Genomic DNA, 142733 nt, shown 5'->3' with positions numbered 1-142733 from the left:
GTACTGCTTAGATGCCAGGCCATGTGCAAATGCATCACAGGGGCTGCTTCCTCTCAGACCCGGCTCTTTGGAGGTAGATATTGTTGGGTTTGTGTTTTACTGAGGTCAAGTTCATTTAGTGAAATTCAGCACTTTAATGGTTTCAAAGTGTGCAATTCAGTGGCTTTTCATGCATGGGGCGACCATCACCCCTACCTAACTCCAGTCATTTTCGTCCCTCCAGGAAGAGACCTCGGGCCCACCAAGCAGTCAGTCCTTCCTTCCCCAGCCCCCAGCCCCCAGCCCCCAGCCCCCGAAACCACTCATCTCTTTCCATCTCTATGGAGTTACCAGTTCTGGATAATTCCTAGAAACAGGAGCATACCATACGTGGCCTTTTGAGTCTGACTTTGTTCACGTAGCATCTTGGTTCATCTGTGTTGCAGTAGGTAGCAAGACTGCCCTCATTTTTCTGGCTGAATAATAGTCCACGGCACGAATAGGCCACATTTCTTTCATCCATTCATCGGTTATGGGTATTGGGGGTGTTTCCCCTTTTTGGCTGCGGTGAGTAATGCCTCTATGGACATTCACCTACCAGTTTTTCTTTGAACACCTGCATTCAATTCTCTTGGGTGTATTATCTAGGAGCGGAACTTCTGGGTCATACGGTGACATGGAGATAGAGTTTTAAGCCCACTTGACAAATGAGAAGTCTGAGTCACGGTGTAAACTTGCCCGCAGTCACTCAGCAGTAAGCATTAGGGCTGGGATTTGAACCAGGCCATGAGGGTTAACCACAGGGCTCCCCTGCCCGTCATAACGGGGCCCTGGGAGAACGTGCAGACAGGGCTTATGACACAGATCCTCATTTATTTATGTTAACGTCTATGTTTTTTTGGTTTAAAATTTTATCTCATTTAATTTTTTTTTTTTAATCGTTAGGGCCGCACCTATGGAAGTTCCCAGGCTAGGTGTTGAATCAGAGCTACAGCTGCAGGCCTACACCTCAGCCACAGAGACTTGGGATCTGAGCTGCATCTGTGACCTACACCACAGCTCACGGCAACGCCGGATCCCTAACCCACTGATCGAGGCCAGGGATTGAACCCACAACCTCATGAATACTAGGCAGATACATTTCCGCTGCACCATGACAGGAACTCCTAATTTTATCTAATTTAAAAGTAATGTGTGCTCTTTGCACCATGACAAATGATTTTTAAAAGCAAGTATGTATCTCCTATAATTTTCCTTCCCTGTCATTTCTTTATTATTTGATTTTGTTTTAGGGTAACATTGGCCTCATAGGATGAATTAGGAAATGTCTCTTTTTTTCCCTTTTTTTTTATGGCCATACCCAGGCCAGGGATTGAATCTGAGCCACAGCTGCAACCCACTCCCACAGCTATGGCAACGCCTGATCCTTTAACCCACCGCACCAGGCCAGGGATCAAACCTGCACCTCCTTGGCGACCTGAGCCGCAGCAGTCGGCCTCTTAACCCACTGAGCCAGGGCAGGAAATCCAGCAAGTGTGAATATATATATATATATGTAACCACATGCTTAATTGTCCCCGTCCTTTGAACAGCTCTTCCTTTCAAGATTATTTCTGCCATCAGTAAGGGCAGAGATGGGACGACACCCCGATGCTTAGGTTTAACGAGTGCAACCTTGGGAGGGGGACCGAGCCTCGGGGCCGAGGGCTGGGCCACCCACCGATAGGAGTGATGAGGACGCTGGGGGCCTTGGCTGAGCCACTCCGGGAAGCTCTCGTGCCCCCGGCAGCCCCTGAGCCGGAGCGACAGGGATCGGCTACTGGGTTGGCACAACCCCATCTGACTTATGTTTGAACCTCAAGAAAACCGCTGTTTTCCCCTCCCATTTTTTAGGTAAGGAAACCAGCCCAGCGAGGTGAACTGACTTGCTGAGTTCAAGGAGGTGACGAGTCTGGGAGCCAGTCTAGCTCTTTCTGACCTCAAAGCCAGAGAGGTGCATTTCCTATTGACTCTGCCCTTATATCCACAATGGCACCTGTTTCTCAGCAATCCTGTGAGGAGACGTCCTTTCTCATTATCTCCATTTTGCAGACAGGGAGCCGAGGCTTAGAGACAGCCAGTGAGTCCTCTGAGACCCTTTGGCTGAAGACAGAGCCGGACGTGAACTCACATATCAAGTCCGAGCCTCCTATAACAAGAAACTGTTCTCTTGCAATTCAGGCGTCTATCAGCTGTGTTTCTGTTCGGCTTGCCCTGCCAAGGTCAAAAGCTCCTAGGCTTCCCCCTTGAAGAGCTGGACAGGCTTAGGTATCATACAGACAGGTCTTGGTTTTGAACCCCAGCTCTGGGCAAGTTGCTGAATGAGACATCAAACTAAATACATGAAGCCATGTTGATTCCGTGGAGAAATAATAAAGAAATAACCAACTCGTCCAAAGAGCTTATTTCAAACCAGAAACAGGGGAAAGCATTTTCTGTGTATTAATTTAATTCTTACAGCTATCCTTTGATCTAGGTACTGTTTTCATTCCCATTACAATAGAACAGACAGATGTGGAGTAGATGTGGCACCTGAGGCCCAGAGAGGTTGAGTGACTCGTCCAAGGTCACTCAGCTCCCATCTGTCAAGGCTGGAATTGGCAACCCACACAGCTTGGTTCCACAGCCTGTGCTCTCTGCCACCAGGGCTTAAAATCATGCTGGGAAACTACATCCATGAGCACAGAAAACTCTGTGACATCAGTTTTAAAAGTAGGTCACAAATCTGCACAGATGTCCCTATTTATTTTAAATTTGTATGTGACGCTAAGTTTTTTTATTACTCAATGAATTTATTACATTTATCGTTGTACAATGATCATCACAATCCAGTTTTATAGGATTTTCATCCCACAACCCCAGCGCTTCCCCATCCCCCAAACTGTCCCCTTTGGAAACCATAAGTTTTTCAAAATCTGTGAGTCAGTATCTGTTCTGCAAAGAAGTTCATTGTGTCCTTTTTTCAGACTCCACATGTCAGGGAAAGCATTTGATGCTGGTGTCTCATTGTCTGACTGACCTCATTCAGCGTGATAGTTTCTAGGTCCATCCATGTTGCTCCAAATGCCGGTATTTCGTTCATTTTAATGGCCGAGTAATATTCCATCGTGTATATGTACCCCATCTTCTGGATCCACTCCTCTGTCAATGGACATTTAGGTTGTTTCCATGTCTTGGCTATTGTAAATAGTGCTGCAATGAACATTGGAGTACTTGTGTCTTTGCGAGTCATGGTTTTCTCTGGGTAGATGCCCAGGAGTGGGATTGCTGGGTCAAATAAATGGTAGTTCTATGTTTCGTTTTCTGAGGACTCTCCATACTGTTTTCCACAGGGGTTGCATCAATTTACAGTCCCACCAAGAGTGTACTAGGGTTCCTTTTTCTCCACACCCTCTCCAGCACTTACTGTTTACAGACTTTTGGATGATGGCCATTCTGGCTGGTGGAAGGTGGTATCTCATAGTGGTTTTGATTTGCATTTCTCTAATTAATCTCCAAAATTTGTAAATACCTCCTACTGCTCAATGCCAAACAAACAAACAAACAAAAAAAAACCATCAAAAAACGGGCAGGAGAGCTAAACAGACAGTTCTCCAAAGAAGACATACAGATGGCCGAGAAACACACAAAAGATGTTCAGCATCACTCATGATTAGAGACGAGCCACTCAACTGTAAGCTGGACCCGAAGAGCGTATCATTTAACTTTATCTTTCAAGAAGCCCCTCGAAGAGGGTGCTCCCACGGACAGATTTAGATGCAAAATCGAAGGCACAGAGCGTTCTGTCACCTGGCTATGGTCATACAGCCCTGAGAGTAGGAACAGGATTCAAACCCAGGCCTTCAGGCCTCCAGAACGCACCCGTGTGGATGCACCCACTTGCTGATGGCCACAGAGCCCTGAGGACCTTCACCACGGCCTGTGGTGGCTGTGACCTGCGGGTGTCCGGTGGGACCCTACGATGTTCCCGGAGACTCACACCCCCATGCCCTGCCCCCACTTTTGCAAAGTTTCTTCAAAAAAGCAAAGAACACACTGTCAGAGGCTGATGCTGGCCGCCCCACTGGGCGGATGCTGCTACCTTTTGATGCTGGACGTGGGGCAGAGGGGGTCCGGGGCAATGAGGGGGACACTGGGGGGGGCTCCCAGCAAGGCAGCTTTTTGCTGCAGTCACAGTGAACATCTGCTCTGTTCTCGTTCCTCAAGAGCAGACCGGGTGCTGGGTCTCTGTGTCTCCCCAGAGGCTGCCTCCAAGCCCCCTGACCCCAGGCCCCTCCAAATGCAGAGCCCCAGGCAGGAAGACAGAATCGGGAAGATGCTGGGGAAGCAGCGGTGGGTGCTCAGATGCCCGCCCCTCCATGTGCAGGCCAGATGCAGGCTGGGAAACAGGAACCACATCAAAGGGGCGGGAGCCCCGGGCAGCGGGGGAGGGGGCCGAGGACGTGTACAGCACAGCGATAAACCCCGGGGCCGAGCAGACCACCGCCAGCTCCAGGCATGGAGCCCTGGGCAGCAGTGTTGGCAGGTCCAGGATGACACTGAGACCTTGGGCTTGTTGGCCATCGGGGCCGCCATTGCTAGCAAAGGGGCATAGGGACCATGCCCTGCAGAGGTTAGGAGAGTGGCCTCTGGACCCAGAGAGTCTGGGTGCAAATCGCAGCTCAACCCATCACTAGGACAGTAACCCTGAGCAAGTAGATTTGCCTCTCCAGGCCTCAGCCTTCCCATCTATAAAATGGGAGCAATAAAACCTACCTTACAGGGTGCTTGGAGGAGCACATAGGGAGCATTCTGGAGTTAGGCCCGGGAGAGCCAGTCTCACTGTGATGGACAGAGCTGGTGGGTTAATATCCTGGTACCCTTGCTGCTCAGAAATGCGTGTGCCACACTGTCCCCCAGAGTTGCACCCAGACCCCCCCTCCCCATTGCCCCCGACGGTCTTCACATCATCGCCGTGGCGCTGTCTCAGGCAGGCGGGCTATGGGAAGGACCCGGTAGGTGACATCTGTGGATGACGGCAGCGCACAGCAGCGCCTCTCCGGGCCGCGAGTCAGACCTCAGGTCGCATCCTGCCACGTGCACGCTGACACCTTGGACGAGGCTCACGCTGTCTCTGTGCCTCTGTCTCTCACCTAGAAGGTACAGGCGGCACTGGCAGCTGCCCCCCAGATTAGTTGTCAGGACCCCGTGAGCCCTGTAGCCAGGCGTCCAGCACGGCCCCTGCACCTGGTAACCGCCACACACATGGTAGCTGTTATGGTGACAGTGAGTTAGACAGGGGCAGCTCTGCTGGTGGTGGCGCCGTGCAGACACACAGGGCCTCTTGCCTGGTTTCATGCTCTGCTGACCTGCCTGAGGTTCTGAATGATTTACGAACCAGGAGCCTCGCACAGGGCCCTGCAAATTATGTGGCCTCCCCAGTGGCCTCAGTTTCCTCATCTGTAAAAATGGGTGACGACATAGTAAATGCTATCTTGTAGCAGTGACATGGGACAGAAGAGTGTGTGCTGGAGTTCCCCGCATGACTCAGGAGTTAAGAAATGCAACTAGCATCCATGAGGACACAGGTTCAATCCTTGGCCTCACTCAGTGGGTTAAGGATAGCGCATTGCTGTGGCTGTGGTGTAGGCTGGTGCCTACAGCTCTGATTGGACCCCTAGCATGGGAAACTCCATATGCCATGGGTACAGCCCTAAAAAGACAAAAAAAGAAGAAGAAAGAATGCGTGCCTATAAAAGTGCTTTGCTAATAAAGACAAATAACTCGATTGAAACACTCACAAAGGATCTGAATAGATATTTTTCCAAAGCAGATGTACCAGTGGCCAATAGGCACATGAAAGGATGCTCCACATTGCTAGTCATCAGGGGAATGAAATCAAAGTCATGACACGACAGCATCTCACACCCACTGCAATGGCTAGAATTAAAAAGACAGACTATAGCAAGGGTTGAGGAAGAGGTGGCGAAACCTGTACCATTTTTGTGCGGCTGGTGGGTATGTAAAATTGCACAGCCACTTTGGATCACAGTCTGGTAGTTTCTCAAAAGTTAAAACATAGGAGGGAGGTCCCGTCCTGGTGCAACGGAAATGAATCCGACCAGGAACCATGAGGTTACGGCTTCAACCCCTGGCCTCGCTCAGTGGGTTAAGGATCTGGCGTTGCCGTGAGCTGTGGTGTAGGTCACAGACACAGCTCGGATCTGGCGTTGCCGTGGCTCTGGCGTAGGCCGGCAGCAACAACTCTGATTAGAGCCCTAGCTTGGGAACATCCATATGCCATGGGCATTGCCCTAAAAAGACCCCCCCCCCCAAAAAAAAAATAAGGTTACTATATGAGCCAGCAATCCCACTCAGTCTATACCCAAGAGAAATAAAAAACATCCATCCACACAAAAGCCTGTACATGAGTGAGTTTCCTGTGCACAGCAAGTTAAGGAACCAGTGCTTTACGGGCCATGGCCTGGGACTCTTACATGCTGTGGGTGCCACACACACACACAAATCTGTTCATGGATATTTATAACAGCATTATTCATAATAGCCCAAAGTGGAAACAACCCAAATGCCCCTCGATCGAGGCGTGGATAAATACAATGTGGTCCGTCCATACAATGGAATCTATAATTTGGTCATAAAAGAAATAGGGTACATACTGCAACGAGGATGACCCATGAAAATATTATTCTGCATGAAAGAAGCCAGACAGAGCCCACCTCATGTAGGACTTGACTTACATGAAAGGTCTGGAAGAGCTAAACCCACAGACGCGGCCGCAGACAGAGGGGGTCAGGAGTTGGAGGTGGGTGGGGGAGAGGCGGCTGATGGGAGCAGAGCTTCTTTTCGAGGCAATGGCAGTATCCTAAAATTGATTGTGGTGACGATTGCCCAGCTCCGTGATGTACTAAAAATACTGAGTTGTGTACTTTCAGTGGCTGAGTTGTAGGATGTTATATTTTTGAAAAGGTGCTTTGGAAATTCCAAAGAGCCAGACAGTGACGGTAGGATGACGGTGGCAGCACAGTGGCCCACCCACACGCATGTGCATACACGCTCACACCCACGTGCACACACGTGGTCCCAGCTGCCTGTGTGCCAGACCCGCACCACCCCCCTGCTGGAGTCTCTGTGTTTATTCTTTTTCTTTCGGAAAACACATCTGCTGCCAAGGCCTCTAGGGAGAGGCCCCAAATCAATACACCCACCCAGGAGGACTCCCTCCTCCCCGCTGCCTACTCCATCCTGCGTTCCAAAGCAGAAACAGAGGTCAGAAAGGATCTCTGGTGGACAGGTGGTACGAATGCTCCAGAGCCTCCCCAGGGCAGGGACAGCTTTCTGACCTTACCAGGAGGTGAGCAGCCTTCTCACCTTAGTTCAGGCCATAAAGGATAGAGGGCCAAGGACAGTGGTGCCCAGATGGCGGGGCTCCCCAGAGCAGTCAACATTCAGATAAAGCGGTGACTCATGGGGCCATCTTCTCTCCACCCCTCGCTCTCTTTTCCTCTCTTTCCCCCTCACTCTTCTCCTAGATTTTGTGTGTGTACATCTCGGACCCTCTGATTCTCTCCCTCTCTCTTCCCATGTCTCCCTTCGCTGGCATGTTTATCACCTCACAGTTGCAAGATGGCGGCTGTGCCTCCAGACATCACACCCACAGTCCAGGCAGAAGGGTCATTAAGCAATGCCTCAAGATTTTTTCCAGGTGTTTGGGACAGAGACACAAATCAATAAAGTTTTGAGTACTGCTTTTATCTAAGCATCCCCGAACCACCACCATTGAAGAGAATTTTTACATTTTGCCTGCTCAGTGTCTGCTCCCTGGACACCCCCCCTCCTCCCGCCCCGCTGAAATGGAAGAAGGAGAATAGACAGAGGCAGAGGGACTGGCGACTCAGGAGGCACAGGAAGTGGGGAGGGAGGGACTGACTCAGCTTGGGACGTCCTGGTAGTTGTGGCAGGTCTGGTCCTCCAGCCCTGTGGCCTTCTACAAACCTGCACTTACCGTGCCCACATCCCTGGAGAGGGAGGCGCCTAGTTCATTCACTCACTCATTCATTCAGTCATTCCTTCTCTCACTTCCCCCCCTGATTCCCCCTCTCTTTTGCACAAGAACTAAGGGGCTCCTCAGAGGGTGATATGTTTGCCTTGGATGTCCCACTTGCCCGTGAGACTGAGCTCTCTGAGTCCCTGCCCGATTGCTAGATAAAGGAAGGGACGCAGCGATGTGCCCTGATGCTTCTCAGACAAGGACCCCGGGGTGGGAAAGCTCAATTCATGGGAAATCTCTGGGCCAGAGGAGATGGAGATAAAGAACATAGCTGGTCAGCTTTTTCCACGGCCCCTTCATGCCGGACTCACGAAGAATCAGTGGCCTCGTGCAATTCTTCCCTCATCTGGTTCTCCGCCACTTTCAGGGCCACAAAGCTTGATGGGACCTCCCTCTAGCACCTGTGCTGCTACAACACTGGAGCATCACCTTGAGAGATGGAGGCAGTGGACGTGCTTCCAGGTCGGCTGGGTCCCCGCCCTCTCCCAGGATCTGCTGGGCGAGTCCTTGCTTGTTCCCTTTGTGTTAAGCAGTATAGACGTGTCGGGGCTGGGGGCAGCAGATCGGGTTAAGGCTGGTTAGTTGAATTCCAATGAATTATGGTCTCATTCACTCAGCGGAAGTTTGGCTGAAGGTCTGCTCTTTTCCTGGGTGTGCCTCGAACATCTCAGGCAGTGGCGACAGCAGGGTGGGGACGATTTCCACCTGCAGAGTCAGGTGGGTCCCTTGAAGAATGGCAAAAGAAGCCTGATAATTATAACACCAACCAGCAAGAATAACACTCATCACTGTACAGTTATTTTGTTCCACGTTTTCATAACATGCCAAGCACATGATATTTATTTTTCTTTTTAATCTTTACACAAGAGCTATGCAGTAGATGCTAGAATTACATCCATTTTGCAGCTAGAGAAACCGAGGCTCAGAGAGGTCAAAAACACCGCCCATAAGAGGGTGGGGCTGGGACTTAAGCACGGGGTACCCACCATCAGCCCCTCCTCTGCAGCCTCCCTCCTGCCTGCCCTCCAGCCACTGCCTTATGCTGGGCTGCCCTCCCACTTTGCGTAAATTAACTTGCTCTAAAGGGTGAGGGATTGCTAAGCTCAACTCATCATAAAAATATCTGCCTTTTAATTTTAAACATGCCAGTTCGTCCAAGTGCATGCTGAGTTGGTGGAGTACAGCGTAGCATCAACCCAACAAAAGGGCACCTCCCTCATGCCCATTCCTGGGGGTGAGGGCAGATCGGGGGCCCGCTGACTCCCCTACAAATGCTGTTGCTGCAGAGACAGTGAGCACCTCACCGCCAGCCCTGCCCTGGGTTGTGAGTAAACCCTTCCAGGCTCCTCCATGGAGACTGTTAATCTCCAGCCCTAACGACCAGGCTGCTCTCTGCATTTCCAGGTCTTGTTTGGACTGGAACAATTTAAAATGCTCTCTTATAATTACAGAGGTTGTGCAGGCGGGGGCTGCGCCGCCAGGAGGCCACTGGACTTGCACGTCTCCGCTGCAGCCAGCAATTTCAGTAATGATAGTCGTGCATGCCGTTTATCTTTGGGGTTTCCAGAAATACAGGGACTTTTCCAGACACTTGTGAGTGTCTGCGATATGAGTGATTTGGTCTGCGTCATTCTGGGAGGCTGTGAGGACCTCCCCACCCCGGGTGAGCTGGGGCGTTTTCAGTGGCTGTTTGGGGACCCCCAAACGCAGGTGGGTTCAGACGACCGGAGGGGCAAAGGAGTCTCCGAAGCTACAGCTGGAGGAAGACAGTTTTCCCAGGACTCAGGGATTTCCTGGGATGCAGGACTTCCTGTTTTAAAACCAAGAAAGTCCTGGAAAAACCAGGACAAGTTGGTCACCTTCTTCCTGGTGACCCCAGGGAATTGAGCATATATGTGTGTTTTTCTTTGCTCCGTCCAGAGACTGTGCCAAAATTTCCTGTAACCAAGGAAATTTTAAGTAAAGGTATAAACCTAAAGAACAATATGAATAGAAGAGGGGACCACAGCAGCTGAAGGACACCCACGAAATGTTCAAAAGCTCAGGAGAGCCTACATAAGAAAAGCTGACCTCTAGGAAGCTTGGGTGGGCAACATCAGGGGCCCCAGAAAAGTGGACACCCTAATAATTCTAGCCCCTCTCTGGAAGGAGGGAGGTCGGTCCTGCAGAGATTAAACCTGAGACTCCCAAACCATGGAGGCCAGCACAGAGAAAGACGGAGGGAACCTGCTGTGAAAACAGGGATGCTTAAGCGGGGGGCACTATGGGAAACGGGGAGCCTCACCCCTTCCCATCCCAGGGGCCACCTCGATGTCAAAACTGGAAACCAAAACGAGCAGAAAACAACAGAACTACAGCAGAAATGATCACAACACTGCAAATCTACTATACTTTAATAAAACATCAAAAAAAAGAATAAAGAGAAAACAACAGGACATGAGGAAACAGACCATGCAGAGAGAAGAAACGCGCTTAAGAGAAAAACTAAAAACATGGTTAATAGTATCACAGAGATACAAGACTGAATTGGTGAAACCAGAAGAAAGTGCTATGTAAAAAAAACTTTCAGAGAAGCAAGGATGTACTCTTGCCAAACTGTCATAAGAGAGTCAGTGGAATAATCGAGAGATAAAGTTGAAGAAATACCTCCAAAACTTGGCATAAAATCACAGATACGGAAAACTCGAGGTAAGAGATAAGAAAATTAAAGGTTCCATCCTGGGACACAACTTCCATTTAGTAGGAATTTTAGAAAGAGGAAATAGAATAGAGGGAGAAATTATCCTAGCATTAACATTTTTCAGAAAACTGGAGATAAATAAAAGACGCTCTAAGTTTCCAAAGAGAAAGAAGGGGGGAAATTTCCTATACAAATGAACAGGAATCACAATAGCCTTGAACTTCTTAAGAGTAATACTAGAAATATTGCAGCTATGAAGAGCATGACGCCAAGCCTTATTAACTTTCAGGCACCTGGGGGGAAATTCTTCTCAAACTAGAACTTTATATTGGGTTAAACCACCCAAGTGTGAGCTAGAATGATGATGTTTCAGATATCAGATGTTTCAGAAAGTTGCCTCCCATCTACCTCATCCCAGGAAGCTCCAGGGAAACTTGATTCAAATCCCCACCAGTGTAAACCATGAAAGAAGGTGGCAGAGGAGCCTGGAAAAGGGGCCCCTTTGCAGAAGGGAGTGAGGGCAAGTTCCACTGGGGACTTGCTGGGGTAAAGGCAAGTCCCAGCAGGGACTTCCAGACCATCTTCCAAGTCTGAAGCCCCTGCGTGGGAACCAGGAGACCACACTGAAACAACGAAAACAAAAAGAAAGTCACCCAGTAGGTTACCTGATGTGTTTGTGCTGAGGAAAGGTTTAGAATTGTTTCCCGGAGTCTTGGAGAAAGACACATGATGGATGCAAAGAAAACCGAGGGGATTATTTTCTAAAGGCAACTATAAACTCCCGGAAAACAAAAGTGTGGACAGGGCAGGAAATGACGTCATAATATCCTACACAGGGTGGAGGCCAACGGTATTGACAAAGCCGTAATTATGTGAACCCTAAAGATTCACTGCACCAAAAACTGGGATCAATCAATAGACCGAGAAGATGTGGGAGAAGAAGTCTCTGCAGGGAAGCAGTGTGAGGTTTCCAATTCTCATGTTTCCATACGAAAGGTCAATGGTTAACGTCTAAAACAGGAAATCAAGAAAGAACAGTATGAACATATTTTATGTAGAAAAACAGAGGTTGATAGGAAAAGAAAGAGCTCAAAGAGTAAAACGAACAACGGGTTTCTTCTGGAAGGCATTAATGTCCAGATTTCACATGCCTGTCAAGTAACTAGAACAATAAATTTCAAAATGATGAATATCAATCTGTATCCCACTGGGAGCAGGAGTCAGGGCGGGGCGGGGCAGGGGGGGCGGCTAGAGCACAGCTGCTCTTTATTATAAACCTCATATTATAGCTTAACTTTTTATTTACCTCTGCACAAATAGCAATTAAATTTAGTAAGTAACAAAAGGATACTTTTCTATGGGTTAAAAAAAAAAGGAATAAAAAGAATTCATTGGTATATACATCTGCAATGCAAGTGGTAGGGTGGACGGGTGGGGTGGTTCACGTTCAGATGCAGCTGGATTCAGCAGCCTCCGTGATGCCACCGAGGGCGAGGGTGACCGACTCAACCCAGCTTGCTCAGGACTTTCTCAGTTTTAGCATAGAAACGTCCACATGCCAGGAGAGCTGTGTCCCTGGCACACCAGGGCGGTTGGTCACCTGAGCAAGAGCCCAGCTTTTCTGAGTCTCTACCGTCTTCCTCGGGGTCAGCATTCCTGACCCAAAGGTGGCCCCCCGAACATCTGTGTCGTCCTCCCAGGCCAGGTGCCCACCACCGCTAACTTCATTACTTCAAAACAAAAACAAAGCAAACAAAAACCAACCCTCCCTGACTCCAGTTTTATTTGTAATCTTTGTATTTTTCACGTGTTCAAGTTTTTTTGGTTAAGCCTCCCACAAAACCTGTTTTGGGAAGCAGTCTAAATAAATCCTAAATAAATCAGTCCCTCGGCATCCTCGCCACAGCCGTCCCGGCGCGCGCGGCATCTGCGGCAGACCTGCCAGGCTTCCTGGTGGGGTGGGACCGATAGCAAAGTGAGTGAATTCTTCAGTCTGGATGATCGGGTTCGCTCCTCTGGGGCGTCAGCGAGCGGGATGCCGCCAAGTCCCCTCTTTGTGCTGCACTTGCTGGATGACCAGTGAGGTCACTTGTTTTTGTTTTAATTCATCCACATACGGGTTTGGGCAAGAAGCTCCTTCCCTGGACTCTGGTTCAAGTTCTCAGACGGTGGCCCCCGCATGGTGAGGCTCGTGGCCTTGGGCAGATGCCAAGAGAAGCAAGAAACAATCCTGGGTCTGGGAGTGGAGTCATCTCCGTCTCCCCGACCTGGGCCGGGAGCGCGCCTTTGAGGGGGCAGGAGCGTGCCAGGGTTTGGACGAGGACAAACCTGGGTTCCAGTCTCTGCCTTTAGCTGTGTGACTGTGGCAAATCACATACTTTCTCTGGGCCAAATCCTTTTCTCCAGGGCTATGGCTAAGTCTGCCCAGCGTCCCTCTGTGTGGGTAGGGGGAGTAAAGGGGGTCCTCCCCACAGCATGGGGGCCGTCACAGCACCTCTGTTAAGGCGTGGACTGAAGGGCAAGTGCAAGGACCCAGGCCAGCTGCAGGTGCACAGGAGGCCTGCAGCGCACAAAGCCACGGCCGGCAGAGCTTTTCTCTCTTCCACTCCTGGTCCTGCCCCTGCCGCTAAATACTTTGGTGGGATTGGGAATCCCCCTCGAAGCCTTAATTCAAATGAGCAAATTGGGAATTCAATTGAGGAGTTCCCATCGTGGCTCAGTGGTTAACGAACCCGACTAGGATCCATGAGGACACGGGTTTGATCCCTGGCCTCGCTCAGTGGGTTAAGGATCCAGCGTTGCCATGAGCTGTGGGGTAGGTCGCAGATGCGGCTCGGATCCTGACTTGCTGTGGCTGTGGCGTAGGCCGGCATCTGCAGCTCTGATTAGATCCCTAGCCTGGGAACTTCCATGTGGCTCGGCTGCAGCCCTAAAAAATAAAAATAAATACATAAATAAACAAAATTCAGTTGAATAACTCACCAGCATATGTAAGATGAAAAAAAAACAAAACAAAACAAACCCCCAGATATATTAAGGATTGGCAAGGATGTCCAGCAAATGGGACCCTCACCTGCTCCTGGTGAGGATGGAGCTTCAAGCACCTTGCGATGCAGTCTGGCCAAATCAACCAGAGCAGGCAATTCACATGTCCTGCGACCCAGCTATGCTGGTCCATTCTCAAGACTAGATCCAACAGAGACACGTGCCTCCAAAGGCAAGAATGTTCATAGCAGCATTTTCTTTCTTTTTCTTTTTCTTTTCTTTTCCTTCCTTCCTTCCTTTCTTTTTCTTTCTCTCTCTTCTCTCTCTCTCTCTTCTCTCTTTCTCTCTTTTCTTTCTTTCTTTCGGGCCACACGTGAGGCATATGGAAGTTCCTAGGCTAGTGATAAGAATCAGAGCTGCAGCCGCTAGCCTACATCACAGCTACAGCAACGCGAAATCCAAGCCACGCTTGCGACCTACACCACAGCTTACAGCAACACCAGATCCTTAACCCACTGAGCAAGGCCAGGGATTGAACCCTTGTCCTCATGGATACCAGTCTAGTTCATTACCACTGAGCCACAACAGGACCACCTTTAAAAAAAAAAAAAGGGACCAGCATTTTTGTATTGGACAGAAACTACCAAATGCCCATTAACAGAAGAACAAATAAACAAATTTGCCAGGTTCACAGAGTGGAATATTATACAGTTATGAAAAATGAACAAACTACAAATAAACACAACAAGATGGGTAAGTCATAATATTGAGGCAGAGAGGCCAGGTGCAGCAGAACAAGTATTATACTATTTTGTTTGCATTATTTTCTAAAACAGACAAAACAGTTTCAGGCAGTGGTTACCCTGGGGGTTGGGGGAGGACTAGAAGGGGGCCTCTGGGAACCATGATGCCATTTCTTGATTTATTCCAGGTGCAGAAACTGTCCCTTCATGTTCACCTTGTGACTATTCTGCATGAATATCATCTTTCAGCAGAAAACTAAAAATAAATACAATCACATAATCTTTTTTTTTTTGTCTTTTGTCTTTTTTAGGGCCGTACCCACAGCATATGGAGGTTCCCAGGCTAGGGGCTGAATCAGAGCTACAGCTGCCGGTCTATGCCACAGCCACAGCAACACGGGCTCTGAGACCCGTCTTCGACCTACACCACAGCTCACAGCAACACTGGATCCTTAACCCAAGGCCAGGGATCGAACCTGCAACCGCATGGCTCCCAGTTGGATTTGCTTCCACAGCGCCAAAGTCGGGAACTCCACAATCACATAATCTTGATTGTGTTTCCCTTGTCCAAGGGTTGTGGGGACAAGGCTGATGGAAACTCCCCATCATCCTGTCTCTGCAGAAATACAAGGAGCCTTCTCTGAAAACCTGTCCCAAAGTGGCCAAAGGCACCACCACCGCCCCATGAATGTTGACGTGTCGTTGTCTCTGCTGGGGCCGCGTCCCCTGGTTGCTGGGTGGTCTCTTGCTTGTCTGGCTCCGCCGGACGGTCTCACCCTTCGCGCCCCCCAGCCCGTGAGTGCGGGAGCGCAGGTTCCTGTCCACCTGCCTCTCTGTTTCCAGGACAGCGCCTGGCGCAGAGGCAGAGCCGAAGGTGTCCGCCGCCGAGGGGATACAGCCACAGAGCAGAGTGGAACTGCGCCGAGTGGTCACAGCCCAGGAGAGGAGCACACTGGATTGATGGGTGATTGTTCACCTTTTCCATGTGCGGTTCTTTATTTCCAAATCTAGCATCGGGAATAATCGACCTTTGCAAAGGTCGAGGACGAGGCGAGGACAGCCAGAACGAGGCCTGAAGAGTGACCTCAAAGATGAGCACGCCGCAGCCAACGGCAGGGACGGGAAGTCACAGCTGGGAAGATGTGGCCACCGGCTGAGCCCCCCACCCCGTGACGTCCCCGGGTCCACAGGCCCCGTCTGGATGGGGACAGGTGGGCAGGAGCCGTGGCGGGTCTCCGTACCCACGTGACTCTTGGTGGGTGTCATGGACCCTGCCACCAAGGTCCCGCCTGCACTCGCAGGCCTCCAGACCGCCAGACTATTTATACCCCTGGAATGTCACCAGGTCACTGGGAAGCAAAGACTTTTGCAACACGTCAAGGCCACGGCCACCGCCCCGTCTCGGCCCGGGGCATCCGAGAGGCCCCACTCAGCGTTATCAGCAAGCCCCTCTGAAGATAAGGAGCCTCCGCTTGGCCCCACTAATGGTATTATTTTAGGGACCACTCAGAAAGACAGGACGGGATGGAGGCCCGGGTCATCTGTCATTCCTTCCCTCATCAACACGCAGAACAAGAACGGAACAAAGACCAGGGCTTGTTTGGGGGGCGGGGGGAAAGAGGCTCCACCGAGGGGAATATCAGCCCCCCAAAGGCACCTGGGAAAGGAATTTGCTCAGAACGACCCTCCTTCCCCCTCATAGCGCTTCTGGGCAACCCACCCACCCACCAGCCAAGGTGCCTTGCCAGCTGGAGGGGCTGGACCAAAGAAGTAGGATGACTGCGGCTAAAATGTCCTCGACAGAGAGATGACAGATCTGGATTCAGTTAGAAAGGGGCAGAGCTCAAACATGTCATTTCTCCGTTGGCTTTAGCCATTGAAACCAATTTTATTCAGCCTCTCTCTAACTTACTTAAGTTGGATGTGTACCATCAAGGGTCAGGGACAAGGGTGTGGGCCTCGGAGCAAACCGAGGCAGCGTCTCCTCTGCACCCACCTCCACCCCCACCCCCACGCCCACGCCCACACGCACACATGCACACGCGCCCGCGCGCGCTCGCGCACACACACACACACACTCTCTCTCCTGGGAATTACTTTGTTACTCAGCAGCTCGCTCGCCATCAAATAATGACGTGTGTTTGGGAAAACACGGATCTAAGTCAGGGTTATTGCTCCTAGTGCCCCAGCCACTTCCCTTCCTAGACCAGGAAAAGTGAAGACGACTGCAGGGTTTGAGGTGAAAGTCAGAGGGTCACTTGGCTGCTGCACAAAAGCACGTTTCTGGGAACACATGGTCCCCAAATGCCACCCAGATGCCAAAGGGGCCGGTCAGGTAGAGCAGACAGCGAGCCCGCAGCCCAGCCTTGATCTGCAGGGCAGGGGTCAGGGGCTGGGGGCTGGGGGCTGAGCCCTCTCCAAGGCCCCCAGAGGCAGAGCCCTAGTCTCCTGATTCCGGGCTCATGAATGACAATACAGGCATTTATTCATGGAATCCCGTCAAGGAAGCTCTGCTGTGGGCCAATCCTTGGGCTGGGCCCTGGGGACCCCGCAGCAACCAGAACAGACAAATTCCTCTGGAGGGCCAGATGGAGGAGAGCCCACAGGTAACCGACACATTCCGTTTGCCAGGTGGCCAGGAGCTTGATGGAGGAAGACGAGCAGGAAAGAGGCCAGAGAGGCCGGGATGCAGACTATGGTTACCAACGGGCATCGGAGGAGGGCTCACGGACAAGGGGATGTGGGGCAAAGATCTGAAGGTGCTTAGGGAACAGCCTGCACCTGTCTGGAGGAACAGCATACCTGGCGGGGTGGGGGGTGGGGGACCAGGGCAAAGGCCCTGAGGCAGGAGTGCACACCTGAGATGGAGACCAGCGAGGCGGGTGGTGGGAGGACTCTGTGAGGAGAGGGTGATGGGGTGCAGGAGGCTTGTGATGGCCCCTGAAGATGGCTGAGCCCCAGTTCCCAGAAGCTGTGACTGTGTCATCTTACCAAAGGTGACGTAAGTTATCAACGTCACTGTATCAACCACTTTCACTCACACTTTGGACACCAAATGTGGGATGGGGCCGTTTCTCCCCATGCCAGCAGGTGTCCAAACCTCTGGACAGCAACAGGATGCTCCACAAGTCAGTTTTGACACGAATCCCTGGCATCAGCACAGACCCCACTGGTTCGGGCTCAGACATCAAGTGCAAACCCCAGGTTGTCACTTGTACTTGTAACCAACTGATTATAAATCAGGGGGGTTTCCATAGCCCCCTCCTCAGGCTTGAGAATTTGCCAGGACCTTGGAGAACTCAGGAAGGTGCTTTACTTCCTATCACTGGTTTGTTATGAAGGATACAACTCAGGATCAGCCACGGGAAAGAGCCGTGCAGGGCAAGGGCCAGGGGGAAGGGCACGCGGTTCCCAGGCCTCCAGCGCATCCTCCCTGCACCTCCGCACTCCGCCCACCTGGAAGCTCTCCAAGCCTCTCCTGCAGCTCAGGAGGTGGGGCTGAAAGTTCCAACCCTCTCGTCACGGGTCGGTCCTCTGCTAAGTCAAGCACCGGCTCATTAGCATAAACCCAGGTAGGGATGAGAGGAGCTGGTTATAAAAAATAAGACCGTCCTAAAACTCCCACACTTCCCATCACTCAGGAAATGCCTTGGCTTTTAGAAGCTCTGTGCTGGGAAATGGACACAAAGACCAAACAGTTACTTTTTTTTTACTGTGTCCTGCCTTGCGAAAGGGACTTTGCAGATGTGACTAGGGATGTTGCGATGGGGAGACTTTCTGGGCTGTGTGGGCGAGCCCAGTGTAACCACAAGATCCCAGGAAGAGGAAGGAGGGCCCACTGAGCATATCGTCCTTGCTCGAGACCTTGACCACAGCCCAAAGGTGCCCAAGTGTCTTTGGTGAACAGTGAAGGTGGCAGAGAACAGACTGGACCCTGGGCTTGACACCAAAGTTCTTGTTTGGTCCACCGGGCACAGGACTGGCTACAGAAGCTGTGGGACCCAGAGCAACATGGAGACGCAGGGCTTTTTGAAGTGCAGAGCCCCATGTGGGCGACACACGCATGAAGCCAGCCCTGGCCAGGGGTAGCTGGGACCATCTTGGACACTGGCCACTGGTGCTAGGCCATGATGGTGGCCACGCTGCACGCCCGCAGCACTAACGTCGGGCCAGCCCTGGGCCTGTGCTCCCTGGCCCACCTGGCCACCTCCTCCGCCACCATGTTCGTGGGTGGGTGGGTCGGTAGGATGGAGCATCGGGGAAGGCAGTGCTGCCTCCCGGCCCAGTCTGCTTTGCCTCCGTCCAAATAGCTGTCACGACTCCAAAGACTCTGGAGAGTTCTGTGTTTTTCCTCTTCTGTTTTTATTTCCTCAAATCTAAGACCAAGAGAACTTGGTGTCAGAGCCCTGACGGGGTCTGAGCCAGAAGGACCTGACCCACAGGGAAAGGGAAGGCGAGTCTAGCAGAAGTCACGTGAGTGTGCTTAGAAGCGACGCACAAAGGGATGGAGGGGGTCCAACCTGAGTATGGGGACAGGGCCCTGAGAAGGGCTGGGTCCAGTGAAAGGGGGTCCATCCTGCCTTCGGATACCCCAGCTTAGGGCTGGGCCAGGGCTGCCTCTTCGTGGTCCACCCTGGAGGGACTGGGTGCACGGCGCCTCCTGGAGGTGTGCAGCCCTGCACCTGCTGACATCGGGCAAACACCTCCCTGCATCTTCATCTAACGTGGGAAGGGCGGTCAGAGGACATGGCTCCCAGGCTGGTCCCAAAGATTCAATGAGCTCAAGCTTAAAGCACTTCATGTGACTTGGGCAGGGGGCCTAGCCCAGAGGGAGTGTTCAGCTTGTGGTGTGTTTTGCGAAGATCCAGACCCATCATCCCATCATCCTCCCCAAGCATAGGACAGTAGCTGGGGTGACCAGTGACTTTAGGAAGAATTTTGGACCATTCCCACTGTGGTACAACAGGATCAGCAGCGTTTGGGGACTGGGATGCGGGTTCGATCCCTGGCCTGGCAGAGTGGGTTAAGGATCTGGCGTTGTCACAGCTGAGGCTTAGGTCTCGACTGTGGTTTGGATCTGACCCTGACCCGGGAACTCCACATGCTGCAGGGAGGTCAAAAAGGAAAGGAAGGAAGGAAGGAAGGGGAAAGAAAGAGAGGAAGGAAGGAAGGAAGAAAATTTGGGGACTATGGGTAACGATTCAGGGCACGTGAGGGTCACAACTCAAACTGTTCAGCTCCTTTGGGGGGGTGGGGGGGTTCTTTTTGGAAGGACCCCTCTATTCGGCTGTAGCCACTAGCTTTTGGTTGTGCATCGGCCACGTGCCTGGTACTTTCTACGTACATAGTGTTTCTACCACTTCTCCAGCCAGGGGTGTGTAGCACAGACTGGGTTTTGTGCGAGGCAGAATTCTAAGACAGGCCCCAGGATTTCTGCCCGATGTGTAATTATCACTTGCAAAAGCGAAGGGGTTTTTAGAGTTCCCTGGTGGCCTCGCAGTTGAAGATCTGGCGTTATCACTGCTGTGGTCCGAGTCTGATCCCTAGCCCAGGAATTCCCACATGCCATCGGTGCAGGGAAAAAAAGGGTGAAGGGATTGTGCAAATATAATCGAGACCCCGAATCAATTGACTTTGAGTTCATCAAGGGCAGATCATCCTGGCTGGGTCTTATCTAGTAGGGTGGGTCCTTAAAAGAGTTAGGCCAGTTCCTCCTGCTGGCTTTGAAGAATGAGGCTGCTGTGTTGTGAGATGGCCACATGGGAAGGACTTGATGAGGGCCTCTGGGAGCGGAGAGTGACTGACAACCAGCAGGAGAGTGGGAACCTCAGTCCTACAACTGCATGGGACTGAACCTGGCCGGAAACCTCAGTGGACTTGCGGGAGAACCCCAGCTGCAGGTGAAGATGCAGCCGCGGATGCCTCGATTGTGGCCTCGTGAGGTCCTGAGCAAAGAACCCAGCTACAACGTGCCTAAACTTCCGATCCACAGAAGGCATAAGATAATGAATGGCTGATGAGTGAAGCCACTGGGTTGGTAATTGTTACGCAGCAATAGAAAGCTAATACAGATGGCTAACTGTGTATCTTTAGCATCCATGAATTTTTCACAGTAATGGGATACTGATTGCTGATTTTTGACTGTGTAGCTTGTCAGCCAGCATAAAAGCCCATGACTCCTAGTCTTTCCTGTGGCTAGGTGTGACGCTGTGACTATATTTTTGCTAATGAGCGATGACTGGATATTTTGTCTGCCCTCTGGGATGGCTGTTTAAAGGGAGCGCGCGGCCTAGAGTAGAGATATGATGGCTGCTGCTCCGCAAAGGGAACTGTGGCGAGGGAAGCCATGTGTTAGGATGACATGGCAGAAAGACAGAAAGAGATTACATTCTGGACGGCACAGTGGAGCTGCCATCTTGACCTTGGATGACTGGCCTTCAGACTTCTTTTAAAAGAGCTAAAATAAACTTCTATCTTGTTTAAGCCACTGTTCTTCTGTTGTGTAGTTAATATACAGCTGAAACTCACCCTAAATAACCGCGGTGAGCACCATACCATCTCCCAAGAGAAGAACCGGGGCCCAGGGATGGCAGGAAGTACACAGGGTGCCCCAGCTAACTAAGTGAGCTGGGCTTGAGCTGGAGCTGATCCTGGGCCCCTCTGCCCAGCACGCGCTCCTTCTGGGGCGTGAGAATTCACCTCTACCTCGAATAAATATTTGCGAGATGGCAGCATGGGTCTTTTCCTGGGGAAGTGGATGAGCGTGCTCTCAGCTGCCTCCACGTGTGACCTTGACCGGACACCACTTCCCATCCCAAACACCAGATGGAGGGGTGCCAGCGCTCACCCCACCTCTGACCTCTGCAGAGGAGGCCACAGGAAAGACGCCACTGGGGCCGGAAAGACTAAAATGCCACCTCCTCCTTGAAGGCCTCCCGCACTCCCTGGCCCATCCCTTAGCTCTTGCTGTCTTAAGACGTCCCCTCCCGCTCTCAGAGCTTTCCTACGACCCCACAGCAATGTCCTCCTGCAGCCCCCAAAGCTGTCCAGTCCCCCCCGTGGCCGCCTCGCTGACCTCATTCCTGCCCGACTCGCTCTGCTCAGGCCACACAGGTGGGCCTCCTGCTGATGGGCCAACCTGCCCAGCAAGCCTCAGGTCAGGGCCTTTGCACCTGCCAATCCTTCAGACCAAAAACCTCTTCCCTATGGTGACCCTGTCGCCTTCCCTTCAGTCCTTCTCTGCCCACTCTCTCCAAGAGCTTGGCCTCTGTCACCACCCTCGCCCCCACCCCCGTTTCTTCCTAATGCTCATCATTCCTCTAAATGGCTACACAGAATGACTCACCCTCAGAGCCGGCTTGCCCATCAGGCACAGGAGACACTGTGCCCGGGGCCCATGGTACTTTTAGGAACCCACAAAAACATTTTAACATCTTGTTTTGCTTTTTAGAGCCACACCTGCAGCATATGGAGGGTTCCCAGGCCAGGGGTGGAATAGGAGCTGCGGCCGCCGGCCTACACCACAGCCACAGCAATGGCAGCTCCCAGCTGCATCTGCGACCTACACCGCACCTCACAGCAATGCCAGATGGTTAACCCACTGTGAGTGAGGCCAGGGATCGAACCCACATCCTCATGGATACTAGTCTGGTGCGAAACCTGCTGAGCCACAATAGGAACTCCCTATTTCAACATCTTTTAAAATTAGTCGATAAGAAACCAAAGGATGCAGCCTGGTTTATGCACACCTTTGTACCGATGCAGTCCTAGAATAAGATCCGATTTCTTTGTACGGAGGAAGAGGCACACCACTGGATTCCTGTGCTGCCAAGACAGGTGCCCCTGATGCTCTGCCCTGCTCCTGCGTCTCCTGTGCCCGCAGCCTGGCACACAGGCTATGCAGTGAACCAGTGAGTGAGCGAATGAATGAATGAAGGCTTCTAGCCAAAGAGGAAGGCTGTGCTGTCTTCAGAGTCACCTTTGTTCCCATGAAGGGCACTGAGGTGTGGTCACCCCCAGCGGTGGCCACGCTTGCTTAGGTCAGCCCACTCCACTGCGGCTGACCCAGCCTGGCGTTCCTGCATCTAGCCCAGTGGGCCCAGAGTGGCTCCAGCCCATGTGGGTGAAGGGGCAGAACTGGTCAGGGTGTGGGGAGGTGCTGGGCTGGGCTCCCACAACCCCCTTCTAGTCGTGGGACGGGGCGAGGAGCTGCTGGACTCAGACTTCAGCACAGAGGCAGCCGGGGGCACTGCGCGGACCTCGGAGGCTGCCTGGGATCCTCTCCTAGGTCCCCAAACTCGGAGGCAGGAGAGGGGGCAAGGCCTCAGGGGAGGGACCTGGGGGTTGAGTGATGGTCCCCCCCAAAGGTATGTCCACGTTCTGGTCCCTAGGACCTGTGACTGTGACCTTATCGGGAAAAAGATCTCTGTGGGTGTAATTAGGGGTCTCGGGGAGAGGAGGCCATCTGGGATTATCTGGGTGGACCCTAAGTCCACTGACAAGTGTTCTCAAGTGAGACGCACGAGGAAAGACAGAGAAAAGTGGAGAGGCCATGTGAAGGCAGCTGCAGGAACTGGAGTGGTGTGGCCATAAGCCAAGCAAGCCGGCAGCCACCGAAGGATGGAAGAGACGTGAAAGATTCGTCCCCGGAGCATCTGTAGGGCATGTGCACCCCCCACCCCACCCCCGACACAATGAGTTTGGATGTAGAGCCCCCAGAACTGCGAGCGTATGTGTCTGTGGCTTTACGTCACTAATTCGTGCTAGTGGCCCGTACACGTGGAAGTGTGCCAAGCGGATGGTCCCCAGTGACCACCGCTAACCCTCCCCATCTCCCAGGGCCACGCATACGGTCACCAGGCTACGGAGCAAAAATTGATGGCGCGGCAAGTGGGTGGGTGGGGGGGTGGGGGAGCTCAAGTTGGCATCGCCCCACAGACGGAGGCCCTCGGGCTGCTGGGAGGCAGGGGAGCCCCAGGCTCGAGCTCGTGGCCCCGGAGCTCGGCACGGATTCAGGGGCTGAAGAGGGAACTGGGGAGGGTTGCTTGGAGAGTCAGGGCTGGGGGCCAGCAATCCCCACATTTCACGAGCAGACCCAGGAGACTCCACGTTAGGTGAGCCCGGGGTCGAGCCTGGCTTGGGGCCCCAATTCCAGCGCCAGCAATTATAAGCTGCTGACTTTGGGTAAATGCCTTCACCTCTTGGCGCCCTCTCAGCACGGCCGGCGGCGACCTCGGGGTAAGTGTGGGAGTTACACCCCTGACACAGGTGCTCCTGAGCCAGGCTGGGGGGAGAGGCACCGACAGGGGATGCTCAGAGCAGAGCGGGGGTGGGGGTGGGGGGCAAGGTGAAGGCCAAAGACGAGGCCACTGGTGGCGCTGCAGCCACAAACACACCTGCCCACGGGGACCCAGTGGGGAAAGCGCACCCGAGAGAAACAAAAGGCTTGTCCTCTTTCCCCTGGAATGTATGGCCTTCCTAGCCCAGTTTTCACTTTCCGACTCTGGACAGAGACAGGGGTACAAATCAAGAGAGACCTGCAATTTGTAAAATGGCAGCTGACACTCACACCTTCCTGAGACAGACAATGGGGAGCAGTGGAGACTGCGGCCAACGATGGTGCTTTGGCTCCGGCTGGGAGCGTCTACGCAGGAACGGGGCCAGGCGTGGCCAGATCTGCCGATTGCTCAAGAGAAGCTGGAATTTGAGGGGTTTTTTTTCACCCCCATCTCCTGATTTTCAAAAACGTGTTGGCAACGAACTCACTTCAAAAAAATGCATAAACACCATGCAGGAGGGGCAAGGCGCGTCTGCAGGCTGCATCTGGCCCTCTGGTTGGCGACTCGTCTCCAGCCTGGAAACAGAACAAGAGCTACATCACGCATCGGGACAGTGACAGCAGGGTTTGGAAATCACGGGGGCTGGAACTGGTTAGGAGCGGCCGCTTCATCTGAGGCAACGGGGGACGAGCCAGCAGCCTGGCCAAGTCATGGGCCCAGATCCTAACATCCGTCAGGTGACCTCAGTACGCACTTCAAAGCAGCAAGGGACCCAAGATGCTGCTCCAGGCTGTGCGGCCGCGCACTGCTCTGCGCCCAGCGGGGCCCCCGGCTGCCTTGGCCAGGCCGGCTGAGAGCCAGCTTCGGCTCAAGCTGGGAGCCAGCGGCAGCCCCCAAACCGCTGAAATAATTTGCACCGGACACTGTCGGTTCTGGGGCTTGCGCTGCTTTCAAGTTTGGGGTGTTTACTCCCCCACCCCCACGACTATTTTTTTTTCTTTCTTGTGCCTCTATTTTATTGGGATGACTAAATCTTTCAACTATGTTAGCAGTAAACACGGCTAATTTACCCCCTGCCTCTTTGAAACAGCTGCTGACAGCTGCACTGTAATTCAATCAAGGATCTTTGTAGTCGGGCCTACCAAATTTACATTTGCTGTTTGCTTCCATTTCTCCTGCCCGGAGCCCCACGCAGCTGCACCAAATATTGACGAGCGCCCCTTGCCCCCCAGGGCCCGGATGATAAAGAGCGTGTTAACGGTGGAGGCCAAGGCAGAGTCTCGGCAGACCGAGACGACTCCAGGGTCCGGGCGTTGAGGGAAAAAAAACAACACAGACACACACACAGGCCCCAAACCAGAACCAAATGTCTCCTTTTATTGCAAAGTCAAAACCCTTTTTATTTTGTCTATTTATACAGCATTTTCTCTGAGGCCTGCTCGATGCCACAGCTGAAGGTACATTGGTCTGACCGTTAATAAATAGTCTTAAATAAGAAAATAAACAGGTCGAAGGGAGGCGAGCTCCCCCTCGTGAACGAGGGATCCGAGAGGGGCTCGAATGGGCTTCCGATGGACATAAATAATTTCTTTGTCTTGTAACAACTATTTACATGTTTCAATGTACAAATGACACTAGCCAGAGGTCGGCTGCGGTGGACAGGGTGAGAGAGCTTGCATCAGGACGGAAGCGCACCAACATCCCCAAAGTTGGCAACAGACAAGATGAAATATAACAAAAATAGCAACTCTTTCCCCTTGATCAGGCAGCATAAAGGCTGCAGCCCAAGCTACTGAAGAAGAAAAAATAAAAGAAAATTCAACCCGGGGCCTGGGTTTTCTAGGGACCAAGGTGATTAACATGGAGAAGCAGGTCCCCGCTGGACCCGATCCCAGGGCCACTGGCCTCACCTGGGCAGCCCTGCTCTTTAGCACAGACAGCCCAGTCGTCTCCAAGGCCCATGCTGCTGCTGGAGGCTGGGGCACGCCACTTAGGGGACGCACCAGCTAAGGCCAGGGAGGCTGGTGCCAAGAGCCATGTCAGAAACGGCACCTTGGAGTCGGGACACTTGATCAGGCCGTCAATCTCAAGACAGCTTCGGAGTCCTTGGTTTGCAACCCACATCGGCACCTCCTGCACCCAGCAGACCTCCCACCGTGTCCCTGGTCCCTTCCTTTGGGGCCCATTCTTTCACAGAGTCCTCCGAGAGGGGTCTGCGAATGAGTAGAGGTGACCACGGAGGCCCTCGTTGGCGCCCAGACCCCAGGACGCTGCCACCAATGACCACGGCAAGCGCCTCCGGGGTGAGGGACCGAGCCCCTGCCTCTCCAGCCCTGCCAAGAGCTAGGTTCCTTGGCGCCTCTTTACACAGGGCCATACGCTGGCCACAGCTCAGGGCGGAGCGCAAGTTCTGCCACTTCTCCCTGGCTTCCTACGGCAGCAGGGTTGGAAAGCTGGTGCCTAGCGTCTTCGGGTGCTTGCGACGCCTATCTGGGTCTCTGCCACCACACACCCTGCTGGACCACGGAGCCTCTTTTTCCTTCGAGGCCAACACACTCCCAACTCCAAGCAGAAAAGTTCCCTCTCCCTCCCGGGCCAATCCTGGATTCCGGGCCAGTCTCCATGAACAGAGAGCCTCGGCAGGCCTCAGAATGCAACCGGGATGGCGTGGAGAGGGGGCCTCCCTCCCTCCGCCGGCCGCAGCTTCTGTTTATGAAATCGGAATAAACCAAGAAATAGGGATAAATTGTTTAGGAAAATATATCTGTAACATCCTAACCATTTTCATTCATTCGTTTTATTGTGACATGTATTACAGGAGCTTCCGCATGAGTCTTCCTCTCGCACAGACACAAACGTGCCCACCCCCAGCCGCACCCTCTTCCTCCCACTGCCGGCGGCCTGGCTGACGGGCGCTCCTCATTACCCCTGGGACGAGTCGGTGCACGGCCGCGATTTCGCAGCCAGGGCTCGTGGCCGGGCGACTTTCCTTTAGCTACGTGTCCTCCGGTTGGGTTTCGCCTGCAGCAACTTGTAGGATCTCGTCCGTAGGACGCCGCCGACGAACCACTGATCAAAAGCCACTCGCCTCCCAAATACCCTCACACGCCTGCACCGTTCAGGTTGGGGAGGGGGACAGACGGTCTGGCAAGGCAGCCGCTTTGGTCTGCGGGCTCCTCGCCACGGCGGTGGCCCTGGGTGGCCGGGCCTCGGGCAGGGCTAGTGGCAGCCGCAGGCCCGGACCACCATGTTCCGGTACTTCTTCAGGATGACGTTGGAGCTGTCGTCGAAGTAGAGGACGGAAATGGCGTTGAGCTGAGTCGGGGCGCAGCAAGGCTTGGGCACCGTCTCAGGGTTGATGAAGTGGACCTGGAACACACACCGAAACGTTGGTGGGCTGCGACCGGGCATCGCCTCGGCCTGGCCCCCGCGCATCTGCTGGGACAAAAGCCACGGAGACAACACGTACCTGGCGCCCCCGGTTCTAAGCACCTGATGGATAACCAGCTCGGCTCCAGGGTTTGTCCTTGGATCACACACAGGTGGGAGAACCCACGCACAGGGGTTTACGCAGCCGACAGCTAGCAAGCGGGTGGCCAGGTCCCTCTCTGTCTTGGGGCTGCCCTGTGCACTGTAGGAGGTCTGGCACCCTCGCTGGGCTGCACCCACTCAACGTCAGAGGCACTCGGACCCCGGCTCCCAACCCTGACAACTAAAACTGCCTCCAGACATTTCCAACGTCCCCCAGGAGGCAAAATCGCCCCGAGTCAAGAAGCACAGGGCTGGACCAGGGTTGGCCTACAGGCCGAGCCCTGCCCCGCCATGTGTTTTTACGAATACAGTTTTATGGGCACACAGCCACACCCATTCATCACCACAGCATCTCCTGCTTCGGCATCGCAACAGCAGAGGCGGACAGCTCAACTGGGGCCGTTGACTCTCAAAGTCGAAAATAGTTACTGTCCGGCCCTTTTCAGAAAAAGGGTGCTGACCTCTGGGCCAGATGTGTCCTGCCCAAGAAAAACGTCAAGCACATCACACAGGCCATTTAACATGTTTTAGGAGCCACCTTTTAAGAGATGGAAAAGAAAGAGGTGCAATTAATTTAAACAATCTATTCGACTGAGCCCCGTATTTCAGAAATATTATCATTTCAACATATACTTAACCTCAGATATCACTAATGAGATATCTTATCTTTCTTTTTTGTTCTAAGTCTTCCAAACCCAGTTGCAAAACATCTTGGTTCCGACTGGCCACATGTCAAGTGCTCAAGAACCACACATTAAAAGTGGACAGCACTGGAGGGTGCAAGTCTAGACTACACGAGACGATTCTGCTTCTTGAGGAATAAAAATAAGAGGAAGAGAATTTCGGCAAACACTTGGGTGCACGTCAGCAAGGAAGGAGAAGGTCCAGAAGCTAAGAATGAAGAAAGAGAAGTTCCCATTGTGGCTCAGTGGTTAACGAATCCGACTAGGAACCACGAGGTTGTGGGTTTGATCCCTGGCCTTGCTCAGTGGGTTAAGGATCCGGCATTGCCGGGAGCTTGGTGTGGGTTGCAGATGCAGCTCCTGTGGCTTGTAACCTGCGTTGCTGTGGCTGTGGCCTAGGCCGGTGGCTACAGCTCTGATTAGACCCCCAGCCTGGGAACCTCCATATGCCACGGGTGTGGCCCTAGAAAAGACAAAAAATAAAAATAAATTAAAAAAAAAAAAAGAATGGAGAAAGATGCCAGCCGGTTGTCCAGGTTTATTACTCCTTCTTGCTCAAGGGCTTCTGTGCACCTTCCGGAGGGTAAGGGTTGGAGGGAAACAAATTCAAATGCCGGCAGGGGCCACACGAGTGCCACTGATGACCACACTCAGCCAGGAGTCAGACAATAGGGGAGAGTGAGGACTGGGGCAAACTAAAAGGAGACGGCCACTGCTGCCCACAGCCACCCAAGGCAGTGCCATCGGATGAGCCAAGGGTTCAGGACAGGCCGGCGGTTCAGCCCTGTTTTGTTTTTATGTGAAACTTCCAGGTTCCCAACACACCATGTGGACCGAGTGGAAACGCCACAGATGACCCTCTGCACTCCAGCCCCAGTCTGCGACCTCTCATGCCAGCCAGCACCCTTCTCAGATGGTTTTGGGGACAATTTCAAACCTTACAAGTCTAAACCTTCCCCCACATTCTCCAACCTCGGATAATTTTACAGTAAACCCCAGATGTTAGCTCATTTCTTCTCTATTTCACTCGGATTCTCTGGAAGGCAAGGACTCAGATATGACCCTCGAGTTCCTGTCATGGTGCAGCGGAAACGAATCTGACTCGCATCTGTGAGGACGCAGGTTCAATCCCTAGCCTGGCTCAGTGGGTTAAGGATCCAGCATTGCCATGAGCTGTGGTGTAGGTCGCACACGTGGCTTGGATCTGGCGTGGCTGTGGCTGTGGCGTAGGCCAGCAGCTGCAGCTCCGATTGGACCCCCAGCCTGGGAATTTCCATATGCCACGAATGCAGTCCTAAAAAGCAAATAAGTAAATAAATAAATAACCCGCATTTCAGAATCATCAAAGGATTCAGTCTAACCCTAGAGCTCACGGGCGAAACGTGGATTGAGTGTGTGGCCACTGGGCGGCGGGGCTCGTGCTCGTGGACCGTGAAAGCAAGGCTCCGTGGAGGGTGCCGGGGTGCTCCTGGTGACCCGCGAGACACCCCCATCACCTCCGCTGGTCCTGGGACCAGGACGGAGCAGGGACGCTGGCACAGGGGACGGGAACAGGCTGGGGTGACCATTCTTGTCCAGCCTGACGACTGTCAATCCTGAAGAAGGCCTCAGAGTTCATTGTACTGGGAGGAGGCTCTGGCAAAGCGACGCTAACAAAGGGCAGAGCCTGGTCCAAAGAAAAGAAATAGAGGAACCTTTTCTCTAAGAAGTAACACACATGGGGCAGGAACAAGGGAAGAGGGAGGCAGGTCTCTAAATGAAAAGAAACACAGGAGTTCCCGTCGTGGCGCAGTGGTTAAAGAATCCGACTAGGAACCATGAGGTTGCTGGTTTGATCCCTGGCCTCACTCAGTGGGTTAAGGATCTGGTGTTGCCGTGGGCTGCAGTGTAGGTCGCAGACATGGCTCGGACCTGGTGTTGCTGTGGCTGTGGCGTAGGCCAGTGGCTACAGCTCTGCTTAGACCCCTAGCCTGGGAACCTCCATATGTCACGGGAGCGGCCCTAGAAAAGGCAAAAAGACACACACACACACAAAAAAACCCCACCAAACAAACAAACAAACAAACAAACAAAACAAAATGAAACGCAGAGCTCCGGAGCAAAGAGATCTGCAGGATAGAGGGGGTGGCCTGGGTAGTGAGCTCTCTGTGCTTAGAAGTATTCATGCCGAGGAGGTTGACCAGTTGTCGGGAAAGGCCTAGAGAATGTTCACAGCAAGGAAGTATCTACCAAGCTCTTGGAAGCTCAGGTTCTAAGAACCAAGTCCCTAACCAATACCAGCATTGTTGTCGGTAAAGTGGTAAGAACAACAGGTCTTGAGTGTCGCTGGGCAGCTGTTAAGAGTGTTGATCTCACCATCACGGAATCCTCCAAGGACCCAGCGAAGGCTCTCAGAGCCCCATGGCTAGCCTCACCTCTGTCCCATCATCTCTCACCTCTGTCCCATCACCCCTCACCTCTGTCCCATCATCCCTCACCTCTGTCCCATCATCTCTCACCTCTGTCCCATCATCTCTCACCTCTGTCCCATCATCCCTCACCTCTGTCCCATCACCCCTCAGCTCTGTCCCATCATCTCTCACCTCTTCCCATCATCTCTCACCTCTGTCGCATCATCCCTCACCTCTTCCCATGTCCCTCACCTCTGTCCCATCATTTCTCACCTCTGTCCCATCATCCCTCACCTCTGTCCCATCACCCCTCAGCTCTGTCCCATCATCTCTCACCTCTTCCCATCATCTCTCACCTCTGTCGCATCATCCCTCACCTCTTCCCATGTCCCTCACCTCTGTCCCATCATTTCTCACCTCTTCCCATCATCCCTCACCTCTGTCCCATCATCCCTCACCTCTGTCCCATCACCCCTCAGCTCTGTCCCATCATCTCTCACCTCTTCCCATCATCTCTCACCTCTGTCGCATCATCCCTCACCTCTTCCCATGTCCCTCACCTCTGTCCCATGTCCCTCACCTCTGTCCCATGTCCCTCACCTCTGTCCCATGTCCCTCACCTCTGTCGCATCATCCCTCACCTCTTCCCATCATCCCTCACCTCTGTCTCATTGTCCTTCCATCTTCCTATCACTTCCCCTCCCTTTCCCTCAAGTTTCCTCATTTGCTTACTTGACCGTTTCCTCCCCTGGAAAATGAGGCTCTGAGGGCAGCGTCCACATCGGTGCTGTTCCCTGTGTGCTTTTCCCTGCGGTGTCCCCAGTTCCCAGAGCGCGATCTACATGCAGTGCTCAATAAACATCACTGAATGGCTGAGCCATGAAGTTCAAGGCGAGGAGGCAAAGACAGGCGCTCTGGGAGGGAATGAGCTATCAAGACTGCCCACTGAGGGGAAGCTCCGACGCTGGGGGACGGGGTGGGGGAAGCCTGTGGGCGTGGATGCCGACAGCCAGGAACAGTGGTACCCAGATGGAGCTGGGGCCAGGGCCACTTTGTCATGAGGCACAATGATCTCTGCCCAAGAAACCTTTAGGAGCCCATGAAAGCATTCTAATTTCTTTTAAAATTAGGAGAACTACATGTACTTTGGGGTTAAAGATCATGCATGAAGGTTATACAGGCACGTCATTAAATGCCATTTTTAATCTCATTTCATGGAGGAAAGGCCCACAAAAGCACAAGTGCCCGGGGCTCCAGAGAGTCACCATGTGGCCATGGGCAGAGCTCTGCCGTGGGCCAGCTCACAGGAGCCCAGGGCAGGATCTGGTGGCCTCACTCCCGCCAACTGACCTCACCCCAGACGGCACCAGGCCTCACTCACCAGCGTCTGAACGATGGCATGGTTGGTGGCGTTCATGTACGAGTTGAGTGGGAAGGCGCACTCCCCCTCGCAGTAGTAGGCGGCATAGCCTTCGGGCGCGATGATCCAGTCCTGCGGGAGAGAGGGGAGGCCGTGGGGGGCGTGCTGAGGGGAGGGTGGGAGCGGCAGGGCTGAAACCCGCCTCCTGTGGGCCAGACTCCGAGGCCCCCGAGGTCAGAGGCACGGCCCACCTCCTCCCGGGCGGCTGGGGCTCCTGCAGAGGCAGGGGAAACAGGCAGCAGAGCCTTTCGTGGCCCCAGCAGACGGCAACATGAGGGGACAACCACGGGGCTGGGCTGAGCCCGGAATGGACGCTTGCTCTTCATTGGAAGCAGCACAGGACGGGGTGGCATCAACCTCACCCCTACGAAGTGGTAACACGTGGGCAGTTTGCTTTAAACCAAACCTCTGGGCCTCACTTCACCCACCCGGGAGGCAGGTGACTGGGGTGCCTGGACCACACGTGCTGCTCGACAAAGGATGCATGTGGCGGGGTTCGCACAGAAACATTCTGGCGAGGAGGACATCCTCAGTGACCCAAGGGCATCTGGGGGCTTTGTTCTGGCACTGGAACGTAAGCACGGCCTGGCACCCCTCAGACCATGGCTGTTGTTGTAGGAGTGCTGACAGAATCACAGGAGAGCACCCAGCTGGCTGTGGGCACAAGCGCCCTGAGGGCAAATCTGGTACCTGAGCTACCAGCTTGCTGAGGGGACAACAAAACCAGGGCAGGTGCTCAGGCTCCGTGAGGGCAGGTTCACTGCTACGCCCAAGGCTGCAACTCCGGTGCCTAGAAAAGGGCCTGGAACCACACAGGCACCCGTGAATAGTTGCAAGATCCTTTGACCTTCATGCTTTTTCTAGGATTCACCCCCCCCATCCTTGCCCTGCTCCAGTCAAATGATTCCAGAGGGGGGGGGCTGTGGCCCTGTAACATGATCCCGCCCCTAAAACTGATGATTGGTTCAGGGACAAGCACCTGACCTGAGCTAGGCCAATCAGTGCCTTCCCTGGGAATCTTGGTTTTTTTTTCCCCCTTTGGTCTTTTTAGGGCTACACCCACGGCTTATGAAAGTTCTCAGGCTAGGGGTCAAATTGGAGCTGCAGCTGCTGGCCTACACCACAGGCACGGCAACCTGGGATCCGAGACACGTCTGCGACCTACACCACAGCTCGTGACAATGGCTGGATCTTTTAACCCACTGAGCAAGGCCAGGGATCGAACCTGGTCCTCATGCCTACTGGTCAGGTTCATTACCACTGAGCCATGATGGGAACACCTTCCCTGGGAATCTGAATCACAGGAGGGGAAGGAGGGGTAGACAGGGCAGAGCAAGGGAGCCACGTCCGCGAGAAGCAGCCAGCACAGGATGGAAATGGGGTTCACGTGGAGAATGAGGTTCATAGCGCACAGCGTGTGGGTTTCTGGTTCTAGCTGCTCTTGGGTTTCACGAGGCAGCCCTAGAGCCAGACCCTAAATCCTCTCTCCTAATTAGGGCTCTTGACCGTGGAGTCTTGATGCTGGAGTCAGTCTCGATACCGACGTAGGTGAGAATCACGGCTCACTGCACATATGGAATGAAGCCCCACTGCCGTGGGGAGGGGGCACGAGGGAGCCCACACCAGAGGCCCCCAACACCCAGGGCAGATCCAGCCAGCCGCCACCTCCACTCACCTGCCAGCCCAGGTCCCGGAAGCTGACGTAGAGCTCATGCTTCTTACAGGCCTGCCGCTGGTCACTGCTGCTGTTCTCTGCATTGACAAGGACGGGAGGAGCAGAAGAGCGGAAAAGAAAAGGAAACACACCCGCATTAAAGCCTCCTCTGTCCAAGGCAGTGGTGTGAACACCGTCAAACGCTGAAAGTGGGATGGTGGCTTTCCTGACAAAATAGCCGTTCAAGCACCTGCAGCCTCAATCCTCAGCAAACAGCCTCCGGGAGGGAGGCAGCAGTGCCCCAACCCTCTCACGCAGCCTTAGCTGCCAGCTCTCTCTGTTCTCTCTTGTTTGGAGGCTGACATCTGCCCAGCTTCCCCATGGGGGGGTCCATCTCTAACCAGAGCCCACCATGCTGGCTGCAAGAGCTCAATCAGGGGGACCGCCTCCCCTCAACCTCCCCCCACCGTGGGGCCAGCCCCCCACCTAAGGCTTAGTGCTCTGCCCGGGGCAAGAGTGGATGCAGACAGGGCCTACGACAAAGCCCCAGCCACCAAGAAGGAATGAGAGGGCCAAAGTCAGATCCCACTGACCTTCCAGAAAAACCCAAGGAATGAAAATTACGCCCTGGGGTTTTCCAGAAGTATGAAAAGTTTGTAGGCATTTGAGGTTAGGAACTGAGTGCTTATAAACATGCAGAAATCTGTTTCTCTCTGTCTCCCTCTGTGTCTATGTCTCTTTCCGTCGCTCTCCCCTCCACCGCGCCCCCCACCCCCGACTGTCGCCACTGCACAATCTTCCCTGAGCCCCAAAGCTAGGGGGATTCATCTTTCCTTAACCACAACCTGTCTCTCCTCCACCTAGAACTTCCCAGAGGCCTTCTATCACACTTAGAGCAATGTCTCAGCTCCTATCCTTGGCCTGCAAGGCCCCACGTGGCCCTGGCTCCCAAACCATCAACCACCAAGCTCCAGTCCCGCCAGCCTTCTTTCCACACCATGAATGTGCTGCCAAACTATCCTGACATCAGGGCCTTTGCACCTGCTCTTTCCTCTGCTTGGAATGCTCCTTCTCAGAATCTTTGTATGTCTGGCTCCGACTTGATAGTCAAGCCTTGCTCAAATGTCACCTCTTCAAAAGGGCCCTGTGAAAGCATCGTTGGACTTCCAAGTCCAAGGCCACCAGGACTTGCGGAGTGAACACACACATAAGGGAGGGCCCCACTCCTGAGCTTCTTCCACTGCCCTGGCCTCCTCATGGCCCAACTGTCCCCAGAAGGAAAGGAACACTCTGGGTGAGGGGCCCAAGAACTTCTCGCAGGACCTCGAGGAGAGCCCAGGAGATGAGCTGGGGCTGCCTGCTCACCAGACCTGCGCTTGGCTCCCCAGCCCAGCGGCTCTCTCTGATGGCCTGGCGGGTGGTCCTCCCAGGAGCCTGGGGTCGTCATGGCAACCCCAGCCCTTGCCAATGATGGGTTTAGAGCCCAGTCCTGAGCTCAGGAGCTCACCTCCTGTCCCAAGAAGCACGGTGTCAGTTCAGGTAAAGGGCAAGTGGCCCAATCTAAGGACACAGGTGGAGGCACAGGTGGGGCCACTGGAAAAAGTCTCCTCGGGCCCAAGAAAGACCCACGGGAAGAGCTGGTCATCTCCTCCTGGGAAGAGCTATGGCAACGGGAATCCACAGCCTCGAGATGAAGCCAACGTGGATGGTGAGGCTGGGATGGAAAGACGAACCCGCCCCCCCAACCCAACCCTGCCTTCCCAATGCTCCAAGCCACTGGACCTGGGCTTCCATCACCTGCAGCCAGCCATCCCAATGGGTCCCACCTGTGACGGTCACCCCAGTGAGGGAAGTAAGCTTGGGTGCAGGTGTAGACTCTGGAAGTGTAGACCCTGAGCTCCCGAGTAGGGCTGGGTGTGCAGCACACCATCTGTTCATTCATTCACTGATACAAGTCCTTCCTGAGTGTCTGTGAGTTTACAGATGCTGTTTTAGGCACTGGAGCTAAAAGTGTGAACAAAACAAACCCCTGCCATCGAGAGGCTTATTTTCCAGCGAGAGAGGCAGATGATAACCGAACGAGTACACAGATTACGTTCCGTCTGCCTGGGCAGCGCGGGGACTAAGGGAGGCCGGGAGGCCAGGAAGGGCGTGTGGGGGCTGCTCCGGGATGGGCGCTAACCTGGGCCCGCTGAGGAAGTGAAGTCTGTGTAAGAAGCGAAGGAAACGAGAGGGAGGACCGGGGGGGGGGGAACCCAGGAGGGGAGAGTCCAGCAGGAGGTCGGGGTTGGCTGGGTGGGAGGGCTAGGTAGGACCAGGACAGGAGAGGTGGTTGGTAGAGGGATGGGTGGCTGGGCCCTGGAGCCTTCCAGGCACAAGGAGGCGGAGCTGGGGTCAGCGGCTGGTAGTGCGGAGGGGGCAGGGAGGATGGAGCCGTGATGGGGAGTCCTGGGTCCCCCTTTCCCACCTGGGGACCTAGCCTGAGGGCTGTGAGAGAGAAAACCAGCTCTGGGGAGCAGGGCTGCTGGAGGGCTGGGTGGTTGTTGGCATGCAAAGGTCAAGGCCAAGGTCAAGGGAACCATCAGAGAAGAGCCTGAGCCACCTCCTGGGCCATTCACTGCACCATCTGGGAGGCACAGACACTGAGCAGAATCCATCACTGTGACCACACCTGTGGCCCCAGGTAGCAACGTCAACCCCTCAGGCCTCCTCCCCCTCCTTCCCTGGGACGTAGCACGAGGCAGCCTGAACAGGACACAGCTCTGAGCACATTAGTTTGGGCTATGGGTGTAGCAAAGAAGCTGCATGTCGAGTGCCAACATTACTCTGAAGCTGTGTGAGGGCTGAGTGAGAAGAAAGCGCCATGATTGCTTAGTAATGTCTGCCACGAGCAGAGGAAGGGCGAGTTGGTGGCCTGAGTGCCACCTTGCCCAACCCTTTCTTAAAACGAAGCAATGATATTTGGCTTGACGTCAAAACCCAAGGCCCAGCAGACCAAGGCCCAGAGCAGCTCATGAAGCTAGTTGTTGGCATGTCAGTATCAGGGGCAGGGGACTGGCCCTGACATCAGGGGCCCCAGACACCTGTCTCCTCCAGGTCTCCTTGGAACGTGGCTGCTCTGGGAGGGAACAGTGGGAACTCCTAATTCACTCTGACTTCTTCATAGCAGAGAGATGAGAAAAGAGAAGGAAAGCTGCTCAGGAAGCAGGCGCCCAGCTGCCCCGTCCCTCGGGCCCTGCCCCATCCGCCCTTGTAGCAGCGGGCGGGCAAGCAGGAGCCGACAGGCCGCTTCCTACACCTCCGCAAGCCTGGCCTGCGCAGCTAACAAGTCAGAACTGGTGCTGGGACTCAGCTCCACCCGCATGGGTCATCTGGCGAGATGGCTAGTGACCAGGGAGTTGGGGCCAAACGTGGGTGGGGCGAAGGAAGTGGAACCCAGTTTCTCAATCCCCAAACCGCGCCGTCTGAAGAGCAGTCCGAGGCCTCTGGGGGGCGGGGGCGGCCTGCAGGCACGCTGGCGTGTCCCCCGGCACCAGGGGCGCTGACTTGTGTGGCCCGGCAGCGGGACTCCCAGCCCAGCACTTGAAACGGGGCGGGTGTGTGTGCACAGCCACACTCACTCAGGGGTTGGGGTTTACTAAGCCTGCAGAGCGGTCCAGGCACTAAACTTCCCGGGGAACTTCAAGCAGGGCCAAGAAGTGGAAATCCAGAGCAAGGAGGCAGACCTCAAGCCAGGCCGAACAGCTGCCACGTGCGGTGGTGAGAGCCCTGGCCCGGGGGTGATGTAAGTGGCAATTGAGGGGGGTTTGGTGAGGACGTGGTGGGAGAACTGGGTGTCCAACGCTAAGATTCTGAGACCAGGTCCCCCCACTTCCTTAACCCAACAGACCCTGAGAACAGGAGTCTTTGCAGGGATGAAGTTTGCCAGCCCTTCCTACTGATTGATGAGGAAAAGCCTCTAGGACTCCCCACGCCACCCTCCCTGAGCGCCCCGCCCTGCTGCTCCCCCCCCACCCCGTGCTCAGAGCAGCCAGAACAAGCTTCTTATCAACCCCGCCCCGCATCACAGCTTGAAATGCTGCAAAGCCTTCCAAATTTGATTTGGATGAAATTCAACACTCAGGATGCGGCTCCGAGAGAGGACACTTGGCTCTGCTTACTCCCCAGCCCCACCCTCCCCAAGCGTCCCAGCCACATGGCCTCCCCCCCAGACCCAAGCTGCCACGAAACCTCCCTCTCCAGGCCTCGCACCTGCAGGCCCCACTGCCTGGAGCGCTGGTCTCCAGCCCACCCAGCCTGGCCTCGTGGCACCAGCTGGCCCTCAAGCTCTCTGCCGGGAGGTCTTCACTGACCCACCCCCTAAAGAGTCCTCGTCACCGTCTCCTGACTCCCCGGCCTGCTGGTGTGGCTGTGAGTGGCGGCCACTTGCCCCTCCAGCCCGTGGCTGGGCTTTTACTGTCAAACCCCCTCCCCCAAGTGGCCAGCATAGAGGAGGCTCCCAATACAGATGAAGGGATCCGGTTGGTTTTTAATTTGGGGGAATCACAGATCCCCTTCGAGTTGCCTAAAAAAGAGTGGATGCACCTGCCAGAAAAGAATTTGTACAAAATCTCTGCCCACAAACTCTGGAGCCATTGCAGACCAGCCAGCAGCAGCCAGCAGGGAGCCCTGCTCTTAAAAATGACACCAGCCACAGAAACCATACTTTTTCTCCCCCTGGAAAAGGAAAAATGAACGGAAGTGTCAAAATTGGCCAGGTGAGGCGAAGAAGCTGTGGACAATATAAGGTGACTCTGAGGGTGGGGCTGTTCTGCCATCTCCCCGCCCCCCTTCTCACATCCCCACCCCAGGCCTCTTCCGGCTCAATGAACCCAGAGCCAGGAAGCCTTCACAAAAAACCCTCCCGCCCATATTCAGCCAATTGTTGAGACCTGCCAGGAGTTTCAAGTGATTTTTCCTTGAAGAAATAAAATGAAAGCTACAGCAAAGCGCCGAATTTTCCCCTCGCCCCTCCCGGGGCAGCCTCATGCCCACGGGTCAGTGGCTGGCGTGGAGTCTTTCCTCCCACGCATATTTTCAGTTTTCCCTCATTTACTGTTTTGTCTGTTTAGAAATTTGCAGGATTGGGGTCTTGCTAGACTCGTGTTTTGCTACTTGCATTCGAAATGAATTTATGGCACCGTTTCTACGGTGAAGCTGGTGCACTCCGTGCAGGAAGGGACTTGGGGGTTGTGCCTCCAGCTGCACTGGGTCCAGAACCATCTGTTGAGCACATGCATGGATTTCGAGTCGTGCCTTGGCCGGAGTCCCGCGGGCGGGCCCGACCCTCCCGCCCGGGCATACCTGCGACGTTGGCCACCCGCAGGGCTTCCTGGTTCTTGGGCGTCTTGGAGCGGTTCTGGCTGCGCTGCTTGCCACCCGTGGAGCGGGTGCTGCGGAGGTGGACCTCGGTGGCCTTGAAGAAGGCCACCATGAAGGGCTGCTTGTTCTGGGGCCCCTGCCGCCCAATCAGGCCCGCCAACTTGGGGTTGATGCTCTGCCCTAGACGGGAAGCGGTCAAAGGCACGGGAGAGGCAGTTAGTGGGGACGCAAGCCTCACGGTTCACCCACGCCCTCACCACTCATCCATCACAAGTGTCCCGACGCCAGAAGGCTTTAGGAGCTTGGAGCACAGTGGGTACCACAGAGAGGAAACTCCCTGGGCCCTGGGTGTGTACGCTGGTGGGGAAGGTGGGCAGCAAACACACAGGGCAGACAGACCAGGTGACACCTGTGCTTGCAGACAGGGGAGGGGTGGGACTCGAGTTTGCAGGACAGGCTGCTCTTCCACTCACTTCTCATTGGCCACATCAGGTCATGTGATCTACCTAAGCCCAAGGGGTGGGGGCAGTCCTGCTTGGTGCCAAGGAGGGTGGGAACAGGTAGCCCTAGGGACTGCTGCCTTCTGCACGGAGGGGCCATCTGAGCAGAGAGCCGGGTGGCAGGGAGGAAGGGAGCCCCTGGATGTCAGGGGAGAGGGCACTCCAGGCAGAGGGCACCACAAAAGCCAGAGAAGGGAGGAAGTGGGGTTGTTCCAGGAGCAGTGGGAGACTGACTGCACGCTCGGGGCAGAGACTGAGGGTGAGAAGAGGGGTGGGGACAGTGGGGGCGCCCAAACAACGCAGGGTCCTGTGGGCCTTGGCTGGTTCTCTGCCTCCACTGTTTCCTGGATTGAACAGTGTCCCCCAGGTTCATGGCCACCCAGAATCTCAGGATGTGTGATCTTATCTGAAAGGAGCATCTTTGCAATTAGTTAAAGTCTCACTGGATTAGGGTGGGTCCTATTGCAATGACTGTGTCCTTAGAAAAAGGTCACACACACACACGCGCGCACGCACGCGCGCGACCAGTGTGTGTCTGGTCACAAGGAGAGCAGGGACACCCTGGTTTGAGATCTCCAGCCTCCTGACTGGGAAAGAATAAAGTTCTGCCATAATAGGCCCCAGAACACACTCAGCCTCTGCAGGAAGTGGAACCACGGGCAGTCAGATAAGGAGCAGGCAACGTGCTTGTTTGTGAAAGACCCCCCCAGGTCCCCCCTGGAGACTGGACTGCAGGGGTCAAAGACAGAAATGGGACAGTCCAGGGAGAGGTGACGGGGCATGGACCCCGGGCGGTGGGGGCAGAGGTGGCCATAAATGGTTCGATTCTCGATGGTTCTTTTTTGTGTGTGTGTGTGTGTGTGTGTGTGTGTGTGTATCTTTAAGGCTGCCCCAGAGGCATATGGAGGTTCCCCAGGCCAGGGGTCAAATTGGAGCTGAAGCCGCTGGTCTACACCACAGCCATGGCAACGGGGGATCTGAGCTGTGTCTACGACCTACACCACAGCTCACAGCAATGTCGGATCCTCCAGCCACTGAACGAGGCCAGGGATCAAACCTGAGTCCTCATGGATAGGAGTCGGGTTCGTTACCACTGAGCCACGACAGGAACTCCTCGATGGTTCATTTTTAAGTCCACTTTTAGAATGTATTTTATTTCCAATGCCTTGTTTTGAAGTAATTGCAGATTCACAGGAAGTTACCAAAAAAAGGCATATACAGGAAGGTCCCTTGTACCCTTTGGGAGGTGGGGAAACCAAGGCAGAGTTGGGGTGGGGAGAAGAACTGGGGTGGGGGGGCGGGCGGCAGGGGACGAAACGCAGCGGGAATGAGAGGCTCCTGTCTGAAATTCCCACCTGACGACAGAGGGAAGTGGGCAGGAGGGCAGCGGGCCTGGCTCCTGATCCGGGGGACACACAGACTTGGAGGCAGACCTGTTCTGGCCCAGGACCTGCCTTCCCGGGCTCAGGTCCCGCTTCTGCCACTAGGCACACCAATGCTTCTCCCAGCAAAGCTTTGCACACAGAAAGTGCCCAGTAAACACCAGCTAAGGGCAGTGGTCCACGCCGGCATGGAGACGGGATGCGCTGATCTGGGGAGGGCATGTAGCTGGGCAAGCACCGAGAGGTCTGGGAATGAGGCTGTGGGGAAGGATGTGGGAAGAGCTTGAAGAGGAGGAAGGGGACGCCCAGAGTTACAGGACCCTGGAGATGGGGCAGGGGGGTGGTTAGGCAGACGAAGCAGTCACCGCGCCCCCTGCTCTGCCGGTGGGTGGAGCGCAATGGGGGCTGAGAACAGGCTACTGTCTCCCGCAACAATGAGCCACTGGCCAATATATACCGCATACCATGTCTGCTGGGCACAAGTATTCCAAAGAAAGATAAAGCAGAAGGACAAAGGACGCCCATCTCACTCATGACAAGACAGCTCAGAGAGACTGAATAACCTGCCCAAGGACACCCAGCTTGGAAGTTGCATCCGAACCCAGGCCAGGCTGCATAACCACAACAGACTGGTGCCTGCACCTTGCGTGGGAGGGTCAGAGGGCAGTGACAGCAGTGCTTCCAGAGGCCCTGGGCTCATCTGCATCTGAAACCCACTTCACCCTGTGTCCCAAAACCCAGCCCCGCAGGGACCAGGTAGGCAGCATGGGTTTGCTTTGCTTGTTCGACAACAAATGCTGCGAAGGACGAGCTCCCTCCCACCACTGCTTCCCCTTGTCCCTGTTCACGTTGGCTTCCGCCGCATTCTTGAGCAGGGTTTCCTCAAGTTCACTCATCTATAATTTGAACAACGATTCTATAAAAGAAACCATTAAAGCCAAGCCCCAAGGAATTGTGTCCCCCCTGGAAAGCTTTTAGGGCAAAATAAAAATGCCTCCCTGAAAACGTGATGCTGTTCCAGACCCAGTAAATCCAAGCACTGTGAGCCATCGCTGTGCCTCGGAGGGAGGGCGTCTGGCTGGCTCTGGCCCATGTCAGGACGGCCAGGGTGGGGACCCACAGCTGCAGCTGAGAAAGGGGCAGATGGACAGAGGGCATGGAAGAGGGTCTCCCAGGGCTTCAAACCCACATCTGCCGCTGGTCAGCCTGTGTGGGCTGAGAGAGGTGGAGCTGCGGGCTTGCGCCTCCATTTCCTCACCTGCAAAATGGGATGATGCCATTTGTCTCACAGTACCTCCCTTTCTTGCTGCCCAACCCAATTTTATTTAGGCAGCTGTGCCTTAAACTGACTGCAGCCCGAACACAGGGGTGGAGCCTGTGATCTAATACTCCAGCTACAATGATTGGTTCAGGGATGGGCACATGACCCCATTTAGCCAGGTATCCTGGAAGCTTCCAAGTCTGGGGTCCAGAGCAACCCTCTCTATCCCTGGACAGGACTAAGGGAGGAGGGATGGAGAGCGAGCGTCAGAAACTGCCACCACCTGGCAACCATAAGTGGACCACACTTCCAAATGGGGCTGACCTGGAAGCAGAGAGACAGACAGACACGCAATCTTTAGTGATGTCATGGAGCTGCTGGATCAAACCAGTCCTGAAGCTTGATTCTCACCCCGACCACCAAAATGAATAAACCTCTGATTGTTTAGTCTGAGTTGCCATCTCAGGGTTGTTCTTGCCCCTTTTTTAGAGGCTTGAGAACTAGAGAACATGGTGGCCAGCCGTCATGGGCTTGGAATAGGGCAGGCACTCAGAGGGCAAGAATGGATTAACCCCCTTCTATCACCAAGTATGAGAAATGATCAAGGCTTTCAAGGTAAACGCCGAATGTCGCAACAGGAGACATTCACCTTCAACAACAAACAAGGATATGGAAATCGACAATGAAATATCACTTCACCCCCACTATGATGGCTAAAACAGACACAGACAATACACAAGTATTGGTGAGGATGTGGAGAGAGCAGAACCCTCACGCACAGCTGATGCGGTTATAAAAGTGGGGCAGATACTTTGGAAAACAGTTTGGCAACTCCTCCAAAGAGTTAAACACAGAGTGTTCATGTGACCCAGCAACTCCACCCCAGGCATAGACCCGGGAGAGCTAAAAACACAGGTTCACAAGTGTTCACAGCAGCATTATTCTTAATAGCCAGGATGTGGAAACAACCCAAATGTCCGTTAGCCAATAAAGGATAAACACAACGTGGCACCTGGGCACAAATGGACCATTCCGCTCCGTAAAAGGAAACGAAGGACGGATCCATGTGACAACATGGATGGACTTCGAAAACATGCTGTGGGAAAGAAGCCAGTCACAAAACACCACGTACTGTATGGCTTCATTCACATGAAATGTCCAGAATAGGTAAATTCACAGACACAGAAGGTAGATCAGTGGTTGCCAGGGACCGGGGACCGGGCGGGGGGCGGGGAGGGAAGGAGACCAGCACTAGTGGACACCAAGTTTCTTTGGGGGGGGGAAGTGTTCTGGAATTAGACAGCGGGGTGGCTGCACAACAGTGCGAGGTAGTAAAAACCACTAGCTCGTGAAGATCATGTTACGTGAATCATAGCTTTTTTTTTTTTGGGGGTCTTTTTAGGGCCATACCTGTGGCATATGGAAGTCCCCAGGCTAGGGGTCCGATAGAAGCTGCAGCTGTTGGCCTACACCACAGTCACAGCAACACGGGATCTGAGCTGTGTCTGCCTGCTACACCACAGCCCAGGGCAACTCTGGATCCGTAACGCACAGAGCGAGGCCAGGGATTGAACCCACGTACGTCCTCATGGATACTAGTCGGGTTCATTACCACTGAGTCACAATGGGAACTCTGTGATTTATATCTTAATTTCCCTTAAGTACAATTAAAAAATAAGAACAGAGGCAGGGATGACCCATCAGCTGAACTCTGGGGGACAGTGTTTGCTAATACATAGTATGGACGCCTATTATAGTGTCTGGCACTCGTGGGCTCTTAATGACCATTTAGTAAATAATGAATACTCCCCCCACCCCAGCCAACAGCAGACAGGGTGCTCATGGCCCACTCACCCCTCCACAGGGACCCGCAGGGAAGCCAGTGATGTCACTTTTCAAAGAGGAACAAGGCCCCCGGGATGAAGGCCTTGCCGTGGGTCAGTGGTGAGGCCAAAATGGGTCAGAAGCCAAAGGCCGCATTCTCAGCTGTGATCCCACGGCATCTTGGAGCTGCAAACACTCCCAGCCTCTCTCCTGGGCTGCCCCATGTGCTAAGCCAGGGGTCAGGGCCCCCCCAACATGGGGTGGGGGCTGCACGTGAGCCCAGAGGTCCCCTTGACCCAGGACCACATCTCAAACAGCCACCCAGGGCTGTGGAGGAGGCACTTTCTGCCCAGGCTGGACTTCACCTTCCTGGTAGTTAGTCCTTAAACATCAAAGATGTGGCCACAGTCACTTGGAAGAATCTGGGATAACGGACTCTGAACTGGGTCCCCTCCCCGCCCCCGGGCTTCTTGGGGTGGTAGGGTTACGCCAACACTACCTGGTATCTGCAAACAGCCAAGTGCAGAGCAAAAACTGTGTCCCTCGGCACCTCCTGCACAGAGGCCACCTGGGGTTCTGCAGGATGGATCCATCTCCCAGCCATCCCTGGGCACCAGGACTGGCCGTAGAATCTGCTGGGCCGAGGGCGAAACGGAAGTGCAGAGCCTCTTGACCGAAAGTGAGTAAGAATTGCAAGATGGGAAAAATAAAAAAAAAAAAAAAAGAGTTCCCATTGTAGCTCAGTGGTTAACGAATCCGAATAGGAACTATGAGGTTGTGGGTTCGATCCCTGGCCTTGCTCAGTGGGTTCAGGATCTGGCGTTGCCGTGAGCTGTGGTGCAGGTCGCAGACGCGGCTCGGATCCCCTGTTGCTGTGGCTCTGGCGTAGGCCGGTGGCTACAGCTCCGATTAGACCCCTAGCCTGGGACCCTCCATGTAGCAGGGGTGTGGCCCTAGAAAAGGCAAAAAAAAGACAGAAAAAAAGAATTGCCAGATGGGGATAGCAGAGCATCAAACCAAGCACGGGGTCCGAGGTACGGGGTCCCAGGCGGGTCCCAGGCCTGTGACGCCAGCCCGTCACGCGTGTACAGAAACACGCGTGTGCAGCTCCTCACGGTCCCTAACGAGGACTGTGCTGCCCTTGCTTCACATCAAGCTGGTTTGGGGCGACATCCTGCGGACACCTTTCCTTGTCAATGAAACGGGTTGACCTCATCGCCTGCGGCTGCAGAGGAGCCTCCCTTCTGGAAATTCTTTGCCTCACCCTCGTCCGTCCCGGGCTTGAGCAACCAATTCATTTTTTCATCCATTAGTTCATTCGACAACCATCTAAGGCGCAACCATGGTGTGCAGGTGCCAAGCTGGGTGTGGGTACAGGGGCGCACAAGAGCTGACCAGAGAGCGAGAGGTGCTCAGGGACGAGGGGGGACTGGGCATGTTCTGGGTGGGTGGGGAATGAAGTGGGCAGAGAGGAACTGAGCGGGGGTCCACCAGGGAGCCCCTCCCTCTGTGCCCTCCTCTGGGCCCCCATGGCACTCGGGGCAGCCTCTCTGGCCCTGTACGCAGGCCCTCCTCCTCCTAAAGCTTGGCAACGCAGGGCAGGGACGGTCCCCATCCCCGGTGGCCCTGCACAGGACAGCGCGCCAAAATCGGGCCCAAGCCACTCGCCAAGCGAGCAATGGCAAACACAGCCGGCTTCCTCCCAGGGCCCTGGGCTCTGGGCTGGTGCTTCTCTGGGGCCCTCATGGGTCCTAAGGCTGCCTTAGTACAGGGGGTTGGGTGGCAGCATGTCTCTGGCTGCTCCCAAAATGCAGCCCACCAAAGTCTCCAGAGCTTTCCGATGTCCCCTGGGAGGCAAAATGTCCCAAGTCGAAAGCCAGGTGTCACAGACACTCGCTAAAGTAAGCCCACGTCTAGACAGACACGCAGACGTAGGTCACTGCGGTCAAGTTTTCTCACTGCAAAAGACCCAGGGACAACGTGATGCTTTACTAATTAAGAGGGCACGGCACGAAGTACCAAGCAGCCACCCAAACAATGTCTTCACTATTTACAAATATTCCTGGGCCATCTGCCCCGAACCCAGCATCCCTCTGGACCCTGGGGGTTCAGACGGGAACAAGATGGGTCCTGGCAGCGAGGGGCAGAACATGATACCGTGTGATTCCACACGGGAGAAGAGAAGTCTGAAGCATCTACAACATATGCGGCTACGTATATACATACATAAAGTTTATTTTCGTTTTAATACGCCCCACAAAGGGCGGAGAAAGTGAGGGAGTGGACCGGGGTGGCTGGGAGAGGAATTCCTCTGTTTTATGATGTTCCGCTATAGAGGCTTTACTTCACACCTGCAAGTATTTGTTGTGATAATTTGCATCCCCACGTCCAGGGCAGGCAGCACAGACTAGGGAGCCAGGCCAGAGTCTTTGGCAGGGGGATTGAGGTGCTGAATTAATGGATCAAGGCAGGAAGAAGAGCTAGACATAGTATTTTAACGCAAGTCGATATCTTTGGGAACCTGAAAAAAAATGTATATTCTAGACAAGGATGAATAGGTTAAAAAGAAAGACCACGAAGACTTGCCCAAGGATAGGGTTGTCGGATTTCTGCAAGCAAACCTACAGGATGCCCCGATGCCCCGTTAAATGTGAATTTCAGATACTTGAAGCGTGTTCTCAGTATGTGGGAATACGGAGATTCGGCAATTCCTGGCTGTTTATCTGTATCTTATCTGCCAAGGGGGCTCCTAAGGGGGCTCCCTTCCCGACAGACGAAGATAACCGACCGCTGGCCTCTGGCCCAGCCAACAGGCAGGTGACGACTTTGTCATTTCTTCGAAGAACTCACAGTCTGCCTCTCTGCAGGGTGCTTTGCTTCTATTTCGGTTTTTCGGCTTTTCTTAAATTTTAGTTTTCAAATTAACATAGAGTAAGACTGACCTTTTTTCTGTACGCAGATCTGTCGGTTTTAGCGCGGGCATGGGTGGATATGGAGAGCCGCTCCCGCGTCCCCAGAGCTCCCTCCTGCTGCTTTAGCTCAGGACCTCTGGGTGAGCCTCTCCCACGGGACACGTGGCCGCAGCTGGAGACATTGTCCATCTTCACACCCTGGGCCAGGGTGGCATCGAGCGGGTGGTGGTCAGAGATGCTGCTAAACATCCCAGGGCGCCCGGGACGGCCCCTCCCCGAAAGGTCCACGGCGCCGAGGTGGGGAACTTGCCGCTCTGCTTCCCCGCCTCTGGCAGCTACCGACCCCTTCTTATCCCTACAGCTTGGTGTTTTCTAGAATTTTCATGGACAGGCTCTCCCGGACTTTGGCATCATCTTGTGTCCTCTTTGTGGGTCTTTAAGAGTCACGGGTGCTGCTGCGTGTTTCACGGTGCATTCCTCCTGCATGTTCCACGGTGTGGAGGTACGACACCTGGTGACCCATTTAGCTGCAGAAAGACATCTGGGTGGCCTCCAGGTGGCTAAGTGTGAACATCATGAGAAACACCCGGGCACAGGTTTTCACATGGCTTTCCACCTCACATCTGGGACGGGAAGCCAAAGTGAACCCTTGGCGCTGCCTGTCCCCACTGTCTCCACACACTCAGAGTCCACCTGAGCCAGAATCCACACGCCTGCCATCCGAAGGGGCCAGGAAGCGGGTCAGCCACTCTCGTTCCCCATCTGAGCAGAGGCCTGGTCCTAGGAGTGTTCAGAGAGGCCGCCACCGCCACCGTGCAGCCCTCCATGCCCTGGACCCCTGCCACCCGAGCAGGCTGACAATCAGACCCCTCCCAGTCTCACAGGCCACCCCTTCTAGAATGGGTGCTACAGGCACCTCCCTAAAGAGGCAGAGGAGACCCTCCTTCACACAGCCCACCTGCTCCCCTCCTCCAGGCCGGGCACGGGGGCCGCCGGCCTGCCAGCAGGGGGGAGTCTCAGGGCACTGCCGACACACCCATGGCGGGGCCGGGGCAGGGGAGGGGGTCTTGACTGCTGTGGATGCCCCAACCTAGGGGCTGGCAAACTATAGCCCGTGGGCCGAAGCCAGCACACCGCTTGTTTCTGCAGATAAAGCTTGACTGGATCTCAGCCTTGCACTTCTGTGCCCGTCTTTACTGCCAATACAGTGGCCGAGCTGAGACAAAACATTCACTGTCCAGCACTTTACGAAAAAGGTTTGCTGACCTCTGCTCTGATCAACCCCAGATCCACTTCCTTCCAGACTTGTAAAGAAAACCATAAATGCCCCCATGAGATAAGACACACTTTAATGTCTTTTTTTTTTTTTTTTTTGCTTTTTAGGGCTGTACCCATGGCATATGGAAGTTCCCAGGCTAGGGGTCGAATCTGAGCTGCAGCTGCCGGCCTACACCATGGCCACAGCAACGCCAGATCCCCAACCCACTGAGCAAGGCCAGGGATTGAACCCACATCCTCATGGATACTAGTCGGATTTGTTTCTGCTGAGCCGCGATGGGAACTCCCTACTGTCTATTATTAAGGAAAGTATTCCTGGCAGAGCTGGTTCTGCCCGCTGCTGGTGCACAACAGGGATAAGCAGTAAGCATCACGGAATGTGGGCTCTGCTCCACAGCGGAATTACGGACCCCATGTTGACAGAGGGAGCGGGCTCCAGGCCATGGAACCTTCGCCGGGTCAAGGTGGATGGCTACAGAAAGGAGAGATGGCCCAGGTCCGGTGTGGACAATCTACGGGGCCTCCGAGGGAGGGAGGGATCCACGGATGCTCGGAGGGGAGGTCCTTCCAAGAGGCGAGCCAGGTGGGCAGTGGTATGGATGCAGGACTCAGGGAGGTGAGCTGAGGACAGGGACGAGCCAGCGCATCAGGCCACCGCTGGCAGGCCCCGGGAAGCACGAGCAGAAACCGCACACCCGGCCCAGAGGAGCCTCGAGAGCAGGCAGGGAGCACAGGGAGGCCTCTTGGGAGAGGAGGGGACCCAGCAGCCCACGTGCCTCGGGGGCATCTTGGTTTCTCGTGACTTCTCTGTTTTCCAGGCCTAGAGCCATCAGGCACCCCCCGGGGGGCCAGAGCATAAGAGTGTTCCTCTTTAATTGTGCAAAACACATTCATCCAGCCGCTTCTCTCGATGGACCAAGGCCCAAGTGACAAGTGAGAAGGCCGTTAATGCTTGTGACATCTGCCTGGCCCAATGACCCACAGCCATCCTGGCCATCACTGCCCACCGGCTCTGGAAGGACCCACCCCAGCCTCTGGGTCACCGAGTCCTCTTCGTCACGCTCTTGCTCTGGCTTCTGGACAAACAGGATGTGACGCCATGGCAAAGCTGAAGGCACCTGGGAGCCCGCTGCGCCGAGGCTGGGAGCACTCGCTAGCCTCGGCTTCATGGGGTTTGTCTCCACAGGCCCCGCGGGCGAAGAGCTCCCTCCTGGGCCCTGTGCCCAGCCGCCTCGGCCAGCGTCACTCTTGCACAGCACCCGCCCTCAGTCCCTTAAATGCCCTGCAATCCCGTTTGATCCCATCCGGTATGGTATGCTCGAGGACAGAGATGCGTGCTCTCAATCCCCAGGAGAGAGGCCTGAGGCCCTCTTTGTACACAGATGTCCAGGGCGTGCCTGCCTCTGACTCTGGGGGGTCGGGGAGGGGCCAGCCTGGTCTCAGAGCCCGGCAGATGTGCAGCAGCAGCTGGAGGCCCCCAACGAGGGCGTGCGAGGGGGAGGTGAGGCCCCCATGCGGTTTTCTTGGATGGGAGAGGCTGGGCTGACGGGCGCTTCCTCCTGAGCCTCCCAGGGGACGAGGGCGAGGAGGACCTTGCAAACCTGGACAAGGAGCTGGAGTCCTTGTCTTGGGAACAGCTGACTCGGGGTTTCTATGTCTGCAAAGACGCGCGTCTCCAGGCCAATGCAGTCTTCCCCGCCCCGCAGCTCCGGGATGGAAGGCGGCACCAGGAACCGTGTGCGTTGATCCTGAGAGCAGCAGAAAGCCCGGCGCCGGCCTCGGCGCCCAGAACCAGCCGGCACGGCCTCATCCCTGCCCTTCAGCTTGTGGCCCCTGATGGTCCCCTCTTCCTGCGAGAATGTGAACAACACGACAGCCGAAGCCTGGTCCTGCTCAGGCTGTGACCCCGGTGCGTACAACCGTCCCTGGCACGTTGTAGCTCCGTGCAAATGTTTGTTGAGTGAATAGATGTGCTTTCGAGGCAGGCAAAGAAGCTCTTGAAGGTAGGAGGCTGGCTCTGACAACCAGCGCTGGGGACAGGGAGGGTTTGGCATGGCTCTCCAGGCTGGGATGGGGGCCCAGCGCCAACCTGTCCTCAGGCACAGTGCCCAGGCCATGGTGCTTTCAGAGGCCCATGAAAAGATTTTAATGTCTTTTAAAATCAGAAGACAAAGCGTAAGCTTTTTAGAGTCGCGGAAAATGTCTTAACATCGAGTCCCGTCAAGGTTACCGTCACTGTTATACCAAGGTGGCCATAAACCTAACCTATAGTATGTTTGAAAGGAGGGAGGCCCCGTGGCCATTCTGTGATGCTGGCTCCTCCAGGTGGTCCTGCGGGAAGTGAACTCTTTCCTCCCCAGGAACGGGGACATGGAGAGGGAACCAGGGTGCTGCAGGGGCCCAGGCTCTCGGCCCCCAGCAGGGGCTTGTCAGTTACACGCTGTCCCCAGGGCTGGTGCCTGGGGACCACTTTCCCAAAAGGCTCCCCAGCAAGAGCAACTCTGGGGACAGGATCTGCAGCAGAGACGCGGTCTACCCTGGGAGACGAGCAACTGCAGTCAAGTCGCTGGGCCTGGGTCTCCTCCTCCGTAAGGTGCTGGGATAACAGACATGTTGCCCGGGCGGGGTCGTTGTGAGAATCAAACACATCGATGGCAACAATAATACCTAAAACTCATGAGCACGGACAGGGCGCCAGCCCAGGGCTCCGTGCTTTCCATGAATTCACTTCTCTTCCTCCCCAACCAGCTATAATTATGGCGGAGGAACAGATGTAGGGACTAGGCAGCAAGAGGTCGGACCACCTGCCCAAGGTCCCGGGAGGCTGCCCGAGGAGCAGCGGACTATTGGGCCCTGAAGTCCCTTCTGGCTCTGCCCGGGAGCCCAAACTCGGGGCCTGGCCGGCCACGAGGGCTCAGCTCTCAGCAGCACCCGCAGAGCCCCCAGTCAGCTGGAGAGCCCTCCAAGCTGGCGTCAGGGTCCCTTCCGCTCAGGGCACCTCTTCTCCCCTCTGCCCTGGGGAGGAGACAGAGCTGCCTCTTGTCTTCCCTACAGGCAAGGCCAGCAGGTGCCGGCCCTCCTTCCCGAAGCTCCCTGTCCTGGCTCCTGATGGGCCCCAGGTACCGGGGGAGTCTGTGGGCCTCCCCAGCTGCGCCCCTCCAAGGGCTGATGAACACACAGGGGGGAAGCTGGAGGAAGAGGGAACAGATACCAGCTCCCTGGGTGGTCTCAGGTAGCTTTTGGAGATCCTCGACCCGACCCAGGGCTCACCCTGCCTGGCACCAAGCACCAGGAAAGAAGGTTATGAGGTCTTTGCCTCACCAGGAGGGAAGTGAGCTCCCTGCATGCCCGTCACCAACATGCCTGTTGTGTGGGTGAGCAAACCAAGGCTGAGGGTGTCGTGGCTGCATGTCCTGGCAGCCGCCCAGGGGCGGCAAGATGTTGCACCCCCAACTCGGTGCCCCACCTTTTCCCCTGCCAGATGGCGTCCTGGGAGAGGGCGTGGGTGCCAGGCACGAAACCCTTCCCCGGGTGCTGGCGAAGGTGGCGAAGCTCACTGAGTTTATGTTGATGCTGGTAGGGGGTCCCAGGGCAGGGCCCTGGTCATCTCTACAGGTGACGCGGGGCTGGCACCCAGTATGTTCACACCAGCCTGCCCATCAAAAGGACCCCAGAATCCACGGGCTCCTCAGCAGGCCCTGCTGGTCTTTAACCTACACTGGCACCCAGTGCAAAAAGGTTTACACTGAATGGGGCTTATAAACAGGGTACCCCAAACCTGGGGCAAGACCTTGCCAGGGTGTTGTCACTGGGCCAGACCCCAGGTTACCAAGGAGCTTGTGAGAAAAGGCAGATTCCTGGGCCCATCCGCAGGGACTCGCCATCAGGGGGCCCAGGGGTGGAACTCGGGAATCTGGATGCTCCACGTGCCACCCAAGGGATTCTGACGGACGTGGGGATGCCGGAGACTGGAATGTCAGGATTTCAGGAGTCAATGCAGAAAGCACTTACTATGTGCTCAGCAGCCACTGCCTGTTAAGCAGTTAAGCTCTTCACTTGCATGAGCTCATCTAATCCTCTGCAAGCACCCTGAGAGGTGGGAAGAATTATTAAGCCCATTTCCCAGATGAGGGACATGAAGGGACTCACCCGGGTCATGTGTAGAAAGAGCAGAGCTGGGATTTGAACCAACAAACGTTGAATGATTCTACTACCAAATAAGTTTGGAATTCTTCTATGATATGGACCCTATCAGGAGACTCACAATGGACACCAGCAAAATAAAGGCTCTGATAAGTCCTACAGGGAAACCTATTTAGTTTATCCAACCTAGCATTTCTTGCACTTAACTGATCATGAACCCATCCCGTTTCCCCAGTGACACCCACGGACACTTCACGGAACACAGTTTGAGAAACTCTGGTATAGGCCAGGGGTTGCAAACTTCTTCCTGTAAACGGTACTTCTGAAAATAATATTTTCGGCTTTGGCGGCCATAGCATCTGTTAGAAAAACTCAGCTCTGCTGGTACAGGACAAAAGCAGGCCCAGGTGATCCATAAACCCATAGGTGTGACTGTGTACTAATAAAACGTTATTTATGGACACCAAAATATGAATTTCATATAATTTTATATGTCACAAAACATATGGGTTTTTTTTAATTTAAAAAATTTAAATTTAAAAAAAAATTCTCAACCATTTAAAAATGTGAAAACTCAAGAGTTCCCATTGTGGTTCAGTGGAAATGAAACTGACTAGTATTCATGAAGATGCAGGTTTGATTCCTGGCCTCACTCAGTGGGTTAAGGATTTGGCATTGCCGTGAGCTATGGTGTAGGTTGCAGACAAGGCTTGGATCTGGAGTTGCTGCGGCTGTGGTGTAGGCCAGCAGCTACAGCCCTGATTCGACCCCTAGCCTGGGAACCTCCATATGCCGGGGGCGCAGCCCTAAAAAGCAAAATAAAATAAAATAAAATAAAATGGAGAAAAAGACCAACACCCTGTGTGAACAATGGGCAGAGGAGATGGGCTGAGGTACAAGGGGCAGGAAACTACAAACAGGGCACATGAGAAAGGGCCCAGCCTTGCACAGAGGAGAGAAAAGCAAAGCAAAACTGCAAGACCCCATGTGTCATCTATCGGATTAGCAAAGCCAGGTAAGTCTGAGAGCTTGTGCTGACGAAGAAGGGGACATGGGTGCCTCATGCGCTGCCGGTGGGGGTGCAGAGGGAAGGACCTCTCAGGAGGGTAAGCTGACGACAGTGATCCAGGCCGCAGACGGGCCACGGCACTCTCAGAAACCGTTCCTTGAGCTCCATCCACTCGAACGGCCAAGGACACGTGCACGGAGGTGTCTCACCACAGCCCTGTTCCTAAGAGTGGACGACCCGGAAACACCTGCACGTCCATCCCCTGAGGACTGGCGCCGTCACTCTGGGTGGCAGTCACCATAACAGCAGCAGCAGCAGCAGCAGCAGCCGCCGCCGCTCTCATTGAGGGCGGGTGTATTACGAGCTGGGTCCGTTCTCAGTCCTCACCACTCAAAGCTCGGTTCTGGGGACGGGCAGCCTCGGCATCACTTGAGGGCTGCTGGGGCCGCAGCCTCCCCTCCGCCCCAGACCTGCTGCACCAGAATCTGCATTGTGATAAGAAGCCTAGGAGATTCCTCGGTACCTCGGTGCCCTGTTTTTTAAACTCTTCCTGTGTTAATCTCAGAACAACCCAATGGCCCAGACTCTCCTGTACCTGAGCGCTGGAGAGGAGGAGCCGAGGATCTGGGGCCTCAGGGAAGCTGTCCAAAGTCATGCAGGGAGTGAGCTGCTGACTCCACTCTCCCCACATGGACGCAAACATACAACAGCCTTTAAAGAACAAAGGAGCTCCTTTTTTTTTTTGGCCTCACCCATGGCACGTGGAAGTTCCCGGCGAGGGATCGAACCCATGCCATAGAAGAGATCTGAGCCACTGCAGTGACAACACTGGATCCTTAACCCCCTGTGCCACAAGGGAACTCCAGCAAGGAAGCTCTTTCACAGCGGAAAAGGTCCCACCTCCGAGCTACACTGTCAGGTGAAAAAAGCAAAGCGAAGCACACTGTGTATGCTGTGCCAAGATTTGGCGGAGAGGGAAAAAAAATGGAAAACAGAATCTATATACAACTGCTTAAGAAGGCATCTCTGCAAAGAAAGATACCCCAAAACATGGAAATAGCTGCCTCTGGAAGGGGGAACTCAGTAGCTAGGGGAAGGAATCAGAAGGAAACCATATACCATTACACACGCCTGTGACTTTGGGATTTTGAGCCAGAGGCATGCATTACTTACTCTAAATTTTTTAAAACTGGTGTAAAGAAGAAGTTACTCGCCCTAAAACCATCCCCACTTAATAAGAAGTACACTTTGGGAAGGAGAAATGGCCCGCAGCCCAGCCCCCACTCGCCTTCCTGCCTGCCCTCCGAGAAGATGGATGCAGGTGTGGGGTGGGAGGTGCCGGGGTGGGGGAGTCCGAATAGCGGGCTCTCCAAGCACGTGGGGCTCAGCGCCACACTCAGGCTCTGAGAAGAGGGTGATGCTTTTGCACCAGTGCAGTGGTCCTTAACTGGGGTAATTTTTTTTTTTTTTTTTTTGCTTTTTAGGGCTGCACCCACGGCATAAGGAGGTTCCCAGGCTAAGGGTCTAATTGGAGCTACAGCTGCCGGCCACAGCCACAGCCACGCCAGATCCGAGCCGCATCTGCGACCTACACCATAGCTCATGGCCGGATCCTTAACCTACTGAGCGAGGCCAAGGATCGAACCTGCAACCTCATGATTCCTAGTTGGATTCGTCTGACGACAGGAGCTCCACTTAACTGGGGCAGTTCTGCTCTGCAGGGGACACTTGGCAACATTGGAAACATTTCTGGGCTGTCATAAGGGAGAGATGCTACTGGCCTCTCATGGGTGGAGGCCAGGGGCACTGTTAAACACGCTGCAATGCCCAGGACACCCCAGAATGTCCTGTGTCCTGAGTGTGAGGAGCTGTGCAAGCTCATCTCAGATGTTTGTGTTTGGGCATCCGCTGGGGCTCAGTGAAAGTGCAGGTTTGAAGCGGCAGGCCTGGCACAGCCAGAAAGCCTGCATTTCTAACGGGGGAGGCCCCTAGCGCTGGTGGGGGCCTCCCTTTGAGCACCAGGGCCTTTCCCAACCCAGCTCCTGCCCACTGCGTCATCGTCTTATGCAAAAGGGGAAGGGACTGGTTTCCACTTGGGATCAAGAGGCTGGGCTTCACTGACTGAGCAGGCGGGAGGGGAAGCCTGCCCTCGATGGAAGGGAGCAGGGGCACTGCTGCCATCCGCCCTAAGTCCACGGCTGCGGGCTGCACGGGCGCGAGCGGGGGTGGCAGCTGGGGACTTACCATCCAGCGTCTCCACCGAGAGCTGCAGGCCCAGGTTGTGCCGTGGGTTGACCACCCAGTGGTTGCTGGTGGCCGTGATGTCGAACACCAGCCAGCCCTCCTCCGAGGCCCAGAGGGTGCGGCTGTCGAGCAGGAACAGGTCCGAGTCCCTGCAAGAGAGCAGAGAGAGGTGGGCTCCAGCTCAGCAGGTCGCGGGTCAGGCCCTGGACGAGCCAGCCCGCCGCACCGACGGAAAGGAGGGCCTCCTGAGGTGGGGGAGGTGGGAGGAGGCCGGCCAGGCCCCCGAAGGCAGCTCATCAGGCGGGGATCCCGCCATGGAGACCCCTGAGCAGCAGCTGGGGTGAGGACAGGCCGTGCAGGAGACGGAGCTGCTATGAGACAAATGTGTCCTTCACATCTGTCAGCAGGGTGCCAGTGGGACAGAGTACAGGTGGCAGGAATTATACAGCCTCCACGCCTGGCAGTCTCCGGGCAGGGAGTCCACGTGTGCCGCCTGAGTCGCCTCTTGCCGGGCACTGCCCCGAGTGTTCCAAGCACATCGTTTCATTCAACCCTCATTGCCCTGAACTGTGGGGACGTTATCATCTCCAGGGCATCCGCGGTGCAACCATGACCGGCCCAAGGTCAGTCAGCCGGGAAGGTGCTGGACTGGGCTCTTGGGCACGCTCCGCACGGCCCAAGAGCCCAGCCAGCGTCATCATCAGCAGAGGGGGCGTTCAGTTCTCTCTGCCTGAGAGAGGTGTACCAAAAATGGATAAAATCACAATTGACCCTGTAGTGGATGGAAGATGGATGGGTGGATGGGTGGATGAGTGGATGGGTTTTTACATTCCTAGATAGCACGATGCTAGTATAGGAGCCATCCTAACATCTCTTTTGCACTTTTAATTATAAGGATTCAAAGTTTAAATTTTTGTCTTTGTAGGGCTGCACCCTCAGCATATGGAGGTTCCCAGGCTAGGGGTCCAATCGGCGCTGTAGCCTCTGGCCTGCCCTACAGCCACAGCAACGAGGGGTCCGAGCTGCATCTGTGACCTACATCAGAGCTCACGGCAATGTCCAATCCTTAACCCACTGAGCGAGGCCAGGGATGGAATCCACGTCCTCCTGGATACTACTGGGGTTCGTTATCTCTGAGCCACGATGGGAACTCCTCGAAGTTTAAATATTTTGAGTCCTTTGATAGTTAATTAGAATAGCTGAACTCCTACGCTGTACCAGGCAGTGGGGTACAGTGATGAACAGCTCCCAACCAGCCTCTGCCCCAGGGTACTGTCAGCATCTATCCTACCCAGAGGGATCTAATCTTCCTGGGGATTAAGAGGAATTTCCTCTGCTCTTACATTATCAGATGAGCAACTATTTCCTGAGCACTGACCACGTGCTGGACCCTGGGTTGAAACGCCTGCCCAGACCGCGTCATTGAGTCCTTGCCTGAGGTGGGTAATATCAACTGCGCCGCTGTGCAGAGTGCACAACTGAGGCTCAGAAAGGCACCCCTGCCTGAGGTGAGGACACAGCTGAGGCAGGACTGGAGCCCAGCCAGGCCACCTGCAAGGCTGGCAACCATTCAAAAAGACAGGTTTTCCGGACACTACCTTTGCTCAGATGTAGTTATCCTTTCAGAGCCTTTAGAAGTCAGGCTCACTGTAATATAACCCACTAAGCCATCAGCCAAAGCGAGCAGCAAGTACCCCCTTTAGATGAGGCACCCATCTCCCCCCTAACTGTGTCCCGAACTCTCCCTCCTCATACCAGCACCAGCCATCCCCCTTAATCTTTCCTGTGTGGCCAGGAGACCCCCAGCTTTAGGAGGTTTGTCAAATTATAACTCGTTGTCTGCCGTAGCACCTTAGACATGTATGAACCACACCAATACGCTCAAGATTCAGAGAAGCATGCAGAAAACAAATCCATAACGTTAGCTAATGTCTCAAATTTACTTTAACTCAGAACCCAGTGGAAATGGACTGGTAGATTAACAGCTCACCCAGAGAAGTCCACACGGGGGTGGAGAACGGGGCTGAGAAACAGGAGCCAAGGCAGGGTCGAGGGTACAGGGCTGTCTCATCAAGGCACAGTCATCAAAGGAATGAGCTTCAACTCTATTTCCCTCTTTCAATATCTCCATCCAAAAATCTGAGAGCAGAGGATCTCATTGGCCTCGTCAGGTCCCTGCCACGGGAGGACAGGACACCCAGGGTGATGGGCAATATGAGCAGGACCACGGATGGAGGTCACTCCCCACCCCGCGTGCCCCCAAATCCCACATTTGAAGTGATATTCAGGGACTGCTGGAACCCAGCTGAGAAAATGCTGAATTATGCTGCGCCACGCGCACGGATGAGATGCCACTGCTGATTTGATGTGAACGAAACGTTGCCACAATGCAAGACAGCACAACTGTCCCTCACCGGCCAAACGGAAGTCCCCTCAGATGGTAGGACACTCACTGCCTCCCCAGTACAGAGGTCAGAGGAGCAAGGCTGTCTTTTCAGAGCCACAGAACATTTTGTGAGGCCAAGTTCGACTTCCATGGCCAAAGAGAATTTAAACAAGGTTCGTGACCTGTTTACTTGCATTTCCTCCCGGTGCCTTTTCGGAGGTAGTTTCAAAACCAACCTGGCGGGGTGGCGTCCACACAGATTTGAAACTTACAAATGAGGATTTCGGCTCTCTTCATCTCCAGTTTGCCTTGATGGCTTCCTGGCTATGAAGAGTGACCACGACTGTCCATGAACCAGTTAGTGGGTCTCCACAGTTATCGGATGAGAGAAGAAAGACCACGCCGAGTCAAAGCAATCTCCTCACCCACTCAGGCTCCCAGGGCCCCGTAGGCGACATCCGGATCACAGCACAGAAGTCACAAACCTGGGGGGTGGCTTTGCCGGAAAATTGTGATTTGCAGGAAAATGTGACCAGATATCCGGAGAGGCCCTGATGGACAGGAAAACAGTGAATAGTAACTTGGGGAACAGAACTGGGCCTTTGAAGGGTGCACGCCTTGCCAAACGATACTCAGCGTTCTCCTATTACAGCCCGGGACAGCAGGGCCAGATGTTACAGGCGAGCATTGACTCATCGTGAATCAACACGCACGCCCGGACTCCGCTCCCGGGTCCTAGCTGGCGGTCTGTTCCAGGCTAGCTGGGAAGAGCCAAACCTTCGTGGAAGGCACGGGGGACAGGAAAGCCCTGTTGAGGCGGGAGGAGGGAGTGGCTTTGCCGCTGGACTGGCGGCGGGAACGGGACGGCGGAGAAACCGCTCAGCAGCCGGGTCCGGGCTGTCAGCTGGGAGCGTGGGACCTTGTCCCTGCCGCCTCTGGCAACTGTGAGCGTAGAAGCACAACGGTCTTCACACCTGAGATGGACGACAAGCCCCTTGGTGATATCTGTCCTGACCTTGAACGCACCGGCCTCCCTGACCCCGCCCAGGTGACGGCAGTGGCAGGAACAGCTCGGGGTGGGGGCTCCAGGGAGCTTAATGCATTCTCTCCCCTTCCCCTCTGCTGGGAATCTGGGTGCTTTCCGTGCACTAATTCCCCAAGCTCCCCAACAGTCAGGGTATTGTTCCCATTTTATAGATGAGGAAGGGGAGATTCAGAGAATTGAGGCCAACTTTCCACGCGGATAAACCTTCTAAGTCACAGAACCAGGACACAGCACTGGAAGTGTGACCTGAGCCCTAATGTGCCCTCTTGCCCAGGGGCCAGGAGACCCAGGGGGCTGCCGAATCCCACGTGATGCATGTTCCTGTGACAACACTGTGTGCAGCAGGGAATATATTCATCCAGGGGGCAGGGAATAGACAGGCGAGTGGGCACGGCAGCTAACTCTGGAGCCCGAGTCCCTGCTCTTCAAGGTGGCGGGAATATGCCATCTCCTTCAGCCCTGCGGAGGCCGACCGAAGACCAGCCTGGTGACAAACGCCCAAGGCACCTGCAGCATCGCCCTGGTCACTACCGGTCATTACCAGTCATGGAGGTGTCGACGCTCGCTCCCTGCTGGACAGCAGGACATTCTAGGAGGGACTTCATCTCTTGGTGCCGGTCATTATGCAACTTCCCAAGATGCACGAACAGAGCAACAGACCCACATCCATTCGCACCGTGTTCGCCTCTGACCCCAACACTCATCAGATGAGTGTATCGGGATGTTCAGGGCTGTAGATTTTCTGCAAACGTCGCACCAACAAGCTCCCGCGTGAGCTCGCTCGCACCTCTCAGGTCCGGGGTTATCTGACCTGCTGTGCCCAGTCGGGCCCAGTGGAGGGAAGCCCCTGCCATGTCCATGGCTGGGAGGTAAGTAAGAGGCTTAGAGCTCTGCTTTCTCTGGCCTGTGGATGGGGGACGTGATTTTGCTGCCGAAGGAGATCGCAGAGAAGGGAAGGGGGCAGAGGGGGTGGACAGGAGGAGCTGTGAAGGGAGACAGAGAGACCAAACCAGCCCCCGATGATAAGGTGCCCTCGTGGGCTCTCTGGCCTAGCCCAGCTCCCTGCTTCATCAGTGCAGGCAGCAGGTGCTACAAAAAGGAGAAAAACTGCCCGGCTGAGCCCTGCCCAGATTCCTGAGCAATAAAATGATTGTTGTTTTAGCCGCTGCGTTGTGGGTGGTTTGTTCACCACAGAGATAGAACCCAAACAACAGTCATACTGTGTTCGGAGCAGAAAAACTGAGAACGAGTCGTCTCCTGGGAGGATTGGTAAAAACATACAGTCCATCCAAGGGCCACAGGCTGTTGCAAAGGACAGACCTCCTGCCACGAGGGAAACGTGGCATGAAGTAAAAAGGTGTTATAAAACAGGATGGGCAGTATGCAAATTTCTGGGAAAACACAAAATGCTAAAAATGGTAAAAAAAAAAAAAAAACCCAGAAAATATGAGTCACCAAATATGCATTAACAAATTGAAATAGGAATAAAAGGCCTTTCCCATCCCACATCCAGATGATTTTGCACTGTACTTTTTACCAAATTTACCAACTTATCAAGAGAGAATTCTTTCTTATTATGCAAATTGGTCAAGAAAATGGAAGCGGACAAAGCAAAAACCTGCAAAGTAAGGCAGCAGGTTGCCAACTCCAAAGATGGATAAGGCGGGGGAGCCCCTGTCGTGGCGCAGCAGAAATAACCCCGATTAGTGTCCATGAGGACGCGGTTCCATCCCTGGCCTCGCTCAGTGGGTTAAGGATCCAGTGTTGCCGTGAGCTGTGGTGGAGGTCGCAGACGCAGCTCGGATCCCACGTTGCGGGGATTGCAGGCTGGCAGCTCCAGCTCCGATTCAACCCCTAGCTTGGGAACTTCTATATGCCGTGATTGTGGCCCTAAAAGAAAGGCCAAAGGAAAGAAAAAAGATGGATAAGGCCAATTTGAATAGACAGTGCTCTAAAGATATACGAATGGCCAGTGCACATTTGAGAAGAGGGTCAACATCATTAGGCCGAAGGAACACGCGAATCCCAGCCGCCAGCACAGCCAAAACTAAAAACGCAGACAGCAGCAGGTGTTGGCAAGGACGTGGAGGTACTGGAACCCTCAGACGCTGCTGGTGGATCGGATACAAACGGGGTGCAGCGACTTTGGAAACTAGGACAACAGTTTTTCAAGAGGTAGAACACAGAGGTGCCATATGGCCCAGTCATTTTACTACCCAAGACAAATGAAAGTCCTATACATGAATATTCAGAGCAGCATTCCTCATAAAATGCCCCCAAAGGGCAACAACTTAACTATCACCAAATGACAAACACATAACAAAACAGGGTAAGTCCATACAGTGGAATACCATTTGGCAATAAAAAGCGCTAAAGCCCTGGCACATGCTACAGCTTGCAGCCACCCACGGCCAGCCTGGGGCGCACACTCTGGGGTGGCAGCAACAAATCCCTCTAGCATGTTTCTCCCCCTCCACACACATCAACGCGGTCTCAAGCAGATGCCCGCGACATCGCTTACATGTAGGATCTAAAATACGGCACAAATCAACCTATCTGGGAAACAAAAACAGACTCCCAGATGGAGAGCACAGATGTAGGGTTGCCAAGAAGGTGTGGGGGTGGGGGAGGGGAGGTCTGAGAGTTCGGGATTAGCAGAGGCAACTCCACATGGGATGGATAAACCAGGTCCTGCTGTACAGCACAGGGAGCTAGAATCAGTATTCCGTGAGACCCCATAATGGAAGAGTCTGCAAAAGAATGTGTGTGTGTGTGTGTGTGTGTGTGTGTCTGTGTGTAACTGAGGTACTTTGATGAATAGCAGAAATGAACAAAATCGTAAATCAACTACACTTCAATAAAATTGTAAAAAACATTGCCTTAAGTTAGCAAGCACATCCTATTTCTGAAGAGACCGAACGGGGCCCCCACATTTCCACGTCGCCCTTGGTCTGTGGTACAAACACGGGGAAGGTGGCTGGCCTGGTGTCCCCCCTTCCCCGATGGGTGGGGACAGGTGGACCTGCTCTTCCAAGTTCGCACTGAGGCAGCAGAGCTGGGGCACAAACCCCGCCTTCCTTCCACCTTCTCCTGCTGCTCCCGATGAAAGGAACACTGAAGCCCCCAGGAGGGCCTCTCCCCTCCTGAACCCAGGCTCCCCAAAGCCCTGCTCTCTGCCAGGCGTGAACCACCGGTGACCCCAACACCGGGGCGGGAGGGGTGGTAATATTTAACCAGCAGCCTGGGGACAGCCTGTCCCTGCGCTTTCGAGCCCCTCCTCCCAGGGACACCGTGAGAACGGGCTGAGATCTAACCCACGAGGAGAAGCAGGACGCATACACATGGTCACCAGACCCAGTTTCCAGCATCTCAGCCCACCTTCGCCTGGAAAGTTCCACTGTGACGGAAAAGTATTTTAAAATCCCAACGTGGGAAGGTGGAAACTCTTTTTTTTTTTTTTTTTTTTTTTTTGCCCTCTGGCTCCTTAGAGGCTATTTAGAGACTGTGATCTCAAGGGCCTTCACCCAGGATGCAGGCTGCCGCCCCCTCAGACCAGGGCCTCAGAGGAACCATTAACGCTTTGCATACACTCAGCAAGGGGGAATCACAGCCCTGAAACTGGCAGGATGGGGCCCAGATTGGGAGCCGAGGATTCCCGGCCCCAGGAGCCTGAGAAAATGCAGATTCCGATGGGGTCGCCTGGGACTGGCCCCTGTCCAGTTTCAGGACCCAGTGTCGTTCTTCTTCTCTCCGACCCTCTGGGACTGTGGGGATGACGCCTTCTTCCACCTGCGGCGGTGGAGGGGGGGAGCCATCCCAGCATCCAGGGTCTTCACAGCCAAACCGGGCCTTGGGTATCTATCCAGCTGCTTTAACTTTCTGCTCAGAGGCCCGAGTCTTGTGCAGAGGCTACTGGTGGCTCATGGGAGTTAGAACCCAGTCCCGGGCCTCAGTCAAGGGCAGCATGATGGAAAACACTCTTGCCATCAAATGACTCCCTCTGGGGACTGGAAGGGCCACATTCGGGGCCATCCAGGTCTCTCCAAGAGGTCTGGCTGGTGGCTGGGAGGCAGCAGCGCCACAGCAGGGCATCCTGGGCAGCTGCTGTGTGCGCAGCTCTTGAGCGAACATCCTTACCAGGGAGCACCAGCCCCCGGTGGGAAGTGACATGAAGCCCAGGGGCCCATCCTTCGCCTCAGGGCCCCGGCCAGAGATCCCTCCCGGGCCTTCGAGGAGGCAGAGAGAACCCAAGAAAGAAGGTGGCTGGCCAGTGACAAGTGCCCTCCTCCCCCGCCCATGCCATCGAAGAAGGGGGAACTTGGGATTATGTGGTGTGCAGGACGATACTCCCCTCAGAGACAAAGCACATCGAATCCCCAAATCGTATTCATCACATGGTAAAAGGGACTTTGCAGAAGTTATTAAATTAAGGATTTTTTTTTTGGGGGGGGGTCTTTTTAGGGATGCACCTGCAGCATAACGGAAATTCCTGGGCCAGGGGTGGAATCAGAGCTGCAGCTGCTGGCCCACGCCACAGCCACAGCAATGCAGGATCAGAGCCACGTCTTCGACCTACGCCGCAACTTGTGGCAACGCCAGATCTTTAACCCGAGGAGCAAGATGATGGAACCCGCATCCTCATGGATACCAGTCAGGGTGTTAATCCACTAAGCCATAACAGGAGGTCTGAATTAAGGATTTTTGAGACAGAAGATTATCCTGGATTACCTGGGTGGGCCCCATGTAGTGACATGGGTCCTTGTAAGTGAAAATAGGGGACCAGGGAGTCTGAGAAGGAGATGCTGGGACAGAAGCAGAGGCACAATGATGCGACTGCTGGCGGGAGCCACAAGCCAAGGAATGCAGGTGCCTCTAGAGCCTGGAAAAGGCCAGGAACAGAAGGCCGGCAGCCCCGGGGGCACACCTTGCTACTAGCGCAGAGACCTTTCTCAGGCTTCTGACCTCCAGAGCTAAAGAGAACAAACCTGTGTGCAGCCACTGAGCACGCAGTGATTGTTACAGCAGCCAGAGGAACTAGTAGACTCACTCCTAAAACCCACTCTGCACACCTACATTCAGCAGCCCCGCTGGGAACAGAGACACAAAGGCATCAGAGACAGCGCTCTGGGCCAGGGGCTGTGAGTGAGCTGCACAGTGACAATCAACCCTGACTTGCAGGCGGGGAGGAGAGGAAGAGCCCTCTGGACGAGGAAGACCAAGGAAAGCCCTGGAGTTGGGGCTGAGGCTGTCCGGCCAGGACCTTCCTGGGGAAGCATCTCCCAGGGGAAGCCAGAGGGGTAAGCAGGGCTGATGCAGCCAGGAGGGCAGGAAGGGTATCCCAGCAGAGGGAACAGAATGTGCAAAGCCTCCAGAGAGAGGCTATGGAGGAGGGCGCAGGTGCTCCGTGAGCTCAGCGGTAGGCAGGAACATGAAGTTGCAGGGTGGCCTCTGGCCACGGGAAGGTTCAAATGCTAGGGGAACTGGCAGCCGGGAACAGTTTCTTTTTTTTCTTTCTTTTCTTTCTTTTTCTAAGGCCACACTTGCGGCATATGGAGGTTCCCAGGCCAGGGTTGAATGGGAGCTGCAGCTGGAGCCTACGCCACTGCCACGGAAACACCAGGCCCAAGCCCTTCATGGATGCTAAGTCAGGTTCTTAGCCCACTGAGCCACAACGGGAACTCCAGGCTGGGGAGAGTTTTAAGCAGCGAGTGCAGATGACTGGCTTTGGGCAATTCTCCTGGCCCCTGCTCTGACCCTACCATCACCCTCACCCTCTCTCTGCAGCTCTTCCAGCTGAAGGCTGGACATTTTACTTTTAAAAGCCTGCATGTTGTAAACTGCTTCTGGGCCTCGAGGACATTCCTCAGAAGACAGCGAGCGACGGAGAAGCCAGGGCTTTCCCAGGCTGACATGATGTCACGGAGGGGGGCAGGCCCGGTGCTGCTGAGGGTGAGTCAGGCTGGGAAGCCAGCAGCCCGGCGCACCTGGAGTCAGCCCAGCGCGCAAACACCAGCCCCGCAGGGAAGCCGGGAAGGAGATCAAAGCAGCCCACAGAGGAAGCAGGCGTGGCCGCCGCCGGGCTCCCGGTCCAGGGCGTGCCCCTCCTGGGCCCTGGGCAGGGGAAGGCCCAGCCTGGGTCGGGCAGCCCACCTGGGGCTTCAGGGAGTACCCGGCCTTTCCTCCAAGTCGCCCACACAGTCCCTGGCGTCCCCAGGACAGGAAGATGAAGTCAGGGAGTCCGAGGTTTTTTTAAAACACTTTTTAAGGTCTCGCATGTCCAGGAAGACTAAAATTAAGTCATTGGGGAGAAAGGTGGAAAAACACACAAAGAAGCACAATGTCCTCCTCCCGCAGCCGGACTGCGAGTCACCAGCCCACAGCTGCCCACTCAGGACCATCTGTCTGTCTGTCTGTCTGTCTGTCTCACCCTCCTCTCTTCCCTTCTCCACCCCCAACCTGGGCGTTCGCAGGAAGGTCAAGAACACCCCTGTCCAGGGTCCCAGAGGCCTGTGATGTCAAAGTCAGGAAGCAAGTCAGCAGCCATGAAGGTCTGGGTCTCGGTTTCCCCAACTGCAAAAGCAAGGGTCCGGGGTTTATCGAGGTCCCGAAAACTACCTCCCATGAGTAAGACATCCAGGAGAGGAAAATAAAAAGGGTCAAAAATCAAAAAGGCTCTGTATTCAGATAAGATTGGGAAGCATCATATGACCATTGCTTCTTAAGCGATTTCATAATGTACATTAGCTCTTTAAAGGCTCTGAGAAGTCCTGCTGCAAAGAAATGTCCATCCCAGCCATGGACTGTGCTTGAAGAGCCTTTCAGACTTGTGTGCACGTGCAAATCACAGATCACGGGGGCAGGAGGTGGGGAGGGATGAGGGCTGCAGCTAAAAATGGGACGCAGCTACCAGCAGGAGAAAACAATCAGGAGGTCTAAGTGGAGCCCAGGATCCTCTTTGTGACGCAGTTCCCAGGGTGGCCCCTGGGTCACACTTTGATGGGGGGGGGGGGTCAGGGACATAGACACTACAACACAAGGCACTGGGTCCTGGGAAAGTTGAAATCGAATCCCCGTGGAGTGACCCTGGGCAAGGCAACTCTCCACTTTGGGTTCTTTAGTTTGTAAAGTGAGGATAATGAAGAGGATTATTCCGAGGGTGCCTTAACGGGGATGGTTCAGTCAAGATGCCAGCGTGCAGCTGAAGGCTGAAGGCTCTGCGCCGCAGCGGACCACACACACACACTCACAACCGCCTCGTTCTGACCCTGACTGAGGTTAGCACAGCTCCCCGAAGCCTATGACACCGGAGAGGGAGGTGCTGCTGTCCAGTCGCAGGAGGGAGGCTGGGGCTCAGGGAAGTCGGGGCGGGGGGGCCCATCTGGAGGAACCTCGGGAGCCCTTCCTCCCTCCTTATCCCCCAGGGCCCCGTCCCAGCAGCCTGTAACCTGAACAGGTAACCGCCCTGCCCTGTACCCTTTGTGAGCTCTGAGGATAAAAAGCCAACATTCCCTAAGGTGTTCCATAATAAGGGAGACCACGGAACCATCCGTCCAAGGCAGGGAACTTTGGGGAGAGGAGGAAGGCAGTATTAATTCCAGGTGGGCACACAGGGGTATTTAGCCGCCCTACCTTCCAAGCTCTGGTGGTCTGGCCCCGTGCCTCCCCGAGGGCTCCTCTCACCCAGCCCCTTTCCGCCCGGCCCCGAGTGCTCCTGCCACCCGGGGCCTCCTTTCAGGCTCTCATCTATACCAGTCTTCAGCCCACTGCAGCCTTAGTACGTGCCGTTTCCACTGCCTGGAACACTCTTCCTTATCCTTTTAGCTCCGTCCCATCCTGCAACTCCCCAGAGAAGCTTTCGCCGATGCCCTGATGGACACGTGCTCATCAGACAGACGCCAAGCCTCCCCTTTCCAGCTCTCAGGCTGGAGTTAAACGTGTCCGTATGGTTCTGCGGGTCTTCCTCTCCCCATCACATCAGGACCAGTCCTCCGTGGCTCACCACAGCCAGAGCCCCAGCACCGAGCAAACCATATAACACATAGTCGGTCTCAAGGGTGTGGACTGAATGTGCTGGTAGCCTTGGTGTTTCTTACCGACAAGGAGGGTTTCGGTTGTCACCGGCTGCAGTCGGCGTTGTTTAAAAAGGAAGAGAGGGGGCTTTTTCAAATGACTCAGGAGCCTCCAGAGACGGATCTGGCTCCAGTTCCCTGGGCCTCAGCGCCCCTCCCCATTCGTGCCCAGCAGGAGCCCCCCTCCCACGTCATGGGCACTGGGCCCACTCACATGGGTCCGTCCCCAGGCCCCTCCACGCCTCCCACCTCCCACAGGGCCTGCCTGGGTAACCAGAGGGTGGCCAGGCACCCCAGCCGCCCCCCAGTTGGAGGCTGCCGGGCTGTCTGGGCTTCACCCCCTCCAAGTCTGTGCCCTCAGCACCTCAAGGGCAACTCCTCGATCTGCATGTGTCAGGAGAAACCAAGAGGATGCACGGGCAGGGGGCTGCGGCTGGGGAGAAAGTCAATCTCAGATGCACTGTGGGACCCCAGTCCCGTTCCTCCTTACTCAAGATTCCAGGTTTGGGCCGCAGAATTTCCAGAAAACTGTAGGCCCTGCCATTTCGTTCAACCTGGGTGGGATCCATACAGAAACCAAAGGATGAGAAGTGAGCCACACTAGGGATTTCAGCCCTCAGGGAAGGGGACGTAAGGTCCCCTGGTGCCCCCCACCCCCGGATCCCCGAGCTTCCCAGGCCTCGCAGGGAGCGTGTGGAGCGGCGGAGGCGGCCAGGAAATCCCACGGGGCCAGGCGGCTGCCCGCATCTGGCACCGTGGAGGTGGGCGGGCGAGACGCCGAGGATGCAGACTCATCTTTCGAGACTTTCCCCGGTTGCCCCATTTCCTCCAGCTCCAGACCAAAATAACACGAGGTAAATTCAGCCTCTTTTACGAACACTCAAGGATTAAACACACCAACACAAACACAGTCTTCGTGCTGGGTCGTCTTTCCTACTTTTTTTTTGGGAACCACAGACTGTTTTAAGATTCCAAACCCAGACGCACAAAAGTTCAGTGAAGCAGGCAGATGAGGGAGAGAGGAAGTGACCGCAGCAGTGAAGTCTGCAGACAGAAGCTAGTGCAGCAAGACCCGCAGTCAAGGTTTTTGAAAACAAAAGCCAATCGGGACAACTCAGGGTGCCGGGGACGGAGGAGGAGGTCTGAGACTGTGGCTCCTTAGAGCAAAGAGTGGTAGCAAGGAAGAGGGGAGGCCGAGGAGCTGTGGGCATCTGTGGCTCACCCCCGCTGGGCCCTGGGATGCTGCTGGAGCACAGCTCAGGGTGGTAGCTCCTGGGGTGCGAGGGGGCGGGGCTCCATATCCACCTGCCCCTGCCCACCTGCACGGGAAGGATGCCCTGAGGGCCTTGACTCCACAGAGGGTGGCACACATTCCTAGGGTCAGAGAGGCTTGGGTGGGAGAGGCCAGGGCTGAGCAGAAGCAACCAGCCTGCAGCTCCAGTTGGCCCTTGTGGTGAGAAGAGACAGAGGCCCCGTCTGAGGTCACAGCTGGTGAGGTCAACACGGTGGGAGTGGCCCACCCTGGGCGGGAGCAGACCTTGCAGGAACCCCACCCACGATGACCTGTGGGGGTGGGGCCTGTGAGAGACCCCACGATGAAGGGGAAGCTGGCGGTTCCTCTTCCAGCCCAGGAATCAAGACTGTGGGCCTCACAGGTTCTTCTCCCAGGAACTGTGGGCCCCAAAGGTGCACCCTGAGCCCTGCACATGTACCGTGTACGGCCTGAGGAAGCAGGGCTCTGACAGCAAACCTTCCCAAGGAGAGGCCCCATCTCCTTTCCTCTGACAATGACAGGTTTCTCTGGGGGCCCCTCTTCTAACTCTTAGACCCACTTGAAAAGGTACAGGAGAAATCCCTGTACCTTCCCTTCAAGTCTGCCATGAACCTGAAACTGTTCTAAAAAAATCTTTTAAAAAAAGAAGAGGAGTTCCCGTCCTGGCTCAGTGGTAACAAACCCAACTAGCATCCATGAGGACGCAGGTTCACTCCCTGGACTCACTCAGTGGGTTAAGGATCTGGTGTTGCCGTGAGCTGTGTGGCTTGGGTCCCATGTTGCTGGGGCTGTGGTGTAGGCCAGCTGCTGTAGCTCCGATTTGACTCCCAGCCTGGGAACTTCCATATGCCCCAGGTGCAGCCATAAAAAGCAAAACATAAAAATGAAAAGAAGTAATAAAACAAAAACTTAAAAAGAAGAAGAATACTAACAAAGACTGCTAGCCCTACACCAGACAGGCTGGGGTTAGACCCAGGAATCAGTAGTTTTCTCTTCGAATGTGGTTCTAACAGGTCAGCATGGGCCCTCCCATCCCAGACCTGGGCCTGATGGAGGCCTGTGAGCAGGTGCCGGTGGGAGAGCAGTGAGCAAGGTGAACAGAAAGGCGGGAAGGCGACGGGGGTGGGGAGGGAGCCTCCACTCCATGTCTGGGTCAAGGCCAGCAGCACCCTGGGGCTTGTGCGCAGGTGCAACATCTCAGACCCTTCCACCCGGGCCCCACGGCTCCCCAAGGCCTCCCCACCCAGGCGCCAGCACCCCCTTCACCTGTGAGCGTCCAGAGCAGAAGCGCCCCTCCCCTTCCCCGGTGCATCTCAATCAGGGGCCATTCTGCTCTAACAAGGGACCTGTGACAATGTCCGGAGACATTTTGGGTTCAGGGACCCCTCATGAGGGAGATCAGAGAGGCCACTAAACACCCTCCGGAGCACAGGGGTGCCCCAAATGTCAGTAGCGCCCGGGCTGAGAAACCTGACTGGGGCAAGGGGCCCCCATAGGAGGAGCCAAAGTCACCTCCATGGGACTCAACACAGCATCGCCCCTTGCCTGCTTCCTTCTTTTCTTTCTTTCTATTTTTGTCTTTTGAGGGCCACATCTGCATGGCATATGGAGGTTCCCAGGCTAGAGGTCGAATCAGAGCTGAAACCGCCAGCCTACACCACAGCCACAGCAAACATGGGATGCGAGCCGCATCTGCAACCTACTCCACAGCTCATGGCAGCGCCAGATCCTTAACCCACTGAGCAGGGCCAGGGATTGAACCCACAACCTCATGGATGCTAGCTGGGTTTGTTACCACTGAGCCACGACAGGAACTCCTGGAAACATTTTCTAACCATTCACTTTCACACACAATTTTCTCTCTCTCTCTCTCTGTCTTTTGTCTTTTTAGGGCCGCACTGGAGGCATATGGAGGTTCCCAAGCTAGGGGTCGAATCGGAGCTGCAGCTGCCAGCCTACACCACAGCTGCAGTTGCCGGCCTACACCACAGCCACAGCAACATGGGATTGGAGCCAAGTCATGAGCTACACCACAGCTCATGGCAACACCGGATCCTTAACCCACTGAGCAAGGCCAGGGATTGAACCTGCATCCTCATGGATGCAAGTCAGATTCGTTTCCGCTGAGCCATGGTGGGAACTCCCACACACAATCCGCACTTCAGCACCTGGCTTCAGGGAAACCTGACCTGAGACCACAGGCCAGCAGGCTTCACTCGATGGCAACTTCACTCAACTAGCAGTGGTTGCCTCACTTAGTGGGGCTGTATTGAGGATTCAGGCCAAGTCCAGGTGAGGCAGAAGGAGCGCTGTGATCCATTAGCAATGCCTGCCCTGGGTCCCTGAGGGGAGGCGGTGGTATGTGTGCTGGATTGCAGGCCAGGAGTCAGCTATCCTTCCTCCATTCTGAGTGACACAATGAAAAGCCATGGGCATTATTATGGGGGAAAAAGCAGAAAACGATGCTGACCACGGCTGGCAATCAAAAGACAAAGGAAGAACCAGTGTTTGGAAAGAACCTTGAGCATTTACCCAGACACAGACTCCCACCCTGAACGTGAAACAAAGGGCTTCCCTAACAAAGGGCTTCTTTAACTCCTTTCACACGTCGCCTCCCTGGTGAACTGCATGTCCCATCCTGAGTGCAGATCTGAGCGGGCACTTTTCTTCCCAGCTACAGATGACCGCTCATGACCAAACTGAAAAATAGTAATTCTCTCTGTCTCCTGCCAAAAAGGCTAAAGCAATTACAGGCCCTGATATGAAACACAGATGTTAATACATTTGGAAAAAGAGACTCCTATGGACGAGCAGAGGTCCAAGTATGAAGTGCTTTTGGAATTAAAGTGCGGGGATCAAGTTATACGGCCAGCCCCCAACCCGAAAGCCTGTTCTTCCCAAATCCATTCCAGCGTCGGCAACCGAGGCCATGGCACACACGCTGACATGTCCCCTGTTTGCAGGCGAGAACTGATCCACCCTTGGGTACCCGCTGGCATGTACACTCGAAATAATATAATTAAAATCATCACAGGGAAACTTCCCTAGGATCGAGAAGTATTATAATTATGGGTAATTTTCACTTTTTGGAAATTGGGCTCAGATGCTGCAGAAAGGTCACAAATGAGGCATTCTCGGGTTTCAGCTCTGGAAGACAAACACTGTGGAAGGTTTGCTAGGACAGACGGACCCAAGGCTGGAGATGCAAGAAGTGGGGGGGGGGCAGTGCTCAGTGGCCAGCGCTCCCTCGGCCAGCAGGTGCCTGTTTCACAGGCCTCATGCCAGCCGCCATGCTTGGTGCTGAAACCTTTCCATGCAAGGCGTCGCCATGGTCTGCCGGTTCAGGAAGCCCACGGTTAGAAGGCCAGGTCTTCCTCATTCATTCATGCACACGTGTTTTGCTGAGCGCCTGCTAGAAGCCAGGTTCCAGGTACGAAGGATACAAAACACACCGGATGCCTGTCCTCATGGAGCGTCCGTCCCTGCCCCTGCTGCTGGGCCACCGTCACGGTCACCACAGCTCCGACTCGTATTTTGCCGAGGCCCAGGGAGGCTCACGGGGGTCCATGACCCGCCCAAGTTCATGCAGCTTCCAAGTGGGGGGGGGGGGGCAGAGGCGAGTCCAGTTGCTTCCCAAGTCCCTGATCTTTACTGGCTGTCCTCACAGCATCCCTGGGGCAGGCAGGGCAGGGCCTCCGTCTTCGCGGCCTCGGCCTCCTTGTGCGGAAAACACATTTCCTTCCCAGGCCCTGACGCCCAGGAGTGCCGCAAAGGGGAAGGGAATGCGTATCCACCAGCCAAGGAGGAAACCTTGCCTGGGCACAGAGGCAAATGTCCTTTCCTCAATCCCTCACCTGCTGTTGGGCCTCAGTTTCCTTGTCTGTAAAATGGGGTGGGTGATGGTACCTCCCGGGGGGCGGGGAGGACAGTGCTGCATGCCGAGAGCTCAGGACAGTCAGCTTTGTCATTGTCACTGTGGGCGAAGGCAGTCCACCCTTCTTTCTGCTCAGAGGTCTTAACCAAATGGTTAACCAGTGCGGGTTACATCCTGCATTTGGACGTGGCGTGAAGAGGCAGCCCTTTCCTGCAGGGTGGGTCGGCAAGGGGACCCCTCACGGGACATGTGGTCACCTTGCTCTTCAGGGTCATTAAGCCTTAGATCCACGTGTGGTGATGGGAACAGGGCCGGACACAGAAGAAGCGCCTCATAAATGCTCCCGGGCATGGTCACGTGCAATCTCCTCTCCCAGAAAGGCACCTAGGCCGCCACCGGCTCAGCCTGGCATCCCACGCTGGCACCCGCCAGCATCGTCCATGGCCCCCGCACTCCCACTGAACGGAGGATGTGACTCCCGCAAGGCCCCTCAGCTCCTCGAAGGACCAGGATAGAACAGGGAGCAAGTCCACGCTGGGGACTTAAAAAAAACAACTCCGTGTCAAGGCGATACTGGGACCTGCTTCATCAGAACTCTGGGGGTGCGGCCCCAGCGCCTGAAATTTTACTTAGTGCCTGGTTTTGACTTCTACCTTTAGTGTGTGATCTTGGGAGGACCCCTTGACCTCCCTGTGCCCCAAGAACCTCGTCCACAAAACAGGAGAATGCGGGCGTCTCAAGGTTATCGTGAGGACTAAGGGAAGCGGTGGGCACCCTGAAAGCACTGGACAGACAGAACGTGTCACCACGGGCTCCCTGACCACCACCCCTCCTCCCCTGCGAGGCTGCTGTGGGGATGAAGTAGGGAAGGAAACGAAGGCACCACGACGGTTTTTAAGAAGCACAATGGACTTCGCCCGAAGGACGGGAAGCCAACGGGCATCTGGACGTTTGGTCCCGGCTGCCAAGCATGACAGGCAGCTGCGCGTGGACCGGCACCTCCTGCACTGGGTCACGGCGGCTTGCCGTCTGCTCAGCGGGGCGCTGCTGGATGCAGGCTTTCTCCGGAGGGATCCCCTAGGACGTGTGAGTGGTCCCCAAGGGCTCTGGTCTTGGGATCTGGAGGGGACCCTGGAGGAAGGCAGCCAGGACGCGGGCCCGGGTGCCCTTGAGCTGGCCGCTCTCCTACGACCTTCCAGGACTTTCGGGCCATCCCTGGGCAGCCAGCATCCCCTCCTTGCCCTCTAGGGAGCTGACCCAGCAACTTCTGAGAAAGCAGCTCAAAATGACAGCACACACCCTGGGGCTCATTTGTAGCAGCACGAGGTGAAAGCCAAGAGATGTGGAACTGGGCAGAGAGGCTCTGGAAGCCTCCAGAAGCCTCTAGAACCGGAACCCGACAGGCTCTGCACCCTCGGCCTGCCCCTTCCCTGTGCCACTGTCACTCGGTACCTGGACCACGTAGGGGGGCTCAGTCAGAAGGGAGAGAAACAGCCTTCTTCAAGAGATCAAGCCACAGGGAACCTGGCAGCCTTTCCAAAAGAAATCTCTCCGCTTCCCTCTTGGGTGGAAAAGAAGACCCGCAGATGAGAGCAGTGACCCCAGTCAGCTGTGCTCTGCTCTGGCTACACAAGGAGTCACCTGGGAATTTCAAAAATACGGATGCCCAGCCCCACCCCAGACTCTGGTGTATCCAGAGTCGTCAAAGCCCCCCAGCCAAGGGTAGGACTTGCTTGGGACTCATGGTCGCCCAGTTTGAGCCTGCTGCCTCCGGGGGACAAAGCCCGTGCAAGCAAGAAGCACCAAGAACATGAGCCCTGGGATCTAAGAGACCTGAGGTCGAGTCCCGGCGCTGCCATGTTCAAGCTGTGTGATCTCAGGGAAGTTGCGGCCCCTCTCTGAGCCAGTCTCTAGGCCTGTAAATGGGGCATCGTCTTCCCACGCTCACTTCAAAGGCCCCCAGCAAAGGCCAAGGGCCTGCACACGGTTGCATCCAGGAAGCACCAAACGAGAAGCCTCGAGTACCCTGGACGGTGACCACGTCCCTTGGTCCAGACATGCTCAGGAGACTGAAGTCCAATTAAAAATGAACCTTGACTTGACATGACAAAGACTCAGGAAGGGGCCGAGGCCCCGCCGCCGCTGCCCTGGGTTGCCCCGGGGCGTGGGACTGCGACGGTCCCCAGTAAGACCTCCTCTCCCCCCAGCACTTCCCCCCGAGCCCAGCTTGTCAGAAGCGCAGAAGCTCAGGCTGCACCCCAGCCGTCTGACCCGAAGGGGCGTTCTCCACTGACGCTGGGAGAGCCGTTAAAGCTCCAGGTGAGCTCTGGAGGCAGCTCCTTCTCGAGAGGCGAGAGCTGCAGCAGGTGCACCTCCCTGGAGGGCTGGGGGTCCTGGCTGAGGAGACCCATGACCCCGCCTGTGGTGGGGGTGGGGTGCTCCGGGCTACAGGTTACAGAGCCTCCCCCACCCCTGCCCCAGGGGCAGCAGGGCACAGCGCCTGCCCCACCCTCCTCAGCGGCCCTGGGCTGAAGGAACAGCATGCAGCAGCAGCCCCTACTCCGCCCAGGCCCATCCCGGGGACACTCACTCTTCCTCAGAGTGACTCAGGCTGTGCCTGATCCAATCTTGGCCCTGGAGACCACTCTGAGGTCACCCTCCTGGCAGCCAAAGTCCCTGAGACAGACCAAGGGACATTTTTTCATCCAGCCGCCAACTTCAGCTTGACCTTGGCAGTGGCTGACTCCCCCAGGCCAGTTCTGCTGGCCTGGCTGGCCTGCGGCTCCCAGGGTGTCTCACTGGCCAACTGCACCCCTACAGGTGGGGTAGCACGGTGTTGGGGGTGGGGGTTGGGGGGGTTGGACCTGCGAGGAGAGGGAGGGGGAGGGAGGAGGATGGAAATTGCCGTCGAGTCCAAATTCCACGAATGAAACCCAGCGGGCTGCAGGACCCCCACCCAATCCCCCTCACCTTGAGCTGGAACTGGAGTTTGAGCCACTGGGGACAGAAGTCGGACGAGCTCCTGGAAGCTGAGCCCTGACTGGTCAGCCGCAGGCCCAGGGAGCAGAAAAGGAGGGCAAGACTCAATCCTTTAGCCCCCCGCCCCCCACCCCCAGCAAAGCTCCTGGAGCCAAGGCCACCATCCCCAGGCCTGCCTGGCAGCCCCCTCACCCCACAGCCGCCAAGGGCGGCCCCGCACGCCTCTCCAGCTGTCCGGCCACGATGCAAGTGGAGCCCGAGGGCCGTGGAAGGCCTCCAGCTCGGCTCATTATCGGAATTTAATCTGGATTCCAAGAGATCAAGAGGACTCTGTGGAAAGTGGCTGCCACAAGGGGGGGAGACGCGGAGGCCGATGCAAAGCCAGCTAAGCCCCGGCACCCCCGGGGCTTTCCCGGAGCTCAGGCGGAGGCTCGCCAGAGAGCCAGATGTTCCAGCTCCGAGCTCTGCACAGCTGGCCAGCCGGCATCAGGGAGGCCTCAGCTCCCTTCGCGGAGGGAGAGGCGGCCACACAGCAGGGCGGGGGGGTTGGGGGGGGCAGGACCAGGGCTCTTCTCAGGGGCCCAACTGGCCCGAGGCCTTCAGCCTGAAGAGGACGCGTGGCCCAGGCTGGGGGAATGCAAACAAGCGTCCACTGCAAGCAGGCTCAGGCCTCCACCTCCACCAGAGACGGCAGAGTTAGCAGATGTGCCACAGACGGCCAAGGCGGCACCACAGCCAAGCCCGGGCCCTTCACCTACCTGAGAAGGGCTCTGCAGGGAGTTCCCGAGGTGGCTCAGCAGATTACAAACCTGACTAGTAACCTTGAGGACACGGGTTCGATCCCTGGCCTTGTTCAGTGGGTTCAGGATCTGGCGTTGCTGTGGTGTAGGTTGCAAATGCAGCTCAGACCTGGGGTGGCTGTGGCTGGTGTTGGTCGTAGCTCTGATTTGACCCCTAGTCTGGGAACTTCCATATGCCGAGGGAGCAGCCCTAAAACAAGAAGCAGCAGCAGGGCTGGGCACTGCCAATGCTGAGGATGGGGGTGGTGCCGTGAGGATTCGACACGAACAGCCAGTAAAGCTTTACTGAGCGCTTACTACGCCGAGTAAGCGTGTGGACTCCCTTTATCCTCAGCACCCCCTGGGGGGTGAGCCCACCGTTATCCAGTCTACACGGAGGGGAAGCGAGGTTCTGAGGGTGGCTTCCAAGGCTACACTGGCACACGGGGTTGGGATTTGAATCCACCCGCTTCATAGCTGGGTCATCGCATCTGGGGATTACATAATAGGATCATTTTGCTTCTAAATTCAAAAATAAAACCCAACTGGAAAAAAAAATCAGTTGTTTTTTGGGGGAAATTTTTAATCCTTCAACTTTTGGAGAATAAGCGTCTTGCTTCTTACAAGTTCAGACAGAAAGCTCAGAACCCAAAGTCAGCAGCCCACCCGCCCCGCCCACCTCCCTCAGTCCCCTCTCCGCTCTCCTTTATACCCTGCACCGGACACGTGGTCCCAGGTCACCTCCTGTTTGAAAGTGACCTCCTCAAGGGCAGGGACTGGGGGTCTGGTCACTTCCACGGCCGCACAGCACACTGCAGGTGCTCAAACATTTGCTGGCGGGGGACTCGGTATCCCAGCAGAGCCCAAAGCCCCCTGAGGCAGGAGCCCAGCGCTGGGCTGAGCATTCTTGGAGGAGGCTTGTGGCCAAGCTGCTGGTCAGACAACCCTGCCACAGCTGTCTCCCCTGTCCCTCTTTCAATGCGGTGACACAGGCCTCCCCCGCTCTCAGGGCCCCTGGATCCACCCCCAGGGATCTAAGGCAGGGTTGAGAGGGTGGCCACTTCAAACTGTGACAGGAGCAGGTGCCCATGAACCCGCAGGTTGACACAGGCAGAGAGACGAGGAGCTGCCGGCAGCTGCTGAGGCAGCCGGAGTCCCACGTTCCACCTGATGAACAAGGACCAGGTGACGCGCCCCACCCTGGCATCATCACCTCCCTCTGCCCTTCCTACGACCCAAGCTGGTCCCCACCGAGGGCGGTGACCCTTCCAGTTCCCTGAAACCCTCTCCCCAACCACACTTCTCAGGTCAGTGGCTCTATCATTTGCTTACTTGTTTCTTTCTTTCTTTTTTTTTTTTTTGTCTTTTTAGGGCCGCACTGCAGCATGTGGAGGTTCCCAGGCCAGGGGTTTAATCGGAGCTATAGCTGCCAGCCTACACCACAGCTCACGGCAATGTCAGATCCCTAACCCGCTGAGGCCAGGGATCGAACCCACAACTTCATGGTTCCTAGTCAGATCCGTTTCCACTCCGCCACAATGGGAACTCCCTGCTTACTTGTTTCTGCCCGTCTTCTTCCGCCCCTGCTGTGGGTGGAATCAGATCTCCTAAAAAGGTGCACTCAAGCCCCGCCGCTGGGATTCTGAATGTGACCTTATTTGGGATTAGGGTTTCTTCGGACCTAATTGGTTAGGTAGTGAAGTCAGACTGGAGCAGGGCAGCCCCTGATCCAGAAGAGCTGGTCTCTTTATCAGAGGAGGACAGAGGCACACAGAGAGGGCGCCAGAGACAGAGCCGTGTGACAACAGAGGCAGAGATGGAGTGACGCCGCTGACAGCCAAGCAAGCAGTCGGCGGCCACCGCCAGAAGCTGGCAGAGGCAGGCAGGCCCCGCCCCTGCACACGGCCCCAGCCCTGCGAGAGGACACTGCTACTGTTTCAAGCCACCCTGAATCTGCGCTTTGCAAGGGCAGCCCCAGGAACCCGGCACACCCTTCACCCTCGTTCAGACAAGGCGGCTGGTTTTTCAGCGGTGGCTGAGGAAGCGCCTCTCGGGGCTCCCCCAGGGCTCTCCGAATGCGGTGGCCTCTGACCCCGCGAGGGAGGCAGGTGCCCGCCTGGCCCATCCTGCCAGGTGCTGAGTCTCTGCTGCTCTTCCCAGTACGTGGAGCAGAAGAGTGCACAGCAGGTGTGGGACCCATGGGCCGGGTGCCCCCCCCCCACATCCAGAGCAGTGCCCCAGGGTGCTCCAGTCCCACTCGCAGGAAGAAGGGGCCCACATCACCAGCCTCCCAGCTGACCCTGGTGGCCTGGGCCGGGGAGGGCGACCGAAGCCCTGTTCAGAGAACTCAGGGGAGAAGCCTCGCAGGTGACACCCATCAGCCCTTGGGTCCTGCTCAGCCAAACCCATGTGGCGCAGCTACATTCCTGAGGATCAGCCTCCTAATGGAGGTTTCTTTTCTTTTCCTTTTTTATCTTTTTGCTTTTTAGGGCCGCCCCCATGGCATATGGAGGTTCCCAGGCTAGGGGCTGAAGTGGAGTTACAGCTGCCGGCCTACACCACAGCCACAGCAACATGGGATTCAAGCCGTGTCTGTGACCTACACCATAACTCACAGCAATGCCAGATCCTTAACCCACTGAGCGAGGCCAGGGATCGAACCCACAACCTCATCGTTCCTAGCCGGATTTGTTTCCACTGCGCCACAACGGGACCTCCTGATGGAGGTTTCTGAGGCAGGTTTGGGGAGCCTACCAGCAGACCTGGGGTGTGAGCTGGGCTCTGAGTTTGCGCAAGGGGGCTGATGCAGTGCTCTTGATGAATCATAGCCTCTGGGTACATGGCTTGCCTCCTGCTCATCAGCCTTCACGAGAAAAGTTAAACTCTTGTTCAAGAGTCCTGGGGGATTTGTCAGAGTACAGAACAAACGTAAGTCACCTTGACGAATGAACTCAGTGCTTCTTGTCATCACTGGGTCTGGGGGCCAGCGCCCAGCCCACCAGGGTTAATGGGGGCACCTGAGTGCCTTTCATAAGATTCCGAGGTACTCAGACACTGGCGGTCAATAAATCTTCGACAAAGGAGGCAAGAATACAAAATGGGAAAAAGACAGTCTTTTCAGCAAGTGGTACCAGGAAACCTGGACAGCTGCATGTACATCAATGAAACTGGAACACGCCCTCACACCACGCAAAAAATAAACTCAAAATGGCTTAAAGACTTAAACATAAGACGAGACAACATCAAACACCTAGAAGAGAACATAGGGAAAACATTCTCTGACATCAACCATACAAATGTTTTCTTAGGTCGGTCTTCCAAGGCAACAGAAATGAAAGCAAAATTAAACCAACGGGACCTCATCAAACGGACAGGCTTTTGCACAGCAAAGGAAACCGTAAAAAAAAAAACAACAAAAAGACAACCTACGGAATGGGAGAAAATAGTTTCAAATGATGCAACTGGCAAGGACTTAATCTCTAAAATATACAAACAACTTATACAACTCAACAGCAAAAAACCAACCACCCAAATGAAAAATGGGCAAAAGACCTGAACAGTCATTTCTCCAAAGAAGATACACAGATGGCCAACAGGCACATGAAAAAGTGCTCAACATCACTAATTATTAGAGAAAGGCAAATCAAAACTACTATGAGATGACACCTCACACCAGTCAGAATGGCCATCATCAACAAGTCAACAAATAACAAATGCTGGAGACAGCGTGGAGGAAAGGGAACCCTCCTGCACTATTGGTGGGAATGTAAATTAGTACAACCACTATGGAAAACAGTATGGAGATCCCTCAGAAAACGAAATATAGAACTACCATATGACCCAGCAATCCCACTCTTGGGCACATATCTGGACAAAACTTTCCTTGAAAAAAGATACACGCACCTGCATGTTCATTGTAGCACTGTTCACAATAGCCAAGACATGGCAACAACCTAAATGGCCATCAACAGATGAATGGATTAAGACAATGTGGTATATATACACAACGGAATACTACTCAGCCATAAAAAAGAACAAAATAATGCCATTTGCAGCAACATGGGTAGGACTAGAGACTCTCATACTAAATGAGGTAAGTCAGAAAGAGAAAGACCAATACCATATGATATCACTTATATCTGAAACTAATTACAGCACAAATGAACCTTTCCACAGAAAAGAAACTCATAGGCCTGGAGAACAGACTTGTGGTTGCCAAGGAGGAGGGGGAGGGAGTAGGATGGACTGGGAGTCTGGGGTTCATAGATGCAAACTATTGCATTTGGAGTGGATGAGATCCTGCTATGTAGCACAGGGAACTATATCCAGTCACTTGTGATGGAACATGATGGAGGATAATGTGAGAAAAAGCATGTGTATGTACGTGTATGTATGTGTGTGTGTACGTGCGTGTGTCAGAGAGTGGGTCACTTTGCTGTAGCGTGTGTCAGAGAGAGTGGGTCACTTTGCTGTACAGTAGAAAATTGACAGAACACTATAAACCAACCATAATAGAAAAGACAAAAATCGTTTATTTGAAAAAAAAAAAAAAAGATTCCGAGGTGATGGCCAAGGCTGTCAGCCACCTCCCCCGAGCCACACTCCCATTCCAGAAAGGTACCGCCCCTCCAGGAGGGTCTGCCACCCTCTCTCCAGGGGAGCAGTGCAGGGCAGGGCATTCAATCAGGGACTCTAAAATGCAAATTTAATCCTCACTGAGTTGCCATTTGTCACCCACCAGACAGACCAAAATCAACACAGTCTGATAAGAAAGAGCCCGTGCACGTGGGAAAACAGGCCTCCTGTGTGGCTGCGGGGCTATAAACTGACAGAACCTCCTATCAGAGTTACTGATGTGAGCATCCCACAACTGACCCCACAATTCTGTCTCTAGGACTGTGTCCCATGTTATCTGCCCCCCTCCACACCTTCACATCGTCTTAAACTGGAAAAACTGAGAGCCCTCCACCGCCGTGGGCACACGGGACGTGGGTTAAACTCCTTACAGCACAAGCCCCACGATGGAATTGCGTGGGGATTAAAAGACAAGGATGCCCCTGGGAAGTGACACAGAAGGACCATGCTGGTTTACTGCCAGGGTGTACTGTCAAGACGGGCAGCTTTCGTGACCGAAGTGGTTGCAGAGAAACTAGACGATGAGACATCATCTGCGAACATTTTTAAACACAAATATTTTTGCTGATTTGAGAAAACTCAAGAAACCCAGGGCAGAGGCAATTAACGAATGCAAAACACTAGAAACACTCAAGAAAACTTGGTTTTCTTAGTATTTAAGATGATCCTCAAAGGACCGTGGCCGCCAAATGGGGCGCTGAGTTCCTATGTCCCCAATTACGCCAACAGTCCCCTTTCCAGCCGAAGATGCTGGACGCCCAGCATAAGGGGGCGTTCACACCACCTTTCTTCCATTTAATGAGGAGGAGTGGCGGGGGGTGGTGAAAGTCCCCCAGCCCCTGACACCCCCCTTAGTCACATCCACTGGGGACCACAGAGGGTCCTTGTTCGATGCTCCGGCTCACTCGCTAAGCCTCTGACCTCTTAGAGGGCTTTGAAACTAAAAGGGCTCAAGAAATTCAAGCTTTTGGTTCCTGACCTCAAGAGTCTTGGAAGGCTAAGAGTCTTCTGCCTGTTTATCTTTGGTTTGGGGATTTTTATCCTCTAACATTTTATTATAAATGTGGCCACTTTCGTTGGTGGCCTGACATCCTGTGCTGGGCTTCAGCAATGAACGGGAGCGAGGGAGACGGTCAGAAACGGTCCTTCCTCTTCCTCATCCCCTAAACGCATGCACCACACGCACCCACATGAGGCCACAGAACCCCAGGCCCACCTGGCCGTCCCCTACACTTCACTCCATCTGCTGACCGTGACTTTTTTTTTTCTTTTTAGGGCTGCACTGTGGCACATGGACGTTCCCAGGCTAGGGGTCAAATCGGAGCTACAGCTTCAGGCCTACACCACAGCCACAGCAACATGGGATCTGAGGCACATCTGCAACCTACACCACAGCTCATGGCAACGCCGGATCCTTAACCAACTGAGGGAGGCCAGGAATTGAACCTGCATCCTCATGGATGCTCATCAGATTCATTTCCACTGAGCCACGACGGGAAATCCCATGACCATTTTAAGACATATCTTTCAACAAGACACAGGGTCTGGCACAAGGCTGGTGCTCCCTGGGGGCGGCAGCCGTGTCTGCCCCTGCCCCTGTCGGGCCGTATCCTCTGGCCTCCACCTCCTCTGCAGCTGGAGAAGCTCGGGACCCCTCCCAGACACCGGCGACAGCACCCACCTGCCCAAGTGCTCCTGCAGCACCTGGTACACGCTGATGCGGAAGGTCTCGTTATTGAAGTGCTCCCGGATGTAGTCCTTGTAGATGCGGAATTCGGCAGCAGTCACGGCTTCCCCTTCCGGGATCTTGGACAGATCAAACCGGAACTCCCGGTGGTGGTAGCGCGGGTGGAAGAACTCTTTGTCGTGCTCCACTGGAAAGGGAAGAAAACACACATGGGCACTGACGGTGCATCAGGGCTGGGCTGCACCCTCCTGGCTGCAGACCAGTGGGTCACAGGCTCAGACCTGTGGTCACGTGGACAAGAGCAACGACTCTGCGGCGACCTGCTGGGGCGAGTGGGGCGCTGACCAAGGCAATCTGAACATGGGCATCGTTATCCTCCTTCACGGACGGCTGGGAGCGTTACAGGATCTAACTCACATAACAGGTTAACCTCTGGTAGGACTAGATTACTGAGCTACACTGGTAAACATAAACCTTCCCGTGCCCATCACAGGGAACCGCAGGCCCCTGGTGCTCAGCCCTGGCCGCGTGTGAGAATCACCAGGGAAGCTTTGAAAAAATACGGATACCGGAGTTCCCGTTGTGGCTCGGTGGGTTAAGAACCCGACTGGCATCCATGAGGATGTGGGTTCAGTCCCAGGCCTCGCTCAGCGGGTTAAGGATCTGGCGTTGCCACAAGCTGAAGTGTAGGCTGCAGATGTGGCTCAGATCCAGCATTTGCTGTGGCTGTGGTGTAGACCTGCAGCTGCAGCTCCAATTCAACCCCTAGCCTAGGAACTGCCATATGCCACAGGTGTGGCAGAAGGACGGAGGGAGGAAGGGGAAAAAAAGAGAAAATATTGATGCCACAGCCCAGAGGTGGGCAGGTAAATGTTTAATAACTTGCTCTCTGGGACCCGATCTGTAGTGTTTGCCAGTTTCCATCGTGGCAGATTTCAAGCTGCCAAAGGGAAGTCACTGAGGCTGGAGGCGGGAATACCGGCCCACAGTGGGCTCCAGCGCCCCGCTGCCCTCTCAGAGCCACATGAATCGGTACCTTAGGGGAAGGGCTCCAGAAACCTGTACTTTTTTAAAGCACCTCAGATGTTTCCAATAGCAGCCAGGGTTTACAAGCAGTCTTAGACTAAAAGCAGAAAAAGAGGTGAATGGCAGTGGGGGTGAGGGGGGTGTCGGGAAGGACAAAATAAGTCAAAGGGACTCAGCCCCTCTCCCTCATCCTAGCGGTGGTACTAGATTTCATCGGTGGTGAGCGCCAAGATGGATATAAGTGCAAGAACTCTGCTTCTTAGACCCCAAGCATCATGCATCCTTTGGACCAACGTGGAGCCGCCACGGAGGCACACATCAAGTGCCTCAAAGATGCAGAACGGTAAAGGTCGGATATTTGCAGCATCTGCAGAGAGCTCTCACCTCCTGGGAGATACGGCCCCGTCTCCACTTTCCGTCTGGGGTGGGGAACCAGAGACAGAAGGAGAGAAGGTGGAACCGGCTTGGCCAGAAGAGAGGAGAACGTGAGCAGCCTGCTTCGGCTCTCCGAGCCCTGAAAGCTCCCCTGCTGGGTGAGGGTGGCCAGGGTGTGGGCAAGCAGGACGTGAATGCCTTTGAGGAAGGAGGTTCAGAGCACAGCGGCCCAAAGACCTTTGTAAAACCCAAATCTGTTTGAAACTTTAATAATAGTTCCTAAAAATATTGGGCTGAGGCCAGGGGAGCTGGGGAACTCTCCATTCATCAGGCTTCTCCTCACGGGCAGAAGAGATGGGTGAAGTCCTCAAGGGAGGGGACTCTCCAGAAACCCGTCCCTCTGGACGGTGCCATCCTCCTCACACCCGCCCAGCTTTGTACCCACATGGGACACTCCTGTCCCCATCCACGGATGGCAAAGAGTGATGGCAGGAATGCCACTCGTCCCCACACTGAGCTATGGAGGGAAGTCTACTCTGGCACCTTCTGTGAGGGGCGGGCCTCGGGAGGGGACCCCAGGGTGAGGGGCCCTCGGCCACTATGGAAATGCCCTGGGCCAGTCCTCAGCCACCCTTCAGCTTATCCAACCTTCCCATCCCCCGAGGAGGAGAGCACAGTGCCACAGTGGTAGGAGGTGCACCTGACGCCCAAAAGGTGTGGAGGGGCTGCTGGCCAGATGGCGGAGAGCTGGGACTCGAACCCGGGTCCACCCAACCAGAAGACTTAGCCATGCATTTCAGTGGCTGTGCTGACAGTTCGGCAAGGAGAGTCCCTTTGCTTGGCCGTCAGAACTTTTTCACCGCGTGACAACAAACTCATAGCACGTACACAACCGTACATGTGCAGCTCAGTGTGCTGTCATGGTGAACCCACCTGTGGAAACTTCTCCCAGATCAAGAAACAGGAAGTGGAATTCCCATTGTGGCGCAGCAGAAATGAATTCAACTAGTATCCATGAGGATGCAGGTTCGATCCCTGGCCTCGCTCAGTGGGTTAAGGATCCGATGTTGCCATGAGCTGTAGGTCACAGACAGGGCTTGGATCTGGTGTTGCTGTGGCTGTGGTGCAGGCTGGCAGCTGCAGCTCTGATTCAACCCCTAGCCTGGGAACCTCCATATGCAAAAGCAAAGCAAAGCAAAACAGGACGTCTCCAGCGCCCACTTCTCAAACCGGAAGTTAGTTTTGCTTGCTTTGGAACGCTATGAACAGAGACTGGACCAGCATCTATCCCCTGAGCCGGGCTTCTCTTACTCGGCAGCGTCTGTGTGATGCATCCACGTGCCATGGATGTTCCTGCTTCCTCGCAGCTGCATGACATCCCACAGCTGGATCACACCACAGTCCACGGGTCCATTCTACAGGTCATGGGCACTGGGGGACGTTCCAGTTTGGGGCTCTGGGGCAGTGCTGCTTGAACACCTGGGCACCCGTGTTTGGGTGGGTGGGCACCCCCAGAGGTGGAATTGTGCGTGTTCAGCATTGCCCCTGGGTGTGTTATAAGAGTGAGCCAGGAGGAGTGGTGGGAGACAAGCCTGTCCTGTGAAGGACACGGGTACAGTCTGGGGACGACTCCTGGCTTCCTCGAGTGCTCTTCCACAAGGGACCAGGGGATGGGGGTGAGGCCGCAGTAAGGCCACCACTCCTGGAGAGAATCCCCGCACCCCCACTGAACTCACCAGCACTGCCCCAGCCACCCCTCTACCCCCACCGGCCAAGGTCAAAGACCATCCAGCACCAGATGAAGGGACATCCCATGGTCATCATCTTGCCGGGCCTCCAGCCAGGAGCAGTCAACGCTTGGCTCCTCCATCCTTCCTACAGCTCCCTTGCCCCCCCATGAACGCTTAGCTTGCCCCCACCCTTCATTCCGGCCACCCCTTGAAAATCCCCTTAGACATCCCCATTTCCAGGACCTGACATGAGCAGTGGAACATGGAGGAGTCCCCGGGCCAACGCCCCTCCCCGCATGCTGACAGGTGCAGAGCTCCCCCAGCAGAGCCAAACCCCGAAGGCCAGGAAGAAGCGCTGAGGTGTGCGGTGCTTCGACATTCGGCAAAGAGGGGTGCTCTGCATGGTGCACGGGAGCCCCAAGCACCAGGCCTGGGACTCAGCAAGACCCCCGCTAACCTCAGTCCCCTGCTCCCAGAGCTGGGCCAGACCACGCCTCACAACAGCTCCCACGGGCCAACAGCCATCAGCCTGAGCAGAGAACGGGGGTGTGGGCGTCCAGTACAAATGAGGGGGGCTAGAGAACCAGAAGTGCAAATACGCAGGCTGACCGAGCGCGTGCTCCGTGACGGGTCCCGCACTGAGCCCTGCTGGCCACCCCGGGATGGAACCTCATGAGCCAGGACCAAGCCCCATTTCACAGATGAGGAAGCCAAGGCTCGGGGAGGCCAGGCCACTGGCCCAAGGTCACAAGTCAGGTGAGCGGCGGAACTCTGAAACTCACACCCTTGACCTCAACTCTCCCTGGAGCCAAGGGGCCTGAGGTCAAATCACAGCTGTGCCACTTGCGGTCTTGGCCAAGTCACTTAACCTCCACGGGTGTTCCCTTCCTCCAGGGGTATACTTGCCTTTTCTCAGAGACTGCTGGTAAGAACACCGGAGGCGGCGCTGACAACAGCGCCCGGAAAATGGAAAGTATTTGTGTCTGTCGCTATTTCGGGGCCTCTCCAACAATGAGCTATAAGAATGACCATCAGGAGTTCCCATCGTGGCACAGCAGAAGTGAATCCAACTAGGAACCATGAGGTTGCGGGTTGGATCCCTGGCCTTGCTCAGTGGGTTAAGGATCTGGCATTGCTGTGAGCTGTGGTGTAGGTCACAGACATGGCTCGGATCTGGCGTGGCTGTGGCTACGGCGTAGGCCGGAGGCTATAGCTCTGATTAAACCCCTAGCCTGGGAACCTCCACGTGCCACAGGTAAGGCCCTAGATAAAAAAAGAAAAGACCAAAAAAAGCGTGACCATCAGTGCAAAAGAAGTAATACGTGCATGTGAGCATATACATAGTTCGGTTACGATAACTTTATTGGAAGAAATAACAATAGATCAAACAGAAAAGAAATGTTTGAATAAGCATGATATTAACACAGGTATAATCACTAAAGTCCCAAGCAAGGAAGAAAGAAAACACTGATTATATGATCTCGAAGATTGTCTGTTGCAGCAGGTGTATCTAGAACTTTTTTTAATGGGTTAGCTAAAATGTATCTTACCTGCTAAAACAGTAAAGACATCAGGGTTATAAGGTTTCTCTCTCTTTTTTTTAGTAAAATATAAACGGATAAAGCGTCCGACTAAATTTCTTGCAAACATTTGCAGATGCTTTCAGATGGCTTTCTGAGTGAATTTCTTTCCTAATTATTTTAAGACAATGAGAGGCATGAACCATGTCACTATTCTGTTCTACCTAAAACCCACACAATCTTGTGATTTATCAAGCAAGAACATTTAAAAAAGAAAAAAGAGGGAGTTCCCTTTGTGGTTCAGTGCTCAACGAACCCAACTAGGATCCATGAGGTTTCGGGTACGATCCCTGGCCTCACTCAGTGGGTTAAGGATCCAGCATTGCCATGAGCTGTGGTGTAGGTCGCAGACATGGCTTGGATCCTGAGTTGCTGTGGCTGTGGTATAGGCCAGCAGCTGCAGTTCTAATTCGACCCCTAGCCTGGGAACCTCCATATGCCGCAGGTAGGGCCCTAAAAAGGAAAAAAAAAAAGAAAAGGAAAAAAGAACAGTGACTAGTTCCAAGCTCAAACTAAATCCCAAATCTCATCTCCCTAAGGATTCTATTTTATCTGTTTGTTTTTGGCTATGCCTGTGGCATACACAAGTTCCCGGGGCAGGGACTGAACCTGTACCATAGCAGCCAGATGGGCCACCGAAGTGAAAATGCTGGCTCCTTACCCACTGTGCCACTAGGGAACTCCCCAAGGATTTCATTTCATATGGAAACCACCGCAGTGTAGAATCTACACCGTTTCAGTCTCAGGGATCAAGACTGTTTAACAGCCACCGTTAAGGCAGATAGAAGCATGCACGTACAGGGGGAAATTACCCCTTTACAGCTTGTTGTTTAAATTACCATCACTGAGGACCCAAGACTTGAGGTTGTTTTTTTTTGTTTTTTGTTTTTCTTTTTAGGGCCACACCTGCAGCCTATGGAAGTTCCCAGGCTAGGGGTCGAATTGAAGCAGCAGCTGCCAGCCTACACTCCAGCCACAGCAACACCAGATCTGAGCCCTATCTGCGACCTACACCATAGCTCACAGAAATGCCAGATCCTTAACCCACTAAGTGAGGCCAGAGATCAATCCCGCTTCCTCATGGATACTAGTCGGGTCCTTACCCTGCTAAACCACAACGGGAACTCCCCAAGACTTGAGTTTTAAAATAAATGTGTAGAGTTGATATTTCCCTGAGCCCATTAAGAAAAGATACTTAAGGAAGCCCAGAGCCCAGGAATCCCACTTTTTCTCCCATCACCCTGTATTATTATTATTATTATTATTGGTCTTTTGTCTTTTTAGGGCCATGCCCATGGAATATGGAAGTTCCCAGGCTGGGGTCTAATCGGAGCTACAGCTGCTGGCCTACACCACAGCCACAGCAACACTGGATCCGAGCCGCATCTGTGACCTATACCACTGCTCACAGTAACGCCGGATCCTTAACCCACTGAGCGAGGCCAGGAACCGAACCCGCAGCCTCATGGATCCTAGTCGGATTCGTTTCCCCTGAGCCACCTCGGGAACCCCCCCTTATATCCTAGAACACCGCGGACAGAGAGGACTCACAGGCATGAACAGAGACTTTCATCCCCAAAAGACTAAAAGGCCCAAAGACCTGAGGCCAAAAGATAAGTCCAAAGAAAACAGATTCTGGCAACACCATCCTCACAGCAACCAGCCCCATGACTGTCCCCAGTGCCAACTCTAGTGTCCTTCTTTAATGGAAGCCTGAAACAAGAACCCTAAGGCTGGCCCTGGGAGGGGACATTCTGGGCTACAAGGGTCAGTAAAAGGTAGAGGCCACTCACCTGCGTGTCCCCTCAGGACCCTCTGACATGTCAGGCAAGGCCTCTGATCCCTGACGTCACCCACACACTCTCACCTCCTCTCAGCATCTGAGGTCCCCTCCCATGTAGTCCCACCAAATGGACCGGTGTGCCTCTCACTAAGTCAGCATCCTCTGCATAAGTGGATTACAATAGTCAAATGCAGCTCGCTGTGTAGACGTGCAAAGGGCAGCAGGCATTTAAAGGGTGCCTAAGGGGAGGCATTCAGAGCTATGCTTTAAAGAACTGTATTTAACACCCTAAAAATTAGGAGTAACACACCCCCATATACACATGCTTAAGTGCATACAGAGCAATACAAAAAGATAAATGAACACAATAAACTCATACACCCATGAGAAAAGGTATTCAGAAGATACAGCATTTCTCCTGCTCCCTAAGGGATCATTTTGTGTTGGGACAGACCTCACTGTGATGTCACCAGTAGGTGCCACCTGCATGCCCTCTTGGAGAGTCTCAGCATGGCTCTTCCTGTCGGGCCAAATGGTCCCAAGGGAGCCTCCGTCTTGTCCCGTGACCCCTTCTCCAGAGGTGGAGGATAGGAGGGAACAAGCCCCAAGCCGGGCCAAACACAGGATCTCTTTTCTTTTCACTGGCACCTCAGGGGAAAGAGCTCTGAAGGTTTTCTCTGCCTTGGACCCTAGGGATACAGTGCAGCACCCTGGGCAGCCACTGGCCACTGCTGTGCCAAGAAAGCCGGTCAATGAGAAAGCAGACCACAGGCGGGGAGGGCAGAGCTCCGAATTGAGGAGGGCGCCTTCCAGGTTCGATCCCCTGGTCTGGTGGTCCCCATCCTTCCTCAGGTGTGGACTTTGAGTTCTTCTAGTTTGCGAGTGATGCAGAAACCCTTCAGACACGTGCCCTTTCGCGAATGAGAGGCAGGTTGCTAAGCCGTGCCACCGAGGCAGTTCTGAGCAATACAGCCGAGCCCCGTTGCTTCGACACCCAGAAATGGACGCGCGGGAAACTCACCCAGGTAACTGTGGGTGTCTCCGGGTGGCCGTCGGCTGAGAAAGCCGCTTTCTTCTGACCTGGATAGTTGCCAAGTATGAGAGGACCCCTCGCCTGAGCTCTGGGGACACAGGCAATGACGGTCTCTCGATCGCGCACCTCCAGGACCCAGCGCAGAGCGACACTTAGCAGGGCTCCGTTCCTCCACTGGAGTCAATGTTTTACTCTCGGTGTCATCCCTTTCTGGTCTTTCAGTCGCTACTGTCTTGATTAACCTCCGCGCAGTAAAGCACAGAGACCCTGAGTGTCCGTGACACTGGATGAACTGTCTTCGCACAAACACCCGCAGAGCAGGACACAGCAGGTCTATTACGAGCACCAAAGACACCCCGGCAGGGCCCTCTCCCGAACACCAGCCCCTCGCTCACCCCAAAGGTGACTGCCATCCCAACACTCCACACACAGGCCCCCTCTGCCTGCCTGGCGCGTCCCCTCTGCCTCTGCCTCCTTCCCTCGTGTTCCCATCCAGCCCCGTGGCTGCGTGCAGTGGCAATTCTTTCATGTCCATTGCTGTATTGGCCCCACTGTATGAAGAGCCCACAGTTGGCCTTTCTATGGGCATGTGGGTTGTTTCCAGTTTGGCACAATTACAAAGTGAGCTACAATGAACACTCTGGCTTTTGGGTGAACACAATTCTACTGGGTAAACGCTTTGAAGAAGAAGTGGGGGTGGACGGAAGTCAGAAGATGGGTCACAGGCCAGCACTGGGAGGGAGGGAAATTGAGAAGGGCTGCCAGCTTGGAATGCCTACTGGGCAAGGATGCCACCAGCCCGGGGGGAGAACTCCCTGGGGGGAGCCGCGGGAGGAACGCACCAGTGGGTGCAGACGCCTAAGCCCAAGGTGACCTGCAGAAAATTCTTTAAGGGGATATTTCACTGGACAGTTGGTAAGAGAGACCTCTGGAACGCTGACGAGAATGTCCAGTTAGGGGCTGTTGAGTTGTGCATATGGATGAAGTTTCGTGGGGAAAAAATGCACACACGCAACAAGCAAGAGGAGCAGAGCCGGGGCCACTAGTGTAGCTGCGTGCGCGATAGAGGACACGCCCGCTGACCGCCGGGAGAACTGAGTGCAGGAGAAGAAGCAAGGCCAGGGACAGGCAAGAGGCAGCCAGACAGTGGCCAGATTCACGTAACAGGGACAGGAAGGCCCTGCGCTGGGTTTGGTCATCAGCTGCTCAGGGGCCCCAGGAAGTAGTAAGGGTGGGGACAGTCAGGTGGGAAGGACTCTTCAGAGCAAGACCATGGACAGCTGCAGAGGAGAGACGGTTGCTGGGGGAGGGCGACTGTCGCCCTCACAAAGCTGTCCATGTGCCCTCCTCGAGCTGCCGCCCTGGCCAGGCCCAGGAGGAGCTGCTATCACCCAGCAGCTCCTTCCAAAACTTTAAGGTTTCCAGAAAACCTCATTAACGTTCCAAACGATGTGGTCCTTTCACTGTCCCCAAAGATGCCGCTATGAGAGGGGACGAAATATTTTCTAGGCAAAGGGACACTTTCCAAGTAAAAACTGCAAGCCCAGACTGAGAAGTCTGCTCTCCACGCAGAGTCCAGCTTCCCTGAGCTCAGCCTGGACCATGGAGCCCCCGTTGTGGGCTGGGGACAAACCCTCCAACCCCTTTCATGAGAATGAGGCTCTGAGAACCGAAAGACCCAACCAAAGTGCTCGAAGCAGCCAGAAACTAGAACAAGCTTTCAGATTCTTGACTGCTTAGGGTCCCGTGGCTCAGAATCCCCCATCCCGATTTCAGGCTGAAACGTTCAGCCCAGGCTCCTTCCTTCCTGTCCTGTTGGGGATACAATTCATCCAGAAGGTTCTGGCACACGCCAGAACTCACTGGAGCTGATGTTACCAAGGCTGCTGTCACCAGGCGATTTACGGCCCTGCAGCTTCAGAGACATGAAACTCGATGATGGCTCCTCATTCATTCAAAGATTTACATGGCGAGATTAAGGAGCTTGAAAAAGCTGCCAGAGGCATGCCATAAATTGGGGGTTCTAGCAAACTGAACAGACACTCCAACCACTCTAACCAGGAAATGGTCTCTCACTAACATGAGTGTTGATACACGGTGCTGCTCTTAGAGAAGGGAAGGACAGCGCATAAAAGTCTAAAATGATAGATGCTGCCAAGAAAATATTTCAGTGTCTCCTCGTCCCCACGGCCGTCATCCTACAAGTATCCCCCGACTGCCCGCGATGGGGGAGAGAGCCCTCTGTTGTCCTGTCGTAGGACAGAAGCTGATCAAAGCTGTCACTTACCTAACCTGAGCTAGGTAACTATTTTTAAATGTTTACCTTTTTTTTTTTTTTTTTGGTCTTTTTAGGGCCGCGCCTGCGGCACATGGAAGTTCCCAGGCTGGGGGTCAAATGGAAGCTGCAGCTGCCGGCCTGCGCCACTGCCCTGGCAACATGGGATCTGAGCAGCATCTGTGACCCACGCTGTAGCTTGCAGCAACTCCTAATCCTTAACCCACTGAGTGAGGCCAGGGATGGAACCTGCATCCTCAGAGGTACAAGTCGGGTTCTTAACCCACTGAGCCACAATGGGAACACCCTAAATGTTCACTTTTAACTGTGATAAAATACGCACAACATAGAAGTTACCCTCGCAACCATTTTAAAGTGTTCAGTTCAGCGATGTTAAGTCCATTCGCACTGCTGAGCAACCAATATCCGAAACTCTTTTCATCTTGCAAAGCTGAAACCCTGGCCCTAGACACAACTCCCCACTTGGCACCCACCCCAGCCCCTGACACCTGCCATTCTACCTTCTGTCTCCAAGAATGTGACTGCTGCACGTCGCTTGCGTAAGTGGAATCGTACAGTATTTATCCTTTTGTGGCCGGCTTATTTCACTGTGCGGAAGGTCTCCGGGGTCCATCTATGGTGTAGTGTGTGTCGGCACTGGTTTCATTTTCAAGGCTGAATAATGTTCCAGCCTGAGGTTACACTACCGACTGTTTATGCCGTCACCTGTCAGCGGACACTCGGGTTGCTTCCACCTTTTGGCTATTATGAACAACGCAGCTAAGAATACGGGTGTGCAAATCTCTCTCTGAAACCCTGCTTGCAATCCTTTTGGACATGAGCCCAGAAGTGGAATTCCTGAGTCATATGGTACGTGTATGTTTAAATTTTTTGAGGAACTCTCATACTGCTTTCCACAGAGGCTACGCCATCTTATATTCCCATCATCAGCACCCGAGGATTCCAATTTCCCCACATTCTCTCGCCAACATTTGTTATTTTCTGATGTTCGGTTTGGTTTTGATAGCAGCCATCCGAGTGATGTGATTATAAAAGCCCTCCCGCCGGCCTGGAAGCCACATCCCGTGTGTCACACATACGTCACCTCCTTGATTTCTTATAAACCCCTGCTCAGAGCAAAGCACGTGCATCGGTCCATTTTACAGATGAGAACACTGAGGCTCAGAGAGGTAAAGTCGCTTGCCTGCAGCCACGTGGCTGGTCTGAATACCTCACCACTGGGCCATACCCTCTCCCTCTCGCCAGGAACCACCGCCAACCCCTTAGCCGTGGAGACTATTAAATAAAGACATCTCTGAAGTTTACCCCCCGCTTCCAGCACACATGACGTGCTCACGACATTAATCTGAAAAGCTCAACGCAGGGAGTGAAGGCTGTGGCCCGCCCAGGTCCTCCTCTGGTCTGTAAATTTTGCTCCTGCTCGATGCCAGAGTCACCCAGAAGGGAGGCCGACAGCTTGAAGACGGTGTCGCATTAACCCCTCTCCCCATCATCCCACCCCGGTCCCCCCACATCAGGACGCGAGGCCCTGCCTGGCAGAGGGCACACAGGCAGCACTGTCTCCCTGAACTGCTGCTTCAACTCTCGAACTTTCCACCAAATGCTTTTGGCTGCCGACGAGACCACCTGGAGTCCCAGCGCCGGGCGCTCCAAGAGGGTCTTCGGAGACACTGCCTCCTTGTTAGATGCAGGGGGGCGCGCCCAGAGACGCGGGGCCACTGGCGGCCAGGCTTTTTGTCACAGGCCCCGCAGCCGCGCAGATGTGGGGTGGGGGTGGGGCGGGGAGATTACTGTACCGCAAGATTAAACACTTCGGTGTCAACATGTGTGCCGCGTCGCTCGAACAATGTTATCATTGTGAATTGAATGGACCAAAGGGTTTAGGGGATGGGGTGGGGAGAGGGAGAAAAGATGGGTTTAATTATCTCTAGGGCTGAAGCCAGTTGTTTGCCTGAAAAGCCCAGACGCTGGTAGAGCGGAAAAGAAAAACGGGCTGCAAGTTTCTATGGATCTTTCCGCCATGAACCGAGGCAGACACCCCTTACCCATGGGTACCCTATCTCCCGGGGGAGGGGGGACACAGCCCCCAGGGATCTCTGGGGCCCTACTCCATCCTTGAATAATTGAAAATGAGGGCAGAGAATGGAAGCGCGTTACTATTTTCAGCTCAACTAGTGATTCTCAACAGGGGCGAGTCTGGCCCCCTGCCCCCAGGGGACTCTGGGCAATGAGTGGACTCTTTTGTTTGTCACAACTAGGAGCATGAGGTGCTGGCGTCTAGTGAGTGAAGGCCAGGGATGCTGCCAAACACCCTGCGATGCCCTGGACAGCACCCCGGCCATAGGGGATGGCTCAGCCCCAACTGCCAGCCATGCCAAGTTGGGGATCTCAGAGCTAACAGACACACGAGCCTCGCGAGAGTCAGGAAACCTCGGGTCTGGCCCCACCTGGGCTCTCGTCTGCTGGGCACGGACCCCAAGCCCACGGGGCCTCAGTTCTTCCCGCTGTGACAAAGGAATGGATGAGTAACCTGAGGTCCGTTTCACCTTCATTGGGATGCGCCACAGAAAGCCGCCATCCTTCTACCCCTGCTGATGATGGACGGGCCACTGAACTGGAATTCTACACAATGATGACTTCCACTCGGGTCCCAGGGCCACCTGGGAGCTTGTCACTAGGCGAGTGACATGCAGGCGGCATCACACACACCAAGCTCAGGGGCAGGGGAGGGATTTGCTCCAGCCCCCGCCCCCCACCCGGCGCTGGTACCGAGACCCCTTCCCTGGGGCTGGGCTGGGCTGCTCGTGCTCCCTAAACACCCGCTCCACGCTCACCCCACTCAGTTCCTCCCGAGAACTTAACCGCCCCGAGTGTTTGATTGATGGGACCGTTGGCCTGCTATTAACCGTCTTCTCTTCAAGGCTGGACTCCAAGAGAGTGAGACCTAGAGGGCACAGCACGTGAGGGTCCCATGTGGAGCTCGGCTGGGGGGAGTCCCAGCCCTGAGACCCTCAGGCTCTTGGGCAAGTTCGTCCTCATCTGTCAGATGGGGGGATAATGAGAATGGCCCCGACTTCAATGGGTTGGTGTAGGATTAAAACAGGCCGGGATCCTCAAGCTTCGGCATGCTCAGAATCACTGGGGAGCCTGTCAAAACACAGACCGCGGGCCGACTCCCCGGAGATCGGGGGTGTGGGCCAAGGACTTGCATTTCTAACAGGTTCTCGGGAGACGCTGATGCTGCAGGTCTGGGGTCCCCTTTGAGAACCGCCCAGACCAGACACCATCTGCGGAGTCCCTGGCGCGTGGGAAAGTCCTCAACGATGACAGCAATGATTCTTTGGTCTTTCTCCATTGTTCCATCCACAATATTGACTTGCCTGGCACATGGCAGGTTCTCGAGTGTCTCAGGGAACCAGCTTTGGGAACTCTGCTCACAAAGCTCCCTTAGGAGGGCAGAAATCCCCTCCCGGCCCCCCTCAGCCCAAGAAGCAGTAGGGGGTTGGGATTCTGCCAGTGGTCCATTAGCAGTGACTCAGGACGAGTTAACCCTGAGTTCCCCTTGTGGCTCAGCAGGTTATGAACCCGACTAGTATCCACGAGGGCACAGGTTCACTCTCTGGCCTCACTCAGTGGGTTAAGGATCTGGTGTTGCCGTGAGCTGTGGTGTAGGTCACAGACAGGGCTTGGATCTGGCATGGCTGTGACTGTGGCGTAGGCCGGTAGCTGTAGCTCTGATTCGACCCCTAGCCTGGGGACCTCCATATGTGGCGGGTGCAGCCCTAAAAAGACCAGGAAAAAAAAAAAAAAAAGGACAAGTTAACCCTCCTCTCTGGGAGGCTCCACTTTGCCTTCTATAAAACAGGAACATTAAAAAGCCCCCGGTTACAGGACCATTGTGCAAATTCAAGACAGAGAGGTTAACAGTCCTGGGGGTGGCAAGGACACGGGCCAGACCAGAGCAGGGCCAGGAGAGGCCAGGGGTGGGGCGAAGAGCGAGGCAGCCTGTACCCGCTTCCCCAGACCAGGGGGGTGCCTGCCAGACCTCCCCCCAAAGCAGCCAGAGCCTCCTGGGTCAGCTGGGCAGGCACAGCTGGTTTAAGGTATTTTAGAAGCAAATCAAATCAAATGAGAATTTATAATCCTTCCTGGGGTCTGGGTTCCATCACCCTAAACTCATTAGGCCCAAGCAGTGCAGGTGCAGCTAAGAAAGAGATTGTTCTGCGTTTCCTTCATGCTGGGCTCCCATCTCCCTTTCAAAGTAAGAGTCTGCTCTAAAACCCCGTACTTGAGGAAAGCACTTGTCGCAGAGGCGTCAGCATCCATTTCTACAAACAGGACGGTAAAGGGATGTGCAGAAGCCAAGCCAGGGGCAGTGGGCCGGGGGGAGTTTGGTGGAAACCAGCCACCTTCAAGACCCTCGCTCACGTCATGCTCACGTTTGAACAAACCAAACTCAACTTCCCAAAATATCCTTAAAACTGTGTTGTTGCCCCTTGAACCCATTTCTGGTAAGTGAAGGAGAATCCGAGATCAAACCAAAGAATGGTTTTGGAGTTCCCGTCATGGCGCAGTGGTTAACGAATCCGACTGGGAACCATGAGGTTGCGGGTTCGGTCCCTGCCCTCGCTCAGTGGGTTAACGATCCGGCGTTGCCGTGAGCTGTGGTGTAGGTTGCAGACTCAGCTCGGATCCCACGTTGCTGTGGCTGTGGTGTAGGCCGGTGGCTACAGCTCCGATTAGACCCCTAGCCTGGGAACCTCCATATGCCGAGGGAGCGGCCCAAGAAATAGCAAAAAGACAAAAAAAAAAAAAAGAGAGAATGGTTTTAAGATTACGTTTTAGATGCTCTGTTAAAGGTAACGGGCGGAGATGCCCAGAGATTTCCCAAGTGAGTCTCCGGTTCATGTGCCACGGTTCTAAATGGGGTCACCTTCCCGAATCGACAGAAACGAAGGACAGAGGTTTCAGAGCCCACGCCAGCAATTAAATGGACGGGTTTAAACCGATGAGCGTAAAAGGCAGGCGTCAGAAGACAGGTCAGCGGTGGCCCTGGAGAGAGGGCTCCTGGGGGACTTCGGAGAGCTGGTCACGTTCTCTTCTTGGTCTGTGTCCACTTGTGAAAATCCCTAACTGTTCTAGATGTGTGCCCTGTCCTGCGCCCGCCCACACTGCACTTCAGTAAACAGCTTTGCTGCCAGGTCGCGCTGGCCGGCGGTATCCATCTCCAGTTCGACTCAAGAAGCATTTGTTATCACGACTCCTATTGTGAGAGGTGCGATCAATTTCATACTAGCTCTTTGGGGAAAAGCTACTGACACCTTTAGCAATTTTAATACAGCTGAGTTTCTGAAGTCCTGATAATCAAAGACGGGGGATATTACGCCAAATGCATATACGTGAGAAATATTGACGTGGCATCCGACTGCCCTGACCTAGGACCCTCCCACGAGCAACGCAGTTTAAGAACCTGCTCCCAATCCATTCTTCAAGCCTGAGGACCAGTTCTGGATCAAGTTTAAGAGGGAGGGCTCAGTAACTGGACCTCCAGATTCAAATACGCTTCCTAGCCATGTGCTCTGGGCCAGCAACTTACTTCTCTGTGCTCAGTTTTCCAGTCGTTAAAACAGGGAGGCTGACAGTAGCCCCACCTAGAATGGCTGTTAATGAAAACACAGCAAGTAATGCAGGTAAAGAGGAGAGAGGGTGCGTGGCACACAGTAAGCCCTTGACAGATGTTAGCTACTAAAGTTATTCTCGTGGTGAACACAGCTGTAATCAAATAATACACACACTCTGACCCCCCAACCAGCCACAAGCAGCCAAAGGCTGACGCCCAGGAACCTTATTCATGTAGCATCATCTACCTTCTAGACTCAACTGACTCATGAGGGAAATGTAATTCAAGCTGCCTAAGAGTCCCTCCTCAGGAGTTTTAGGTGGGTGCAGTAGCTCAACCATGTCATCAAGACTTCAGGTTTCTTCTGTCTTTTTGCCCTGCCATTGGCTGCATACTGACTTTTGACCATGAGGCGTTATCGCCTAAGGGTCACAAGATGGCTGCCATAGTTCCAGATATCTCATGCAAACTTCACAGAAGCACATTCAAGGTAAGAAAGGATACGAGTGTCCCGTTTGTTCATTCGTCGCTCATCAGGAAGCAAAGTATTTTTCAGAACCACCTCCCACTCGTTTCTACTCCAGCAGATTTCCTCTTGTGTCGCACGGGTTAGAACAGCAGCCCATGGCCATTCTAACCTGCTCGGGAAGCTGCTAAGGCAAGCATGTGCCTAGCAGAGAGCCGCAACTGCAAGTTGCCGTGGGTGGCCCCCTTTCTCCCCATAGGAAGGGTAGCAGAGGAATTCAGTGAGACAGAGGGCTAAGAGGGAACCCGTTCGGTGAAAGAGATGAGAAACATAGAAAGAATAACCCCCGGATTTCCTAAGGACCTTCTAGTCGCTTTCTCAAGGCTTGGGGATGCACTGACTTCCTTAAACTGGTCTGAATATATATTTGCCTGCAACCAAAGAATTCTGTTTCATGTAATTCTGTCACACACCAAACACACTCTGCCCACAAACGATGCCTGAAAATACCCTCTATCTCCTTGTCCTCTGATCGTCTTGTCCAACCAATGGGCCTGAGGACACAACCAGGCCCTCCTACCAGTCTCTCTTGGAAACAAGCAGAAGCAACCCATGTGCCCAGAACCCACTTACTGGAAAAAAGCTCTTCCAGGCTTTCAGGGTACAAACAAGGCTCTCCCAGGATGGGCAGGTCTTCCCTGCAAGCAGCTCTCAACCCCTGGCTAGCAAACAATGACAGAGATTCTTAAAATGCCTTGAGCATCTCCATCTGTTCATCCTCTTCCCAGAGGAAAACAGGGGCACCTGTCCCACGAGCAGAACTCAGACCCAGACACAGCCTGGCCTCAGCTTCCTTCCAGGGACAGTGATGCTGACTTTTCTTGGGTCCTTTTCAAGAACTTTCGACACTTGTCAAGGAGAGGATGATAAAGGTTGTTCTCAGTGAACAACTGGCTAGTGGCTGGAATCGCGCGAAGTCTTCAAAGTCAGGGCTAGAGGTGTACCTACTCACAGGTTTGACTTTAAAGAGAAGCTAAAGTCTCTCCAAGGGCTGCAGAGGGTCTGGCTGAATGGATGCCAACACGCAACCTCCCTTGTGCATATGTGCATTGCAACACACTATTATTTGGAGACTCTGGAAACTCACTTGGGGCCCCTGTTTATCTGTGCATAGTGGAGCCAAATCACACATGCAAATAACTCGTGTAAATCTAACTATACACCACATAGACATCAACAACAAAGAGGGCGAGAGAAACAACTTAAGAGAATTTGAACGTGGCTACCCAGTGACACTTCCAATGGGCGTTCCTTCCCCACTTTTACCCTCCTCCCGTGTGGGTCAGAAGCCACTTTCCTACCTTCCATCCTTCTTTTCAGCTAGATCTGACCTTATAAACCAGGTTGGGCCAAGGGAGTTACAAAGAACTCTTCTAGGAACTCCTAGGAAGCCAAGAGACAGGCAAGCAAGGAGAGCTCTTTGGACCCTTCCTCTTTCTCTTGCCTTGAACGTGAGATTGTATGTGATGGCTAGGGCTGCAGCAGCCACCTTGGAACCATGAGGTAAAAGGCATAAGGACTTTGAGGATAGTGAAGGCAAGGTGGAAGGCTCATGGATCCCTGGATGATATAGAAACCTGAGCTGCCCCCTAAACTTGGAATCACTTCTCTGAAGACTTGCTATTACAGGTTTTTAATGCTTAAAGCCACTGTGAGGCAAGAGCACTGGGACTTAGAACAAGTCCTAAAGGAGACATGATTCCTCCCTGCAGAAGCAAGGCGCAGCCTTTGGGGGCATATGTCTTGCATCACCTCCTGTTCATGAGGGCGTTGCTAGTAACAGCAAGTATTTCGGTACCATATGGCACCACACTTAAGCCCAGTTTCATGCTATGAGCCCCGGAAGAAGTAGGCCCCTACCTCAATGCTGGGAGACGTGACACGCAGAGACATGTCACGTCATGTCATGCCATGCCACATACATCAGTAGGGACTCGACATACAGAGACAGAGTGTGTCTATCTCCAACACGGCACCTTCCTAGAGGATCTCGAGGGTAATTTTCTCTCTCTCTCTTTTTTTTTTCTTTTTTTCTTTTTCAGCCATACTCACAGCATATGAAGTTCCTAGGCCAGGGATCAAATCGGAGCTGCAGCTGTGACCTATGCAATGCCAGACCCTTAACTCACGGTGCCAGGCCTGGGATCAAACCCCTGCCACCTCAGAGACAACATCGGATCCTCAACTCACTGTGCCACAGTGTGAACTCCTCAAGGGTAATTTTCACTCTGCTCAACTTCTATCTGACCCACTGCCTTCAGCTGGCCCCCACCAAGAGGCAAATGCAGCATCTCACGTTTTAAAAAATCCCCGGGGCCTCAGCAAAATCTAAAATGGGTGTTGAATAAATAAGCATGATTTTTCAAATATGAAGCTGCTTAGGAAAATGCACAGACTTAAATGTGAGGACCCAAGGTGGACTTGGGGAGGAACTTACAGGCGTCCCCAGTGAGGACTAGTCAGGACATCAGGCCATCACCAGGTTCACAGAAGGACCTAGAAGACCTGCAGCCGGACTGGGCTACAAAGGCAGTCCCAGGAGCAGCCCCATTTACTGAGCAGTCGCTGCCATCATCTCACGTAATCCCAGCTGCCCTGAGCAGCTGCCCTGAATCCCACCTCTTATTAGAGGGAAACGGCTATGAACTATGGCCCGTGCCCCCAAACCCATGGGTTGAACCCAACCTCCAACATGCTGGTACTAGGCGGTGGGGGTCTTTGGGAGGTGATCGGGTCTAGACGAGGTCACGAAGGGGGAGTCCCATGATGGGACTGGCACCCTTCTGAGAAGAGCAAGAGCCCCTATCTCCGGGCCATGTGAGAACACAGCGAGCAAGGAGCAGCGTCTGCAAGCCAGAGAGAGAACAGAACAGGCTTGATCTCCACTCCCAGCCTCCGAAACAGTGACAAGCAAATGTCTGATGTTTCAGCTGCTCAGGCAATGGCATTTTGTTACTGGAGCCCAAGCTAAGAAACTGGTGCCCAGAGCGCTTGGACGCCTCAGGCACTTGCATGAGGTCACGCACCAGTGACCCAGGACTCAAAGCCAGACAGAGCCGCTGTCCCCTGAGCCGCAGCCTCCTCACACATAAAAAGCAACCAGTGGATGAACGCCTGGCCTGAGTGGGTCCTCATTTCACATGGAGGAGCGTCAGCTGCCCATATCAAAAAGCGGGGGCTCTAGGGAAATGCCACCCCACTAAAGCGGCCATCAACAGAGTTCAGGGGAAAAAAGAGAAAGAGAAAAGGTACGATTTTACTGTGGGTTTTTTACTTATTTACTTTTATTTTGTTTTGCTATTTTTTTTTTTCTTTTTAGGGCCACACCTGCAGCATATGGAGGTTCCCAGGCTAGGGGTCACATCGGAGCTACAGCTGCCAGCCTGCACCACAGCCACAGCAACATGGGATCCGAGCCTCATCTGAGACCTACGCTGCAGCTTGAGGCAATGCCAGATCCTCAACCCACTAAGTGAGGCCAGGAATCGAACCGGCATCCTCATGGACACTATACTGAGTTCTTAACTCACTGAGCCATAATAGGAACTCTGATTTATTCTTTTTTTTTTTTTTTTTTTAAAGAATAGGCCAGCCCCTAGTCAAGGATTGAAACCTGAGGGGCTGTTTGTGCCCTAGGCTGGCGAGCATGCGGAGAGCCTGTCCTGGTGGTTCCGTGTTTCCCTAAAACTCTGCATAGATAAATACAGATTACAATCAGCAAGAGGCAAGTTTCTAGTATAACAGGATTTGTAATAAGAAAACCAGATTCCTGGTTTGCCTCGTGCTCAGTCAACAGAGACCAGCTTCTGCCTCATCACAGGGTACCCCGGCCAAGGAAGACCCCGACCCAAATCCCACAGGGCTCAGTCCCTGGGACACGGGCACGCACTGCTCCTGTTCCCGGAAGCTGGAAGCATCCCACTGCCCACTATGCCCAGGGGAGCTGCACTTAGGGCAGGCAAGGTGGGCTGGCTCCAGAGCTGTCCCAGCTTCAGCCGGACAAGTGACAGCATCGCTGCCAGCTGCTGACATTCCTGGGTATCTGCTGCCACGTGGACACCGTGCTCTCCTCCTCCTGAGGCTGCAAAGGGGACGGATCCAAACAGCAGCCCAAGAGGAAGGTGCCAACATGAACGTGGCATTCAATGACTTGCCCAAGGTCGCAGAGCTAAAGAGTAGAGGTGGGATTTAGACTCATGTCCTATCCCAGAGCCAGTCTTAACTACCACCTGACACGTTTTAGGAGTTTTTTGTTGTTGTTGTTGTTGTTGCTATTTCTTGGGCCGCTCCCTCGGCATATGGAGGTTCCCAGGCTAGGGGTCGAATCGGAGCTGTAGCCACCGGCCTACGCCAGAGCCACAGCAACACGGGATCCGAGCCGCGTCTGCAACCTACACCACAGCTCACGGTAACGCCGGATCATTAACCCACTGAGCAAGGCCAGGGACCGAACCCGCAACCTCATGGTTCCTAGTCGGATTCGTTAACCACTGCGCCACGACGGGAACTCCAGATTTTTTTTTTTAAAACATAACATGGGACAAGGCTGCTGGGATAAAGTGAATGCAGGAAAAGCTGTGCAGTATACTTGACGCCCCTTGGTAGGAATTCACGGTGCATGCCCACATGAAAGACGCCGGGAAGTTTGCAGAGGAGAAAGCTGTTTAAATCAGAGTCTGTTCACGGAGTTCCCATTGTGGTGCAGCGGAAATGAATCCAACTAGGAACCATGAGGTTGAAGGTTCGACTCACAGTGGGTTAAGGATCTGGCGTTGCTGTGGCTGTGGCTGTGGCTGGCAGCTACAGCTCTGATTAGACCCCTAGCCTGGGAACCTCCATATGAGAAGGGTGCACCCAAAAAAAGACAAAAGACAAAAAAAAAAAATCAGAGTCTGTTCAAACTCGGAGGAGCCCCTGTGACATCCAGGAAGAGATGGGGTGTCTGTGTCACTGGATGTCTGCAGAGGACAAAAGGGGCAGACAAAACTCAGGCTTTTTACTGTTTCCCCTTGCCCAGGTAGAGGGTGCAGACAGCTAAAGCAGGAGTCATCAAGTTTCGCTAACAGGCCAGGTGATAAATACCCTGGGCTCTGCTGCTGCCACTCACCTCTGTCCATGTAGCGGGAAAGTGGCCACAGATAAGACACAAACAAAACGGGTTCCAATAAAGCTTTATAGACACTGGAGTCTGAATTTCATCTTGCACATCATGGAATAGTCGTCTTCTTTTGATCATGTATCACCTTTTAATATATATATATATAAACCATTCTTGCTCAAGGGCTGTACAAAAACCAGCGGGTGGCCCTGCTTTAAGCAGCTCAGAACCGTCGTGAGAGATGAAAAGCACAGCTTCCCGCTCAGCAGCCCTGCCCGCAGCAGGGGACCTGCTGGAGGGGACCGAGGTAAGAGAGAGGTTTGCCTATTTCCCCCGAGGGGCCTTAGGGGGAGGATATAAAAGAGAGACCGGTTCTAAGTGTGTATTTAATCACTGTTTAGTACCGTCGGGCAAAAGTGCTGTAAAAACATTTTGGTTCTCAGAAGGACACTGGCTCTTTGGAGATGTGACCTCCATTTCCGTCTCCAGGGGCTTTCAAACCCAGGCGGAGCCGCGTTCCCAGGAGAGGGCTCGCGTTCTGATTGCAAGCTGTCTTCCTTCCAACCCGAAAACTATCCAGCAGTCTGGAAACGGTGCTTTGCCCACGCGCCACCGTGGGCTGATGGCTTCGAAGCAAAGGTTCCCAAATCAATTTCCAGGTGTGAGCCAAGTTACCCTAAACCAGTGGTTCTCAACCGGGGACAATTCTGTCCCCCAGAGCACATCTGGTGATGGCCAGAGACCTGGTGGATGTCTGCCAGCAGCCAGTGTGCCGAGCTCAGGGGTGCTTGCCGTTCACTGTCCCCACAATAGGGGACAATTTGGCCGAAAGTGTCAGCAGTGCCAAGGCCGGGACACCTGGCTCTAAGCCACCACAGAAGGGCACTTCCAAGTTTGGAGGTTGTTGGAGGCACAGGGGACCCAGCGACTTCCGGACCCCGTGTTCCCCATCCCCGCCCCCACGCAGGATATTGAGACAATTAGGAGCTCAGGGTTTGAGGAGGTAAAAGGCAAAGTCGCTTCATTTGCGGTTTCCTCCTAAAGGAAACGACCAACCAGGGCCTCCACCCTATAAACATTTACTAGCCCTGGAAGGTTCTGAGGCCCCACTGCCATTTTGAAGGGCTTCGCTCCCAACAAACGTGGGTCACGTCGGTCAGAAAACGGAACCTGAGAAGGAGTCGGATGAGGGGGGTGGGGGCGCATCTCACAAAGTTCAGGCCGAGAGGAAAACGGAAAGCCCTCAAAGGACCCCCCGCCCCCTGTTTTGCTTATAAACGAAGGACTGCTTCACGCGGGGCATCTCGTGAGCAGAGGCGGAGAGGGTTTTAAGGGTCTCGGGACACGGCCACGCGGGGCTTTGGGTTGCTGGCTGAGGCCCGGGCGTGTTCAGGGGTCTGCAGATTGATGCCTCATTGGCCTCGGGGGCACGATTCCCGGAATGGACTCCAGGACACGGGCTCTCGGCCACACCAGCAAGAGCCACCTCAGGGCTGACCTCCCAGCCAAGACCCTCCCGGGCCCAGCAGGAGGGGTTCTGGGTCACAGGGGCTGGAAAGAAAATTAATCACAGAGGAAAACTGTGTAACTGACATCCAAGGACTCCCAGCGAAGAATTTGCAGGTATTAGTATCAAGGTTGCTTCCTTTTCTCCCCCAACAACCTTCTTATCTTAGGGTACCTTTCGAATTACAGAAAAGTTGCAAAGTTAGTATAAAGTTCCCGGGCACCCTCACGCAGCTTGCCGCACAGCTCGCGTCTCCTGCCAGGGTGGCACACTTGTCCAAACTAAGAATTTAACATTGATGTGCGCCTACCGACCAAACTCCAGATCTTTTTTTCCGCCACGAGTGTCCTTGTTCTATTCCAAGAGCCAATCCATGATCCCACACTGCACCTCCGAATGGTCTCCAATTATTAAGATAAAAGAGGCGGTCCCGTTGTTCGGCGGGTTACAAACCCGACTAGCATCCACGAGGATGTGGGTTCCATCCCTGACCTTGCTCTGGGTTCAAGGATCCTTTGCCATGAGCAGTAGCGTAGCTCGCAGACGCGGCTTGGATCTGGCGTTGCTGTGGCTGTGGTGTAGGCCAGCAGCTGTAGCTCCAATTTGACCCCTGGCCTGGGAACGTCCATATGCTGCAGGTGCAGCCCTAAAATAAAATAAAATAAAGGAAACTTGACCAGAAGAGCCCATCCCGTCTCTGCCTTCCCAAAGGCGGCTGGCATGTGTCCTGCTGTCCCTGTTCCCAGTGTTACCAAGCAGGTACAAGTCCCCTAGAGAAATACGGTCATTTGGTGCTCGTGTGGGTGTCCTGTCCCAATGACGACTGCTTCCGCCACAAGCAGCCTCCTACGACTTGCCTCCCCCCCCCACCGCCCCCGACATTCTGTTTGGCGTCTACGGTGATGATACATAAGCAGCCCTTGCCTTCCCTTCTGGTCTATTACGCACTTGCAAAGAAATGTATTACAAATTTCCTTCTCCAACCCCCAGCTCACAGGCATTTAGACTGTTGGTGATTTAAACAATATGCACCATATTCTGGTACATACAGCGAAAAACCATCTCTCTGGCCTTTCCCACGCGGTGTCCTGAGATATTGTTATTAACAGGGCAGTCTCCAGCTGCTTCTGGAATTTCCCCATCAAGGAGGTTTGGGGGGGGGGGGGCCACGGAAGAGCCCCAGGACTTGGGCACTCGGGGCCCCCTGCCCAAACAGTCACTTCTCAGCCACAGAGACGGAGGAGAGGGGTAACTGTAAGCGGGGTGGACAATGAGGGCGAGGTGTGTGCTGCTTATCTTCATCCTCCCTTTCAGGGCCCAGAACCACCACGCCAAGGTCAGGGGCTTGGAGGCTGCCTGGGGGGTCTCAGCACACCTGCGCTTGCGCCCTCTCGCCCCCAGTCACACACCTCCACAGGGCGGGGAGTTAGGAATGAAGGGGGTTACATTCAGGCAGAGCCGAATTCAAATGCTGACTCTACCACTTCCTCGCTCTGCTGCAAGTTCAGGCACCTTCAGTTTCTCCTTAAAATGGGAATGATATGACTTGCTTTGCAGAACTGGAGAAAATTAAATAAGGAACCTGATAAGGAAGGCTGTTATAAATCCATTACTGCTACAGAAAGATCTCAGCCTTCCCACGTTATCACTATGACTTATTTCAGCGATGCATTTAGATAACGAAGGGGTCTCCGAATTCAGTTTCTAGACTCAACCCTGCAAGATTCCGCCTGGGCTAGGAACAGCCTCCCAAGCCCTGCAACAAAAAGCAAGACTTTGTGACAAGGCGGTCACCAGCACAGCCCAGACAAAGACCAACCCAGGGCAAGCGCCTCTTAAGCCAGACCAGGTCAGGCTCCTTGATTCTCCAGGTAGTGACCCGGAGTGCGGCTGGAGCTTGCTTTTGCTGAAAGACAAGTCCTAAAGAGGCGAGTCATTTTACAAGTGGGAACGGAGAGAAGTGGTTATTCTTGTTGAACCACGAGAATACCTCAGTGATCAGGAAGCTTCTAGAAACACTGGTCTCCAAATTCGGGTGCATGCGCTCGGGGGAGGCAAGAGAGATCCACTGGGATACAGGGCGGGAAACACCATAATCACAATTAAGTGTCAAGAACTGACGGACGGCAGGGAGGATGGGAATTTACCAGCTGAGCTTCAATGAAAATCTCCGCATAATTGGTGAATGAGACTGAAAAAATACAGATCTTATTTCAGTAACGCAGCCAACAATTCACTTGCTCCCTGGCCATCGTGTTACCTTGTGAGAGAGCCTTCACCTAGACAGCGTGGTCACCACTAGTGCCATTTCCCAGGTTCTTTCTGGTGCTCCCCTTTCCAAACTTGGGGTGGAGCTAAAATCTCCTGCCACCAGGGTCTGATCATGTGACTGGCTTTGCCAATGAAACGTGGGCAGAAGCGCCTGTGTCACTTCCAGCTGGAAAAATGAAAAGCCCAAGAACAAGTCACATTATCTTTTCCTGTGGGACAGTAATTGGTGACATTTGAGAGGGTGGCAGTTCCATCAGCCTGGAGATCTGAGCATCTTCTCACCTGCCCAGTGGGCAAAGCCCGTGCCAACCCACCATGCAGCCATAACAAGAGAACAACAGAGCCCCGTGGTCTTGGGCTGACCAAGATTTCAGGTTCTTCCAAAGCTCCTGGTGAACTCTGCTGATGCTGACTGGTTGAAGGATCAAAATAGTCAGTTTCGGCCCAGACCTTTAGCTCACTGATCCCAAATTGTTGAGCCATGACTTTTGAAAGATCAGATTCCATCACATTGAAAACTTCAGTGATAGCAACATTTAATTTGTCTTGCTAATGAATTAAAACTGTATTCTTGGCATTAATTCCTAACAACACATTAGTTACGATGTGTATTAATGAATCCTAGAGTTTTGTATTTTTCTATCTTTAGTGCCTCCTACTTAAATCCCTATTTTAGTCCTGGTCTTATAAGGTACATGCCATGCTAAAACAGGAGTAGTTACATGATTTCTTTCTTTTTTAAAAAAAAAATTATTTTAAGCGAGAATTGCAATGATTCTTAATTTTTATTTATTTATTTATTTATTTAGCTTTTTAGGTCCGAACCTGTGGCATATGGAGGTTCCCAGACGAACCTCCAACGGGAGCTATAGCCATCGGCCTGCACCACAGCCACAGCAACGCGGGATCCGAGCCTCATCGGTGACCTACACCACAGCTCACGGCATGGCCAGATCCTTAACCCACTGAGTGAGGCCAGGGATCAAACTCACAACCTCAGGGTTCCTAGTCTTGGATTCATTTCCACCGCGCCAGGATGGGAACTCCATGGTTTATTTCTACTTAGGCCGTACTCAAAAATTTATTACTAGGGATGCAATGTTAAACTTAACACTCAGGAGGAACTCCTGCTGTGGTGCAGTGGGTTAAGGATCCAGAGTGGTACTGGTTCAGTCACCAGTGGGGCCCTGTGGGTTAAGGATCCGCATTGCCGCGGCTGAGGCGGAGGTCGCGGCTGCGCCTGAGATTCGATCCCTGGCCGGGAAACGTCCCTGTGCCGAGGGGGCAGCCGGAAAAGAAACCATGCAAACCCCTCGGAAGGTGCTGCCTTGGAACATCGTCACCTCTCTCAGGTGTGCGAGCTGCCGGCATCTGCGCAGCTCCCACGCCACGCGGGGCCTGCGGGGCAGTGCGGGGGCGCGGCAGTGAGAATGTCTGAGAGAACCATCAGGAAGAGAGTCCTTTATCAAAGGCCCAAACACGAGTCATCGAAACCACAGAACGACCTGTCTTTGAGCGCATGGCTGAACTGCTGAGCCCTGGGACCACGCTGGGCCGACTGTCACGCTAAGTGCTCAGATTCTTTTTTTTTCCCCCAAAGGACATGAAAGCAAGAGAGAGGCCAGCATTACAAGACGGCACAGGCCTCCCTCCAATGTTTAAAGACAGGCAAGTCCTTGATTTTGGAAACAATGCAAGTTTTCTATTCACAGCCAAATTTAATTAAGCCAGACAACAAAAGATTGAAACTTGAAAGCTATTCTGGGAGATAAAGATGGCAAAGATGGGGGGGGAACCCTTAAGCGTCGCTAAGGCGGAGTTTTCAAATGTTCAAATGGGATAGAGAGAGCTCAAGAGAATTCACGGGAAGCTCGGGAGAGAAAGCCCACCTCTCGTCTAGGCCCTGGAGACCTTCTCTTGTGTCCTCTGGTCTCCAGAGGCTTCTAAAGGCTTCGTAGTAGCCCCGCCCAGGTGAGGCAGCGGGGGTGAGGGGCAGCCTTGCACCTGCTCCCATAAAACGAGGGTGCTGTTCTGTTAATGAATGCCTGGGGCTCGTCACTCCCTCCGGGGGAAAGACAATTTGTACTTTGACCACCTTCCAGGAAGGGGTGGGAAGAAATACATCAGCATTGCGAGTTTTTCCAAATTCGAACTTTTTATTTTGGAATGATTTTTGATTTAGAGAAAAGCGGCGAAGATAGTGATGAGAGCGTTCCCGTACAGCCCTCATTCAAGGATTCATTTTCCTGCGGTACAGTTGAAAGTAGCCGTAGATGCTAAAATTGAGAGAAAGCCAGCAGGAGACTCCACTGGTGCTCAAGTAAGTTTGGTGTGCTCAGATTTCACTGATCTGAAAGAGGAGGAAAATGCAAGTGTCGGGGGGGGGGGCGGTATGACATATACGAAGATATACACCTTGGTGGGCAACTCTCTTCACATCCCTAAAATAACACGGGTGGCTTAATCCCAGCATTTGAGATCACGGACTTAAACACTGAAATGCAGACTCTAATACTGACGTGAATGGTGATCTGGCCACCAAAATAAAAACAAGATTTACCATTTCCGGTGCACTAACTACGTGCCCGACTCCGCACACGCGAGAGATGGTTTGTCTTCGTGGGGGTCTGTGGAGGAGGCGATGATTGCCCAGCTTTATAAGATGAGGAGACAATCTCAGAGATGTCAAGTAACTTGCTCAAGGTCACACAGCTCATAGGCAACCACAGTAGAATCAGACACAGGGGTTTAAGCTGTGTCTAAAGAGAATCAGTGTGGATGCCGTTCCGGTCTCCCTTGCCAAGTCACACCCTCTGTTGTCACCGCGAACTTCCGTTACACGGCCGTGAAGCCCCCCAACCCCCCACTCCATATATCACCCAGAATTAGCTGCAAAGTGTCAGGAAACTTGGCCAGGCAGCCCCAAGCATCAGCGAGGGCTGGAAGCCTTCACCGTGAAGCCCTTTATAGAAAGCCGCAGTTGGCAGCCCCTGCTCCTGCATGGGAACAAATTAACATTGGCATTCCAAACACAGGAAAGGAAGGAAATTGGAAACACAGTTTATACTTGGCCAGCTCTTTGAAATACTGTACCATGCTACCGACATCAATTAATGAAAAGCAGGGTTGTGCTGAGAGGCTCTGGTTTGCAAATGCATTAACACACGTTAAACATGTTTGTACAGGAACCGGATTATAAGCACCCTGGCTCCAAAACAATAAAGCAATTACCCCAAAACTGGTGCTTTCGGAGTTGTCATTAATTCAATCCACTCCACGCGGATCAGCAAAGGCTTTTCTCGGCTCCCAGCAATGCCTCCCGACACGAATGTTGAAAGGACAGCATCTCACATGCTACTCTGAGTTTCACATAAGTAAGTGTCAAGCTTCATGCACTGCTAAGATCCCCCCAAATCATAAACACTCCACTTTGGGGTGGTGGTGGGGGAGCAGAGCGGCAGCCCTGGCATTCGTCGGCATTGCCATTTCACATCGGGTTCGAGCAGTTTTTCACGGAGGAAGGTTAGCTGAGAAATATCTGTTCCATATTAAGAAATACCAAGTCACATTTTTGTCAAATATTATTTGTCAAATGCCATTTGCTGCAAAACCCAGAATTCAACTGCAGCTGAACACACAGCTAATACCGAACGGTTCACATAATCGCTGTGGTTGTACACGGGATCATTTGCAGTGAAAGCACCCCCCCCCTTCCTCTATAAACTGTTTCAGGACTTGGAAAGAAAAGCATCTGAAGCTCTGGAATAAATAAAGCACTGTGCCTTGAGCTGCCCAGCACAAAGGACCCAGCGTGCCGGGAGAACAGACTCAAAACAACCAAAAAGGCAACTGCCGCTTCGCTTCCCAATTTTGCAGGAATGTTTCAGAAAAATGATTTGAGATGACGGGGGTGAATCGCAACATACCTCGCTTGCAAAGGCAGGCTCGGCCAGTTTCCTGAAAGACCAGCATCTTCTCCCACTGCACTCACAGGTACAGGCACCTGCGACCACATCCTGAGTCCAGGCAAAAAGCCCCATGGATGTCGCCGCCCTGCTGCCTCGCCCAGGTGACGTCACCCCTCAACTCCACGTTGATCTGGGATCCATCAAGTCGGAGCAATTTTGGTGTGCAAAGCTAAATGTGTTATCATTTTCACCACAAATTAACAGTTTCTGTGTAAATATTGGTATTTCCTCGCCCCATGAAGGCGCGAGGAGGCAAAATGGCACTGGCGCATTTGATTTAAACTAATTAAAAGCAGAGGGTCCTGCAATTCAATATATTGATTTTACCAGTGGGACTTAAATCTTTTATAATAAGTGTACACAGCTGCAGCGCTCTCCCACCACCACGTTTTAAAGGCTAATCCGTGCATTCCTTCTGACAATAATACGACAGGTCCCACACATCCCTGCCTGTGCCCTAACCCCAGTGACACTGCCAGAGTGCATTAAGGCGAAGCACTGCAGGGACCCGCCAGAAAACGGCCGCGCCGACAGCCCCCAGCTAGGTCCGCAGGGGGATGGAAAAAGAACGGACGTGGCCAGCCAGGTGGTGCAAAGACTCTCCATTCAAAACATCAGCTGGTGAAAGAGATGGGCAGGGAGGGAAGGGTGGAGACTAGGGGAGGGTTAGGACACACTGGTTCGTGCAGTGGGCCAAATATGACCTTACCCAACAGGGGAAAAAAGATATTAAAGTGATGGGGTGATCAATCAACCTAGATGAGGCTCTGCCTGGAACAAAGTCGTCCCTCGCCTCTGAGCTCGGCTGACATGTGATATTCGCTCACGTCGCAGGCACGCCGGTGGTCAGGGGACCGCGGGCCAGCTGTGTTTATCAGGCAGAGGCCTGATGCACTACTCCACGCTCGCGGGGCTGCACCTCCAAAGCCGCTTCCTCCAGAGAATCCCCGCTCTCTCTCTCTCCCCAGGCCTCCTCCCTGACCCCTTCGGCGGGCCACCCGGCAGCCTCCGAGGGACGACCCTGGAAGGAGACCCAAAAAGAGCCACGCACGCTGACACCCAGGGCTCGGCCTTAACCTGCTCTGATTCCAGACGGCGAACAGAGAAGATCAAAAAAGTTCAAATCTGGGTCACATATATGCTTGGGAAGAGGGGGAGAAGATCTTTGATTTATATAAGCAGGAAAATGAGGTTTAAAAGAAGCGATTTTGAAAGGGTTACTAAAAACACAGCTGTTGGTGCACTCCTATGGCGAAGGCACTCTGCAGAACGAGAGAGAGAGAGAAAGAGAGAGAGAGAGAGAGAGGGGAAGGCTGTGTGACATCTATATTAACCTCTGGCTGCTTACCAGTGAGGGCCGCGCTCGAGTGCTGGAATGTGGAGCAGCCCCTTCCAAATTTTAACACAAGCCAGGTTACAGCTGCGAACGCCTGCAGCCCGGGGCTCCCTCGGCCAGCACTCCCTGAAGGAAATTTTTAAACTGTAACAGAATCTTTTTCTAATACTCTACAGTGGTAGGGCCTGTTCTTAGGGGCAAAAGGAGAGATCTTAATGCCAAACACTTGTCAACAAAAAGGATCGCCAGATGGTATAAAATAAAAGTAAAACGGAACAGCCTTCTCTCTGCTCTTCGGCTACATTAACAAAAGCCACTTTTATACGCTGAGCCCAATAATGATAGGTTTCCAACTTTCTCTTTTTTTAATTTAGCTTTGGAGATGAAACACACTTGGGTCCTTTATAACCTGGACCAGAGATAAACGTGCATCACCCCCCACCCCCCCAGTGCCAGCCAGCTTCTTTAGAAGCTCCCGAAAGGAACTGCTGGATGTCTCCAAAGAAAGAACGGGGTGGGGTGGGGGTGGGGAGTGGCGATGGCCGGATTCAGTCTGCAGCGCTCACATGGCCCAGGGACAATTTAAGAGAGGGTAGCCTGTTTTGAATTCCAAAATTAAGTCTACGCAGAGGAGTTGGGGGCTTGTTAATCCAAACCAGTTTACAAATCTCGCCATTGAACTTAAGGGGCCCAGGCGGGGAAGATGTGAGTCTCCCCTGGCGGCACAGCGAGCATCACGCGGGCTTTATGGTACAGGCTGGTCTTTGTCATGAGGTGCGGTCTGAGGTCCTCATTCTCAGCACCTGGTTTTGTCATAAATTCTCCTCTGCTCTCTTGCTAGTTTAGATCCTGCTCAGCCTGGCAAAAAAAAAAAAAAAAAAACAAAAAAACTTGAATGCTGAAGAGAACGACTTATAGGGACAAAAACCAGTTTGGCTGCAGACAGCAGGAAGAATAAAGGCACCAGGTCTGCAAAAGCCTTCAGAATTCAGGCCGAAGCCCTGCAGGAGAGCAGGGGGATGCAGGGGAAGGAAGGAGGGGGCCGGCTGGGGGGCAGTGGGGGAGGTCAGCCTCCCTTCGAGATCTCTGTCACCCGCCCCCCCCACGTCCCCTGCATGAGAACAAGTCATGGCTGCATAGGAACCCAGGACATTTTCTCACTCTGGGGAAAGTCAGACTAAATCCACCTTTAGAAACCTTTGTATGTTGCAGGCCAATGGGACCTGTCATCCAAGGAAAAACTGTGCTTTTTCTCAGCTCCCAGGTCGCCTACACCCCGCTTCTGCACCACTGCTACCCCAGCCTCTGCTGTGGAGAGATCCGGAACCCCACAGAATGGGAGGGGCAGGCGGTCCCCTCCCACGCGGCCGCTGAGCAGAAATTACAGGCATTAGAAGCATGTCCAGCAAGAGTCTTGCCCAACCGCGGTCCAGGTCTTCACCCAACTAATTACCTCGAGTTTAGGGACCAAGAAAGAAAGAAAACAAGGTCAGGGCACTCTCTTAAAAGCCACTCTGCCATCTAATTTGGAGTGATGTTCAGAAAGCAAGAGCTGAGAAAGTCAGGACTGTCATACAAAGCCCAAAGCCGGCCCGACTGATTAAGAGGCTCAGACAAGCCGGTCTTTGTCCTTTCAAGATGAAAGAACTGGGACTAACGGGTTGAAAGGTGTGTGTACAGCCAGGGGAGGAAAACCACCCAGCTGTGGCCTTCCTTCCCAAACAAGTCCCAGCTTGCTCGCGCCACCAAGAGGGGGGGGGGGGGGGACAGACAGCCCTGCCCCAAGTTTCCCAGAGGCAAGCAGTTGGCAACCTCGTGCATGTCTGGCATGGGAGAAGCCTGGGTCTGGCCACACTGCTGGTCCATAAGCACCAAGGTGCTTTTTGAACTGGGTTTGCAGAGCACAGAAGCCAGCGCTTGCAAATACCTTTTTAATGACCTCAGCCAGGCTCTGAAGGCTGCCACTGGGACCTGTGGCATTCACCCAGAGTCCCAGGTACCCAAGAGAACAGACGACACCATAAATCCCCAGTCAGGGAAAGGTCCATGTTTAATCTCTGGCTTCAGGATGACTGCAGAGCTCTGCTTTAATTAATTCATTAACATGTATGCATTTGGAATTTTCTTTAGTTTCTGGTATAGGGTAATAAATACACATTGAAAAAACAAAAACACACAGACATTGAAAAAATCAAGCCCCAATCCCTAAAGGCCCCCCTCCTGCCCAGTTTTGCTAAACACGTTCCCCCCCCCACACACACCCAGTACAATCTCTTTCCAGTTCACTGTCTTCTTCCAGCGGGAAAGGATGATATACAAGCGTATAGGTAACTTCACTGATCTGCACCTTGCTTTTTTCCACCTCATACATCTTGGAGATTGTTCTAAACCGGGACATATGGAGCTGCCTCATTCTAACAGGCTGCCTAGTATAATTTAAAACTTTCTTGAAGTCATTTTGGCATCTAAACCTCCCACCCCTTGCTCGCTGAAACTCTCTGACTATTTGATTTTGGGCTATTATTCAGGGCAGACAATGGCGTCCTGGGAACTAGGGGACCTTATCTGGCGAGGGAAGCATTAAGGCTGATCCGAGCTTCCCTGGGCCCTCCATCCACGCCCCAGGGGCCCTGCGGGGGGCTTCGGGATCATTATTTCCCTGTTGACACAGCGCGGGTGGGCGTGAGTTTGCAGTTCTGACTTCGTATTTTCGCAGTAAGTTACACATGTAGAATGAAAGCGGCTCAGGAAACAGCGTTATCGGGGCATGTTATCTCAGAAACCAAATATTTGATCATCAGCCCTACAGCGCGCTGCCGGGGGTTAGTTTGAGCAAGTCTGGTGAATGTGCGGGCACAGATGGAGGGGGGGCACCGCGCTCTTGCCGGAGCACCAGCCTCCCGTCCCCTGGGCGGTCGCGACTCCAGTGGGAAGCCGGGTCTCCCAGCCACCCCCGGCGGCGTCTGCTCGGAGATTCCTCGCCACCCAATCGCCAAAAGCCGTTGTTTGCGCGCCACACGTGATAAACGCTGAAAATGGATTCTGCCCGCCCGCGACCTATCATTAAATATTTAAAATAGAAAGGTCGCAATGGCAACGCTTTTCTCCAGCTCCAGGCAGGAGAGCTGAGAGCGAGGGGGGCGCTCAGAAGTCAGGAAAGGGGCCCCGGGGCGCTCGGGGCGCGCAGCACGCTAAGGCGGGCGCATCGCGAAGGGACAGGTAGGGCTTGCCAGGGCGGGGAAGGGAGCGCGACGCCCGCGATGCCAGGGCCAGGCAGGGCTGAGAGGGGCGCAAAAAGGGCGGGAAGGCAGCGTCCCGATGCAGGGCCCTTTAAATCCAGGTAGCGCGGGCCGAGCCGCCCGGCACAGCTCACATGACCGAGCCCCGCGCTTTGAACTGAGCCGCGGCCCGCCGGGCGCCTCCTGCCCCAGAGGTGCGACCGCCAACTTAACCGGGAGAGGGCTTCGGACCCGTCCTTACTCCCCCCACCCCCACCCCCTACACACACACTCCCACAAGCCAGACGAGCCCGGGTCCCTCTACCTGGGGCGCGCACAGCTTGGGGTCCACTAGGACCGGGGGTTGGGGAGGGGGGAGACCTTCGGCCAGGCACTGCGTTTTGCAAACGGCTGGGAGTGGAAAGATGGGCGGGTGGGATGTGAGAAGCGGCCCCCTCCCTGTCCCAAAGCGACTGCTAACCTAGATGCGCACCCCCTCCCTCCTGCCTTCACTCACCGAGGTTGACGAAGCTCATGACCATGTCGGCGTCGGTGAGGAAGTGGCTATCCTGCAGGCTGGCCAGAGGGGGGCCTTGGGTACTGAAGACGGCCTTGTAGGGGTAGGAGAAGCCCTGGCCGTCGGGCCCGCCGCCCTCCTCCACCGCCATGGCATTGTACAGGTCCAGCATGAACATGGGCGCCGAGTTGTGCTTGCCCTGGAGGTGGGGGCGCGGGCGATGGGGCAAGCCCAAGATGGAGAGGATCTCGCGCTGCATCTCCCGCCGCTCCTGGCTGCGGAGGCGCCGGTGGATGAAGCTCGAGTGCACCTCGTTGTCCAGGCTGAAGTCGGCCAGCGCGGAGCGCAGCAGGAACAGGGGCGCCCAGAGCGCCACGAAGCTGTGGGGCGCCGCGGCGCGCAGCGAGCGCACGTGCATCGCGCCGGCTCTACGCGCGACCCGGGCTCCCGGCACCCGGCACCGGGGCCCGCGCCGCCCCAGGTGGCGGAGGGGGGCAAGCGGCCGTCCAAGCCGCTCGGTCACTTGCTGCAGACGGGCCCTGCGGCGCCCGCGCCGGACATGGCCCCTCCCCGGCCGGCTGCGCTCTGCCCGGACCCCCGCCCCCGGCTCAGCGCTGGCCCCGGGGCCCCTCGCCCCGCACTCGCCCGGGCGCACCGCCGGGCTTGGAAACCCGCTCGAGAGAGCGAGGGAGCGAGCAAGGAGGCGGGCGCGGGTGGGAGGAGCAGCCAGCAAACCTAGGAGCCGGGAGAGCGAGCGCCGGGGAGGCAGAAAGGCGGCCGGCGAGCGAGCGCTCCTTCCTCCGGTTCCTCTAGCGCTTTTGCTCTGGGGCGGCGGCCACCCACCCTCCTCCGAACTCCGGAGCCCAGAGTAGGGGCCCCAGCTCGCCCTCCCAACCCTGCGCGCCCTTGATCGCACGAGAGGCCGCCTCGGGAGCCCCAGAATGGTACGCGCTGGGGCCTGGGAGAAGGGAGGGGGAGGAGGAGGACGGGCTTCCAAGGGCCCCTCCCGCGCCGGCGGCCTCCCACCTGCCCTCAGCCCCGCCCTCCCCCCAGCTGCGCCCAATGGATTCATTCATTCCTTCTGGAGCGCTCTACAAATATTTACCAAGTGCCCACAGGGTGCCCAGCGCCGGTCTGGGCGCTGCGGGGATGCGGAGAGAGGAATCCGAGCCGGCCCTGCATTCTCCGGACTCGCAGTCCCGGTCAGAAAGGAGGCCTGAGCGGGACCCTGGGATTAGGGCTGCGGTAGAACAAGCTGAGGGAGTGTGGCGGGAGCAGGAATAAGAGAAGGCATCCGGAGGAGGTGGCACCTGATACCCTCTTGCCCCTTGCCCCCTTTTTACTCCAGCCACGCCGGTCCCTCCCCGAACTCGTTGCCAGCTTGTCTTTGCACTTGCCAGTCCTTCTGCCTGGAACTCCCTCCCCACCGTGCATCCCTCCCCACCCCACCATCCGACCAACCCTTCAACTCCAGGTGCCACTCAGGTGCCACTTCCTCCCAGACCAAGGTAGATACGGTCCCTCCCCCTCCTCATCCTCGCAAGCACTTGTTTTCTTTTCTTTAACTCCTCCCACTGTCTGGAATGAGGTTGCTATTCGTGCTTCTTTACTGTCTTGTCTCCCCACTAGAGAGGGAGCTGCTCCCAGGGGGCCAAGGCAGGCCTCCCTCAGATGCCCTTGAACCCAGGGCCTGGTAGGCACTGCGGCTGCACAGTCGTTATTTGTTGAATGACTGAAATTGTGTGAGCTGGAGAATTCTTCCCCACCTCCTTCCCTTTGGGGCCCCAACAGCTCCTCCACCTCTGATACCCTAGGGCCAACACCGTTTGACCCGCCCCACCTGCCCTCACCTGGTGGCATCTGAGGAGTGTGCAGCTGGCCAGCTGGCGCTGCATCCAGTCACCTCTGAGCATCTGTGCCTGAGACCCCACCAGACGCTCCTGGCCTCTGTCCTCCCCTCCCCTCATTCACTCATCCCACGTGACCCTGAGCTGCCTGCTTGGGGCCCAGCTTGCACTGGACAAGGCACACAGGTGCCCCAGACAACTCAGAACCCGCTGTGGGACCTTAAGCGAACCACTGGTCTTCACAGCCTCGGCTGCTTCATCTGTAAAAATGGGAGCAAAATAACACTTGACCCAGAGTGGCAGTGAGGACCACGGGATAAACCTCAGTCCTGCCTCCTTCCTTCCCTGGGGCTGCCCCAAGGAGGCAAACGCACAGACCAGTGCTTCCCAGATGCTGGGCTCGATGGAGGGCAACTACAGGGAGTTTGAGACGAAAGGCAAGGGGCTGAGTTTGGACACAAGGGTTTCCTTTGAGGGGAGGGCTCTGGCTAAGCCTCACTTCAGGGAGGCAGAAGGCTCCTGGGCTGGTGAGGAGGAACCTGCTCTTCTGAAGTTTTCTGAAGCAGAGGTGGTTCTGCCATGCAGCCCTCTGGGAGCTTTTGGATAAGATGGCAGCCTGAGGGGCCACATGGGTGGCGACAGGAGAGGCCGGAGGCCAGGCGAAGAGAAGAGGGCCACAGGCTGCAGGTTCTGGCACTCGAGTCACATCCTGGCCCTGGTTCACACGCCCAGGCTGTGAGATGAAACAGGTCCTGCACCTCTGCCCACCTGTCAGTCAAGGCACCGTGAAAGCGCCCCCACCTGCCCTTTGTTCATTAACTCCTTCCTTCCACAAAGGTTTCCCGAGCACTTCCTGGGTGTCAGGCAGGGTGGGCTGCACAGGCATGTGACCTGGGCAGGTGCCTGGCAGAGCCCCACTCTTGCCTCATGCTCTGCTGTTGCCATGTTTCAGCTCTTCATAATCTATGAACAGAGGGTCCCTGCTTTCATTTTGCACTGAGCCCTGCAAATTGTGCGGCCCATCCCGGGGCCAAGCGCAGTGCTGGGCTGGGGAGTACCGCTGAGTAAGCACACGGTGGCCTCCGTCGTGAGCTGGCTTTCCAGCCAGGCGAGACAAAGCAGGAAACCTAAACATGGCTTGGGGGTAGGAGCGGACTGCCCATTGTCCATTGACTCTCTCCGGATGGACAGGCAGGACTTCCACACTCACCTGCCAGAGCTGAGCGGAGCGGGTCCCCCGGGAGGGTCGAGGGGGAAGGACCCAGGATGGGGTCTGTGGAGGGTGAGCACTAACACAGAGAGCTGCTGAGGCAGCCGGAGGAGCTCTGGCTGGTCCGGGGTCCACGGGAGAGCGTGCAGCCCGGATCATTTCAGCCTGCGATGTGTGACAGGAGTAAATAAACAGGGAGCGGTGGTGGGAGGCAGGAGGAGGATCTCCTGGAGCACATGCCATTGACCCGAGTCCTGGGAGGACCAGGAAGGGAGGCTTTCCCAGGGAAAGGCATCCTAGGCAGAGTGAGGAACAGGCACCGGGCTCCGTCCACCCAGAGCTGCCTGGGGCTGGCTTCCGGGGACCAGGCCACTGCAAGTGCTAGGCTACCTCCAGCCAGCTGAGAGGAAGGGGTGCCTTTCCTCCAAAGTCTAAAATACCATGGTCCTGCCCTCTCTGCTTTTTAATCCACTGTGAAATATGGGGAGTGGGGGCGCGGATTTTAAGAAGCTGTGGGTGGGGGCCACAGGTATAGGTGCCACCCGTCTCCATCTGAAAACACCTGATTGGTCAGCATCTGCCCTGCAACAAGAATTATAGTTTACCCCTCTCTGCATCTCACTTGAGTCTGGCACACGGCAGGGGCTCCGTAAGCCCTGTTGAATGAGTAGTAATGGGCACGGCCCATACCTAAAGAGCATGGTGGATGGAGGGCTGACTGCGCAAGCGCCAGGCTGAGGCCTCTCGCAGAGCCCTCCCAGCGCCACGCTCCCTCTGGATGACATCTTTTCTCATGTGAGATGGAGACAAAATGCTCTCCAAGTCTGAGACCCAGGAGAAACAAGGTTCCCAGTGAGTCCCCACCACCCTCTATTGAGCCTTATCTTTCCTGTGTCCATGGGGGAGGGAGATTCTTTATTTTCCCCAAGACTCCACAGGCACCCAGTGAGTGCTTGCTTGATTGCTGAATGAATGCCTGCATGCAAACCAGAGTATCTGGCTGGGGGTTCCCACTGTGGCTCAGCAGGTTAAGAATCCCACTAGTATCCATGAAGATGTGGGTTCAATCCCTGGCCTCACTCAGTGGGTTAAGGATCCGGCACTGCCGTAAGCTGCAGCACAGCTCATGGTTGCAGCTGGGATCTGGCGTGGCTGTGGCGTAGGCCGGCAGCTGCAGCTCAGATTTGACCCTTCGGCTGGGTTTAAAAAAAAAAAAAAAAAACCAATCTGGCTGGACCAGCAAAGGCTTCAAGATGTTTAGAGGAAGTCTTGAGTAGGAGCTAGCAGCCCGGTTTCTCACCTCAGCTCTGCCACTTGCAGTCCCATACCAGGGATTTAATCTGGGTACCTCAGTTCTCTCATCTATATAATGGGAGGGGGCAAGCACCCATCTCCTAGGGGTGCTGGGAGGATTCAGAGCCTCACTGAATTCATGTAAAGGACTTCCCAAGTGCCTGGGGCACAGAGAAAGCATTTGATAGATGCTAGTTACCATCTGGATGAAAAGAGAAATATGTTAACATGCACGCTTCCTAAGCTTAAAAGTAAAGCAGCTCCGGTTTTCATGATGGTCTGCTTTTTGGGCCAAGCAGAGGAAAGCACATTTATCCTGACTCTATGAGATCCGGGGCTGGAGGGAGAGCCTCAGAGCAGGGACATGGGGGCAGAGGGAGAGAGGCATCAGAATTGAAAGCATCGGTCTGCATCCGGGTCCAATCTCTGTCCCCAGCCCCTCCCCCCCGCCCCCAATGCGGTCCAGGGCCCAGGAACCTCCCTGGGGCCTGTCTCGTTTCCCCAGCAGACAGCCCCCACCCACCACCCACCCCCTACTGCGGTTCCCCAAGCAGGGCACCCAGCGCTGTAACCCGATCTCCCCGTCTGCTCCACACCTGGGGCCAGCTTCCCGGGATGAAAGATGGCCTGGAAATGTGAGGTGTATTTACTGTGTCTGGCCAGCCCCCCAGCCCAGTGTCCACACCCCTTGCTCGCCGGCCTCCCGGCCCTCGGTAAGGAGTTTTCATTTCATACATCATCAGTCACATCTTGCCAGAGCGATTTTGACCAAGTCAGCATATGTCTCGAATGCAATAAAAAGAAGAGAAGAATTCTGCTGACGCGCACGCTCAGTGGGCGGCAGGGACCTCATCTTCATGGGCAGGACTCCTAGACCATCTGCCCTGGGGGCACCGCGCACAGCCGCCCACCTGGCCAAGGCCTGAGGCCCTGGGCCTCAGACCCCAGTAGGGAACAGGGGGCCGAGAGCCTCCTCGTGCACAGGCTTTAAAATCCTTGTGTGCAAAGAGATTGAGCCTGGAGAGGAAATGATTTTAGCACACCTGTAGCTAAATGCTGCTTTCTGTGCAGAGCTTTCAATGGCACTGGAGATAGAGACTTGGGCCCTCTTACTCTGGGACTTTGCACAATTTTTGTAAACAGGGGAGTAAAACACTAAACCATTTCTATCAGTCTTAAGTACACGTGGCAGTAGCCACAGCTCCAAATGGAAAACGCAGACAGAAACACACACATATACACACACCCTCTGAGAAAGTTGATGCCCAAGGTGGGATTTCCAGGATCTCCCAGACAGCGAGTGGGAAGCTGCAGTTTGTTGCTAGCATGGCTGCTATTTCTTCCTCCATTGGAGAGAATCTGATTTGGTTTTGAGAATTTCCTAGTCTTGGTTCAGCTTTAGAGAGACCCCTTTCCGCCCTCCCAGGTGTGAAGAGTGGCTGAGAAGCCTACTGCTCTTCCCTCCGCCAGGCACCTTCGAAGCCCCACACTGCCTTAGCCCGTGTCACCCTCTGACACGGAGGGGCCTCTTCTGCTTCTCAGACCACAGAGGAGACCACGATTCTGAGAGTGCCTTGCCCAAAATCACACAGCGCACCCGTGACAGAACCATTAGCCAAAGCCACATCCATCCACGTAGCCCCGGCTCCTCACCATCTGGTGCCTTCGAGATCTGGGAGGAGAGCTCTCCACTCTGCTTGATCCTATAAAGCACCCCCTCCCATCTGACTGTGTACCTGCATTCCTGGGGAGCGGTCAAAATGCAGATTCCCAGGCAGCCGGCCCTAAGGGGGCCTGTGATGCTGCACTTTCGCCCCGTTCCCAGGGGATGCTGGGGCTCCTGGTCTGAGGACCACAAGGCTCTACGTTGCTATAGTTACAGCTAACTCTCCTCCTTACTCCACTCATGGGGACCATGGGCACAGGCATGGTGACGTGGCCAAGGCGATGGGGCCCAGACACAACCGGGGAGATGCGAGGACCAGTATGCACAGGAAGGCACCTTCCCACGGGTGATACTGTCAGGAATTTGCTTCCAATGTTACCAGACAGTTCTAATTTTCAAGAGAAGCTGGAAATTTGGTTTGTATGTACAACTCTCAATGCGCATTTGTGAACAACGAATTCCATTTATTTCTGAACTCTTGGAACAAAGAAAACACAGCTACCTCCCAGTCAGACGTGGGGATCCAGTTTGCCTCTGGCCTTAAAAGGGCTCCGCTGCTTCAGGAGGAGTACCCAGCCCACCCCAGGACCACCAAGGTTGGGGGATTTCTCAGCAGCTCCATTTAATTCACTGTTCAAGGCATACTGAATGCGAGGCGGAAAAGACTGAACCTGCCACTCCCTACCCCTCCACCCCGGCAAAGTCAGACCCTAACCCTCTCCAAAGTCCCAATGACCCCTCTGCTCTAACTGATGTTCTGATAAACCCACCACCACCCCCCAGGTCAGAAAATTCACCCAGAAATATCAAAACCCAGAATTCTTTCTTTAGGAGCAAGCGTGTTGGTTGCTGTTGCTTCTAAGCCTCCCCCTCCTTCTGGTGACATCTGAACCCTTTCCTATATTTGGGGATTCCCCATCCTGGGAAGCAGCCCTTCCTCCCCACCCCACCCGCACCCCCCGGAGGAGCTGAACATCCCCAGATGCGCTGTCCCAGCCTGCTTAGCAGCCAGAGCCCTGCCATGTGATCAAGCCCCAGCCAATCAGAGGCAACCCCCCGGAAGCGATTATCCTGCAGAGCACGTTGGGGCCATGTGCCCAGCTGCAGAGCCCCCCAAGCCTGCTTCTTTCTGGGGTTCCGTAAGCCTTCCAAGATCCTCCAGTAAACACTTTTCCCACACCAGTCAGCCCCAGATGACTTCTGCTGCCCATAGCAATGAACTTTGCAAGATACAGCATCAGGGAGCTAGAAGGGGCCGTGGAAATCGTATCAATCTCAAGTTTACAGACTTTCTCTTTTTTTCAGCAGCTGAAAATTGCAGTCAAGAAGCTTCTCACAGATGCCCAACACAGAAAACAGAAACAGTTTCTCCGGTTCAACAGAACAGGAAAGGGGGCTAGGGTTGCTATAGTTGCAGATAAAAATATAGGATGCCCAGTTAAACTGGAATTTCAGATAAACAAGGAATAACTTTTAGTATAAGCACATCCCATGTGTTGTTTGGGACCTACTTAGGCTGAAAGTTTATTTTTATGTTTATTGAAAAGTGTTTGATAGTTTAAGCCATTGTGTAATGAGTTTCTAGTCAGTTACAACCAAAGTCCTGCCAACCTGTGGTTCATACCTTTCATCTTGCCGATGGGGAAACTGAGACCAGAGAAAAACTGTGGGGCTCCAGGTCTTCCAAGGACCAGGGCTCCTGGCCCCCGGGAGCCCCTCAAGGTACCACACCGTCACAGCGTGCTTCTCTCCATCTCCACTTCTTCTTCCTTCTCTACCCTCCTTCACGGTGTTTCTGCCCACTTTTTAAGAATTATTCTTTCTTCTCCTCTGGGTCTATCTTTATTGCCTCTTCCTTGGCACGCCCTCGCTCTAAACAGGTTAGTTCTGACTCATGTAAAAAGGTAATTTGGGAAGATGAACAGATTTGAGCTCATCTCCCATATGATGTGACGCATGATAAGAGTTCCATTAATGACACGCCTGTCTGGCACCAAACACACTGCAGATTATCTTGACTCTTCTGGCAGCCCTGAAATTAGAGGCTGTGTCTCCCATTTCACAGATGAAGAGATGGAGGCACAGAGGTCCAAGAACTTGACCACGACCACACAGCTCATGAAGGCCAGCATTCAAATCCTGTGCGACCTGCTTCTGACTCGCTTACTTCCTCCAGCCACGCCTCTCCATAAAGCCAGCCCACGACTTTTATTTCCATAGCTCACACGATGACTGACCACTGAGTAAGGCTGCCAGGTTTAGCAAGTTAGCAAGTAAAAATATAGGTCATCCAGTTAGATTTGAATTTCAGGTGGCCAGATTCGTTTTGAAACATAAGTATGTCCCAAATTGTATGGCATGTGCTTATACTAAAACTGCGTCATTGTGCGCCTGAAATTCACATTTAATTGGGCATCCTATACTTTATATCTGGCACTTTGACACGAAGGGGTGCTTCTAGGTAAAGCAAGAAGCATCAGTTGTGTCCCAGGTTCTCTCATGTAAAATGCCCATTTCAGGGCCTTTGCACCTGCTGCACCACGTGCCTGGAAGGCTCATCCGCCAGTATCCACACAGCTCCATCCTTCACTTCCTCTGAGCCTCTGCACCAATGTTACCTCATCAGGGAAGACATCCCCACCCGCCCCACCAGAAATCGCTGCCTCCCCCACTCCTGCCTTCCTTAGCCTTCTCTCCATGGTTTCTTTTTCTTTATAACACTCGCCACCACCTGAAATATTATATAGTCCTGTGTTTGTTGTTGCTCTGCCCACTGGCATGTGGGCATGGATTTAGGTTCTGATTTGTTCACGAGAGCCCAGGATAGTGTCTCGTATTGAGTGGATGCTCCAAGTGTACTCAGTACATGAATCAACTCCCTGAGAGCAACTCTCAGCTTCTGTCTGGAACACCGCCTGACTCAGAATCAGGAGTTGGGCTTGTCGCTGACACCCTGTCACAGAGGCAAGGCCCCTGAGGGGCTCATCACGTGGCCCAGCCTCGCTGGGGAGATCAGGTGACAAGACCGCCTCGACAGTGGCTGCAAATCGGGGCAGCCACATGCTCAACTATTCCAGTGTGGTTTCCCCTCTCCTTCAAGGGCTCAGGCCCCCAGATAACTGGGTCCCGGGGATATAAACCCTAAAAGCCAACTTTGCTCTTTTTCACCCAGTTCAGAGTGGGTGCAGCCACCCGCCCCCAGCAGCCCTGCAGATGACAGTGTAAGGTCCCTCCGTGTCAAAGGGAAGGAAAACACAGACATTAGCAGCCACAGGAGCTAAATAGTCTAAGTTTTCAGGCGCGTTATCTGCGTGACCACATCTAATCCTCACGGGCTCTTGTGAAGTCAGTATTTTGTTCCCTTTCTACACAAAAGGAAACTCAGGCTCAGAAGGAGTTAGCGGTGTTCCCAGGGTTTCACCACAAAAAGCAATGGGGTCAAATAGGAATGCAAACAGCCTGCTATCAGGCTCTGAGCCCATTTCCTCACCTGTAAAACAGGTGTAATCACAGTCATCCGCCACCCCGACTGGGATGTTGTGTGAAGCACCTGCATGGGCCCAGGTGCCACCACAGGCCACTCTGCTCCTTCTCCAGCCAGAGATGACTAGGCTGGAGGCGGCCACCCGAGGGCCACCTTTCCAGGCTGGCCAGAGTGATCAATGACATGGCTTGGATCAAGATCCTAGCCAGATTTAGCAGACTCATTCTCTTGGGTATTTAAAGTAGAAAATTCCTGGGGGGAAAAATGAGGCTCATCGTGAGAAAATGGGAGGGAGTCCAGGTGAGGCGGTGGAAAGTGAGGCCAGCATACAGCCGTGATGGTCCATGAGCAAGCTGGCATCGTAAAGGAGCTCAGAGCCACTGTGTGCGGTGGCACAGGTCACACACTGTACTCCCTCGGATCGCCATCCCTCGTCTGGGAGTGGTGACCTCTCGACTCGTGCAGTGCACACCCTGACTGGCTGTACCTGGCAGGCCTGGGATTTTATTTATTCCTGATTCATTCACTAAATGTATTTAGTTCCTGCCACGGGGCAGTCTCTCTATAGGCCCTGAGATAGCAGCAATGGAAAGACATTCAAAATGTCTTACGTTCTAGCTGGGGGAGACAAACGAGGAACAAGAGCGAGTGACAAGTTCCAAAGAGGGAAAGAAAGCCAAGAGAGAGGCTGGAGAGCGAGCAGCAGGAGGGGGAGAGATCTCAGAAGAGAAGATGTCTGAGAAGAAGCCAGGCACGCGACAAGCAGGGGAGGGCTGCTCCTGGAGGAATCGGCAGCAGGTGCAAAGGCCCTGAGGCGAATCCCAAGAGCGTCCGGGCTACTTGACTCCAGAAATAACTTCTACCTCCAGCTTTTCCTGGGGTCTGATGGCTCCCCGTGCTCAGATCCCCAGACACCAGTGTCTTCACGACACCAACAAATTCCTTGGGTTGGCTTACCAGGTGCCTAATTCTTAGAGCCAAGAGATTTCGCCCCCAAGGCCCCAGCCTGGGCCCTGCCTGCCAGCAGAGTTCAGACATGGTATTGCTGATGCCCACCCATTTCTCCTGGTCTGAAGCTCGGCGCCCTCACCAGCCAGACCCTTCCCCAGCCGCCTCTGAAGCCTGTTTCCAGCAAGCTATCTGCAGCTGCAAAAGCCCAGGAAGCATGATGGTCCCAGACATCAAAGAGCTTCCAGAGACTGCCGTCACCTCAGAGCCAGACCTTTTCCTGCAGCTGCTGCTTAGTTGCCGAGTCTGACATTTTTTCTTCAGGGCTTCAAGGAAGGGCAGAAGCTACCGGTGGCTCAAGCCCCCTTCCCCCACCCTCCCCCCGCTGTAACCTGTGGCTCCCATGTCCCTCCATGGCTCTGGCACTATGGCCCTGATTTTGCTTTTATGGGGTAATATTCTTTGATTTCCAAATGCCTTGTGGGAATTGGCTGGGGATGGGAGGTAGGAACCAGAGAAACAAAAGGATGATTTACAGGGGTTCAAAAGCCTCATTATAACCAGAAAATTTAATTTACAGACTTTTGGTCCTTTCATTTCCATTTTTGAAAGAAGAAAAAAAAAATCAATTGAATGTGGTCACAGTGAGTCCTCCTTGCTTGGAGGTTAGTTCAAGGCATCTGTAACTTCAGAAAGTCTTCTCGGCATTAAGCAATAAACAGGCCAAGCAGATAAAACCATCCTGTGTTAAAAGCTGGTCTGTCTCCGAGGCAGAATTTTTATAGATAAAACAACGGACTGTGACTCAGAGAATTCATCTTGTAAAAAATGGTCCCGTGTGGACACAGATCTCCTTGCTCAGGAGGTGAGCCCTACAGGAGACAGAAGGTTTGGGGGATTTAGATAATTCTCTACATCTGGCTTCAAGATGCTACCTTGCAGTCCCATTTCCCAGATGAGTTAGATGTTGCAAATATCACCTTCACACCTCCGCTGTCTCATCAGCTGGAAAGCCCTGTCTCTCTCCCCGGTCATTCAAATGGCTGTATGCATCTCATGGGAAAAGGAATTTCTGGTCAATGAAGTTTAGGAAATGATGAGCTCAGAGTTCCCACTGAACCCTGGCTCCGCGGTTACAAACCAGACTAGTGTCCATGAGGTTGCGGGTTCAATCTCTGGCCCTGCTCAGTGGGTTAAGGATCCAATGTTGCCCGTGAGCTGTGGTGTAGGTCACAGACTCGGCTCAGATCCTGCATTGCTGTGGTGTAGGCCGGCGGCTACAGCTCCGACTCGACCCCTAGCCTGGGAACCTCCGTGTGCTGCAGGTACAGCCCTAAAAACACAAAAAGAAATAGAAAAAGAAAAGAAAGAAATGATGAGCTCAGGAAAGAAAACCGCAAACTCCCTGGTCTTTGGTTGGATGGCAGCGCTCCCCTGAGCTGCTCAGTCAGGGCCCATCAAGGGCCAGTGAGATGGGCCCGAATCGAAGCACTGCTGCTTAAAAGGGCTCCATTGGGCCACGCTGGGCCGGGGTTCACAGTGCTTCTTCTCTGTGGCTTTGTTTCTCTCTCTTCTGACTCAGCATCAGTCTGCATGTTCATTATTTCCCACCACAGATAGGCTTCCTCTGCAGGGCCGGGGGTCTCAGCCACTGACTGTTCCAGACCTGCAGTGTTGGCTAGAGACCCAGGGGCGGGGGGTGCATCCCACTTCCAGGAGAGGACATCCAGGCCTTGGCTCACCTCTTGGACCAGAGATGGAGCACCTGCATTTCCTTCTTAGGTCACGTGATGGCCCCTGGCTCAGGATGGGAGTCAGGGCACTAAAAGTCCCACCAGAGACCCATGTCTGTTCTGGGGCAGGAGCAGTTCGTCCAAAGCAGTTTGGGATGGGGGAGGCAGCGTGGGGGGGCGGGGGGGAGGTTGTTGACAGCCACTGTCACCAGAAAAAGCAGGGAAGGGATACCCAGTGGGTGAAAATGCAACAGCAGATACCAGCACCAGGTTTGATCAAAGAACCCCCTTTTGGGAGTTCCCAACTGTGGCGGAGAGTGTTAAGGATCAGGTGTCTCTGCAGCAGCTCAAGTCACTACTTAGCCATGGGTTCGATCCCCAGCATGACACAGTGTGTTTAGGATCCGGTGTTGCCACAGCTGTAGCATTGTTTCAACCTCGGCTCAGATTCAACCCCTGGCCTGGGAACTATATGCTGCAGGTGCAGCCAAAAAAAAAAAACCAAAAAAATTTCAGCATCTGGAGTTCCCATTGTGGCTCAGTGGAAACAAATCCGATCAGCACCCACGAGGATGCAGGTTCAATCCCTGGCCTTGCTCAGTGGATTAAGGATCCTGCACTGCTATGAACTGTGGTGTAGGTCACAAACGTGGCTTGGATCCCTTGTGGCTGTGACTGTGGTGTAGGCTGGCAGCTGCAGCTCCAATTCAACCCCTAGCCTGGGAACCTGCATATACTGCAGTATGGCCCTAAAAAGACAAAAAAAAAAAAAAAGAATTTAGCATCTAATTCCTCTTGGGGCTTGAGAGCTGCCCGAGTAGGGAGCCCCTCACTACTTTAACCAGCTGCCCATGTGTTTCCGAGGTCCCAGAGGGCACACGCCATAGGTGACTACCTGAGCTACAGTCATCAGGTAAAACCCTCTTGGAGAAGATGTGTCTGACCAGAGACTTCTGGGGGCTGTGGGGAGGGAGCCACTCACATTCCTAAGGAAAAGCATTCTAGGTCTAGGGAACAGAAAGTGCAAAAGCCCTGAGGCAAGACGTGCTTATGTGTTTAAGGAAGAGCCAATGCTCCCTGTGGCTGGAGCATTAGAGGACAGGACAGAGTTGGAGGGCAGCCTTTGGCTAATGGCCTGTAAGGAGCCATGTGCTGTCAACGCCACTTAAACTGGGAAGCAGATCTGTCCACAGCTGAGCATGCAGATGAGAACCCAGCCTGGCCAGCATCCTCGCTGCAGTCTCACAAAGGACCCAGTTAGGCCAGCAGAGACCCCAGACTCACAGAAACTGTGAAATAATCAATGTGTGGGTTGTTTTTTTGTTTGTTTTTGTTTGTCTTTTGTGCTTTTAGGGCCGCACTTGCGGCATACAGAAATTCCCAGGCTCAAGGTCTAACTGGAGCTGCAGCTGCCTGCCTACGCCACAGCCACAGCAATGCCGGATCCAAGCTGCGTCTGCGACCTACACCACAGCTCATGGCAATGCTGGATCCCTAACCCACTGAGCGAAGCCAGAGATTGAACCCGGAATCTCTTGGTTCCTAGTCAGGTTCGTTTCCGCTGTGCCATGACGGGAACTCCCTATGTGTGTTGTTTTAAGTCACTATGTTTGTGAAAATCCTGAGTTGGTTGAATTCTGGATTCTTTTTTTTTTTGGTTAGGGCCACACCCATGGCATACGTAGGTTCCCAGGCTAGGGGTCTAATCAGAGCTACAGCTGTTGGCCTACACCACAGCCACAGCAATGCAGGATCCAAGCCGCATCTGCGGCCTACACCACAGCTCATGGCAACTCTGGATCTTGAACCCATTGAGTGAGGCTGAGGATCGAACCCACGTCTTCACGGATACCAGTCAGGTTTGTTAACCACTGAGCCATGATGGGGACTCCAAACTCTGGATTCTTTTTGAAGGCAGATCAACAGGATTTCCAGATGGCCTGGATGTAGGGTGCAGGAGAGACAGAGCCCGAGGATGATGTCAAGATTTTTAGCCTGAACGACAAGGTGAAGGGTGTGCCCTTGACTGAGATGGGGAACACAGGAGGAAGGGGAGGCTGGGGGGTGGGGGACGCCGTCAAGAACCATGCTTCCCAGACTTAGAAAGGTGTTTTATAGAAGGCAATGTGTGTTGGATGTGTTTGGCTGCAGGGAAACCCTGGCTAGTGTCTAAAATAATAAAGCTATTTAATGTTCTCAACAACAGATAAGAAGATAAATGGTTTTAGAACTGACTCAGAAGTTCAACCGTCACCAAGGACTCAGGCTGTCTCCATCTCCCCTCTCCACCCTCTCTCTGCATGGCATTGGCTTTTCTTTCTCTGCCTTGTGACCTTAAGGTCGCAAACAACTGCCGAAGCTCCATGTGTTATGTCCTCAAACAACCTGCTCCAAAGACAGAAGGGAGTGGGCACAGGAACCTCTCCTCTGCCCCTCTCTCTTTTTACTGGGGATGAAGATATTCCCAGAAATCCCCAGTGGACCTCCCTTTCGTGTCATTGGTCAGAGCAGGTCACATGGCCACGCCTGGCTGCAAGGGAGTCTGGGAAAGTTAAGTACCACATTCAGCTCCTTTGCTGTTGTAGGAAGCCCGTGGAGAGTGGCTGCTGGATGGTCAAACAACAGTGATGCCATGGGAGCGAATTAGTCAGGCTCCTCCAGAGACAGAGAACCAATGTTTACTGAGACTTATTATAGGAATTGGCTTATGCAATTATGAAGGTCAAAAAGTCCCACAGTCTCCCCTCTGCAAGCCAGAGAAACAGGAACACTGGTGGTGTAATTCAGTCCCAGTCTGAAGGCCTGAGAACCAGGAGTGCGGCTATCCAAGGGCAGGAGGAGATGAGGCCCCGGCTCGGGCAGAGAGACTGAACTGGCACTTCTTCGCAGTCTCACTCCCGTCAGCGCCTCAGCGGATGGAGGTGTCCGCCCACACTGGTGAGGGTGATGCTCCTCACTCAGTCCACCAATCCAGAGACTCATCTCTTCCAGAAACACTCTTACAGCCACACCCAGAGAAAATGTTTAACCAGCTGTCTGGGCATCTTTTTAGCCCAGTCGAATTGACACTTAGAATGAACCATCACATTGGGCAAGAAGGCTCCACCCCCAAACCTCTACGAGCATGTGGTGGGGGAGTTGCAGGTACCAGTCCCCAGGGGCACAGGGATGATTCAGACAGAGGTCAGCCATGTCTTCGGGGAAAGGATGATTCTGTCAGCGTGGGAATGACTACGGCCCGGCCCTCTCCCCTGCTTCACCCACCTCCGAACTGCTCTCTGAACGGACGGGGGAAAGGCATTAAAATTAATCCCATGCCAAAACGTGTCACCTTACCACCCTCCCCATCATTCGAGAGGCCCGAGAGGGTGAAAGATTTCACTTCCGACATCACCAACACTGGATGTCAATCACTTATCCAGTACTCACTACGTGCCCAGCCCTGGACTCAGTGTTTGAATTGGTAGAACTGCGTGTGGCTCTGTTAACAGAAACATGCCCATGATGACTCGACCAGAAAGAGGGTGTATTTTTTTCCCACAAAGAAAATGTACTGGCAGGAAGGCCGAGGCTGATGCAGCTTCTCCAAGAGCACTGCAAACACCTTCCTCTTTGTGAGCTTTCTGCTCTGCCGCCAAAGCCTGGGGTTTGCTTCCTTAGGGTCTCACTGTGTTCCAGGCTGCCCAGCTCCGGGCATCCCATCAGCCTTCCAGGCAGGATGAATGGAAGAAGGAGGGGGGACAAGGGGAAATAACAGCCTTTCTTGATAGCAACACATCTCGTCAGCCAGCACAGGGCCACGCAGGCATCCTTGGCACCAGGGGGGCTAACCAGCGGGCATTGCTGACAGGGATCATGTCAGTTCTGGCAGGAAGGAAGGCGGGGAGAAGGGACACAAGAACAGCAACCAGCAGCACGTGCCACAGCAGGCCTGACGCATCCTGCCTATGTCTCTGTGTTGAGGTAGGGACTGTGCATCGAGTCTAGGGACTCGATCAGGGGTCAGGGAACTACTGCCCATGGGCCACATTCCATCACCTGCTTCAGTTAATACAGCTTTACTGGAACACAGCTACAGCCCTCTCTTCTTCCTTCCCTCCCTCCATCCCTCTCTGCCTTCTTCCCTTTCACCACATCTGCGACATATGGAAGTTCCCGGGCTAGGGACTGAATTGGAGCCGCAGCTGGTGTCCTACTCCATAGCCACAGCAACGAGGGATTTTTGCCAAATCTGCCATCCACACCGCGGCTTGCCATAATACCAGATCCTTAACCCACTGAGCGAGGCCAGGGATCGAACCCGCATCCTCGCAGATACTAGTCAGGTTCTTAATCCACTGAGCCACAATGGGAACTCCAAGGCCATTTCTTTACATATTATCTGTGCTATTTTCAGGCTGCAACAGCAGAGCGGAGTAGCTAGGACAGAGACCACATGGTCTGCAGAGCCAAACCAATTTACAATCCGACCCTTTACAGAAAACATTTACCAGCTCCTGCATTAAATCCTTGGGGTTCCAAGGGTGTGGCTGATGGACCCACAGCCCTGCCTCCCTTGGGAGCAGAATCTCAGCCTGCCCAGCCTGCTGATCAGGACCTGCCACCTACTCACAGTGGGAGCCGCACAATTATTGAACCTTCCCCAGTCTCGACTCTGCCATCTGTACAATGGACAGAATTCTTTCTCTCATTTATTGTCCCCATGTTGCCAGGAAGAGTCAGAGAGATGGCCATTGAAAGTGCCTCTTGTAGACTAAACAGTTAAGAAGTGGCGACTAGTCACTAGCACGGGTCTTCATGTTGGCCTCACACCCCACCCCGCCCGGGAAGGGCACTTAGGAATTCCTGGAGGCAGGCCGTAAAGACAGACAGGGCCCTGGCCCGCCTGGCTGCTGGGTCCCGGGAGAGAAACAGTGGTGACATCAACCTGGTACTGAATTCCCTCCGGGGCTTTTCTTCGACCTCACCCAGAAATGCTTCCATCCAGCTGTGGTCCATGCAGCCTCTGGCAAGTTCTTCTGGGTCGGCCCTGGAGGGTCCTCCTCAGGCCTCAACAGGCACATTTTCCTCCAAGTTGAATCCAAAACAGTAAGCCTCGTTCCCTTGACTCCTTTTGTTCAGATCTACTCATGCGCTTGAATGAACATGGTTCTGAGCTGCATTAGGCCCGACCCAGCAAGGAGCGCCCATGGCCCCCAGAGCCGACCCTCCCAGGGAAATCTGGGCGAGGAATCTCAAGGTCAAACAAGATGAGCTTCCGAAACGAGTCTCCCTGGAAATTTTATCTCCCAGGAAAAAAATAAGAACTAGTTTTCAAAAGCCAAAAATGTAAAAATAACTTCTTTTAGGTGGTCCAGGCCAAAGAAGAGGTGGCAATGAACTCATTTGATACCCCAGAAAGCTGGCCATAAAAATTCCCATCCCCCATGACACAAGCAGCTCCACTTTGGGGGCTATTCGACCTGTTTCTGGAAGGTTCTGGGGGCTTACCACAAATGCCCCTGCCTGTTAGGCACGTCTCAGCAACAGAAGATCGCTGACCACCAAGCTTCCAAGGCAGGCATTTATTTATTTATTTAAAAAAATTTTTTTTTGGCTGCACCTGCAGCCTATGGAAATTCCTAGGCCCGGGGATAGAGTCCAGGCTGCAGCGGTGACCCATGCCACAGTGGCAGCAACAACGCCAGATCCTTTACCTTGAAGGCACTGCTCCGGGACAGGGATCAAACCCATGCCTCAGCAGTGACCTGAGCCACCACAGAAACAACGCTGGATCCTTAACCTGCTGGGCACAGCAGGAACTAGGCGAAGTTCCCCTTTCACCCCTTTCACCCCTTTCACATGCTTCTGCCTCCACATGCTATTCACGGTCCGGTGCCATACTGTTCCTCGCAGACAAGGCCAGCGTCCGAGCCAGGAATTCCTTTAAGGTGCTCTGTACACACGATCACCTGGAGCTTGTGCAGCAAAAAGCACTCCAGTTACCAGGGGCTTGCGAAGGCTTTTAATAGGAAACATTTGTGCCAAATAAAAAGGCTTCTCCTTGTGTTTTGCTTTAGTTGTAAATTATCTGCTCCAAGGATCCATCCAGAAATCTCTGTTGAGGGCGACTCTGAGGCCTGGCTGGATCCGGAGCGGCTGCTTAGTGCAGATAGATTTTCAGCTGCTGCATCCAAACTGCAACCAGGGGACAATAAGAACAGAACTTCTTTTGTTCTGATTAAACTGTTTTTAATGGTCCCTTCTAGGCCGGGCCTTAGTGGACATCTCAACAAGGCCCCTCATTGAGACGTCCTTGAAAGAGCCAAGCGGAGCAGAGCGCGAGGGAACCCTCGGGAGGGGCTGGCGGCCCTTTGCTCAGCCTTGGTGGTCCTGCCGCAAAGGGGAACTGGGCTATTTTATTTGTTGTCTAAAATGGAAAAGGGAAGGGGGTTAGTGTAAGGACCGTCCCACAGATTTCCATAATTAGTGCCTGCAACGTGTTAGGAACACACACACACACTCACACACTCACAGCAATGTCAAACGTCATCCCGGAGGGACAGAGGTTCCCGAAAGCTGAAAACCCAGGAACTTGTGGAGCCAGCACACTGACTGGAACAACACGTGTTCCCCTGGCTGAAAACTCAAACTGCGCCCGCCCGGGCTGCCTTCTGACCACTTCGCTTTCCATCTGGAGCCCCAGGGGTCCCCCTGGTTGGGACAGGATCCGGAATGCAGAGGGAAGAAGAGGACTGGCACGTACCCGCCGCTCATGGGGCACATGTGCTGCCTGCCCAACACCCCTGTTAGGACCAAGATCACGTGTGTGTCCTTTGAGGGGCCTCCTGAGTGGACCTGAAGGATGCTGTCTGGGTAACAACAGGGGCCAAAGAGACAGGGAAGCAGAAGCTGCTGTTTATCCCTTGGAGAAAGTTCCCCCACTTCAAGCTGTGTACGTGCAAGGGAGCTTTTAAACGTGCTTACAGGTTCGCTGAGGTCTGGATTGGTTGTTCTCAGCCAGGGGCAGATCTGCCCCCCCAGGGGGCAGGGGCCAATGCCAATGTACGGGGACATTTTTAGCAGCTGACAACTGGAGGGGGCACGCTGGCATCTGGTGGGCGGGGCCAGGGATGCTGCTCAGCGACCTCCAGGGCACTGGACAGCTTCCCCACCCGACCCCTGGCAGGGAGGGATCCAACCCAAATGCCCAGAGTCCTGAGGCTGAGACACTCTGGGCTAGAAGAAAGTGACCCAGACCTGGCCAAGGTTGGAGGGATCCGAATCCTCACTTGGTTAAGAGTTGGGAACGATAGAGCTGCTTTTTGCCGGGCGGGGGCACAGCCCCTCCCTCCCAGAGCAGCCAGGGGGCCTGCCGCTCTTTGAAGCCAGGGCTTTGGGGTTAGTCTTTATGCGGCACTAAATCATCTTAAATTGCACGGGGAAATGGAATACAATTCAAGTTATATTACTAATCAATCTTTCACTGCAATAAATCATGTGGAATGATATTCTATTAAATCTGTAAGTAATTAAAGGTCATGTGGACTTTGTGGGGAAAATTCTGGACTTTCATCAAGTCTCCCTCATGCTCACCTCCCCCCCTCAAAAAAAAAACACACCTGCTTCTATCACAGGGGACTGTCTGGAGGTGGACCGTGCTTATTATTTGACAGATTGATTTATTAATCACATCTCTTTTTCTCCAAGAAGTAATGGAAGCGGGCTGATAGCAGAGAACTCTGAAGAGAGAAGAGAGTGGAACTTAGGGTCCAAGCCCTGAGGTCGGAGCCTCGCCCGGCCAGCTGGGTGACCTTGAGCTACCCGCCTCTGCCCCTGAAACTTGGGACTCTGGGCCTCGGGACCCTGGGCATTTGAGTTGGATCCCTCTCTGCCGCGGGTGGGGGGGGAGCTGTCCAGGGCCCGGTAGGTCACTGAGCAGCATCCCTGGCCCCGGCCACCAGATGCCAGTAGCGCCCCCTCCAGTTTTCTCATTTATTAAAGGGGAATAAAATTCCTTCTTTTCTCCTCAGGTTCTTACCAAGATAGAAGTGGGAACATGGATGGAAGCTGCCCAGTTTACTCCCAGCCCCCGGGAAGAGATCAGGAGATGCTGGCCATGTTTATGGTCCAGTTTTGTCCCTCTGAGGTCCAGGGAAGCCTGCAATAATGAAGGCCCCCCCACCCCGTATTCTTGAGGCACCTCACTCCTCTACACCCACATGGTACAGGCCTTTAGGACATCTGTGATTTGGAATCTGCCTTCCCCTCCAGAATGTAAGCTGTTAAGAGTTCCCTGGTGGCTCAGCAGACTAAAGACCTGGCATTGTCACTGCTGTGGCTGCAGTCACTGCCATGGTGCGGGATCGTTCCCTGGCCTGAGAACTTCCACATGCCATAGGCACAGCCTCCCCCAGAAGAATGTAAGCTGTATGAGGTGGAGCAGGTCTGCACAGGCACACAGGAAGCATTCAATAAATGCTTGTGAAATGAATGAATGATGAAGAGAACATTCGACCAATCTCAAGAGCCTGGACTTCTAGTCCTTTCTCTACAACTTACCAGCTATGGACCTGGAATACCAAAGGCAAGAGCCTTCTCTTTCCTGCACTCCTCATCTAGCAGCAGGTCCTGCCCCCTCTATCTTCAAGGTAGAGTCTGACTCCACCCACTTTTCCCACCTGCACCTGGACCCAGGCCACCGTCACCTCTGCCTGGATGGTGGCCCTAGCCTCTTCCAGAAGCCCACACGGCAGATTCCAACTGCTCCGCCCTCCTGGCTGCCCTCACCACTCCTGCTCCATTCCAGATGCTCCAGCCATCTTGGCCTCCTCCCATATCACCATGCAGACCACCCTATCAAACAGCCTCTTCTACTCTGCAGCATCACAAACCAAGGGCACTGCCCTAACTTAGTCACTCCTCAAATTCGTTTAAGGTTCTTCAAGAAGTTGATGATACTGATCCACAAAATGAGACAACCTGGCCCCCTTGGTTTCAAAAGTCTCTTGGCTCTTCCCTTCCCTCACATGGTGACTGGAGGTCTTGGGGGTATTCTCTGTGGTCCTCACAACTGTCCCTTTATGGGTGGCTTTGAGGCTGGTCACCAAGCTCAGATCGACTGAAATCTGAGCTTGGTTTAGCATCAAGGTCCAACCCAGCATTCTCTTTTAATTTCATTTCAGCAATTACAGACAACGATAGCCAAAGTATTATATATTTTGGGTTTTTTCTTATTAGTTAACATTTCCTTATTATGCAGCCAATGAATCAGCTCCCCAGGAGTTGGATCCAACTGAATTCCATTGGCAAACTTAATCTGTAGTAACTGATTGCAGCACCCCTGCTGTTCCATACCGTGGGTGACCACATGGCCACCCAGGAACTAAAAGTTCCTCATCCCCTCCCCCAAAATAAGTAAGATAAAATAAAACATACCACGAAACTTGAATTAAACAGATTCAGCATGCTACTTAGAAAAGAACAACAATGAGCTGTCCGTATAGCCATATGCCAAGCTATGGGATCCATCCAAAAGTAGGCTCAGAGGAAAATTAGTAGCCCTGGTTAATTTCATTAGTAAATAAGTGTACTCAGCATTCAGTTCTATACACTGGAAAAAAAACAGATAAAATGTAGCATAAAAAATTTGACGGGGAGGGGGGAGGAAAAAGCTTCAATAAGCAGGCTTCTGTCCTAACCTGAGAAGGAGGGACATCTAGGTTCCCACTTTCTGTATACGTGAACAGATGCATAAAACAAAAGTGTGGATGCTTGAAAAAAAAATTCCTCATCCCCATTCGTTCATCCTCTCCCTTCTCAAGCCACATGTTTCTATGAGCTGGGGCTGTTCCAACGAATCCCACTTCTGACACCAACTATATGCTCTGTTTCTGTTTCCGGCATTTCTGACACCAAATGTGCGTATGGTTTTTTTTTTTTTTTTCCTACACCAACCAATTCTCCAACTCTATGAATACCCACTGGATATTCCACAATTCAATTCAATCCTGACACTAACTACCTGGAATTAGATCCCACTAGTTAAGGGCTTGGTCCCAAAAGACGGCCCTGAGATTAGATATTGATCACAAGCCCTGGACCTCCTGTACTTCTGACCAGCAGGCTATAAACTGGGGGTTCCCATGACCCCCCCCCCTCAGGTTCAATACTTTGCTATAACTGCTTACAGAATTCAGGGGCACACTACTTACATTTACTGATTTATTATACAGGATCTTATAAAGAGTAAAAATGAACAGCCAGACAAAGAGGTACACAGGACAAGGTCTGGAAGAGTCAAACCAGGAGCTCCTGTCCCCATGGAGCTGGAGTGTACCACCCTCCCAGCATGTGGATATGTTCACTACCCTGGAAGCTCCCTAGCATCATCATTTAGGGTTTTTGTTTTTTTTTTCATGGAAGTTTCATCACATAAGCATAATCAATTCTTAACTCAATCCTCAGCCCCTCTCCCTCCTTCTGAGGTTGGGGGATAGGGCTGAAAGTACCAAGCTTCTAATCAAGATGTGGTCTTTCTGGTGACCTGGCTCCATCATGAAGCTATTTAGGGATCTGCCAAGAGTCACCCCATTAGAGCAAAATATGTTCCTATCACGAAATTCCAAAGGATTTAGGAGCTCTGTGTCAGGAACCAGAGCCAAAGACCAAAATTTTATAACAAAAAGATGCTCCGATCACTCCTATTACTCAGAAAATTCCAAAGATTTTAAGAGTTTCCCACCATATGATAGCCTATCCACCTCCCCCCTTATCTTCCTTCCTGTTACTACCATTATCTGTAATACTTTGTATCCATCTGCTGGATGTTGTCTTTCTCTCCCCAGGGGAGCAGGGACTTTATCTTCCTTATCACTGTATTCCTAATGCCTAGAACAATGCCTGCACCATTTAAAAAACTCAAAAATATTTACTGAGTGAATATAGAGATTTTTTGAAATAACTGATGATTGATTAATTAATGATGAATAGCTTTTGGGTTCCGAAGCCAGGCTGCTCGAGTTCAAATTCTGGCTGCTCTACGTTCTGTTGAACGTCTTGAGGTATGTGATTTTGGCTATATGCACCTCAGTTTCCTCATCCATAAAAGGAGAAGCAAGTGCATCCATCTCTGAGGTTGTTGCAAGGATTAAGCAGTGTCCACAGGACATGCTGACTTAGCCCAGTGCTGGCATCTCAAAGACATTTAGTGACTGCTTGTGGAGTGAGTTAAAGCCTTGCATCAGTACAACACTAATGCATTTCCAAAACACTCCCGTGCTCTTTCTTTTTTAACTGATTTGGGTAGACCTTGTGAAATTATGCTATTTGGCCATTTTAACCTTTTAAAAAACAGTGTCCAAGAGTTCCTGTCGTGACTCAGTGATTAACGAATCCGACAAGGAACCATGAGGTTGCGGGTTTGATCCCTGGCCTTGCTCAGTGGGTTAAGGATCTGGAGTTGCTGTGAGCTGTGGTGTGGGTCGCAGACGCGGCTCGGATCCCGCGTTGCTGTGGCTGTGGTGTAGGTAGGTGGCTACAGCTCCGATTTGACCCCTAGCCTGGGAACCTCCATATGCCACGGGAGCGGCCCAAGAAATGGCAAAAAGCCAAAAAAAAAAAAAAAAAAGAGTCCAGTCTAAATATGTGGCCAGAACAAGTATGTTACCGATCCTGTTTTGCGGAGATATAAAATCACGGTCAAGCCAAAGCCAAGGACCTTTCCCCAGGCCGCACAACTGGGAAACACTGGAGCAGGGCTGAGTCCAGAACTTCTGCTCTGCGTTCTAACTGGGACCCTTTGTGCCTTTAGAAGAAGCTGGCATGTGATGCCAAGAGAACTTCAGAATCCCTTTGTTTTCTCCTGGGTGCAGGAAAGAGACAACTGCCAAAATAGAGGTGCCAGCAAGGGGTAGGAGCAACAGGGTGCGGGGGGCGGGCGCCATGGTAGGGACCACCTTCCAGCCGAGTGGGAAATGCACTCATTCGGTGATAAGAAGAGATGTTGCTCCCCAGCCCGGCCCGGGGAGAGCCCCGTCCTCTAAGCACATCTCATCGTTGGCTTCGCTTCGCCCCTTCCCCGTCCCTCCCCCGCCCCTCCTTCCTCTTTCCTTCCTTCCTTCTTTCCCTTCTTCATTTTTTAATTAAACAACAACGAGATTCCTTTCTAGCAGTTTCACAAGAGGTGAAATCACTTAGCAACCTTAATTATTTTCAACTTAATAACTTCCTGGGGTTGGGGGAGAGGCCAAGCCCCCCGTGGGTGAAATGCCTTCCTTGCTGGTTAAGCTGCTCAGAGGCAGGCTTGGGAGCAAATGAAGCATTTGACCAAATACTTCTCATATTTTCCCTCTCCCCGGTAAGCGCCTTTGTTTGGAGTGAACCTTTTTTTTTTTTTTTTTCCTCTCGGTGATAAACATGAGTGACTACAGTTGACGGCAATTTTTTCAATTGGCTGTAGCTTCAAAGGTTTGCGGGTTTTAAATTCCAGGCTTTTAATTTTTTGTTTTTACTCTCAGACACATCCATAGTAGATAGCAGAGATATGAATTTCATCTTCAAATAAAAGGGCAATGGGGAGGTGTGCTTTGGGGAGTTGTGATCAAATGGGATCAGAGCAGCTTGGGCAGTTTCTACTAGAAGAAACCCTGGAGGTCACTGTCACCCACTAAGCAATAACCGGGGCCTGGGCCGCCAGAGTCCAGCCGGTCGCTGCCAAATCATCTCAGGAAACAGATACGGAGCTCTGACCATGAGCCCCGCGTGGAGACAGAAAGTCATTGAGTCTCAGACCATCCTCGAGGTAGGTGCCAGGATTACCGATGGTGAAGCTGAGGCACAGAGACATTAAACAACTTATCCTGGGTCACACAGCTCCAGAGCAAAGCCGAACCCCAAAGTGCTTTGCCCCAAAGCCTGCCTGCCTCCCCAAAGACACTCCTTGTACCGAAGGACTAACACTCTATGAGCAAGCAGCTATAAATCAAGACTAATAAAACACCTGCTTTGAAGTGCTGCCATGGTAATTCGATGAGATAAAGGGCATGAAAGATTCTGGTACGTGATTCCTTAAGAAATTCGCCCATTTCCTGCCTCTCCCAGCTGGCAAGACACATTTGCAAATACCAAAGACAAAGATTCAGACAGATTAGGGCGCGAACTGGGCACTCATCCTTTCCTGGCCACGTGTCCTTGGGTGAGCCACTTAACCCTTTCTGAGCCTCAACATTCCTCATCCAGAAAATGGAGCTAAGGACAATGCGAACCTCACGGGGCCGAGGTGAGAATCAAGGGGGAAAGACCAGGTGGGATGGGATAAACGTCAGCTATATACTAAAAGAAAAATTTAAAAACCAGTAACAAGCTGGCAGAACTCCACAGAAGGGCTGATCCTGGAGCGCACAGGCCAGAGGGTACCTTGGCTGAACTGGGAATGTCGTGACACAGCCTGGAGACAGCCCCAGAGCTCCTTTATTTGGCATCAGCTTGGGCCAGGCACTGCGCTGCACACCACGCGTGACCTGATGCAAGAGCTCCACTGGGCTTCTCTCACTGAAGCCTTGCGACAACCCTGGAGCTAGGTCCACGTGTCAGCCCACTTTACAGGCAAGGAAACTGAAGCTCCGAGAGAAGTCACTTCTTCAAGATCACACAGCGAGGGTGGGTAGAGCGAGGACTCAAAGCCAGGCCGGCCCACAGCCCCCTTCCCACTGCCCAACCCCAGCTGGCGGTCACTCCACCGTGGTCACTTTCTGCCACATGGCCACTCATTAAAGGTCTCTTATCCACCGTTCTGTGTCAGCTGCGGAGTGACCCACACCAGCATCAGATGGCCCAGTCGGGAGCCCCTTACTGGACTCTGCGGTCTAGAAATGATTCAATAAGGAGCAGATTTTCAGGACAGCTCTGGGATTCTTTTGATAGCTACTCCCTTCCCCATACGCCTTGTCGTGCTGCTACCAGAGGTGAACACAGGTCAGGGTTCTTAAAAAAACCCCGAATCCCACAAAGCAGCCGGCTTAAGACCTGTACAAATGTGCCCCCCACCCCCACCCCAAACAGAGCAGAAGCAAATCCCCCGCATTCTTGCAGCCCCCCAAGAGCGCAGGTCTGGTGGGATCTTCCAACCTCCTGGCTGGTGTCAGGAGACCAGGCCGTTCTTTGTCGTGTTAATGACTCATGTTAACAGGGTGTTTTAACAGAAACATTCATCACCTTTTGTGCATCCAGGCTTTCCTTTTTTGTTCAACCTAAATGGTTAAGTAGGTAATAAACGCCTATCAGCTCCACCACTACAGGCGGGTAATCCCTCCAAACCGTAAATCATCCGAAAGGTTATTACTGTCCTGATAATTAACCCGGGTTTGGGGCTATCTGTCCAAAGGAGCGAGGAAGAAGAGCTGGGTTTTCTCTGAGATGGCATCTGCTGACCAGGACAGGTCCCGGAAGAGGAGACCCCTCTCCTACCGCCCGGGCTGTAATGCCAGCCTCGTGAGGGCCACTCCTCTCTCCCCTCGAACCCCAACCCCTTTGGTCAATTACAAGAGGCCCTAAAACATGCCCGGCACTTTGCTAGGCCTGAGACAACTAAGAGAAGCAACCAGAGAGAGCCCTGGTCTG

The 142733-nt window shown here is 53.9% G+C and overlaps 1 protein-coding gene across 1 annotated transcript; it reads right to left on the bottom strand.

Moving 5' to 3' along the window:
• Window positions 1–26526: 26526 nt before the first annotated feature.
• On the bottom strand, window positions 26527–116924 carry BMP7 (bone morphogenetic protein 7). The gene is made up of 7 exons (XM_047770804.1): window positions 115955–116924; window positions 82065–82257; window positions 55344–55492; window positions 38773–38970; window positions 33451–33527; window positions 31737–31847; window positions 26527–27120 (listed from the first exon to the last, which is right to left on the bottom strand). Exons 1-7 carry the CDS (start codon window positions 116370–116372, stop codon window positions 26971–26973), a joined length of 1296 nt encoding a protein of 431 aa, XP_047626760.1. The 5' UTR covers window positions 116373–116924; the 3' UTR covers window positions 26527–26970.
• Between the last annotated feature and the right edge of the window lie 25809 nt (window positions 116925–142733).

Source organism: Phacochoerus africanus, chromosome 3 (assembly GCF_016906955.1).
Source record: "Phacochoerus africanus isolate WHEZ1 chromosome 3, ROS_Pafr_v1, whole genome shotgun sequence".
NCBI classification, from domain to species: domain Eukaryota; kingdom Metazoa; phylum Chordata; class Mammalia; order Artiodactyla; family Suidae; genus Phacochoerus; species Phacochoerus africanus.
This window is presented reverse-complemented; position numbering and strand designations above follow the sequence as displayed.

Bases quoted from the DNA above. Each gene is read 5' to 3' on its own strand.
- BMP7 (XM_047770804.1), bottom strand. From the start codon at position 116,372: ATGCACGTGCGCTCGCTGCGCGCCGCGGCGCCCCACAGCTTCGTGGCG. The intron at 82,258-115,954 runs GTGAGTGAAGGC...TTCCCTTTCCAG, and splicing joins CATGAGCTTCGTCAACCTCG to TGGAGCACGACAAAGAGTTC. The intron at 27,121-31,736 runs GTGAGTGAGGCC...TGTGTGTTCCAG, and splicing joins ATGCCATCGTTCAGACGCTG to GTCCACTTCATCAACCCTGA.